Raw genomic sequence first — 144,179 nt, forward strand, 5'->3', positions numbered from 1 at the left:
GTCGCTTTTAGGTACTCACTTCGACCAGGCTTTGGTAATTCTGTCGATGCGATATTTGGCAGCGTTGACGCCAGCCGCTTTGACGTCATAAAGAGACGTGTGGCTTCCGTGTGAACTTTTGCTTTTTTTTCTTGCTAGCTGAGAGTTCGTACTTGTCGCAGAATCAGTACGCTTTCTTCGCCGAACAGTAGTCGTTGGGAGCAGTGGTCCCGTTGCTGCAACCTGTGGGAATAAACAAATGATTGCAGAAAACTTAATTCTGCGCTTTTCAACTGTGATGGAGGCCAACTAATCATTGATTATCGTAATGAATTGGTGGTACGAAAAAAACATATGGTGAATGTAATATCGCGGTGATGTACATGAAGGATAAATTTGGTGCGATTCCAGGAAGACGGAAGTGTCGAAGTACTCGTTGTAAAAGGCATTGCTTGATGGACGTGATTGGCTTGAAATAATTTTTATATCAGCTGAACGTATTTACCAGAAATCACTGTCCTTCCGGGAAATTTATGGTCTTTTGCTGCACTAAATATTTTATCTTGCATATGTACTGTACGCGAAGAAAGGGTGGCGTAAAAGCGACATACCTGCATAGCGAAAAACAGTCAGCGTTGCCTGTGTCGTCGTCTTCTTCATTGTCTATAGTCAGTGGCAACCTAATGATAGCCAAAAAATTAGGATCTACATCTATAACCTAACAATAAACATTAGCTCCACTTACGAGGCCGCATTGCAGTGATGTTCCATGTCTCCGCGTTCCAAAACGAGTAGTTCCCAAACAATGGCAATAATTTTTAAGCATACAGCCATTGTTATTGAAATAAGGGAAACAAAGCTCGGTAAAAAACACTAAGAAGGCACATCGTTCAGCATCAGCTCAGCCATTATATCTGTTGTCTAAATCGCAGCCCCCCCCGCGCTAATCTCGGAGTCTATGAAGAAGCAATGTACATCTCTCGAAGGCGATGTTTCTGTGTGGTACCTATGGTGGTACTAAAACAAAGAATGTCATAATTGACATAATGTTTAAAATTAGGAAATTGTTCTTAGCGCTTTCACAAAATAAAACAGGGGTATCATCCTCGTTTCATGAGGTCACAGGCATTTTTATTTGCCTTTTGCGAAACTCTCGCTGCGTGGTTTCTTCCCTGTTTTTTTGTAACTATAGCTACTATGACTATAGAAGAGCAGATTGAAGGAGTGATCTGAGATTGACTTCGTGAATTTTTATTCTTGTGTTGCCGTAAATACCGAATGTTCGTCTCACGTCATCCTGCTTGTCTTCGTGGTATTCACCTTTTCATAAACACCTCCCTGGGCGCCACCATAGCCCTTCTTCGGCTGTGCAAATTGGCACGTCCCCTCGAAAATGCACTGACAACGCGGCGCCCTTAGCCTTTGTACTCTCGCGCACAGCCCATCATGGCGGTGTTTTTTTCCTTCCTGTGAAAAGGTGTTAGGAGGAGAAAAAAATTTATTGACTAAAAAATGGTAGCATATCCACGGAGTGAACGATGGATAGTGGGGCGAAGCATCCGTCTGTCTATTCGTTCTTGGTCCCGTCCATCCATGCGCGTGTCTGCGTGGCCACCCGTGCGCCCATCCGCCCGTCCGTGCGCCCGTCCGTCCGTGCGAGCAGAGATGGCCGCACAGATGAACGTGCGTGCTTCCGCACGTTCATCTGTGCGGCCATCTCTGCTTTCTTCCATGCATCCACCCATGCGTCCATCCGTCCGTGCAGCCATCCGTGCGTCCGTACATGCATCTGTCTGTGCGTCCGCTCGTCCACCTATTCAACACTCCAAGTAACACCATCTCGCATCTTTTCATCATATATTCCTCATAGAAGCACCGCAATACAGCGGACATTCCAAGGACCGAACGAGAGGAAGCACACGCTTACTTTCTTTCGGCTTGCGCTTCGTGTCTACTTCCCACCTTTAATCACCTCGAGTTTATGGTATATACTAGTTCACTGTATTCATGGCACTGCGGCCCAACGCTCGCTAAACCTTTCTAAAACCTAGGAGATTACGCCCAGTGAGTATAAAGTAGCAACCCTTTCTTGTCTTGTGTGCGTTGTTGAACAATAAAAAATTCGCAGCTTGCGCGTTAGCTAAAAGCCGAATTCTCCTGTCTCTCATTCCTTTTTAGCAGCCATTGGTATGTACATTGAGCACTATTTTTTATTGTTCAACAATGCACAGAAGAAATCTCTCACCCGCACCACCTTGGAGGTCAAAATGTTATACTTGTTACACACTACTATAACGGCTACGAGGGGCGAAGCTCCTGTAAGGAGCTTCGCCCCTAAAAAAGAAGGTAAATGCAGGCAGTTGTGGTCAGGCCCAGTCCAGGACTCCACTGGCACGAGCGGCTCGCTGGGCCTGCTCAAGCAAAGATATTTGGCTCTGCTTGGCTTCGTCCGCAAGCCATGCCTCCCACTGCCGATGCAACATGTGCGAATGGCTAGTAACGTGTGAACTGTGGAGGTGTGTGTGCCTTTTGGTGCACTCCAGTGTTATGTGGCTGAGTGTCAGTGTGTCTGAACACCATAGACATGTTTGTTTAAAATGTGTATGATGTATTCTACTTAGGTAGTACAAATTCGGAAAGCTACTGATTTGTATGCGTCTCCAATCAAATCTTTGTTGGCTATCCAAGTCTTTATGCCGAAGGTTACTCGCTTCGTTGCTCGCTTTGTTAGAGAAGGTTCTCATGTGGACAAGAAAGGGGTTCATCGTGTTTGCCTGCTGTCACTCGGTTGGTAAAGCCTCGAGCTATACGGTCTGCCATGACGTTCCCTTCAGACCTTCGTGACTAGGACACCATATATTGTGATGATCTCCTGTTATGTGCTTACTTAAAACTTTGCTCACTAGTTTAGGTAGCGTACATCGGATAAACATTTGGAATACCACCTGTGAATCGTAGAGCACCGCCACTGATTCTCCCCTGCTCTCTGAGCTTGAAGACCTGCAGCCTTCCATTGCGAATGGCTAGAAGTCTGCGCCCGTATGGCTGCTGCGGACGCGCAACTAAATCTGTCTAATGTATTATTGTTCGACGTTTTGTGTCATCGTTACTTGGGCGGCGTCGCTTCAGAAAGGATCACAATCGATGCAACTGATTCTTTATTGCTCCATCGATCACGATCGATGCAGTGATATTACATAGCACGCGTCATTTCGCTGATTGAAGTACCTCACACGCTTCTTTTTTTCGTGCAAGGTGTTCGTGCATCGAGTGTGAGACAAGCGCTTACGCAATGGGCACTTGAACCTGGCACATAATTCTGAGCCAGTGGAAATCAATTCCAATAGGATGACACAGCTACGCGAGTAGACACACTTAAAAGTACTCACACAGACACCAGTTACCCCAATTCATTTTATAGTGCATACAATGCATATTCTTCTCACCTGGTTCGTTTGCTTTCGTGCTGTGTCAGGCTAGCAGGTTCTGTTGGTTACTTTTCTTTCTCCCGTCTTGTTCGTACTTACATAATTCATGGGCGCACAACACACCTTATGTTGCGAAAAATCACCAAGATTCCCACGTGTCGACACCCGAGCAACATAAACACACACCCACATGTGGCGACGGTGATGCCATGTTTTTCCGGCGGTAAATTGCAGACGCGAACATGCAGACGCAAACATTCAATCTCACCTTATAGTGCTGCACATGAATGACCGCGACGACAATCGTCGAGAGCGGTCACCCTCAGGCGATATGCCATGGTGCATCCGAGTGACGCAGAGAATAGACGCCGTATTGCTGCTTTGCAATGGCGAAACAATGGAACGCGATGAAGCCCGGCCGCTTCAGTGCACTTCAAACGCTGCAACATCAGGAATGTCGGCATCGAATGACGGCCGGCGAGGATGATGCTCAGTGCGAGTAGATGAAATAGCTTCTCCTTGACGAAGAAAACATCACATGTAGGTAAACCGAACACACGCCTGCCGTTGTCCGTGCAGCGCCACTATGCTTCTCGTCGAGAACATCGCCATGCTAAGTATGTCATTGATTCATCATGACTGTTACGCCAGAGTAAAGAGTATAACAGCAGTTGGACGCACACACTACTAATTGACAGCGGTGCACTTCTTATTCTTAGCCGATCACCGACTATAGTCAATATTCTATGCCGTATTATGTGTCCATAAGAATAATTGGCGAAGCACAGTACAAAATGTTTGTTTAGAAAATAAAACGAAGAGTTCGGGACAGAGAAATAAACTTCGTTGTCTTGTTTGGTTTGGGTAAACGCGGAGGTAGGCGGCAACCTCATTCGATGTAGCCGTTGACTTTGATTTACTCAAGTTGACAGCCTATAGGCACCGTGCAGTCGAGTTTTTCAGTTTGACTGCAGCGCCAAAACGCAATGTCTGGCGGAGAAAAAACGAAATAGTAGTTTGGGGGTCAGTCAAAATGGAACGCGATGGCCGCGTCTCCCTGACCGCGTGAGTGGGCAGATTGCAGCAGGGAGTACACGGGGACACGTGCTAGCGTCTGTTTTCTGCGTTAACGGCCAACATCAGCGAACTTAGGTTGGGCTAGTGCCGGCAACGCAACTCCTTCTGGTCAGTGGACGGTTCACCAACTGTAGCTTGCACCCGGGGCTCAGGCTTGTCAACTGTGCCGGTCACCGGCTTTCGTTTAGCTATTCTTGAGGCATTGTCTGTAAATGGTTGTTGTTTTCTCAGACCTTAGAATGGAGTGCGTTCGGCATGCTGAAAAGTTTGTACGTTCATACATATGTGCTGGGAAACATCGCATCTAGCAGAACACCGTGAATGTCATAGACTACGTTTTCTGATATTCTGAGAAAGTGGAGAGGCTAGGGCCTCAGATTTTCGCATCTCCTCATATATGCTGGGTCAGTAATACTAAAAATACACGCTAACTACTCCATCGCTCATCGTTGACACTATCCAGACACATATATTTCCAAAGTCAGAGCAGCTTTTGGTCTATTTGTTGTTAGCACATAGTGAACCCAAGCAATTCAAGCAATGAATGGAGTAGCCAGAAAGTTTATCAAGCCTACGATATGATTCAAACACGGTGAATTCAAACACGGTGAATCAGAGTCGCGTATTGACGATCCCTGGTGATCAGACCCTGTGCGCTATTGTAACAGCACTCGAGGTCCCGTGTGCGGTGCGAGACCGCCTAGGCCAAATAACGTTGTTAACTTTCGTAATCTTTGTTACGTACAGCTGTTTGGACTGATTGATAAAGAAGCAACAAGATGATGCACCAGCATTTTTAATGACACTATCTATAATCAACGCGAGGCTTTATTGGTAACTCTATTTATCGTACCTTACAGGGTCTGCTTAAAGCATAAGGTAAGCGTGGCATGCACAGAAAAACGAGTAAAATTGATACTATAAACAGATGAACACTACAAATGAGATGCAACGTAATGTAAAATACTGTAATTTCACACGAGATGTAGTCAGTCATTAAATGCGCATCGATTGCTGAAATGGCAAACACAAATATGAGGTGTCGTTTGCCAAACGCATTTTTGTCACAGCAGCTATCGTGTCAGGAAGATTATTTTACAGTTCGACAAAAAAATAAGCTCCAACAAACGTAAACGTTAACTTGAGCCGACTTCGCCAGCGTACCGGATTGCGATATGGATAGTGAATTAGGAACGTACTAAATCCTAAAAAGTATAAGACATGGTCGCACCCCATGAGTGCTCGCAGCCTTCCGAAATCGCATCACCGGTGTTTTTGCAGCCGTGCCGAATGAGCGTGGCTTCACAGATCAACTTGTGGGTGTTTCTCTTCATTTTATAGAATACAGTGGCAAAAAAAACCGCCGGTACGCATGGCATCATTCCAAACAACACTTTCTACTGCACACGTGGCACTAATATGCAGCAGTTCCTCGCATGATCTGTGGTATAGTGTTGTTTCCAATAACAGCATCGTCTCTAGAGCCATTCGTGACGCCTAGTTGTGACTGAGGCTTCTCCGGCTGCCAAAGAACTACCGAATTGTCTCCACTCTCACTGGTGGTAGACAGGCTGTCTGGTGTACCCATGCGTGAAGCTTTTGCGGCGGAGTGGCCAAGCACTATGTTCATACACGCCGCCGCCAGTACTAGTAGTACAGACACCAGCACGCAGGAGGCCATAGCCATTTCACGCGAAAAGGTGTCCCGGCGCGGCAAAGGCTCCTGCGGCGCATGAACGTAATTTTTCACTATATTGAGGTCACCAGAAGCATCGGCTCTTGGGACGACCTCAGTGCCGGGTGTCCACATGGAACAGCGCGTGAAAACTGGTGGCTTATACAAGGTCACTTCCTTGACCTTGTTGGCGGCAGCGACGGCAGCGTTTCCCAGTTGGAGACCGCCTAACACCGGCAAAGGCTCGTCAATTCCCTCACTGGCTGGAGTTGGTGTCGCTGAAGCCGTAAGGGACGCTGAACGTGCATACTGAGGACTCGCAATTGGTTTCTCCGCTTTGCTTTTTCGACTTCGTGCTGGCGAAATGCGGGCAGGTGAAACATTTGGCCCCGCAGTTTTGCGCGAAAAAGCGACGCCATAGGTTGGCGGGGGACGACTCACCTGAGAGATATTCGGCGAAGACCTGGTGTCAGGCGGCTCACGAAGCAATTTTTTGCTTTTCTGTACCTTCATGCCGCCTGGATTGACCATGGATGACATGTCCGAGACGTTCCCGTGACGCGGCTTCGCAAATAGGGGGCTTTGGGGTGTCTTGGAGTTAGCGTATGAGGTATCGTCAAGCGAATAAAAGGTGGACTCCCTTACGTCGTTGCCCAGCTCTGGCGACGCCTCCGAATTCTCGGAGAGTGCGAGCTGCGTAGACTTGTAGGTCTGCTTTGGTGCAATCTTCATCGCGTCTTGTGGAAAGTCAGCAGCCGACGTTCCTGGCTGCTGGGCCAGACCCGGTCGTACGGTGGCACTTTGCATTGTAGGCACCTTCGATAATATGCGTGTTGCCGCTGATACTCCGGCACTCGAACGCGTAATGGCTGATGCTGCTTGCTTAGCCACCCGTGGATCTTTATACGATGATGACCATATCCTCTTTTGATGGCGCACACCCACAAAAGCAGTGCGTGTCGGATGGTTAACAAGCAGGCGGTCAGACTATCAGAAGAAAAATTTGCGCAAATAATGGCGTATTTGGAAAAGAGAATATCAAAAATAAAAATAAAAAATAACACGGTGATCTTATTTATTTAGGTAATCAAAAACAGCTGAGAAGATATCTATTAGGCATAACCTTTGTCAGGTAGTCAAATAACAAAATTACTGCAACATTTATTAGTAATCCTGTCTCCTGAAAAGGAGCTACAAGGTATTTTCACTGTTATGAATATTGCTGAAAGAATACAAGTGGTCTATCTGGGTTTATTAAAAAGTTCGCTCAACGGAAACGCTTTCATTCAATTATGCATTCTTCAATTTGCATTCATTCAATTTATATAGACAAAACTAAAATCACGTAGGTTGAAGGGACTAAAGGCAAAATACTTCTGCTTGACTATACTCTATTTCATACATCATGTCCAATGCTGTTGGAGTAAGCGAGACTCTTCGCAGTCGATACTTCCGCGACGAAGAATGATTTCAATGCTCTTACCACCATTATTCGTGGGTCTGTTCATCCCTTGTACGTGACCGTACAAGAGAGCCCCACCATGGCGCTCTAGTGGCTGCGGTACTCGTCTGCTGACCCGCAGGTTGCGGGATCAAATCACGGCTGTGGCGGCTGCATTTCCGATGCAGGCGCGAATTTTGTGGGCCCGTGTACTCAGATTTGGGTGCACTATAAAGAACCCCAGGTGGTTGAAATTTTCGGAGCCCTCCACTACGGCGTCTCTCTTAATCAAAATGGTGGTTTTGGGACGTTAAACCCCACAAATCAATCAATCGTACAAGATATTTAATGCATATCCGTTTGTACAAGTGGAGTACAATACAATAATTCACATTTGAAAGAAATCAGCGACTTTGCAAAATTATACAAAAGTACACAAAAAATGCCAAGAGGACTCTTTATAAGAGATAATGTAATTGTGGCACAGTACAACAGAGGATGCACATATCGGCTTTTTCTTTAGACACTTCTTAGTATTACTATGTTTTAAAAGTTCATGGAGATAGAAATTGTTGTGGAGTAGATGAGGCATTTGATGAGATAGGGCTTGCTTTTCATCAGTTGTCCTGATTAACTTTGATGAGAATCGGTCAAAGCGTAAAGACTATGGAGCAACACTTGGTAGCAATGGTCCATGCAACTGCCAGTGCTGTTTCTTATTTTGTTACCGACATAAGTGGTGACTTTATAATTGTACCATTGGGCGACAGTAAACAACTGATTCTTGCCAAAAAACTTTAGTGGAAATTTTATTGTGGCATTTTACAGCATAGCCGGGTGTCGGAAACTTTTAACTGCCAATTTTAATCGCAATGCTTATTCTAACAATATTTCAGATGCGCGAAGTTATACCATATATTTGTTAATGACTTGCCTGATTCATTTCGCATCAAAGCATTCATAAGCCTTAAAGCTGTCGTGTAAGTCGTGTCGTGTAAAATGCGTGCCCTGATATTCCTTGGAAAAGCCGCTACCCGAGCAAGCACCCCCGTCGAATTCAACTGCTGGTATCCAGTTTCGACGCTGTTTCGAGAAAACGCCTGCTTTTTTTCTCATCTAATTGTTTTTTTTATTTCGTGAGATAGTACACACAGACACCGGAGCCGGTGGACAACTACCTCATTACTGTCATGATCTAATCAGAGCTTTCGCTTTAAACATTCCAGTGAAAAATAAATGACGTGTAATTGTAATTTTCGATTCCATGTGAACTAACGATTTCCGCATATGTACACGGGATTCGGCAGATATTTAGCGGCTGAAAACATTCCACTTGGAGCACATTGTACTGTAGAAGCACATTGCGATGATTCTAAAGGAGCACTGACAGTATGCGCATAAATTTTGACTCACCGTTGGATTGGTTCTAAAATATGTTTCTTCATTTCAATGCGGCTGGCTTTCTTTGCAGAATGATGTCATCGCCGCGCATACACACATATCATATATATATATATATATATATATATATATATATATATATATATATATATATATATATATATATATATATATATATATTGTCACGACGCAGACACAGCAGGAGTTCGATATAGAAGAGCTCACTTTAATTAAAAATGAAAGGCGCTCGGAAAGAGGACCGGGCAAGAGCTTCGTCTTCTTCTCTGGCTGTGCGAGCTCTCCTCTGCAGATTGAATGCGGCATTTGCCTCCCTCCAGGAAGAGCATCGACCCGATGCTCGGCTACAGAATACGCGGTGTATCTATAGTTGACGTATTACGCAACTGGCTCACTGCAATATGGCTTCATCCGCACAACGTGTACGATTTCAGATTTTTGAGCTCGCGAAGAACTGTCAGGGATTACCTCATAATTCACGTCACTTAGGCGCCGTATAACATTGTAGGGACCAAAGTACTTCTTCAGTAACTTTTCACAAAGGCCGCGTCGGCGAATAGGGCTCCAGACCCACACTTTCTCGCCTGGTTGATAAGTGACGTATCGGTGTCGCAGGTTATAACGTTGTGCGTCGTAACTCTGCTGTCGGGCGAATCGCACGCGTGCTAGCTGCCGTGCCTCTTCAGCTCTTTGGGTAAAGGCTTGAACATCCGTGTCTGTATCCTCGCAGTCGTGCAGCAGCATGGCATCAAGCATCGTCGTCACTTCACGGCCATAAAGAAGACTAAATGGCGTGCTCCGTGTAGTTTCCTGCTGCGCCGTATTATAGGCAAACGTCACGTATAGTAGAACGTGGTCCCAATTTTTATGATCCACATCGATGTACATACTAAGCATATCAGCAATTGTCTTGTTGAGGCGTTCTGTTAAGCCGTTGGTTTGTGGGTGGTAGGAGGTAGTTTTTCGATGCGCTGTTCCACTCAACTCAAGCACTGACTTGAGGAGCATAGCCGTGAAAGCGGTACCTCTGTCTGTTATTGTAGTTCTAGGAGCGCCATGCCTCAGAAGGATATTTTCAATGAAAAATTGTGCCGCTTCTACTGCGGTTTCACTTGATAAAGCCTTTGTTTCTGCGTAGCGAGTAAGATAGTCCGTAGCGACAATTACCCACTTATTTCCAGTATGCAAAGTCGGAAATGGTCCAAGGAGATCCATTCCGATTTGTGCAAAAGGCATGGTGGGCCCTTGAACTGGTTGCAACAATCCGGCTGGTTTTAAAGGTGGCGATTTTCGTCGTTGACAATCGAGGCACGTGCGGACGTAATGCTTTACAGTGCCTGGAAGCTTCGGCCAGTAGTACTTTTGTTGGATTCTGGCCAATGTGCGCGTGTATCCGAGGTGGCCGGAGGTTGGCTCATCGTGGCAAGCGCTCAGGATCTCATCGCGAATGGATGTCGGGACGACAAGTAAGTGGGCATTTCCGCTGGGGGCAAAGTTCTTCTTGTATAGGACACCACTGCGCAAGCAGAATGATGGCAGGCTCCTTGCAAATATCTTGGGAACGCTTGTAGACTGGCCGTTAAGAAAATTAATAAGAGGGAGCAACTCACTATCTTCCTTCTGCTTAGACGAAATGGTGACCGTGTCGACCACTCCTAAAAATGCCATGTCATCATCTTCTGAGACATCATCTTGCTTTATAGGTGACCTGGATAAGCAATCAGCATCAGAGTGCTGTCGTCCCGACTTATAGACGACCGTCATATCGAATTCTTGTAGGCGTAAGCTCCAGCGCGCTAGCCGACCGGATGGGTCCTTCAAGTTGGTCAGCCAGCAAAGAGAGTGGTGGTCGCTGACTACGTGGAAGGGACGGCCGTAGAGGTATGGGCGAAACTTCAGAACTGCCCATACTACAGCAAGACATTCCTTTTCCGTTGTGGAATAATGGGACTCGGCACGGGAAAGCGTCCTACTTGCATATGCAATCACTCTCTCGGCTGAGTCTTGCCACTGGACGAGTACAGCGCCTAAACCTATGTTGCTGGCATCAGTGTGGATCATGGTTGGAGCGTCCTCGTCAAAGTGAGCAAGCACAGGGGGTGTCTGCAGGCGCTGTCGTAGACCGTCAAATGCTGCTTGTTCTTCTTCGCCCCATAAAAATGGAACATCGTCTCTCGTTATGCGTGTTAAGGGCGACGCTATGTGCGAGAAATTGGCGATAAATCTGCGGTAATAGGCGCAAAGGCCAAGAAAACGTCTTACGGTCTTCTTTTCTGTTGGCACCGGAAATTTTCGGACGGCGTTGATCTTGTCGGGGTCCGGACGAACACCTTCATGGCTCACCACATGTCCTAAGAATCGCAGTTCCTTGAAACCGAAATGACATTTCTCAGGTTTCAGCGATAAGCCAGCGGACCGTATTGCTCGAAATACTAATTGCAGCCGTCTTAGATGTTCCTCGAATGTTGGTGAGAAAACAATGATGTCGTCGAGGTATACCAGACACGTCTGCCACTTAAGGCCTGATAGGACGGTATCCATCAGCCTCTGAAATGTTGCTGGGGCTGAGCACAATCCGAAGGGCAAGACTTTAAACTCGTAAAGCCCGTCAGGCGTAACAAAAGCAGTCTTTTCTCTGTCCCGCTCATCGACCTCGATTTGCCAATAACCGCTTTTCAGGTCCATCGACGAGAAGAAGCGTGCATGCCTCAGCCTGTCAAGTGAATCGTCAATACGCGGTAGTGGATATACGTCTTTCTTTGTCACGCGGTTCAGCTTGCGGTAGTCCACACAGAAGCGTAAGCTGCCGTCTTTCTTCTTAACTAGCACTACCGGTGATGCCCAAGGGCTTTTTGACGGCTGAATGATGTCATCATTGAGCATTTTCTGGACTTGTTCTTGGACTGCTTCGCGTTCTTTCGGTGCCACGCGGTATAGGTTTTGTCGAATTGGTCTTGCCGTCTCTTCCGTTATAATTCGGTGCTTTGTCAGTGGCGTTTGATTTACCCTCGAGGTCGACGAAAAACAATATTCAAAGTGGCCGAGAATATCTAGAAGACTTTGCCTCTGCGCTGGCGATAAATCTGTGCTCACGTCGACAGGCAGTGGTGTTGAAGCGGCCGGTGTCTCTGCCTGTTGTACCTCGAAGCACTCGCGGAATTCTACAATTTCTTCGAAGTATGCAACTGTGGTACCCTCTGCAATGTGTCGACGCTCGTTGCTGAAGTTTGTCAACAGGACCTCTGCTTGCCCAGACACTACACTGACGAGACTTCTGGCAATAGCGATTCCTCGAGAGAGTAAAAGCGTCGATATTTGTTCCGCGACACCTTCTCCACTATGCTGCGTGTTACACGTGACAGAGACGAGGCGGCATGACAACGGTGGCACGGTCACGTCGTCAATCACGCGCATGGGCTAGCGCTGCAGCACTCCGCTATGGTCCGCTGAGAAGGTCAGTACACCGTCCAGTATATTTATAATGGCACCGTACTCCCGCAGGAAATCCATACCCAAGATGGCCTGTTTACAACACTCAGCAAGAATAACGAAGGTTGCCACGAATGATGGATCCCCAATCTTGATTCGTGCAGTGCACTTTCCGGTAGGTGTCAGCAGCTGGCCTCCGGCTCCTCTAATTTGCGGCCCCGTCCATTCCATTTTTACCTTCTTCAGTTGGTCGGCCAGATTCGCACTCATTATTGAAAAGTCCGCACCAGTGTCGACCAGTGCGGTCACGTCGTGACCGTCAATTGAAAGTGTAATGTCGGCGGTGACAATCTCGTCTTTCGTCGGTTCATTCGAAATGTGCGGCACTTCATGCGGCGGTAATGGGGGATTTTCAAATCTTCAGCAATTCGCAACCTTCCCCCCTAAGGTCGCTGCTTTTAGTTTCCCCGGCGTGGACTGGGAGACCTTCCTCTCGCCATGTCCGTGGTGCTACCCCTATTAGATCGGGGAAAATGACCTGGGGAAGGTGAGCGTGACCGGAACCCAGGAGAAACGTCTCGCGGGATCGTCGCGCTCATTTCAACGTTGCGTCTTCCGTCAAAATATCGCCGAGGGGTAGTGGACGGAAATCCTTGATACCCAGCAACGCGATAAGGACAATACCGCACGATGTGGCCTGCTTCCCCACAATGGAAGCACAGGGGCCTGTGTTCAGGGGTACGCCATATGTCGGTTTTGCGGAGTGGGGGTCGCATCGGCGTCGACGTTTCCCTGTAGTACCAAGGCACTGTCGGTGGCTGTTGCTGGTGGTACTGTTGAGGTGGCGGCACGTTAGATCTAGGCTGTCGACGGAGAATATCTGCATATGTTGGCCTAACCATTTCAGTGTTCGGCTCGGGAAGTGAGAGCGCTTGCCTTATTTCTTGGCGAACAACTTCTGTGACCGACGCAATCGCGCAGTCATTCGATGTGGCAGCGAGCTTCTTCACCTCTTCTTGTACAATTTCGCGTATCAGGTCACGCAAAGAACGCTCGTCAGGTGTCACGGTGGTCACGGCGGTTGCGCTGATTTGTCCGCTGTTGTTTGGACGGTCGTACTGGCGGTACCGTAGCTGTAGTGCGCGTTCTATGGCGGTCGCCTCCTTCGAAAATTCGTCGACGCTTGAAGGTGGGTTCCGTACGAGACCAGCAAACAGCTGCTCTTTAACACCACGCATGAGGTGGCTGATCTTTCTGTTCTCGGACATATCGGGATCGGCTCGATGAAAGAGACGAGCCGTGTCCTCAACAAACATTGCAACAGACTCGTTGGGCTTTTGTATCCGTGATTGAAGGAGTCGTTGTGCCTGCTCCCGCCTTTCGGTGTTTGCGAAGGTGTCCAGGAACTTCCGCCGGAACTCGTCCCACGTTGACCACACGCGATTCGTGAACCACGTGCGAGCCCCGTCTTGAAGAGGAAAATACACGTACCCCAACTTCTGTGCGGCGTTCCACCCGTTAACGTTGGCTGTGCGCTCGAACTCCTCAAGCCAGTCATCTGCGTCCTCATATGTGTTGCCATGAAAGTCCACAGGAGTTTTAGGGGTGAAAACAGTCACCTGTGTCGTGCTTGGGCTCGTCATGGTGGGGCAACTGCTTCCCGACGCGGTCATGTTTTCCGTCCAAGGACCGAACTCTGGGCTCAGGCCTAACAGGCGGCGGCTGGCGCGGTGAACGGGTGTTTCGACGAGCGGAAGTCTTTGTGGACTAGATCCCGGGCTGTTGGAAGGTGTCCTGGACATGTACCCAGCTCCTCCACCAGTGTCACGACGCAGACACAGCAGGAGTTCGATATAGAAGAGCTCACTTTAATTCAAAATGAAAGGCGCTCGGAAAGAGGACCGGGCAAGAGCTTCGTCTTCTTCTCTGGCTGTGCGAGCTCTCCTCTGCAGGTTGAATGCGGCAATATATATATATATATATATATAAACACACAGTTAAAAGTGAAGCTTGATGGTAAACAATAAATGGTGAAATCCGTCAAGTAACAAAAATTATGTTATGGACGCTTACGCACTGCTAAGAAATAAAAAGGCCTTCAAAGATTGCCGGGAGTACGTTGAGCGCATTTCCTTCACAGAATGCAAATGCCTTATTGGCAGCTGTTGTAGAAATAAAAAGTGAAAAAGCACACTCAAATCGCGCCAACGCTGTCAAAAGATACGTTGTAAACAGGATGAGCGAAGTGTTGAACTGACTCAGCCTGCACACTTAAACGTTCCCTACGGCGTTTTAGGGAGACATTCACTTGCGCAATTTTATAATCGTTAAATATTTGCGTCGCGAGTTGTTTCAAAGCAACGTACGTCGTTGCGGTGTTATTATTGATTACAGACTCTTCTTCAATACAGGACTCTCCCATCACTGCAGAAAGCATTTCAAAAATCGCTAAAGAGATCGTAGAAGCGATCCATGAAAGTAAGGTTTGATAAAATACCATGAACATACCACACCTTAGATCCTGTCAGCAGGTTTTATTGTTAGGTCAGAAGGTCCATATTAAGAAAACTTTCACCGCTTCTTTTCCTTCTGCAATATCGAGTATTGAAATAATATTTACATAACACTGGTGTAGCTTCCCAGCCACTTCGTGGCCTTTAGTCATTAAAGAGTTCGGGGGCTCTTGAATATCCCGATATTTACCGATGTATTTGCTTCGGTCACCAACAGTGCTGCATAATAACGGTGTAATGATCAAATAACGCAGATAAATTCAATTATGCGCCTTCATGCACTTGTGCAATAGGTATGCAGTAGTTATGAATGGTCACGCTTGTGTTCATTATTACACTTTGCAGATTATTGTTCTACGTAGGTGTGTGCAATATATTCGAAACACTTTGTGGGTGCTTCGATATCTGTCGCAGTATGTGATGATTCATTGCGCAGCAGTTGCTTCGCAACTCCTCTTGATAGGTGCCTAGAGTGAGTTCTCAAACGAGCTCTTCAATTCCGCTATTGGCTTAGCTCCGCATTCGACGTTTCTTGATTGATATGCAGGGTTGAACATCCCAAAACCACCTTGTGATTATGCGAGACGCCGTAGAGGAGGGCTCCGGAAATTTAGACCACCTGGGGTTCTTGAACGTTGAGCACACACAAATCTGAGCACACTGGCCTCCGGCATTTTCGCCTCCTTCGAAAATGCAGCCGACGCAACTGAGATTCGACCCCGCGACCTAAAGGCCAGCAGCCGAGCACTTTAGCCACTAGACTACCGCGACGGGGCCATTAGGCATTCCTGGCCTGCCGTTATTTCTAATGGACGACGCCACCGACGGTCACTTTTCGCGCTTATCTAATACATCGTGTTGATGCCGACACTGGACGCCACGGACATTTCACTCCTGGTGTATCGAAGGCTTTTGATCAATAAGGTTTTAGCTTGAAAAGGGGCCTTTGAAACTACACTGCAAGTCACTGATAATCTTGCAGATCACAAGTGGCTGACGGGGGGAAGGGGAGATTGTACGACTGGCCCACAAATGGCGGTGCACAAAAAAAAAATCACAGCATATCCACGGAGTGGATGATGAGGGGGGCGAAGCAACCGTCAGCCCGTCCGTACTTTCGTCCGTCTATTCGTTCTTGCTTCCTTCCATCCGCGCGACCATCCGTGCGTCCATCCATGCATCCGTCCATCTGTCCATGCGTCCGTTCATGAGTCCTTCCATCCAGTCTCTCTGTCTGTCTGTCTACCTGTTCGTGCGTTCATCCGTCCGTACGTCTATCCATCTGTCCATCCATCTGCTAGTCTGTCCGTCCGTCCATGCGTCAATCTATTGAACACTCTCAGTACCGTTATCTCCCATCTCGCATCCCATGTGGCATATACGCGCTCTAGAGTAAAGTCCCTGAAAAATAAACTAAAGTAGCGCCATTCGTGTCAATGTGCAGACTCCTCTCCCCTCGCGTGCATTGCAGATAGTAAACGACGCTAGTTGAGGGGCTGTATAGCTCCTGGCCGCAAAGATGAGCTTGTGCTCATGTTTCCGTTAAAGCGCATCTGGGCGCTGCGGTTCTAGGTGATGCACCGAAAGAGTGATTGAGAAAGAAAAATAATATAAAAAAGTAACGTTCAATACGACAATTTGACGTGTATATAAGCAAGTGGCATGCAGTTGCAAAAGACATCACCGCAAGCAGGCAATACTCAACACGATAGCCCACCGTTTGCATGCAGACGCGCTCAACGGTGTCGCTCTCAATGGCAGCGTCACTGCTGTCCATGTGATAAACTCGGCGGTGCTAAGAATCTGCAGCATGACGCACTAGCCTTTGTGAAGGCATCGCTAACGCCATTTTGTTTGTCCACTTTCGCGATGTTTGTTTGTGGCTAGGCGTGCGTGCGTGGTATTGTTGTGTAGCCGGAGTTCGACCGCGCGTGAGTGTGTGCACGGTAATCCTGCACGTTTCGGGATGCCGACCTGCTATGCCAGCGGTTGCAAAAGCAGGTACAGCAGAGGAAAGAAGCTATTTTCGCTTCCGCGAGGAAAAGACAATGCCGCTCAGCTAGAAGTGTGGCTCCAGCGTATCGGAAGGACTGACTTGGACCCTGTATCGTCGCGGCTTTGTGAGGTGAGTACCGGCGAGCTAAACTCTATCATTTCGCTTGTATTCGTGTTTACAGTGTTGCGGTACTGTCAAGCTCGAGCATCACACAAAGAGAGTAACTGCGTCGATGGTAAACGTGCATGTCAGTTGAAACGCGCGCCACGTTTAGTGCCGTGTAAACGTTGCGTCTCTAGCTTGATTCATGCCGACCGCGGCGGCTGCATTTTCGATTGAGGCGGCGATTGAGGCGATTGAGGCGCGTGCTTTGGCATTCGTAGTTTCCTCGTGGACACTCTAGAGGTGCTGCTGTGGCTGCTGGGAGTGGAGGTAGAGGCGAAGGGGTGCGGTTGGCTCTACTTTAGTTTATTTTTCAGGGACTTTACTCTAGAGCGGGTATGTGCCACCTGTGGCTACGTGCTGCTACAAACATACATACAAGGGATGGACAGACCCACGCCTTAGAAAGCTTCCCCCTAAAACTATGCTAAATTGGGCGGAAACTGGCAACAGCGTGCCCGATTACCCACCGATTTCAGCTTAGTTTTTAGGGTGCTTTTTTTACGTCTCCCTTCTAAAAAATGTGGTCATGTAGGCTCCCTACATTGGAATTCTTGAAGGTGTGTACGCTTAAACTTGCAAAAACACGATGTTTCGCACACTTCTTGAACTCCATGATTCGGGTAGGGAGCTGTCGTGCAGCAACCACACGGCATGCTTACAACGATCAGGGCATCAATCGCAAAGTACAGGCGTGTAGGTTGAGTACATCTGCAGGCCACTGAGAAACGCGACTCTTTATAGCAATGCCGTGAGCCACTCCCACGTGCTCTTCAATGCAATAGAAGTGCGCAGTGTCGGCACTAGCGACCAGGAACGTCGCCAGAAGTTTTTTTACATGGAGGAAGGTGGGTTGAACAACACTTTATGCATGTTCGTGCGTGCGTTTGCACAAGTATGCATCCCATGCATCATCAAAATCATGATGATCATCATCAGCAGCAGCAGCAGCCTCACTACGCCCACTGCAGGGTAAAAGCCTCTCTCATGATCCGTCAATCAACCCGGTCTTGTGCTTCTCGTTGCCACGTCATACCCGCAAACTTCTTAATCTCATCGACCCACCTAAATCTGTGTCTCCCCTTCGTGCGTTTGCCTTCTCTGCCAGTCAGTTACCTTTAATGACCACCGGTTATCCTGCCTAAGTGCTACGTGTCCGGTCATATCCATTTCTTGTTCTTGATTTCAACAATGATATCCTTAACCCCGGATTGTTCTCTGACCCATTCTGCTCTCTTCTTGTCTCTTAAGGTTACACCTATCATTTTCCTTTCCATCGCTCGCTGCGTAGTCCTCAATTTATGCTGAACCCTCATTGTATGCCTCCTGGTTTCTGCTCCATAGGTAAGTACTGGCAAGATGCAACTGGTATTTACCTTCCCTATTGAGGGAGAGTGGTAATCTACCAGTCATAATTTGAGAGTGCTTGCCAAAAGTGCTCTACCCTATTCTTAATCTTTTACTTACTTCAATCTCGTGATTTGGTTCCGCGCTGATTCCCTGTCCTAGGCATACATACGCCTTACCAACTTCCAGAGCATCTCCACGTGTCCCAAAGTGTTGTTTTCTGCCGAGATTTTTACACATTACTGTAGTTTTGTGCCTATTGATTTTCAGACCTACTCTTCTGCTTTGCGTGTCCAGTTCAGTAATCATGAACTGTAATTCATCCCATGAGTTACTCCTCAAGGCAATGCCATCAGCGAATCGCAGGTTACTAAGGTACTCTCCATTAAGTCTTATTCATAACTCCTCTCAGTCTACGATCCAGAATACCTCCTGTAAACACGCGGTGAATAGCAATAAAGAGATTGTGTCTCCCTGCCTTACACCCTTCATTATTCGGATGCTTTCACCTTCTCTATAGAGAACTATGGTGGCTGTGGATTCTCTGCAGATTTTTTTTCAGTATGTTTATGTAGGGTTCTCCGATTCCCTGATTTCCGAGTGCTTGCTTTACTGCTGATGTCTCGACTGAGTCAAACGCCTTCTCGTAATCTATGAAAGCTATGTAAAGGGGTTGGTTGTATTCAATGCATTTGTCTATCACCCGATTGATAATATTGCCACAAGGCAGTAGTGGCATTGGGGCATAAAGCGGTAGAGGGTCTCTGCTTGGAAGGAAAGACTACGAAGTGGGTAGAGACTGCGAAGGAGTAGAAGAAGAAGCTCTTGCTGTCGCGGAGGCTGCGGTGTTGTTCGTGCAACGTGGCTGAACGTTGAAGCTTGCTCTCGGGGTGTGGCCAAGAATTAAGTAGGTGTGTTTGGTTAATTGATCTATCATTGTTCCTTATACTGCAATAGTTGTTTGATAAATGTTTTTGTGCAGTTCAGACAAGACAAGATGCCTTTATTTTTGCCAGGGCCAGGTACTTTTCTTTGGTCAGATTCTACAGATCCGAAGGAGGTGCCAGTGGATATTTTCTTGCGCAACGGAATATCATCAGTTCCAGTGGCTCTAGTCCCGACTAATGACGGAATCATTCGGATGAAAAAACCGAAAAGCATTCAGGCGCAATTAAGGTCAGTGACGGCCCATTTCCAGTCCATAACGGAGGTCCGCCAGTTCGGCAGAGGAGGCATACTGTGCTTTTCGCCAGACCAGTCCTGTGTCCTAGATCTACTGAAGTGCTCAATGTTGGCATCCCAGCCGGTGAGCGCGTTCATACCTTCACATTTAGCATGTACCCGTGGTCTAGTGCGTGGCGTCGATGCCAACATGCCATCCTTCGAAGTACTAGAGCTGTTTTCGCCAGCAGGTGCTATTTCAGCTTATCGGTGTGGCTGGGTGGTGGATAAGAACAAAATACCAACTGAGTCTATAATTGTGACCTTTGCGGGATCAGTCCGACCATCAGAAATTAAGGCTTGGCCTTTGATTTACAGAGTAGAGCCGCTCTCTGCTCGTCCGCTCCAATGCAAAAAGTGTTGGCGTTATGGTCACACAATGAAAGGTTGTAGGTCAGCGATCAGGTGTAAGGTATGCGAGGAAGGTCACAATTCTAGTGACTGTCAGAGTGATAAAGAAAACTGTTGCCTATGTAACGAAGCTCATGCGGCCGCTAGCTCTAGTTGTTCGGCAAAAGTACGTGAACTGCAAATTCTAGAGTAAGTAGAACGAAGACGGTGTTCGCGTAAGGAAGCAGCACTTGAAATACAAGCACGAACACAAGGCTACGCTGGTGTAACAGCTCGTAATATGCCAACAATGGAAGCTCTCTCTGTCCCTATTGCGGAAGCGATTGAGAAGGCAGTGGAGAAGGCAACGCAGTGCTTCGCTGGGAATCTTTGTGAGTCCTTGGCCCAGATTCTATCACACCAGATGGCTAAAATGTTGGGTACAGCGGAAAGCAACCTCAGTGCACGACGTAACATTAGTGACTCCTCGGAGTTTGCAAAGGAGTATGACTCTGATACGCCACAGCAGGCTACGGAAGCTCTTCACATTCGTGGCTCCCCTGAAATTTCAAAGGAGTATGGCTCCGATACGCCACAGCAACCTACGGTAGCTACAGATTCAGTAGAGGAAGGTAGCGTATCTCAATGCGAGCTTACCAGGAAAGTGGAGGACTCAGACGAATTGGAGATGGATCCCCGATCGCTAATGCGCTCGAGATCCCCTTTATACAAAAAAGGCATCGCATCTGTCAATTCAAAAACCAAAAAGTACCAGAAGAACACCCTGTCTAAAACTGATTTTCTTCAAGAAAATATTCTAAAACAGGCCATTGCTGAGGCTATTTTAGAGCAACAATAGGGTCACTTAAAATCCTTCATTGTAATTGCCGATCGATTCACTCTGCAACAACTGATCTTATATTTTTGGCATCAAAATTTTCTCCAGATATTATTGCACTACAAGAAACTTAGCTTTAAATGCATCAGTCTTTTCAAATAAATAGATTCATATCTTTCCGTCTAGACCGTCCATCGAAAGGTGGAGGTTTGGCATTTTTCATTAATCATAGAATACGTCTCAAAGCGAAAATTGCGTATAAGCTCATGTCACCTGACAGTGAAATTCTCGCCTTAGAAATAACCTTACCAGGCTGCATGGCTTTTTTGGTGGTGAATGCATACTTTCCTAAAGGTGTAATAGGTACCCGATGTTTAGACGCTGCAGTGACTTCTAGTTATCAAAATAAAATTCTAATCGGCGATTTCCATTCTCATCATACGTGCTGGGGTTTCCGAACTGATCGATGCTGTAAGAGATTGTGGGAGTGGACAGCGGATAATAACTTGTGTTGTCTGAATTCAAGAACACCCACTTACATTAGTGATAGGTCTCGTTCAGCCTTAGATTTAAGCTTTATGAGTTCATCACTCATTAGTTTGTCGTGGAGTGCGTGCGATTGTGCAACTAACAGCGATCATTTGCCTATGTGTTTCGAGATTGCTTGCCAGGTTATAATGTCAGACTCTCAGACTTGAGTGTTTATTAATTACACCAAATTTAGCAAAGATTTAAAATATGCTTTAGCAACTCATTCTAAAGAGCAAGAAGATATAAAGCCATGAGAATAAGTGCACTGATCAAAAGAACACATAAAAAGGCAGAATTTGTTGTGGAATCCGCAAAGAGCACAACCCACAGTCCGTGGTGGAACTCGGACTGTGCCCGGAATTTCGGACGAAGAAAGGTAGCTTGGAAAAAAACTTTCGTATAACCAGTGCCCCATAACTGGTCTGATTACAAGTATCACGCTGCAAGTTTTAAACGCACAGTCTCTTTAGCTAAGGAGCAATATGATAGAAAACATTATGATCACCTTTCAAAAGCTTGTAACAAAAAGGCGCTGTTCAGGTTCATGAGATCACGTAAAATGATGCCATCTCCAACTAATATAGGGTTTGAACTTATGTCCTTGGAAGAAACAAGGAAATCTTTAGAAACCATGGCTAAAGGCCCGGAGTGTAGATTTACATAAACTAAGCCTTACGATCCACGAAAACCAGCGTTAACGATTGAAGTTACTGAAGCTACAGAGGAAGAGTTAGCACAAGTGATACAAGGTTTGCCCTCGTCAGCTCCTGGTCCGGATGGAATCACAACTGCTATGATAAAAATGTTATTCAAATTATCAACATGTGACCTACTCAACACTGTAAATTATTCGTTAAAGTATGCCTGGATTCTGTATGAGTGGAAATTAGCTGAAATAGTGCTGATAAAAAAGACAAGGATTCGGATATGTCATAGAAAACATTCGACCCATTCCCCTTACACCTAATATGGTGAAGCTCATCGAAAGAGTGTTCAATAAAAAAATTCTAATATGAATGGAGGAAAATTTGATATTAAATCCAAATCAAATTGGCTTCAGAACAGATTGTTCAATCTGGTGTGCACACGCAGATTTAGAAAGCCGCATTCAGCTTGCTCGCAAAAAAAGACAACATGCGGCACTAGTGACATTGGATATAGCTAAGGCATACGATAGTGTAGAACATTCAGTTTTATTATACATATTAGAGAGCCACGATCTCCCATAATATATACTTGCGTGGGTGAGAGAATGTTCGAGAGGAAGAAACTTCTATTGTTTTAAGGATGGTTGCGCATCGTCAAAGTGCAAACAAACACGCGGTGTCCCCCAAGGCATTGTATTATCGCCAGTGCTATTTAACATCTTAATGAGCACTATACCGCATTGCCAGGACGTGAAGGTGTTTGTATATGCTGATGATATTGCATTTTTCACGGCACATAGTGACATATATTCTTTATATCAAAAGCTACAGAGCTATGTCAATATGCTGGAGAGATGGCTAGATGCAGTCTGCATGACCTTAAATGTAAATGAGAGTGCAGTATTGATATTCCCGTTATCCGATCCCATCTCACTTCAATATGCTATAAACAAGAGCCCATTCCGCAGGTGGAATCTCTTAAATATTTGGGAGAATTTATAATGCCACCCTAAACCTATTATTTAATTATTATTACTCCCTACATAGAAAGCATGGCATCTAAAGCACAACGCGCCTTAGGAATTCTTCGTAGACTGAGCAGCCGCCGATATGGTCTACGCAGAAGCACAATGGTGATGATCTATAAATTGTATATGCGACCAATCCTAGAATTCGGGTGCGTATTGTTCTCAGGTGGCCCTGCTTATAAAATAAAGCCTCTGCTTATGCTGGAATGAGAAGCCTTAAGATTGTGTCTAGGACTTCCGAGGTTTGTAACAATGTTTTGTATCAGGAAGCACGATTACCTACATTGCCTTGCCGTTTTCGCATCCTAACGATTCAGACGTTTCTGAAATTTTATAGCTATGCGCCAAGACGATCAGAATATGATTTTATAAATGACCCAGACAGCTTTTTTTTGCCCATTGGCCACGCTTTCGAACACCTCAAATTGCTTTTGTCCAGAAACAAACTAGATAGGTTAAATGTAAAAATTCGAGATGTGATTGTGGCGCAGGTTATAAATCAAATTCTTAAGATAAAATTCGATGAGATTTTTCCTGTAAGCCCAAATTACAATCCTATAGGGTCTTAAATAGCCGACTGCAGGATCATCTTGCACACGCAGAAAAGCATAATAATATAGCCACAGATGCTTCAGTAATGGATGAAAAGACAGGTGTAGGTATATACTCCCATTCGCTTGACTGGTCTTTTTCATTAGGATTACCGGATTTCACCCCAGTTTTTGAAGCTGAGCTGTTGGCAATAGTTCTAGCGCTGCGAAAACTACCTTTGAATGCCGCTAACCCGATCATATTCACGGATTCCCTGTCAGTATGTACATCGATTACGGCGTCAACAAAATCGATGGCCTTAAAGACGCTCCTTATGCTAGTTCCTCCTCAGCTGCTGCTACTGAAATTAGTATAGGTACCCGGTCATTGCCACTTAGAAGTAAATGAAATCGCCAACTCTCTAGCACGAGCAGCATTGGAAGAGCCAGTACTATCAGTCCTTCCCGAAGTGGCCACTATAACTGCGACAAGATACAGAAAGCTTGCGCTCAGTGCAGACGCTATGGAAGCATTATTGTCAACACCAGAATTTAATCACTTGAGATTTCCATGGAAAATTCATTCGTGTCCTACAAGACAGTTCGAAACCATAATAACGAGATTTCGATGTCGTGTCCCCCCGTTAAATTTCTATTCATATAGGGCTGGTCTGGCGATATCACCACTATGCAACTTTTGTTCGGAATTGGAAACAATAGAGCACCATTTTTTATCATGTCGCCGATACAAATTGCTCAGGAAAACATTCTGAGTCCACCCATTCGCTAGCCTGGACTGAATTTCACTATAGAAAACATACTTTCCTTCGGTGCTTACGACCTGGGCTTCAGCCACGAGAACGTCTTCTATGCAGTTTGCAAGCACCTTGATGAAAGTAAAACCATTAGGCTTTTAATTGCGTGATTATTCTTCGTGCAAAAAATTCCAATAAACATAAGAACATTGTTTAACCATGCTGATTCTTATTCAAGGTAATGAATAATTGTCTTATCTGAACGAGTGACAAACAACTATTGCACTCCTTTCATTCTGCCTAGGGTGTCTTTTCTTTTTTTCTTTTTTCTGGTGGGTGGCTTCGATATTGAAAAAAAAAGTCTTACTTAATTAAGTCATCGATTCTTGGCCGATCCCCCTGAGTGGGTAAAAGCTATGGCTTTGGACTCATCATCATCATAATCATCTGCTCCCAGCCCGCCAGCGTGTCAGCCACTGCCATCGCATGTAAACATCGTAAATATCCACAAATATACGTTTCCTTGTAAGATTATGAATATGGTCTATTGTGGAGTAGCCTGTACGAAATCTTGCTTGGTCTTTTGGCTGGTTGAACTCTAATAGCGTCTAAATTCTAATATCTTTTATTTTTGAAAATATCTTGTAGAGAATGAAGAGTAAGCTGAATGACTTGTGGTTTTGCAAGTCCTTGACGTCTTCTTTCTCATGAATTAAGATGATATTGGCGTTCTTCCAAGATTCTGGTACCCTTACCGTCAAGAGACACTTTGTATAGAATGTGGCTAATTTTCTAACACAATATTTCCGCCATCTTTCACGAGGTTCATTGTTACTTTATCCTCTCTTGCGGCTTTGGCTCTTTGCATTCCTTCTAGGGCTTCCCTTACTTCTTCTCTCGTTACTGGTAGGATGTCGAACTCTCATGGACTATTATAGTTTCTCCCAATACCATCCTGGTTCTTTTGGCTTCTGTACAGCTCTTTGTAAAACTCCTCCGCCTTCTAGACTACTTTATCCATATTAGTTTTGACATTGTCTTCCTTGTTTCTCAACACATACATTCGATTTTTGCCTATGCACAATTCTGCGTTTGCAGCTTTTAGTCTTCTGCCGCTTTTTAGAGCCTGCTCCATTCTTTTTATGTTATACATCCTCATGTTGACTACTTTGCGCCTATTGATTAACTTCGAATACTCCACTAGCTCTATTTTGTCGGTTGCGCTTGAGGCTTTCATTGTTCGTCGTTACTTAATAAAGTTTTTTTCGTCTCCTGAGATAGTTTGTCAGTTTGCAACTGAACCTCCAAAACTTCAATTGCACACTCTTTCATGACACTAGCAATATTATCGTTCATTGTGTCAACGCTAACATCGGTTATCTCATTTAGTGCCTCGAATCAATTCTGAAGCAAAACTCTGAATTCCTGTATTTTTCCTCTCACCACCAGTTGATTATTTGGCTTCTTGCGTATCAGTTTCTGCCTTTGCTTTTTTAAAAATCTAAGTGTATAGAATCTATTACCATTCTATGGTCACTGCATCTAATCTTGCCAACTACTTCTGTATACATCTTGTATAATGTCTAACTACTTCTGTATACGTCTTGTATAATGTCTAAGTGTGCACACAGAATGCAGTCAATTTCATTTTTAGTTTCGCCATTAGGAGTTCGCCACGTCCTCTTACAGTTAGCCCGTTTTTTGAGGAAGGTATTCATAATCTGTAAATTATTGCGTTCTTCGAATTCTTTTAATAACTACCCTCTGGCATTTCTAGAGCAGATGTCATATTCCCCCACTGCATGGTCTGCGGCCTGTTTCTTGCCTACTTTAGCATTACAGTCGCTCATACTGTCTCTTTGCTTTATTATTGGCTGACTATACGTCTTCGTAAAAGTGTTTGACCAAAAGATCATCATGGCTCGATGTAGGCGCGTAGGCGTGTACCACATTCATCTTGTATCTTTTGTTAAAATAATTATGATATGCTCCACCCTCTCACTGATGCTATAGTATTCTTCTATGCCAGCAATATTCTTGTGTATGAGAAACCCCACTCCTAGATCTTTTCTGTCAACTAATACATGGTAGCATCGGACGTGTTCATTCTTCAGCACTGTGTAGGTCTCACGTGTCCTCCCAAGTCCGCTGAGCCCTATTACATCCCATTTAACACACTTTATTTCCTATAGTAGCACACCTAGACTAGCCTCACTAGATAGCATTTTAGTGTTGAAAGTAGCCATGTTCTGATTCCAGCAATTAACCTTTGGCCCTCAGTCTTCAGCAGCTGCGAAGCAACTGTCCAAGGTGGTGGTCAGACCTGTCACACGGCGGAGGGTGCTAACGATTCCTGGGTATGGACAGGCCGCCATTGGAATCTGCACATGGCACAAGTATGCAAGCAAAACTAAAAAAAAATCGGGCATGCCTTGAACTTCCCCAACCCCCCTCTATGTCCCTGATGACGTCAGCAACCTGCGGCCCACGGGTCGGTGCAATGCGGTCCAACGCATGACGTCTGAACTTTACCCCGTCAGGTCGTCACCTTTTAGCTTGAGGCCAACATTGCACCTCTGATAATAATGTGTATATTGATTTTATTTTTTGTTATTTGCATCATTGTGACTTTTGTGCTGAACATAAACATGCTGTCTATATTTCTATTCCAGTTTATTCACAATTTTCTTCAATTATCTCAATTTGTTTTCCTTAAAGAGGTTCCGCTGCATAACATCAGGCCCATTTCAATGACATTTCCAACAGGCAGGCGGTAATGCAATGATCCCACCTTCAAGTACATTCAAATCGCATCAACAATATTTTACTGACATGCCAAAATAATCAAACGAAGCTGGGAGCTATATATGGCTTGACAGAACACTTGCGGCAGAATGTTGTTCCTGCACACCATAATAAATTTCAGGCCATAGCCTTCTACACATTGTATTATGCTACAAAACTGAACACTAAAAAAACCGCACTCATCTCCCATGGAGGAACTCGAGTAAATGCGTCGCAGAGTGGTGGAGCTATCGTGTAGATGCTGCGTAACTGGGCATGGTTTGGGAATGAATACTGTTATTTTGTCTTATTGTTAACATTTTTGAACAATGAAAAAGCGTGGCCTTCAAAATGTGGTGGTATGCTGATGTTGGCTTGTGCCCCACTACTCGCTGGAGGTACTGTTGGTTCCATCGCATGTACTTATGGTACATGTACTCGAGTTATGCAAAGCGTCAAGTCGATCAAAAGCCAAGTGAAGACGCCTTTGACTGAATTCTGATCGCGCGATCGAGTGCTTAAATGTGCCAGACATCGAGCGGTCGATACAGCTCATGTCGGACAAGTACGATGAGATGTTGACAAGGCTTGCCGCACAAGAAAAAGATACGAAAGAAATACGGAAAAGACTTGAACGCCTTGAACAGGACACCTGCGCTAGTGATGATGCTTCAAAAAAACTTGAGGCCGATTTAAATGAGCTCGAGTGGAGAAGCCGCAAGTTTAACTTGGAAATACATGGTGTAAGCGTCTCTGAAGGTGAAAATTTGCTTGCAAAGGTAAATTCTGTTGCCAGCATGATTGACGTTTGTGCACTGGACGCAGCAGACGTCGCTGCCATTCACCGCCTCCCATGCAAATTTGGCAAAACACCAGGTATAATCGTTCGGTATGTCAGACAATCTGTTAGAGACGAATGGCTGCATAACCGGTCAAAACTGAGAGAAAAGAAATCAAGCCTGTTCATCCAAGAGAACTTGACCAGCCAAAGTCGGCAACTGCTTCGAGAGGCTAAGGAATGGGCGAGGGAAAATCGGTACAAATACGCATGGCACAAGAACGGGAAAATCCTGCTGCGCAAATCTGACGGCGATTCCGTGTTAGTAGTGCGTCACAGGACCGACTTTTCCGTCTAAGCCTGCTAGTTGCTGACTGTATCTAGATTATTTCATTCCTCAAAATGGCTAGTCAAAGTCCCTTTCTTCCACACGAGCTAGACGCTTTTGTGACAAGTCATCACGCACATTCCTTGAAGTGCCTTCATCTAAACGTTCGTTCACTCTATAACAAGGAAGAAGATATAAATGACTTCATCAATGGTTTTCATTTTCTGTTTTATGCAGTAATGCTTAGTGAAACTTGGTGCAGGGATGATCGTGATTTGTTCAAATTTCCGTCTTATCAATCGTATTGTGTAAACAGAACTAATCGCCGAGGCGGTGGCGTTATGCTGTTGCTAAGAGAGCACGTAAACTGCGAGCTGCTTTCCAACTTTTGTATCTGTTGTGATGATTTTGAAATAATAACAGCTCGTGTGAATGACTGTATGTTTTCCGTTTGCTATAGACCACCAAGTGGAAATCTTCCTAGTTTCTTTTGTTTCTATGAACAGCTGTTATCATTTGTTTCAGAAACTGGCGATTATTTGGTGTCTGCTGGTGATTTTAATATCGACCTGTTGACCATTTCTGCACCACAAAAGGCCATGTTAACCATGCTGACTTCTAACGGATGCGAAAACTTAATCTATGTACCGACAAGGGTAACTACTGAAAGCGAAACACTGTTAGATTTATTTATTACTAATATCGATTCTACAAAAGCCAACAGTGGTGTAATAACGTGGGACCTTAGTGACCACCTCCCAATATTTGCTCTACTAAGAAAGCAAAATTTCGCGATAAATGAAAAGCATCAGTACATTTCTTTTCAAAATATTACACAAACAGGTTTGGATAATTTTAGAGCTGAATTGCTACTTAGCGATATTCCGCAAATTCTGAAAATAGACGACGTTGACATTGCATACAGTAAACTTATTGATGAAATTTCTCGTGTGTATAAGCGTCACTTCCCACAAAAAAAGTTTAAATTGGGTAAAAAAATAAGAAAACCATGGATAACCCCTGAATTGTTACAAAAAATTAAGTGTAAAAATGCGCTTTATCACAAGTTCATTAAAAGTAAGGAACCAAGCATATTGAAAGAATACAAGTCGCTTAGAAACAAACTAAACAAAGAACTAAGGTCACACAGGAAATGCTATTTTCAAGCTGAGTTTGATAGCTGCTCGAAAAAACCCGATATGTTATGGAAAAAGCTTAATACTGTCTTAAATCGCCGTAAATCGTCTCCACGTGTAGAAAAGCTATTTCTTGGTGGCCACGAAGTATGGGGCGATGATTTGGCGAATACATTTAATGATTATTTTGTGAGCAATTCTAATTCTTGTGCATCTGCTGATATTACAAAATTTATGCCTGATAGCAATCCATCTTCCTTTTTCCTTCGCCCATTTACAGAGTCTGAAGTACTGTCAGTTTTTCTTTCGCTTAAAAATAGCTCAAGTTGTGACGTTGAGGGCATGCAGGTTCGTCCAATCAAGTATGTGCTTGATTTAATTTGTCCATATCTTACCTACATCTTTAATCTGTCTTTGGCGAGCGCTATCTTTCCCAGGAGGATGCAGATCGCAAGAGTTTCTGTGCTTTTTAAGAAAGGTGACATAAACGATATCAAAAATTATAGACCTATTTCGATATTACCAGTATTATCCAAAGGGCTGGAGAAACTTATACACGTGCAAATGTCTAATTTTTTCGATAAGCACAATCTTATATCTACAGCCCAATTTGGATTTAGAAAACACCTTTCTACTGAGTTAGCCTTGCTACAACAAAAAGAATTCATTTTAACACAATTTGAAAGCAAGAATCTTGTGCTCGGCCTTTACATTGATTTCAGTAAAGCATTTGATTGTATCCATCATTCCATACTACTTAAAAAACTTGAAACCTATGGTATTCGCGGGCACTGCTTAAACCTCGTGAAGTCGTATCTAGATCATCGCCATCAGTACGTCCAGATTGAGCATTACCGTTCAGACTTAAAACACATCAGCAGAGGCGTTCCTCAAGGTAGTATTCTCGGCCCATTTCTTTTTATAGTTTACATCAATGACCTAGTAAATATCTACAGTGATGCGAAATACGTTATGTACGCTGACGACGCTAGCCTATTTTTTTCGTCACCTGAACTTGGTAGCCTTCAGAATAACACCAACACTGCTCTAAGGGCGCTCCAAGAATGGTCAGCAGCAAACGTTTTGCAAATTAATACTAAAAAGACAAAAGCTGTGATTTTCAGACCAAAATCTAAGCAGATAACCTGCGATCACATCACCCTTCTTTACACAAATGAAGCAATAGAAATAGTGAGTAGTGTGAAAATACTGGGAGTTACCTTCACACAAAATATGCTTTGGGATTTACACATCGAATCAGTTTTAGGCAAGCTATCTCGTGTGGTTGGTATGATGGCGCGTCACAGATTGATATTACCTTTTAAAATAAAGCTTCTTGTTTACAATGCACTCTTTTTTTCTTCCTTGTATTATTGTTTTTTGGTATGGGGTACGACGACATATACAAATCTTGAAAGACTTCATGTACTGCAGAAAAAATTTCTACGGGCGCTTTTCAATGTACCCTACAATTCCCATACTTCAGATTTATTCTTGAAGGGAAATGTCATCCGCGTGTTTACCCTATACAATTACAAGTTAAGTATAGCGTTCAAACGAGAGATAAAAGAAAACCTAAAGTTTTTCCACGAGTTATCTCATCTTGCCAAAAACACCCATTCATACGGCACTCGTTACATAGAACAGTGGAAGGTGGTCACTGCGCGGACAAGCTATTCTATGCAGAAGCTATCATACACGCTGCCAACCCTTTTAAATTCATTTCATAAATTACACATTGAATTGAAAATAACTTCTGCACGAACACTGCGCGAGCATTTCATCAATTCATGCTAACATAGTAAATAGTGTAAAATATTGCTTTTTTTCATTCTTCCTTATTGATGTGTTTTTTTAGACATATCTGTATTCTGAGTATGTGTTTCTTGTGATTTTTTTTTCTCTTTATGTGAATGTTTGCCATCGCTGCCTGCACTGTAGGGGTGGCTGCGGGCCTCTGTCAAGTTGCTTGTGCTTTCAAGCAACTTTTACCCGCAGTCTCCTCCATCGCTGATGGAAATAAAAATTATTATTATTATTATTAAATATAGGCACCGTTCAGTCCAGTTTGCCAGTTTGACTGCAGCGCCGAATACATAGTCTAGCGGATAAAAAAGCAACCTTAAGGTGGCCTCGGTGAAAATGGAATGCAATGCTTGCGTCTCGCGGCACCCTGCATCTGTCGGCGGATATAGGCCGGGATACATGGGGGACGTGAGCACGCCTCTATTTTCTGCGTGTCCCTAATGGCGAATGTCAAAAACTTTGAGACGGCGCAGTGTGAAAAAAATGGCAGCATATCCACGGAGTGAATGATGGGGAGTGGGGCGAAGCATTCGTTCGTCCATTCGTTCTTGCTTCCGTCCGTCCCTGCGTACGTCTGTGTAACCGTCCATGCGTCTATCCACCCGTCCGTGCGTGCGTCTGTTCGTGCGTCCATCCCTGCGTTCGTCCATGCATCCGCCCCTGCGTCCATTCATGCGTCCATCCATGCATCTGTCTGTGTGTCCGTTCGTCCATCTATTCAGCACTCCAAGTACCACCATCTCGCATTTTTTCATCATATATTCTCCATATAGAAGCACCGCCATCCAGCGGACCTTTCAAGGACTAAGCGGGAGGTGGCACATGCACACTTTCTTACGGCTTGCGCTTCGGGTTTACTTCCCACCTTTAACCACCTTGAGTTCATGGTATATACTAGTTCACTGTATTCATGGCTATGCGGCCCAACACTCGCTAAACCTTTCGAAAACCAAGGAGGTTGCACCCAGCGAGTATAACGTAGCAACCGTTTCTTGTCAGATTGTGCTCAATGTACATGCCAATAGCTGCTAATGGGGATCGCAGCGTGCGCGTTACCTAAAGGCCGAATGCTCCTGTCTCTCATTCCCCCTTAACAGCCATTAACATGTGCATTGAGCACTATCTTTTATTGTTCAACAACGCACAGAAGAAATCTCTCACCGGAACCACCTTAGAGGTCAAAATCGTAAGGACCGCTATTTCGGGTATATGCCACTGGTGGTTACGTACTACGAGGGACGCACAAGCCACGCCATATAAGGAGCTTCACCCCTAAAACGCAGCTCTCTTTGGTCAGTGTGCGGTGCCCATACGGGGTGGCCAGTCAATGGCTGTGCAGCGCGAGCAGTCCGTTTTTTACTAGCAGATGCTGCCGGCGTAAGCTAAAAAGCATTCATGTGCGCGCGTCTCCGTGTTGTAGGGTGGTGTCAGAATTTGACCAACCACTTGCCGCCACCCATTAAAACACAATGTTACCAGTCCCAGTTGACATGGCAACAAGTGCCGTGTTGGTTCTTGTGGCCACGCGTTGCTGCTCCGCCACACTGCATCATGATGCATGTTGGAGCGGGTGTGCAAACTGCGGTATGAGCTGCGTTTGCCTACACCGTTGACCAAGCTTCCGCTACGGCACCATCCTCGCGCTAAGCGCACCTACAAGAACTTTGGAGTGTAAATGCCAGAGTGCTGCGCGCCGCAATGCGAATTCACCTAGGGGCTGTCCCGCTTCCGACTTGCTCTAGCCAACGGAAACGCTGCATTACACAAGTGAAGTGAGATTCCTTCGAGCCGACTACTTCTCCTCGCGTTTGTGAGGAGAGTGATAAAACAAAGACCCGTGATACCAGAGCTGAACCCGTCTATACTGAACAAAGGGTTAGCTCCGAATCCCACTTCGTTGTTCTCTTCCTCTCCTCCCAGTACTTAGGACCATGACAACTCCCCACTAGTCTATTTTTAACATCCTCTGAGGGGGACAAAATGAAGCGTCCGTCAGTAATCTTGCGGCTTCTATTACACATAGTTTTCGCACCGACCGGTTCACCACGTGGCCTGTAGCCAAACGTATGGAGCATGCTTTAGCTACACCGTCTCGTCTGGGATGCTGCGACGTCACTCTCCCCAGTTTTCAGAACGTCGGAGAAATGTTGTCTTCGTGCACTATCACAACGTCGCCCATGCGAAGCAGTGAGGAACCTTGTTCCGGGCGGCAATGCGCTGATCGCAGCTGCAGTAAGTAGGCACTTTTCCGTCTTTGCCAAAACTGCATGCTAATCCGCTTCCAGTACGGCACTGGTCATTGTAGCTCAGCGTAACATGATGTCTCTACTGTGACACCCGGCTCAGGCTTGGCGATGGCTCGCTTTCCGAGCAAAAGTGCACTGGAGTTAAAGGCTGGAATTTATTGGGGTTATCCTCCTGGTAGGTCAGAGGTCTGCTACTAATGACGGCTTTAACTTCGCATTACGTTGTCGTGAGGCCTTCTCCATCAAGGCTGCTACGCCCTAAGATCAGCTTCAAAGCGTGTCTCGTAGTTCGGATGAGACGCTCCTACCATCCACCACACCAAGGAGCTCGTTCCACAATAGTTTTCTACTGTTGCGCGCAGTGGTGGCGTACTCTTGCAACGCAGGGATGATTGATTTAAACCTCGGTGCACAAGAACAAAACGTTGGCGTTGCAAGAGTACACCACGGCTGGAACACCTCGCCGCACAACAAACTGACGAAAAGCGAGAATCGTGGTCGCTGGTGTGATGTCGGAGGTAAGTTCGAAGTAAACAGCCCGTGTCACGGTACATGAATATATTAGTATGTATGATTTATTCGAGTTGTAAGTCGTGCGAACGCAAAGTGGCCCACAATAGTCGATGCCAACAACCGAAAATTCTTGAGCCTTAGTTATTCTTTTTGGTGGCAATGCTGCTATTGGAGCATACGCTGCCTTCAGTCGTCGTTTGCGGCACGTTAAGCACCGAGAAAGCACATTTTTTACGGTCTTCTTTCCCTTCAACCTCCAGAATCTTGCCCGGAGTTCAATCAGGGTGAGTTAGATGCCACCATGAAGAGTGCGGGCATGAGCAGCTTGCACAATCAGCGTGGTCAACTTGAGTTCTGCGGGCAACAGAATGGGATGCCGGATGTCAGGGCTGGCGTTCTCGAGCCTGCCACCAACACGGAGGAGCCAATTTGTATCCAGGGAAAACGCCAGGCGAAGGGCCGATGACGCTGACAGCACCTTTTTCTGTTTCTCGAGAAATCGTATTTCGGCTCCGAAATACTAGTCTTGCACGAGTCGAAGCCAATAACTCTCAGCCTCTTCAAGTTCCCAAGTCGTGAGCGTTCCACTGCGGGGAGGGCTCCTTCTTGAAGCGTTGTGGACGAATTGCTGCACGAAAGCAGTAACGCGCAAAAGCCTATTCAGCTAGCTGAAATCTTCTGCATGCACAATTGAAGTCCTCGATGAAACAATGAATGGACAGATCATCGTGGCTGTCTCAAAGAGAGGCTCAATGTCTCTGTCGTTCGGAAGGTCAACCAGCTTAAAACTAGAAATAAGTCCTGGTGTCGAGAGCCAAGGGGGACCGTCCCACCATTTATCCGACTCCAAGAACACCTTTGCGGAGACGCCGTGGGTGAGTAGATCGGCAGGATTCTCGCTGCTGCTGCAATGCGCCCAGCTGTCGGGCTTGGTGATCTTGCATATCTCGGCCACACGAATGCTGATGAAAAGATCTCGATTCCTTGTTTTACCTCGGATACAGTGAAGGGCGACGAAGAAGTCGGTCCAAATGTGACCGGATGCCAGCTGGAGAGATGGCTCGGACCATACGTACTCAGCTAGCCGTGCTCCAATAACGCAGGCCATCAGCTCCAGTCGACGTAGGGACATTGCCTTGAGGGGAGCGACATGACTTCAGTTTATGAGCAATCGTGTGACGCATGCCCTGTTGGCAAAAGCGCCCGAACGTGGATGCACGCTCCACAAGCCTTGGGACTGGCATCGGTAAATATGTGCGGTTAAAATGCCAGCTCTACGCTGCTGTTGTGCTGAAACACGTAGTGAGGTATCTGTGCCTGGACATCTGGCAACTCGGCGCACCACGCGTTCCATGCAGCTTGTACCTCATCTGACAGCATGTCATTCCAGGAGTGCTTCTGCTTCCACAAGTCTTGGAAAATCAGCTTACTTTTCACGGTGAATCGGGAAAGATAACCAAGCGAATCATAAACTCTGGCCGCTGTTCGAAGGATCGTGCCCTTGGTGGCCGGACTCTTTGCGGCAAAGGAGGCTGCGGTCGCAAACTGTCAACGCGATCGTATCGCCTTTACATTTCCACGGCACGCCCAAAACCTTCATGAGATGGTGATCTCCTGCTTCCATCTCCATAGCCACGTTATCTTGCAGAAACAGCTACTTTAGCAGGTCGGATTGCTGCCCAGTTCCGTAACTCCGTGCATGCTTCAGTGAAAATAGCACGTGTCTTGTACACAGTGAAGACTTTGCCTTGACTGTGTACCTTCTCCAGGAGGACCACTGTCACGGGAAATTTTTCCCAACACGAATAAAAATGATGGAGTAGCGTGGCGGCAAGCAGAAAAGGACTTGATGCTGCTCCGTAAGGAACCCAAGTAATCTGCCATGTGACAGTGGGTGGGCTAAATCTTCCTTGGTTGGCAGTTGCTGAACCCATAGAAAACGTAATAAATCGTGGTCTTCTGGTCGAATGAGCTCACATTTGCTAATAGGCTTTCTTTATATCTGCCGCAAGAATCACCGGGTAGCAATAAAAGGACAACAATAGTTGCACAATGTTAACACCAAGCTTCACCTCTTTCGACAAAACTTCAATCAGGCACGGTTGTCCGACGACATGAGACGACGCGTCAAAGACAACCCGGAGCTTGGTGGTCACTGCACTTCAGCGGATCACAGCATGATGTGGTATATAATAAATATTAGGGCCTGGAATCTGCTCTTCGTCAACTATTTCTGCATAATTATCCTTGAAATAAGTAGGGGTGGCTTCATCATACTGCTTCAGCACTGGCCAGTTCCCGCGGGTTTCACGGCACCAAATGATAAAACAAGGACCCGTGATCGTAGAGCTGGACCCTTCTTTACTGAACAAAGGGAAGGAAGGAAGGAAAGAAGGAAGGAAGGAGAGATGGAGGGAGAGAGGGAGGGAGGGTCTGAAAACTGTGGCCACATGCACGCGGAGGGATTGGTTAAGAACCGGGTAGTTCTGAAGAAACGCTGGTAATTTGCTGGCTCACGTTTTTTAAACTATTAAAAAAGGCAAAAATTAAATGAGAAATAGACAATTTGACATAACGAATATAGCAAATGAAGCAGATGGTTTCACCTACAACAATAAACAATTGAATAAATAAAGCAATTCGAAAAAATCTAGTTTAGGAGTAATTATAGGTTCTACAGTCTGAATCTTTATGAAGCTTTAATAAACTCCTTCAAGGCATCGGAAACTTTCCCGTCAGAGAACCCTAGGGACAAAGCACCCAAAGAAACATTTGGAGTGGTCAAATCCAATTCTACGAGACGAAAGACGGGATCTTATGGGATTTCGCTCAATGCAGCGTATATTTTACAATATATCAGATAATGTTCTAATGTTTCAGGAACTCCACAAAACCAACAATTAGGCGAAGCAGTCAGACCAGCTCTCTGGAAATAAAAATTGAGGCTTATAGTAACACACCTCTGCCTTGTGATTTCGATTTCAGCTGCACGCGTGTCGCATATTATACTGTTCCAACGATGATTTAGGTGTTGAAATTCTTGTGTGTTTATTTTGGGTGGCAAAGAAAATGCTTCTAACATCACTTTCCTCCTAAATCTAGCCCCTATAACAAATTTAGATGCTGGAAATATGTGGATAACCGGGTCATTTAATGACGACTTAGCTAATGCGCCCACCATTTCATTGAGGAAAATTTTCTTATGGGCTGATAACCAAACCAATTTAACCATCTGTATACACGATGGAACTAGTGATTTGAAAGTACTCAGCACGTGGGAGTTCTCATTTGTAGTAAGAGAAGAACATACCGACAGCGCATCAGTTAAAATTATGGCCGAACTAGTTGATGCAGTTTATTTACAGATACTGCAATCACCATTTGGTGATTTTAGCAGGGTGGTACATGAAGTTAGTCTTGAACAAATGGCAAGTATAATGACATATAATATATACAGGTTATACAATGTGTATAGGGCAAATACAAACTTCAACTGGCAATAACATACAATAAAAAATAGGAGACTACAATTATGCAAGCATGTACACTGGTATGTAATGCGATTTAACAATTCAACTGGTTAGTGCACTTTCTAATTCCGAGGAAAACAATGCCAATGAGGGTGCTGAAACAATTGCATTAGTTTGTTCCACTCGACTATGGTGCGAGGAAAAAATGAATACTTAAAGCAATTATTGCGTGTGGGAAAGGGGGTTATGGTGAGGTCATGTCTCTGCCTGGTAGAGTAGCCAGAAGAAAAAGAAAAAATATCGGCTATGTCTACTTGATATTGGCCGTTAATTAGTTGGTACAGAAACTTAAGCCTTGAGTTACGGTATCTTAATGATAAATGTGAAAGTTGAGCTCTGCTTAATAGGTCAGTAACAGAAGTCCTCGAAAAATTATTGTAGACAAAACGAACTGCTCTATTTTGCACTTTTTCTAATTTGTTAATGTTAGTCTAAGTAAAAGGATCCCATATAATAGCGGCGTAATCTAATATTGGTAAAACAATTGATTTGTACGCTAAAAGGCGGACAGAAGGAGTGGATAGTTTGAGAGCACGACATAGAAAAAAACAGTTTGTAAGTTGCATTGGCCGTTACATGTGTAATGTGTTTGTTCCAGCAGAGATCATTCGATATGTAAAGCCCCAAGTACTTATAATTAGTGACTTCAGTCAAAAAGGTGTTGTTAGCATTGTATCTGAAATGCAAAGGTTTTTTCATGTGTGTAATTCGCATAAAAACAGTTTTATCAAAGTTAATGACCATCTGCCATTCCTCGCACCAGGAGGCTACTTTTTGAAATGCCTGATTTAACAGAAGTTGGTCGGATGTGCTATGAACCTCAAAGTACAAAACACAGTCATCTGCGTAAAGTTTCACTTTAACAGGAATTTGTTCTACAATATCATTAATGAACAAAAGAAACAGTAGAGGCCCTAGAACTGAGCCCTGGGGAACGCCAGAACCAACCATTACATATTTTGAGTTGCAGTCGCGAAAAGAAACAAGTTGTTGTCGTTTAGTTAGGTAGAAAGAGAGCCAGCTCATTAAGTTTTTGTTTTTAAGTATTTTTTCTAATTTAAAAAGTAATTTTTTGTGGGAAACCTTATCGAAGGCTTTGGCGAAGTCCATAAAAATAGCATCTAATTGTTTGCCGTGGTTAATACTTTTCGCAAAGTCATGTACGGTTTCAACTAGCTGAGTGCAGGTTGAAAAACCTTTTCTAAATCCGTGCTGATGTCTAGTTAAGAAATTGTGTTTGCTGAGAAACTCTACGATATGATTGTGTATTATATGTTCTAATATTTTGCAACATGTTGAAGTTAATGAAATTGGTCTATAGTTACCGACCTGGTTTTTGTTTCCCTTTTTGTGTAATGGTTTAATTCGGGCAGTTATCCAATCATGCGGTAGTTCACCATCGAGTAATGATTTACAGAACAGCACGTACAAATACTTTGATGTCCATTCTGCATACCTTTTTAAAAAGTCATTGGGTATGCAATCAGGGCCAGGTGATTTTTTCGTGTCTAGTTTCAGTAACATGTTTAAGATACCCCTTTCCGAGATAACAACATCAGACATGGGAGGTAAGGAGACATCAAAAGTTGGCAAGGTACCATTGTCTTCAGTGTAAACAGATCTGAAGTGTTCATTAAAAAGGTTCGCAATTGATTCATGATCACTTATCTCTCTGCCATCGTCATCAAATATTTCGCATTCATTTGACTTAGGAGAAATTATTCTCCAAAACTTCTCTGGCGATGAAGTAATGAAGCTAGGTAAGGACTCACCAAAGTAATGCTTTTTATCTGAAATAACCTTAAGTTTAATTTGAGATGTCAATTCTGCAATTCTTTCTTGACAACTGAAATCAGCACAACAAGTTTTACTTTCCTTTTTTAATTGCTTTACCTTCCTTCTCAATTTCAATGTCTCCCTAGTTATCCACGGGTTCTTGGTTCTGGGCTTTTTACACGTGGTTAAGACATAACGCTCAATGCTTTTGCTTACAATGCCCGTAAACTTAATCCAAAGATCATTTACACTATCATCACTATCGGCAAAATCATCAAAATGAAAAGAAAGGATATCGAGTATCGACTCATCATCGGCTTTACGAAAGTTATAAAAAGTAGTCACCTTGGGTTTTTCACAGACAGAAAGATTTGACACGGTTAGCACTACAGCAAGGTGATCGGAAATACCGGGGACAATGTCACAAACGCAATCATGTGTTATATTTCCAGAAACAAAGACAAGGTCTAGAATTGATTTCGAGCTGCCTTGAATCCTTGTGTAACTTTCAACTACCTGTGATAAATCATGTTGAAAAGCAATGTCTATCATGGTATCTGCGGAAGCATCGCAGTGACTAATGTATGTCATTGTTGGCCAATCAACACCTGGCAGATTAAAGTCACCTGCCAAGATTATTCGGTCACCCGGCTTTACATAATTTTCCATGTATTTTTTTTAGCTCATCGATAATATTGACTGAAGAACCAGAGGATCTGTATAAAGCACCCAATACATATCTAGTGTTACCATGATTGACCTTACAAAAGATACATTCGGCATTAGGCACATCTGGCATTTTAATTAATTTTAACCCCTTTTTAAACAGAATACATACACCTCCTTCTTTCGAGCTGCAATCCTTTCTATATGCACTGAAACCCGGTGGAAACACTTCGCTGTCATAGATCGAATCTGTTAACCATGTTTCAGTTAGGAAAGCTATGTCAGGATTCTGTGAGAGCAGAACCCCTTCTAACTCAACAGCCTTATTTACAACACTTCGGCAATTAATATTCAGAATTTTAAGCGAGGTGTCATGTGGGATGCTTTTATTATTTTAGTTATTTTTTAGTTATTTTAGTATTATTTTAGTTATTTTAGTGCTTTTAGTTATTTTGCGGAGAGGCAAAATTATATTTAAAAATTCTGCTACAAAAATGGCTACAACATCTGGAACGCGTAGAGAAAATGACCAATCTATAATGGGGGAGAACATCCTTATTCCACATTTTTTTTATTTTGTGAAGAATCTGTCGCATAGACTGTCCTTATTGGTGAATGAACCATATAATCACACACAATAAAATTTAAAGTGCGGTCTGAGATTGGTTCCGCTTGTTTGTGGGAAAATTTCACCAAGCTGTATTTTGACAGAGCTGTTGCTATCACTTATCGAAAATACGGCACTTATTTGGACATTTAAGTTGTCAAGAAAGCTCTGTATATGAAGAACTTGAGGCGTAAGAAATCTTGGCCAATATCCTCCAAAGAACAACTCAGGCTGGAAGATTGAAACTGTTTCGGAATGCCTTGCTGGGGATTCATACAGCTTTAAAAAACATTGTATTGCCACAATTTAAAACGTGAATCAAGTGATGGGAGTCTAGCTTCCATATAAAAGACTTTAATTGTTACAAATTTAGGCAGACCTAAACAAAGGCGCAAGGCTTGGTTCTAAATAATTACAAGCGGGCGAAGCTAATAAGCAGGAGTGCCAGCGTATAATATGCATCGAAATTCCAGGAGCGGCCGAACGTACATGCAGTATATTGTACTACACAAACTATTAGTATAAGTGGTACAATACAAACTATTATTATTACTATACCCTGGTACTATACAAACTATTTATTTATGGCGAAGCTGTGTTCGTAAACTCAAAACTAAATGGTCAGCCAGATTGTCCTTTGCTCGCTGTCTCCAACTTCATCGGTCACTTCCTCTTCACCTCGTGTCTCGTGCTGGTCCCGTGGCGGAGGATGGTGCTGGCTTGCAGGATGGCGTTCTGCAGGATGGATGGCTTGCAGGATGGCGTTCTATGGCGCGACTTTCTTGCTACTTGTGTGGCGGCTTTTAAAACGCAAATTGTCGCACGCGTCTTCTGCGAATGTTGAACTGTGGCAATATTGATAAAAGCGTTTGCCTTCGCATGCCAAATTCCCTATGACTAATCTTGCGTAACAAACCGACCACACGCCCCGCCGCGGTGGTCTAGTGGCTAAGGTACTCGGCTGCTGACCCGCAGGTCGCGGGTTCGATTCCCGGCGGCGGCGGCTGCATTTCCGATGGAGGCGGAAATGTTGTAGGCCCGTGTGCTCAGATTTGGGCGCACGTTAAAGAACCCCAGGTGGTCGAAATTTCCGGAGCCCTCCACTACGGCGTCTCTCATAATCACGTGGTGGTTTTGGGACGTCAAACCCCACAAATCAAAATCATCATCAAACCAACCACACGAACACCCTTTACTGATAAGTATTCGATGTGTTCCTTCCAAAACATGGAGCGATCATATAGCACATCCAGTATTTGCTCAACCTGCAGAATACACTCTAGATGATAATGAAGTGAAATATGAATGGGGTCTTTCAAAGGGAATGGCAGTGCGGAGCATTTTCGCACTTTCGAACGCAGGTGTTCAAGACACCCTTCTAGAGCTGATAAGTATGACTGTAGCACCTGATATAGATTGTGAATATTGTCGACCGCAGCAAAAAATGCCATATTATCCGCATAAGCATATGTGTGTGCATCCTTATGTTGTTGTATAGAACTCATTAGTGTAATAAATGAAACAGGAGAAAGAAGTGACCCTTGCGGAACGCCTCGTGTTTGCGCATAGGCTGACCTGAAAATGTATGATGCGTACTATGCTTGGCACTACGCCGAAAGGTCACAATGTTTCTTTCGCGTATTAGACGTAATTCACATCAGACAGCGTCCGTCCTTTCGACAACACTTTCTTGCGAAAGTATCCAACCGCGCACCGCACATCGCTGACACGGAATGGAGAATAATCACTGGCATCGCTGCTCGCCCGCTGCGTGGCAGTTTTCTGCGAAGTGTCTAATTCTTCGCTGTTCTTGCTCGTTCCAAAGTATACCTACAACACGACGCACATCGGGCATGCCGCGGGTAGTGCCCAACGGCGTTCACCGTGCGTTTCAGCGTGCGCGACGGGAACGAGGACACGTTAAAACATACCCGTAATACACCTCGCGGTGGCTCTATCCTGCTAGCTGGTTCTCAGTCAACTCGCCAGGGCGGCGCGTCGTGTAAACTTTAGGCGGGCATTGGGGAAGCGTAGGTGCGCCACTTTGGCAGCGCTGGCTTCCCATTAGCGTTCCCTCTATAACAGGGTGGTGACGTCGCTCAACCAAGCTCAAGATTTTATTATTTTTATTATTATTGGCATCATTATACCGTTTAGTCTTTAACTTGTCTAGCTGAATGAAGTGTTCTTTTTTATATGCTGTAAAATGAGCAAAGTGAACGTTCTCTACTTCATGGCGTTTCTCACCGTCTCGGTTAGCTTGCGCGGGGCTTCTTGTGTGAAAACTCCATACCTTCACATTGCTTTTCTTTACAATGCTGTACTGACTCCCATCCGCTCGTACTATAGTGGACTAGCTTGTACCCTCAAACTGGCACTACTTTCGCAACTCTGCTCTTCTAGGCTGTCACTCTCGCCTATGCTTACTTACGATGTTATTTCCTTCTCTCTGGGTGCTTGCCCCCTCTCGCATTTTGAGAGTGCTGGAACCGACATGGCTGTTGACTCAAACGATTCGACTGTAACAGCTCCGCAGTAAAATCTTCCTGGCATTTGGCCCGAACATTACCGATGTTTGTCGTCAGAAAAAGCAAACGTTTGAAGACTACGCTGATAAGCTTGCGCTTGAATTAGAATGAGGGGGTCTAAACGAAGCTATTCTTTCGCATAAACGTTGGAAAGGCTACATTTTCACTGGTATCGTTGTTTGTGCATTTTTTCAGGATTCGAGAGCCAATTTGCTAAGCTGGATATCCCCTAGGCCAACCTGGTATCACTCTCTGACTACAGTTCTGTCATGTTCTGTGGGTCTACTACGCTCGCCATTAATAGTGAGTCACCAACCATGCTCAAGCAGGATGGTGGTAAGCTTGAGGAAGTTCACACAAAAGAGTATCTGAGCAACATGGGAAATTCACGTATCGACGCACTATACAGGAATACTCAGTAACAACAGACTTCCTGATTTTTAAATAGAAATACAGCGTGAATATAAATAAACTTTTACAATGGTCCTCATCAGTCATGCATATTTCGTCTGAGAGCAACAGTTTGGCCGCATACAGATCGAAAAATATTCAATGGCAGACGAGAGCCAATGCACCAACGCTTACTTCTAAAAATTTCGGCAGATTCACGCAAGTGGGAATCTATTTCATACGAAGCATATACCTGTGTCACATTTATTGTTATTTTTGCTTGCTTTTAGCGAAGCGCTACCACGTCGATCGACATTACTGTAAGTTTAGTTGTGCCCATATCGCGGGCTTGCCAGGCATGTCGAGAACACTGACGTGCGAAGGGTAGCTCATGGTCCAGCGGAACGTTGCCACCCACTTTAAAGCACAGGGACAAGGTATATTGCAACAAATGGTGGGGCCACACGCGCACTTTCGATCGCGATCAGCGCCACTGCGAATCTGGTTTGGTGATCGCTATCAGATCTGGTCGTTGCTGGACAGTCCAAACTAATGTCTATGACCCTTGCCGCAAACGTCCGGCGAAAAAGTTGGGGGACCCTTAACCTTTTGAGACGCTATGTACACAGTCGTGTAAACCGCTAGTTGCTCTTATTCATATCAAACAGAGGCTAAGACAGAGCAAGAGATATTGTACATTAGATAATTGAACCTCCTGTATAATACATTTCTCTTCTTCAGTGTTAATTTTTCAGTGTACTGATGCATGTAATTACTTTTCTGTAGGCACTACCGCGTTTCACAAGTCGTTCGGCGTGCCACTTTCTGCAAGCAGTGTGAAAAACAGAAATTTTCCTTGCTCACAATAGACATCCCCTTGCTCACAACTTCCCCAGCTAGGTCTCACTACACCTGCGAATCGTCGTCATGTTGAATGCCTAAAATTTCTGCACATTTCAATCAGCTTTTCTCGCTTCAGCACTCTCGAATCATATCTGAAATTTTCCAAGTCCTCGTCTACGGAGAGTGACCACGCCTTTAGCATCTCAATTTTTTCACCCACGCTGACAAGTTCAAATACAACTTTTTTTTTCTCCTTCAACTATAGTAGCCTGAAATTCACTGCCCGGAAGTGTTGGTTCTCTACCACTTGAAGAATTTCTGGAAATCTGTTGAGGAATGTTCAGTTGTGTTCTTGCTTTTTTTTTATCCCACTACTGCGATAGCCTGATTGAGGCTGCAATACGTATGAATAAATTAATGCAATAAACAAGATTAGAGAAAGAAAATTGCGGTTTACTATGGCACGTAAAGCCACGACTCATGTTCCTCGTTCTCACATACATCGACTGAGAAAAGAAAGTAGATATATTTCACCTTCGAGATGTAGTTGGTGAATGCGCAAGAGTTGCGGTGAGGTCTCTTGCCACCATCGGCATTTTTCGCTCACAGAAAACTCTTTCAATGCCAGCAGTGTTTTTTCTGCTGCACGAGCTCGTTAGAGCTGTCGCATTACGATTTACTTGCTTTATTGGGCCGATATACTATGAATCACCCATGGTGCGTACACGTATACCACGAACCATGCTTAGCGTGTTTGTGTCGCGGGTGACTGTTCTAAAAGGTTTTAGGGGCGAAGCTTCTTAAGGCGTGGGTCTGTCCATCTGTTGTATGTATGTAATAGTACGCAGCCACCGGTAGCACATACCAGCTGTAGAGCGGGTATGTGTCACAGGGGGTGCGAGATGGGAGATGGCGGTACATGGAATGTTCACTATAAAAAATGCACGGACGGACAGACTAGCAGACAGATGGACGGATGGATAGACGTGCGGACGTACAGACAGATGAACGTACAAACAGACAGAGAGATGGATAGACGGACTTACGGACGGATGCACGGACAGACGGACGGACGCTAGAATGAACGCACAGATGCCCGTGCGGACGGACGGAAGCATGGACGTGTTGACAGACGACTTGTAGTTGATGATGCTTGTAGTTGATAAATCTAAAACTTGATGGCGGTACTTGTGGTTTATGATGAAAGATGCGAGATGTTATAATATGAATGATGCCACACATGGCACGTGTCATTGGTTGAAGGCAATAGTTCTGTGATATACGCAAGGGGGAGCATTGTAATGAAATTTGCTCGCTGTTGGCGCGTGCTCGGAGTCGACGGATGGTAGTAGTGGTAGTGGTTAGAAGAGGAACAAGGCAACTAATTTATGCAACCCGCGGGAAGCACGAACTAAATGCGGTAGATTCACGGTTTAGCGATTATTTTCTTCAGAGCTTCGCCCACTCGTCATCACTAATCGCGTGGTTATGCTGTGATTTTTTTAAAGAGTGTAGTATTCAAAACAAGCTGAAATGATTCATTATAAAGAGTCGCTGTGTACCCACAATGATAATTTATCTCGCGCAACCAGCACCTTTATTTGAGCACCCAGCAGATACACTTAGCGCATACACAAGCATGTCGGGGACGATCTTTCATGCGTCATATACCCGAACACGGCGCACTGCTGTAAGAAAACAAGCACAATTCTCGCCCTGTCGACATGGTATGAGATCGGTCACTTCCTGTTCTCCCTGTGATGATAATTAGAAACGACCTGCTTGACATGCTCAAAACGTTCGCTCACCACATACGATTCTGCAGCATACTTCAAATTGTGCTCAAAAGATTTCTAACGCTCCTACCAATCAGTTCCACTCGGACAGCTTGAAACACAGCTCTCGTAAGAGCGACATCAACTATTGTTACTACCACACTCGCCCTATCTTCAGATTTGAAGAAAACATGAAAACATCGATCGCTCGAAGATTATTTAAAGGGGGACGCAGTTTACCAATCGTGTTAAATGTATTCTGGCCAGCCGGAACAAAAACGTTGCTCCGAAGGACTGGAGCAAAAATTGCTCCGAATAGGGGAGATGCTAGAGTACAGGTGTTTCACTCCAACCTCAGAGAATTTTTTTTTACACTGTGTAGTTCCAAGTTGGCAGGGTGTATAGAATGGAGGGCACTGGCGAAGAAACAAAAGTCACAGCATATCCACGAGGTGAATGATAATAAGTTGGTTGAAGTGGACGAACGGACGGACGCACAGATGAACGGACGCATGGACAGAATGACAGACGCTTCGCCCCACTCATCATCATTCACTTTGTAAATATGTTATGACGCTTTTGTTATTGACATGCAATGTAATGGAACTGGCTACGACGACTACTATGACACGGGACATCCGACCCACGGCGTAAGAGGCTCCGGCCCTAGAAGGAGAGCCCGACGAACAAGCGAATGCACAAGAGTGCCATGTTCCACGCTCACAGGATTAAAGGGGTTACTTTTTCTTTCCTTTCATGGAACTAACGATGCTTTTCATTGTAGCGCCATTTCGAGAATCTCCCCTACGAGCTGCAGAAGCAGGATATAAGGTGAAGGGTGCAGGTGGTCGCCATGCGTCTAGACTATGTCTAGACTGAACGTCGCCGTTCAGCGACGACCGTGAGACCGTGACATACACCTTACAGATTACACTTTTAAAATAACTTGTCCGAGTTTCAACAGTATTTGCGTCGTATCTTCCATTTTCTCATTATGATTTTATTGGCCATGAGCAGTTCTGTTCTTTACATTTCGAATTTAGTATACTGTCTGGCATTGCGGTTGCAATCTTCATGTGTGACCCATCAAGGGTCCTTCGCGGCTGACACCACCTGTAGCACACTTGGACAGGCGGAGAGCAGAAGCATGCCTCCGTCGACAGGCATGTTGATTCCCGTGACGAAGGAGGCGTCGTCGGATGCCAGGAAGGCGATGCAGCGTGCCACCTCTTCCGGCATTCCGATACGGCCCAGCGCGTGTGCTGCGCCGGCAATTTTCTGCATCGCCTGTGTGAATTCGAAAACACGTCAAAAATGCGCCTAAACTGTGAGTGGTTAGCAGTTTCTTGACGTGGAAATAAATTCAGAACTGTACTTCTACTTCGGCCGCAACTGCGCTCCACACCGATATCAGTACGTGCGTTTTAGTAACGCTGCTGTGCCTTATCTATTATCAGGCAACAAGGCACACCAAGAAACTACAAGGAGCACGCTAAATTGGCGAGATACTTTTCGAGTACCTTATAAAAGCGTGATTTCTTTGCGAGCATTGCATGCCGCCACTGTTACCATGGCGATGAGCCCTAGAAATAGAAATTTTGTTTCCAAGTAGGAAATTTTGTTTCCAAGTAGAAATTTTGTTTCCAATAGTATTTGTTGAGTTTTGCGTAGCAACACCACTATGTGATAATGAGGATCGATGTTAAGGAGATTTTCGATAATTTAGACCACTTAGTGTCGGTTATCCTTTTGTTAAATCTACAGGTGCATGAGCTCTAGCGTATCGCATGCAGCTAAGTGCGGCCGTTATTCGATGCCACACATTAACAGGCCTGTCAAAGCAAACTTCTGCGTATTGCACTAACCGTTGTAGTCACAAACGCAGCTTGCATGGCCAGCTTTCCAACTGGAAAGTGTTGCCGCTACTGTACAACGCCTTGTCTCGGTGGTCTAGTGGCTAAGGTACTCGCCTGACCAAAAATCAAGGCCGCCACCACGAAAAGCGCGAAGCTAACGGCCGCAGCCGAGGAGGCCCCCGCCGCCATTTCCTTAGTACCACAGCCTTCCCAACTCCATCTTGTACCCACACTACAAGAGGGAAGCAAGGCTGAGCTGCAGGACTACCAAGAATCGGTCGCATCAACACCGGCAGACAGCGAGGAACAGGCCAGTACCGATTCCTCCTCGCCCACATCATCCTCCTCTTGGGAGCACAACACGCCTCCGTCCTCCTCTCCGTCCCTGTCGCCCTCCCCAAAGGGTCTGGCCCTTTTCAGAACCGGAATCTGCGCTGACGGACCAGGCCGCCAACGAGCAACACAACAGGCGTCGTTTGCAGCTCCCCCCAAGCGAGCGCGCGCTCACTCTGCGCCGCCGGCAACCACTTTCTGCCCTTGCCTGCTGGCTGTCCAAGCCTGCCGCCCCGGGCGTCAAGATGACCTGTTCGGAGAGGGGTGTGCACGTAGTGCTGTCTCTCCCCTTTTTCCAGGCGAAGGCACGCGCATGACCTCTACTGGAAGGGCAACCGAGGCAACATTGGAGTCTCTTGCGCAAGCGGGAGCCTCCCAGACCGCCACAGGAAATCCCACCCTCCTCGAGCCTTCCCCATCTTCTTCCGGTCACGCAACCCGTCCGACCCGTCCTCCAGAGAGAGCGGCCTCTCCGGTGTCTGATGGGGTGGTTTGTTTACCTCCCACCTCCTCGCCACAACAACAGCACTCTCCTCCACTCTCCCGCTCAAAGGAGAGCACGGGCGCGTCGTCTCCTACGGCCGCAGCTCCTCCGAACTCTGCCGCTAGCACCGCGCCACACCCTCCTTCTGCTTTCGGCCCCATGCGCCCACTGACGGTGGACGCCTCTACCGAAGCAGATTATGAAGAGGCCCGACGCAAGCATCAGCAGAAAAACGGATTTCCGTGCCAGGCATCAACAGCTACAAATGCCCCTTCCAGTAGGCAGCCAGCCAGTGCAGCTCCCCCAAGCAAGGGAAAGGGGCCCCGCCAGAAACCAGGTCGCCGCCAGCACCAACTCGATATTATCGAACACCTGGTCGCGAATGAGCCCCGTCGCACCTCTGCCACCATACTCTACCACCCCAAGGGCAGGAAGAACAACTTCCTCTCCCTCAGCCGCGACGCAATTGCAGCACAGCTCTCGAAGGTGCCCGGCACGAAGCGTGTGCGCATTAACTTTAGCGGCAACGTTGTTGCGGTTGACACCACACCCGGACCTGACACCTCCGCTCTCCTGGCAGTGGAAAGCATCGGGAAAGTGGCTGTCAACGCCAAGACCGCCAACAAAGGAACCTGTACCGGCGTACTTCACGGCGTTGACGCGGCTTTTGACGAGGAGGTCCTCAAAAACAACATAGAGAGCTCTGCTCCCATCCTCTCTTGTGCCCGTACCGGACGCAATGTCCTTCTCCGATTTGTGGGTAACGCACCGCCACCTGAGGTGGCGTTATTTAAGCAGACCCGCCCTGTACGTTGTCGTCGTCGCCGCCCTCTCCAGTGCGCTGGCTGTGGCGCTTTCGGACACACTCATGCGACGTGCACCAGCTCCCCACGCTGTTCGCGCTGTGGCGGCGACCACGCCCGCGCCGACTGCGTTGCACCCGGCCCCAAGTGCCTACACTGCGGCGGCCCACATCCCGCCACCGAGCCCCGATGCCCTCGCTGGCAACACGAGAGGAAGGTGCTAGAAATCATGGCCTCTGCGGACCCGCCCCTCTCTCGTCGTGAGGCCGAGAGGAACCTTAAGAGCGAGAGAAAAGCCGTGCCTGCTCGAGCACCGTGCACTGGTATTTCCTCGGTAGTGCAACCGGGCCGGACGTACAGCGCGGTTGTTTCGCCCCCGGCCGCCGAACCCTCGGCCCCCGACTGCGAGGTGCAAAAGGACATGGTGATTAGTGCCCTGGCCGCTGCCGTGCAGGCCCTCATCGGGACAATACCGCAATCCGGCCCTGTGTTCGAGCTGTGCAACGCGGCCCTGGCCGCCCACGCTGCCCTCAATCAACATGGCTAGCGGCAAGGTGTTTCGGCCGCGGATTCTTCAATGGAACGTTCGTTCTCTCCGCTGCCGTCACGCCGAGCTGTCTACCCAACTCCTCCGACGCGAGTACGACGTCTTGCTGCTGCAGGAAACCTACGCTCGCGTCGGAACACTCAACCTACCTGGTTTTGCCGGCTATCACAGCACCACGCAGTGCGAACTTGAAGAGTGTAGCGCAGTCCGGTGCAGCACTCCCTCGCATCCTCCCGGCACGTCGCGGGCTTCGGTTTATGTGCGCGCCGACCTCCCTCACGCTGCAGTGGACATCGAGGACATTCTCTGTGACACCCTCGAGGCCGTCGCCCTGACTGTGCGCATCGGGAGCACGGACACCAGTGTCGCGAGCGTGTACGTGCGCACATCGAACTACTCGGCACGCTGGGACACCCAATTCGTGTGCCGCCTCGCAGACCGCCTAAATCGCGACGCGGTCATCGGTGGCGACTTTAACTCTCACCACACCTCGTGGGGCAGTGGCGTGACGAACCACCGTGGGCGCGACCTTCTCGATGCCGTGCAAAAGGCCGGACTGCTCGTTATAAACACGGGTAGCTGTACTCTCGCGCGCCGTGGTGTGTCCGACAGTGCCATCGACCTGACTCTCGTGGGTGGTACGTGTAAATATGAGTGGCAACGTGCACCGGACTCTCAGGGCTCCGACCACTACCCCATCGTGGTCACACCCCCCTCAGCTTACATCAGGTACACTCGGACCTACAGTGTTGTGAAGTGGACTCGCTTCAGAGAACTGTGTGCTAGAGTGCCAGTCTCTGCAGACTTCTTCACCGCGCTGGCCGAGTGTCACGACGCAGCTACCACCCACTGCACCGTGCCTGCGGGCACCCCCGCACCAGACATCAGCCTCCTCAACCTTCGCGCCGCGCGTCGCAGGGCGCAGATTGTGGCGGTGCGCTCGCAGAAGGCGGAACATTGGCGTGCCTATAACTCTATTGACGCGGTGTGCCGCAGGCACGCCAGACGCCGTCGCAACCAGAGCTGGGGGAGCCTCTGCTCGTCACTAGATGACCCTCAGAACCACGCCCAAGCCTGGCGCATTTTCGCTGCCGTTCTTCGCACCAGAGAGCCTCGCTGCCCGGTTCTCTGTGTTGCTGTTGCAATGAAGATCGCCACGCAGGAATTGGCTGAGCTCCTGGCAGACAAGTTTGCCCCTCCTGCTTGCCCACAGGGACTACCACCTGTGCCTGCACTCAACAGGCCTGAGCTGTTCGCTCCCGAGCGGTACTTTCCCACCGAGGGCATTCTGCTAGAGATCCGCGCATTGTGCACGGAGGAGTTTACTCTCAGCGAGCTGACCGCAGTGCTCAACAACCGCACGAAGCGGTCTGCCCCGGGAGTGGACGGCCTCACCTACCAGGTGCTGCGCAACATTGACCCCTCCACGCGGCCCCGGTTGCTGGAGGCCTACAACGAAGTGTGGCGCACAAGTCAGGTGCCTCCTGGCTGGAAAGAGGCGCTCGTGGTGCCCATCCTGAAGCCACGGAAGCCGGCCACGGAGCTTTCATCCTACCGGCCAGTGTTACTTACCTCGGCCGCAGGGAAAGTCATGGAAGCCATGGCATTGCGACGCCTTCGCTGGATTGCCACCGCAACCAACGCATTCCCTCCCGAACAGAGCGGATTTCGCCCAAGGCGCTGTACGTTCGACTCACTGGCCGACGTGATCGCCACCCTCGAGGAGGCCAAGTACCGCGGCGATTACGGCATCCTCGTGCTGCTCGACGTGAGAAGTGCGTTTGACTGTTTGCCCCACGCATCGATTTTGGACGCACTTCGTGACCTCGGTGTGTGCGGGCGGATGTTTGACTACCTGGAGAGCTTCTTGGGCGACCGCACTCTTCGCGTTCGTCTTGGCTCCACAATCAGCGGTCCCCACTCCGTCACCGCAGGCGTACCCCAGGGCAGCATATTGAGCCCTTTTCTGTTCAATCTGGCTCTTGCCAAGCTGCCCGACTACATCCCGTGCAACACGGCGTGTGAAGTGCATGTGGCGATTTACGCCGATGACATTGCGCTGTTTGCCTGCGGCCCCGGTCGCCACCGGGCAGCCCTTCTCGAGTCCCTCCAGGTGGCCATCGACGCGGTTGACGCATTCCTGAACGGGGTTGGACTGGCGCTCGCCGCCTCCAAGACGGAGGCACTGCTCGTCCACCCGCGAGCGTCGACACGCCGCTCCACGCCTCGGCTCTCACTCCGGGGCCTCCCCATTGAGTGGAGCACGAAGGTGCGCTACTTGGGGGTGACCATAGACCACCGGCTCAGCTGGCGACCGGCCGTCAACGATCTGCGGACGAGCAACCGCAAGGTACTCGGCGCCGCACGCAGTCTCCTCGCGCGAGGTCACGGCTGCACCCCTGCCCTTGCCCTGCGAGTCTACAACGCAGTCGCATCGGCACGCGTGATCTACACTGCAGCAGTGGCTTCGTTGAGTGCTTGCCAGCTTGCTGCCTTGGACGCGGACCATCGCAACGCCGTGCGGGAGTACTACGGACTTCCCCAAACCTCCCAGGTGGGCCCCACACTCGCCGAAGCGGGGGAAACTCCCATCTCTCTGCGGGTGACCCAGCGGACACTAAATCATGTACTGCGGCTGAAAACCACAAGGCAGGGGCAGCTCCTTGTGAACAGGCTATATGCTCTACCTCACTCATCCATGGGGCAGCGGGCGAGTGAGCTCTTGACGGTTGTGCCAGACACGCAGTACCCCAGCTGGCTGGCTATCCCACCCTACCGCCACACCCCTCTGGTGATCACCAAGACCATTGGCGGCATCAAAGCGAAGGCGCGCACCCCGCTGGCAGCGATGCAGCAGGAGTGCTCCGCCCTCCTTCACGAACAGCTGAACGGCCGGCTGCTTGTTTACGTCGACGGGTCAGTGCTTCGCGACGACTCCGCGGCCGCCGCCTGCGTTGTGCCATCAGTCGGCGCGGTTCTCAAGTGCCGCCTCCCCTCCCTCGCCTCCTCCACTGTGGCGGAACTCGCCGCTATAAATTTGGCAGCCGATTTCCTGAGTGAGCGGGCACCCATGAGCGCTGCAGCCATCATCTGCGACTCCCGGGCGGCCTTGGCCGCGATCTCGCGCGAGGAAGACGGCAGCCTCCTTGCGCAGAGAGTTGCCCGGAAGCTACACGCCGTGCAGCAAACGGGCTGCGACCTTTCGCTGCACTGGGTGCCTTCGCACATCGGAATACCCGGCAACGAGGCGGCCGACTGTGCCGCGAGGGATGCGCACGACCCCGACACCGGCGTCACCAACTTCGTGTGCTCCGCGGATGCCGGCCGTCTCCTCACCGCCCGCTACGTGCGCGAGCGTCATCCCGACCCTCGCGTAGCAGCTGGAAAGCCGCCGCGGCGGCTCCCTCTCAAGGGACTCCCAAGACGAGACCGCGGTTTCCTTCTCCGTCTCCGCACCGGAGACAACTACACCGCCGAGCGAAAACATCGGCACTCCGGGCGTGGCAGTCCATACTGCATGGACTGCGGCGACCTGGAGACTCTGGACCACCTTTTGCTTCATTGCCCGGCTGGTGACGCGAGCAGACAGGTGATGCTCGCAACGTACGGAGCTCTCGGCCTGCCTCGGACAACAACTGAGCACCTCTTGTTCCCGAACAGTGGCCGCGCGCATATCAAGCGTGCCCTTTCAGCGCTGCTCGACTTTGTAGACGGAAGCGGACTGCGTGAGCGAATTTAGAGAATTCGCGCCCCGTGATTTTGGTAGACGATCTGTGCGTCCCCCCCTTCCTTTGCTCGCTCTCTCCTTTCTCTTTCCTCTCTTCGCTCAAGTCTATTATCCCCCATTCCCCTTCCCATGTGAACCACTGCTGAGGTGTCGCACTTAGCTGCAGACAGTTGCGGGGTTCACTTTTCTTTTCTTTTCCAATTTTAAGAACCACTTCCCCCCCTCGCCTGCGGACCTACCTGCATGTCGCAGGATCGAATCCAGGCTACGACGGCTGCATTTTAGATAGAGGCGAAAATGCTCTAGTCCGTGGTCTCATACTCAGGTGCACGTTACTCATTAGTTGGTCGAAATTTCCGGTGCCGTTCAATATGGTGTCTCTCATATATATGGTTATTTCGGGACGTTGAATTCCACATATAAATAAATCAGCGACTGTACAATGGCGTGTTCAGCCCATATCGATTGTACATAATGTCTTACAAGTTCCTATCGAGTACCCCACTTTTTTGAGGAATTGTTATGGTTTTTTGGTCTACTGGGTACCATGCAAGTGCGTTTGTAGTGGTTGCCCAAACAGTGTTAAAAAAAAAAGACCTGTGGAAAGGCTGCTCTTGCAGTTTGCGTTTTGACTGTGCTGCGGGTGAGTTGCTACGCTTCAAATAAGTAAACCTGAAGCTTCGAGCACTTATTCCGTAACAGCGATTTAAATAGCGATAACATTATACAATAAATATTATTTACAGCTGCGCTGCGAAAGTTAAAGATGGCTGAATCAGCTCGCTCACTTTATTTTATTTCTTTTTCACTCTCTTATATATTGTGAACGCAGTCACCGACTTTTCTTTATCAACTGGACGTGTCATCATCATTTCTATAATTTCCTCATCTGTAGATATCATCATCAGTGTGTGCCAGCTCGAGCTCGCCTTGAATAAATCTTATCCTCATAAAAGCTGGAGCTGTTTCTCGATCCCCAACTCCTCTCGCACGTTACCACTGGAGCTCCGCTGGGTCGTCGTCTACTACCACCTGCCATGGCAGTTCAAGACAATCCTGGTCCGTCCAACACCACCAGCCCAGTTCAGCCTCCGCCGTCGACCCTATCTATTCACAGCCACCAGCCACCAGCTCTTCCTCGTAATATAATCTGTTGCTCGACCTAAATCTGAATATTCTGAATAATCTGAATAATATGAAGACCTGAATAATCTGAATATCGACATGTGAAGAACAAAAGCGGCACCAGTTTGCACTTATTAAAAGTAAGCGCGAATTCTCGAAGCAAATCTTCATGAACTTGCTCCAAAAGCGGAGAAGTTAAGCGTTATGTGACCAGTTGCATACTGTGTGCGAATATTTCAAAAAACTGCTTTGTAATGTACGCACCTCTGCGTGCTGCTCCATGCTCACGGCTGGGTCTTTTATTATAGGCGTCAGGATGCAAGCAGGGCTGCATTTACAACGAACACGTGTCACTTCACTACTGAATCAGGCGTACCACTTTGATCATATGTGATGATGCGCACCACCTTCGAAGTTGCAAGTACTGCCACAAATGAGAAAATATTTGGCAGATCGCACGCCTTGCGAAAATCGGCTTCAAAGAAGAAGTCGACGAGTAATTGTCAATTCTACCCTTTTTTCGGCTTTGAGCCAAGCGTAACGCATAGTATCGACGTGTCTATTCAAGTACAGCAGTTGCGCGCACATCGTGGGCTTACCAGGAACTTTGGCTGCGGGGGCGTTCAAAAGGTAATTTCGGGTATGTAGCGACGTCAGCCCTCCAGTCACGCCAGTACAACTGATAGGAAGAGCACATTGCAATGCCAATATGATACGTTACTTTAGTGAGCATATTCCGCCGGCTTCGAACGACGCTTGAACATAGCTTTCTCAATCATAGGACTAGAAAAGTAATGTTTATAGACTGTCATAAAAACGGAGCCAACACTTTACCCACAATTTGCGTTTATCCGACGTGGCGTCTGTGTCTAAACAGTTCATCGGCAATGCTTATTGCGCTGTTGTAAAATTAGATGGTCAGCATCGTAACCACAACTGACCTTCCGCCGACAATACATACCCCTGCATGGGGTCTTTTTACAAAGCAATTTCAATACCTGACATGGATGTATGGCAGAAAATCTGGATTCCACGCAGAATGCCTGGGTTTGAGCTGGAATACTGATTTTCATTCTTTGCATTCATTGCATCTACACTGTCAATGTCAGTTATAACGCTGACGCGCTTAAACCCTTAACGCCTGTTGTCGCCGTTGCTAGGGAGACCAACTGTCACTCACGTGTGGCTGACCTCTCTGGATGAAACGGTTTGAAGATGGACACGACAATATTAACACTTTATTCCTTTCATCACCAGCAAGTTGCATTTGTGTAGCCCTCTCTCTCTCGCATCCTGGCTTCAATTTACACCAAGCTAAGGAGGCGATTGCGAGCACCCAGACGTAGGAAACTAGACAGACAGACAGACAGACAGACAGACAGACAGACAGACAGACAGACAGACAGACAGACAGACAGACAGACAGACAGACAGACAGACAGACAGACAGACAGACAGACAGACAGACAGACAGACAGACAGACAGACAGACGAACCGCGACTATCGCTCCTTTCACTCTCTCCTGCATTTCTCGCCACCGCTCTCCTCTCCCAAGCCGTTTTGCCATCTCGGTCAGTGCCCTTCCCGATCTCGCGTAACAAACAATATCGCTAACGCGCCGCTTGAAACACCGTTTACTTCCCCGCCGCGGTGGTCTAGTGGCTAAGGTACTCGGCTGCTGACCCGCAGGTCGCGAGTTCAAATCCCAGCTGCGGCGGCTGCATTTCCGATAGAGGCGGAAATGTTGTAGGCCCGTGTGCTCAGATTTGGGTGCACGTTAAAGAACCCCAGGGGGTCGAAATTTCCGGAGCCCTCCACTACGGCGTCTCTCATAGTCATATGGTGGTTTTGGGACGTTAAACCTCACAAATCAATCGAAACACCGTTTACTTTCGGTTGCCGCGACTTTGGCCGTCCACTCCGTCAGTCGCGTTGTAGATGCGTGCTTGTTGACGAACCGTGGATGCCCAAATCGTGCCGGTATGGACCGCGCATTGTAAGCACGCCTTCAAAGAATAGCCAACGCGATACACCCGTTCGGGGACACGCCGGGCCAGACAACTTCCGCACGAAATGAGGCAGGCAGACACACACGGGCAACACGATAAACAACAAGCATCGTGGACAGCTGCTTGCTTACTGACGGGAAGTTGTGGGCTCTTGCTCGACCAATTACAACATACTTTCCTCGGCGTGTCACGCTGAGGCCCAAAAGCCCCGGAAAGGAGGAATTTTTTCTTGGACATTGTGGCATGCCGGTGGCTCGTAGCACTGCCACGTATAGAATTGTTGATCGCGATGGCATTCCGCACACGATGCGCGTCTTTACTTGAAATGCTTGAACAAATATTAGAGGTGGTTTTCGGGCCCTTTAGAGGTGGTTTTCGAAGCACTGAAGCTTCGACCATAAAATCTAATTCTGAGTGCCGTAGCTCCAGTGCTCAGTTTAAAATTCCGTTTTGCGTAGGACTATAAGTGCGATTTTGAGATAGTGGTAGCCAAGTGCTGGCGCCATTATTAAGCCATGGTACTTCCCTTGTCTAGTTGGACACATCGTCAGCAGAGCTTTCCGCAAACTGCTGTGACAGGGACACACGAATTATTTAAGAAAAAAAGGCAGTAATGTGAAGTTTTTCTGATTATGCTCATGTGAAGATGCTTTACTGCAACACTTCTCCCGTTTCTATTAGTATTCATAAAAAGCATCCAGCCTTTTCTAAAATGCAGCAAATTTTCTACCATCCATTTATTCAGTGCCATACTTTACCTCCATTTCCAGAAAATATGGCAAACTGTACGACGTGAAGAGGGCACAGCAAAGTTTACACTTCCACGAATCTTCACAACTAGATTGAACATGTTGGTGCTTCCGCACCCGAAAATCGGGGGAACTGGCCAGCTCTGCCCTCTCTCGAGCTTCTCGTGAACGACAGAAGGAGCTGTTCGGAGGTACTTCTTGCATAAGTTAGCAATTTCTCTAGGCTCGTCAACATCTCACAGACGAGACGAGTCTGGAAGGTAAACAAATTCAAAAACTGCTGAGCACACTTACTTGACAGCATTCACACGTACGCCATAAGGCGCATTTTCTGAAAAAAAAAGGAAAAAGAGGCATTAGTTCTACTGATCAGATATGCGAAATAGCAATGATTTAATGCAGCGATATTCCACTTATTGCGCTTTGATATGACCGAATGTGTGATATATCTCTGTAAATTATCTTTTCTCATTACATCACTTGAAAATCGGTCACTTTGCTTTACACACAGTCTTTTTTATTAGAGCTCGGTCGTTCGTATGATGCATTTTATGAAACTTTATGACATCTTATGAAGCTATTCTTACTTCCCTTTAAGTGATACACCTGCTTTGGGTCTCTGTGACTTTCCTTATTATCTGTATAGCCGTCACTCCTTATGGGATCAGTCTGATGAGCTGAAGGACTGTCGTACATTCGATGGATACCTCTACTCCTTAGGCCTACTACCTGCAACAATGGAATGTCTACTGTTACTCAGGTTTTTTGTGGCTTGCGTCGTGACAAAGCGGACAAGACACGCAGTAAGGTACGTTTCAAACTACTTGCTTTGGCTCCGACAGCTTCTCTCTTTGCTCATGACCACCATCAGCAACGTGACGTCATGCACGGGTTCTCCACTCCAGAGAGTTTCCTGTAGCTACGCTAAAAGGAACTCTGGCGCTAGTGTCTATGAGAGCTGCAACGCACGGCGCTTCAGCGAGCATGGGGATGATGAGTTCTACACGAATTTGTTTAATTTTCGTAATTCCGGCTCCGGTTGGCTTCACGTGGCTTCAGTTTGCTTTGTCACAAAACGACAAGCGACAAATGTCCTACAGTTGCGTGTCAATGCTTGTACGTTTTGGCTCACTGTTTCAATCAGCTCTCAAAGCTTATTATTACCGTTCGTTATTTCATTAGAAACAAATCCTAAACACAACAATAAACAAATCCGCAAGTACGTTCGAGACCATCAGGTACGAAGACAAGGCAAATCCGCGTACTACTAATAATTCCCATGGTAGATGAACGATTAAAGTGCCACAGTTCCTTCCGGTTAGTTTTAGAAAACTCTATGGAAACTCCACTCATTACTACAGAGCTCGTTCCAAGCTGCATAGTATTGTCTGAAATATTACCATATGCCGGCAGCCCCTTCGACACATCCTGTACACGAACGTCATGGCTTCGTCAGCCATGCTGATTTAAGATTCACCTTGAGAATCCGACAGCTGCCATGGGCCTCAGATATCTACCACTTTGCGTTTTAACGCACATGTTATTTTTGTTCAATTTACTACTAATGAAGCGTGTGTGAATGCAATCACTCATTCCTTACATATGCAACTATTGCCGGCTACAAATTAAGAAAGAGAGGAGTTCCTTTAGCTGCGGCTACCCGGAAGTGACGCTGGTGCGGTTGCTATGCACAATCCCAGAGCACATGCCCTAGCTATGCGCTTTGACTACGCCCATTAGTACGTCGTCTTACGTAACTCAACGAAACGCCGACATAGGAAAAGACGGTTACTGCAGTCAGCAAAACGACCTCAGTGAAGTCTATCACTTCATTGCGAAGCCAGTTGCAATAACAGCACCCACCAAGTTATGAAGAGTCCGCCAATCCATGTGAAGATGAAGCTCACGCAATTGTGGTCGGCTGAGTAAAGTGTAGACTTCGAGCCGGAGCCTTGCGTAAGCGTATTCTTACACTTGAAAACTTCCCTGTTGTTTAAGTATTATCATATTTTCATCGATTTTTACCTTATTTTTACATCTGAAGCTTATAGCAGCAACATGTCCCGCGTTGTCCTCAGCAATCAACACTCACACTGCGCATGGGCCATTCTTCTGCTTCATCTCCCTAACCGCTGCGCGTTACTCTCTCCACTTCTCTCACTACCTGCTTGCGCTTTCAACCACATCTCTCTTCTTTAGGCATTCCTCCTAGTGGTGTTAACAACCCCATTGCGCATGCGCGTCCTCTCTTCTCTGCTTTGCTGCTCCTCTCTCTGCTCGCAACGCCTACGCAGGGAGCGTCCGCCAAGCTACGCTCGCTTACCTCCCTTCCTCCGGGCAGGCCCCTATGGCGCCGACACCTTCATTGCGCATGCGCGCTCTCTGCCCTCCTATTCTACGTTCCTTTCCTCTCTCGCCTCGCAACGCTAACGCAGGCAACGTCTGCTAGCAAGTTTTTTGACTGAAAAATTCACAGCATATCTACGGAGTGAATGATGATGAGTGGGGCGAAGCTTCCGCCTGTCTGTGCATCCGTCTGTCTGCGTGCTATTCTATTGATACTATCAAATTAAACCACACCCAACGCGTACTTCCAGGCCATCTATTGGCCACTTCACGTTGAATGGATGGATGGATGGATATGGCTGTACCCTTTAGATCGGGCTGTGGCTAGCGCCACCAAGCCGTAATACTTAATGAACCAAGAACTAGATTTATTTTTTTCCCTTAAATAGTGAGGTTGAGGATTCGTACTTTGCAGCGAAGGGTTCAATTTTCACTCGTGCCTTGACTTTAGCCACCAATCAGATAACCACCTTCCAGTTAATTCTACCCGCCTAATATATATTTTGCCCTCACTGTCCCTAAACCCCAGTGCTTTGAAAAACTCTGTGCCATCAACCTAAAGTACAGGGTGAAGCCCTTTACAGAACATTATCAAGTGTTCGGCAGTTTTTTCTTCCTCTCCACGCGCACTGCATACCGTGTCTACCCCTTCGTATTTGGCCTGATATGTCTTTGTTCGCAATACTCCCGTCCTGGCCTCAAACCGTAGACAACTAATTATCATAGATTTTTTCTTGGCTATTTCTTGCTTAAAAGTTCGATAGAACTTTTACGTACTGCCACAGTGCAGCGCCATCTAGTGAACATTGTGAGAAGTAAGGGGTGGCTACAACAACGGTGGGACTGAGGCACAGCGTAAGGAGCTACGCCCTTAAAGGGACACTAAGTTCAACTATAAAGTCGAAGTTGATTGTTGAAATGGTGGTCCATAAATCTCGTAGTGTTACCTTTGTGCCAAAGAAGGGCCTATTCTGAAATAAAATCACGTTTTAGTGCTCCGCATCTGGTTAGCGCACTTTAAATTACCCGCCTCAAGAAGCGGACTGAAGGGACCAACTAACGTCACTGTTGCCATGCACAACGTTAACCGGCTTTACTGCGCTTGTAGCAGCAGAACGAAAGCAGCGGGAGCCACAGCAGCAACAACGGCCATTGATCAATTTCCCGCCATTGACTTCAAGATCGCAGGCGCTTTTGTTTCATCTGCGCCCCGCTAGATGGCACAAAGTGTCCCGTCTAACCACGCGAAAATTGAATTTTTGAACCACTCATGCCATTCCCCATAGTAACGTCCGGCGGTTCTTTTTCCCACGAATCAAACAAAAACGAACAAGCAGCATTTTATTGGGTCTCTTGATGCACGGAATGTTCTTTGCTTAGTGCAGCTAGATGGATTACCAGTGAATAATTGTATGCGGTCTGTCTGATGTCATCGCGACCATTTTTAAATTGTACTACTGCGGCGCTTGTGTTCCTGTGCATTTACCTTAATTTCATGGTAAGTAGGGCACTGTTGATGATATTGTCGTTTTAGATGTTATCATACGTTGAGCTTTTGCTCTGACATAAATTGTTATTTGAATTTAGTGTCTCTTTAAAACCGACTGCTCGCGCTGCACAACCATTCACGAGCCGTTCCGTAAATACAGGCACTAGATCTTGACCTTGAAGGTATTGCCGGTGGGAGATTTCTCCTGTGTTGCTGTACAAAAAAATTAAAAAGTCTCAGCATGCGCGTTAACTAAAACTGGACTGAGGGTCTCTGTGTCCAATCTGAGTCTTTTGTCTCTCATTGGCCCCTAGAAGCGACTGGCATGTTTCAGTGGAAAACACCGGTCCATCACTGCGTGTTTGCGTCTCCCTGGGGTTCTCTCACGCGCGATGCCGCGATGAGCGCTAGCGTCAACGTCAACGTCAGTGTAGGCGTTAGCACCCACTGCTTCGCATATACACATGGTCCCTTTAGTGGAAGATGAAGCAATTTTTTAACAATTTTAAACGCTCGTTACTACAAATAACGTTATACTTATTATTACTTTTGTCGTACATTGGCACCCATTTTTGTTGGACTACTGCCCGAGATCTCTTCCAAAGCTTTGATGTCTTTTGGAATTGTTCAGGTTTCATTGCTGTGTTCATCAAAACGGATGAAACGGTACGTCTGTGCATTGAACGAAGGCTTTCTTCCTTGTGCGCCTGATAAAAAAACTATACGGCAAATTTAATCTTGGTCTTAGGGATGATGATGCCTTCATCAAATACATACATCTCTACGCTGCTATCATGCAAAAAAACACAATTGGTGACTCGAATGAACACAGAGGCTTCCTGCACGTGCGCCAGCTACATGCCTCAATTAGCGTAGCTTTTTGCGCGAATATTCACTTTTCGGCGAGTGAAAAATTCAATCAGCTACGAGTAGCAGATACTTATCAAACAGCGCAGCTGTTTTATGAGTTTCCGCTACGCGCTGGTTGAATGAGGTAGAATTTATATGATGTGGTATGAAGCAGCATTGAAGTGTGTTAAATCAAGTCGGTTCAATGAAATTGAATGAAGTGGTTGAATGATATGCGATAAGTGGCTGAAGTAATGGTGGGCGTTGTGGCTAGTGGTAAGACTCTTGACTAGTAGCACCTACCCGTTCCCATTATGCGATGACTGGCGCACATGAAAGATTCGAAGATCATTTTTGCTGTTAAAATGGTAACATTGATAGTAGATTGGTCATCCATTATCAATTTTTTTATGGCAGGGCGCGCCATATTGTCTACAGCCGAACTTTCACACATTATGGATGGCTTTCAACGTATATGGTATCCTGCAAGAAAGTTTAGGCATCTGTAATTTGCCTTAAAGTAGCTGTCACTACTTCTCATCAACACTGCTGCAATGGTTTACTGGATAACTGACATCCCGGATTTTCATCATCCACTTTAGTCGAATCGATTATTTCTTCAAGTGATCATCATGTAACCAAATCCGACATGGCGTATATCTTATCGCAGTTGTTGAAATTGGAAAAAAAACGCATCCATTGTGCGTATTTTAAGGCACATTTATTCCTTGATGATGTATTGTAAGGGCTTCCACGCGCTGCTAAAATTTCAGACAGGGGCTGTTGTAATCACACAACTATACATACCCAGTGCAGCACATCGTGTCAGCTGGTCCAGAGCCGCTTTGGTAACGGCGTATGGAGCAGTATTGGGTATCTGTTAAAAGAGTTCGTAAAAACAGTGTCAGTTAAAGTTCTTCCACTTACTCAGGTTTGGGTGCACGTTAAAGAACCCCAGGTGGTCAAAATTTCCGGAGCCTTCCACTACGGCGTCTCTCATATTCAAATGGTGGTTTTGGGACGTTAAACCCCACAAATCAATCAATCAAAGTTCTTCCACTTAAAATAATAAGTAGTGTGGTGGGGAACTTCTTGAAAGAAAGACCTCCCCCTCCCCGCCTTTCCTCAAAAGGAAAAAAATATACCGAGAACATTAGCCAACGGGCTTAAGGAGCAGTGATTCAAGCGTGATTTTGAGGTTGGTGACAATTTTGTTAAACAAAACATTTATTTTCAAATAAATATTATGCGAAAATTTTTCTTTTATTCATAAAATGATAATAACTTTTCTGGCTTAACAACCTAAAACCCCATATCATCATGAATGGAGGCTGCGAATATTTTGACCACCTGGTGGTTTTTCACGTGCTCCTATATCTAAGCACATGGGCATCAAGCACTTTCGGCTCCGTTCAGAAATATGGTTGCCGCGGCGGTGATTTGATCCCGCGGCCTGCCGGTCAGAAGCCAAGTGTCTTAGCCACTAGACCACCATGCGGTTAGCATCCATTTATTGAAAATTATCAGGTATTCCCCATGAGTTTTACAAAAACGCAGCGCGCAAAGAAATTATGGTTGCTTTTCAATGTAGTACTCAGAAATTGTGCACATTTACCAGTGCCTCCTTTACAAATTACTCGACCACATAATCTCGCTAAGCTAGCCCTTGAAGGATAAACATCATGGACTCCATTAAAAGAGCCTGACCAATTGTTCGTCGCACTTGAACGAGTATCATTACCGCGAGAATGTCTTAGTTAAATCTTGAATGCTTAATCCACTATGAAGTAATTTTGACGCATCCTGCCACTCGGGCAGCTCTTTCCGGTGGCCACTCATTTTTCTTTCTTATTTGACATTAACCTAATTACACCGCATGCCTTGTCTTGCTGTAGAAAATTTATACATTTAAAACTATTTCAAGAAAGCCAAACACCTATTTGTGCGTCAAGACTTTCACAACTGGGAGTGTAATGTTCTTTTGCTTGTCCAAATAGCTTTTCAATTTGCCTGAGACTTCATAACATCCTTTGCATCCAAAAGAACCTTGTCCAAATAGGCTTTTCGTTTGCGTGAAATAAGCTAAAATTCCCTTAGCTTCCACAACAACCTTTTGAAGCTAAAGGTGTTGTGAATTGTATCAGCAGCTCCAGCCCGCACGACTCCTGTTATGCGAGCTGCAGCTACAAACTTGAACAAGCAAATAAAAAAAACATGGAAATTAGGCGCGTAATCATAAATCAACAGACACGTGTTTTAGCGCTTACTGCAAGCACGCCAAAATAAATGCTCGTTCATTCAGCGCTCGTTTATTTGATGAATCAGATAATTCGGATGTTTATCTGGTCCCGGAAATTATTTGCACTTTTCATTGATCCGTCGTTAATCTGGTCCCATTTGTCCGCAAACCAGTCAAATCAGACGATCATCGGAATCCTCCCAGAGTGAAGCACCGCGCATGCGTCAAACAATAGACGGAAAACGGCGTTTGAAGACAAGCGAAACCAGGCGCCGCAGTCCACATCGCTGTCTTCCTGAGAGTGTATGACATGGCAACGACAGGAAGGGCCAGATCATTTCATGCCAGCTAGCACATTCTACCACCGCGATTGTCGGAAAGGCGTCTTCGGAAAGGCGTCGTCAACATACTCAATCAAGTTGTTGGTGACCAAGGCTTCCGCTGCTGCGCGAAGTTTTTCCGTGTATGTTTTTACTCTGCAGTGAACGTAAACTCTGTATGTATCATATACGTGTTTATGAAGTATAAATATTAAGCAAGGAAAGGACGACCACAACCTTTGTATGCCCATAAAGTATGCTTACCGTAGTCAGCGATGATATGCTAGAAACGTTGACAATGCTGCCTGAAAAAAATATAAAAACAACACATCAGATGACTAGTCTATTTTCAACTTAGAAAACGCTTTGAAAAGCGCAGTTTTTTGTGGTTAATGTGGTTCTGCTGATTCATTTTAGCTAATAAAAATATGAGTGCAATAATCTGGAGATTACACATTGGCTTCAACGGCTTTTATTTGTTATTATTAGAAAACACAAGCTTTTTCTTCTAATCCTCAAAAAAGTGATGATTATGTCGGCTACGCGATCAAGCTCAAAACTTGTAGAGTGAAATTTTCATCCCAGAAACTTAACGTGGTAAGTTACGAAAGGTTTGCAAACTAAAGAGAAAATGCTTTAGAGGCGACATTTGGGGCAAGAGTGAACGAGAATGATCTTCCGCATTTGGAGTAGTTTTCAAGGGTACGATCCACGCTTTGCCCTTCTGAATGAGCGAAAATTCGAAATCGTCTCTCAAAGCGAAAATATAAACATTGGCAGGTCCCTTGTCTTGTGAGAATAGTTTTTATGCGAAGCAGTCAGTAGTTCTATGTCGTGCATTGTTATAATGAGCAATATATATTATATTAAGGCGCATTAGCGTGTTTTCATAAGTGTTCTAGTTCTGTACACATCGTCGTCTTACCAGGCGAATGTAGACAACACTCCTTTTGAGAGGTCAAGATATCGCTTGACTAACGTCAGCGCTCTTGTTAGAGAACATTCATCAGTATTATTGAAACAAAATTTACTTAGTGATACGATAGCGTTTCATAAACAGCAGTAATATGACACGTAACTTGCGTTAGCCTATGCCTCTGGGCATGGTGAACGCTCGCATATAGGTTGCTGGTTCATAGAAAAGCAAATGTTAAGTTTATCAGACTGCCAGAAAAGCGGAGCCAGCACTTGAACCACAGGCGTTAACCTGACATGACGCCCGTATGATAAGAGTACAGATGTTGTGTTTATTGCTTGCTTATGATATTAGATAGCCAGCACTGCAATGACAGTTGACGTTGCATCAACGTTACACCTGCGTAGAGGCGTTCTAAAGACGCCGTTTCTAGACCAGCTATTGCTATCTTGGTAGAATACCGGACTGCCATGCAGAAGACCTGCTCTGATTTTTTGCGAAGATCTTAACTTTGTTCTTCACATTCGTCTGAATCACGTATGCTACCGATGTTTGTCTTTTGTTACGCTTTTGCATTTAAATAACAATTTGCCCAGATATGAACTGTCGATCGCCTGTGGCGCATACTCGTATTTGCAACTTTCACAGATGGTGGTGCCGCCACGCGTCATCGTAACTGTCGTTTGGGGGATGCCCGCACAGCCAGCTCGTGACATCGTTCAGTCGGCCTTACTTTGGCGGTTTGCTGGCGCATTGTATTTGGACGCTAGAGGTCTTTACTTCGATTATTCTGAATTCGGTATTGAGCTACCGTAGTCGGACAGGTACTGCGAGTTGTAGTAGCAATGATTTACTCTTTATTGTTTGTTTGCTCAGTTTAAGAATCACAAATTGTGTTGGATGCCGCTGTAAACATGCCGTGCAGTCAAAGGCGAAGTTTCCTGCTTCACACGAGCAAGGCAGCTTGATCTTCCCCGACCGTGGCACGAGCAGCGTTCACAAAGTCGCAGGTGCATTTCTTCACACCACAGCAGATAATGTGCCCAGCGTTCAAAAATCATTTTCCTTCAAAAATACGCCGCACACGCGTTTCTCAACACCCAGTGTAAGATATAATACATGCTAGAGTCAATGACTTTCTCAGCAAAGCTTCGACAACGCGGTGGCTGCAGCTGAAAATACTACGCAGTTCGAAGTGACGGGCACACCAGTGGCGGCGGCTGGGGCGCCGGCTGCACGATCCCGCAAACTACAGCCATGTTGGGTAGAGTTCTACCTGAACGCTGGCCGCACGGCGCGGTGTTCAGGTAGAACTGGACGGCTCTGTACATCCCTCGACAATGGTATTTTATAGAACTATTCACCTCAGGCCACGGAGTGTGTTCAATAGTCATTCAAGAAAGAAAACAATGAAGTGTCGGCACGAGAGGAGTAATCGTGCATTTGTGCCGAACGAACGTTTGCCGCTCGTGGATGCGTTTGTCATCCGTCGGACATATTAATTAAACCTTTGATGAACCGAACGTAGGGCGAGTTGGTATTCTATTGTGGGTGGCATTTGGCGCAAATACAGCTAGAACAAAAACGAGGAGAGCACTCTACAGGCGAAAACACCTTCCTTCTACGCCTACTTATGTAGCTTTGTTTATTGCAGTGTTTAGGCTTTGTTTCGAGTATAAATGAACGGATAGTTGTGAACTTCGTGAGCCGGAAGATGATTCACTTCGTGAGCCGACTTAATTGGTAAGCCTAACAAGGCCGAGGTGTTGAAGCGTAATTGTTAAACCTTTGCTGAACTTCGTCAACAAATCCGTGAACTACGCATAATTCTCATACTGGCTGAAGTGCAGTGCGTTACAGCTTCCATAAACAGTTACACTAGAGTCAATCTATTGTACTTTTATAAAACAATGTACAGTCGTACCTTTAGTGTGACGTAAGTGTGGCACTGCCTTCTGCGTCATCATTACTTGACCGCGAAAGTTAGTGTCCCAGACTCGGTAAAAATTTTCCATCGGTGCATCTTGGACTTTTCCTTGCATGGGAATACCAGCATTGTTCACCTGAAATAGAAGGAAGAAAATTTTATTGAACTACACATTCCTGTGGTGAAATTCTTCATTTTCAGCAAAGGTGATCTTGAATTGCGAAGTAGGGCACCCGACCGACACTGACTACCACGACATCGTCAACATTTGGAAGCTGAATGCATTTTTTTCTAAGAGTAGCATCACCTTTCATTATCAACTTCATAACTTACTAGCGCTCAGTAATTTGGCGCAAAGTACCATAACCAAAACGTCGTTCACTGACATTGCAGGCACGTGCATCTGTGGCTTACAATGCGCATTCTGCAATACTCTCATTTTTGAATATTCAGGGCCACAAAACTCGCGCACATAAGAATTACGCTGTTAGCTAGCAACAGCGTGAATGCAAACCGTGTCAAAGACATAAAAACTAAGTGCTCACGCTCCGCTTTTGTGCCATCATTCATCATCAATATGAACCGTTCCATTTTTGGTTCATCATAAGTGTGCCACTCGCTTGACAATCATTATGGGCATGGTACAAGTGCGATGGGGCACCTCGGACAGAACACATATATGGCTGAGCACGCAATTCTTATAATGTCGCATCGTGTATAGTCGACACGCCGCGCCACGATTATTCCGTGCGATACCGGTCGCAAATGGTGGTCGTGGAGGCGAAGGCACTACTGGAGGAGCGATTCCCGTCTGGCAGTGAGATGAATTGAGCTCTGAATTTACCGAGAGTAGTTCGTTTCCTGAGCTGCATGGGCATGTTTTACGCACCATATATTTTCCTATAAGTACAATAGAGGACACTCTGGCGCTAGTGTCTACGGGAACTGCAATGCAGAGCACTTCATCCAACATATAGGAATGATAGGCAGTGACGAAATTGTCTGGTTCTCGTTATTGCGGGTGAGGCGCTGCGGTCACCGAGGTGAATGGACGCTCTTCACGTCGGCTCCGTTCTCATAGAATGATTTCGCAGCGAATACAGCCAGGCACCGCTCGGATTTATATACCATCTGATTCTTCTCGTCACCGAGAATCCGAAGAGACCATATTCTAAGGTGGGTGATCATTTTTTGAGATTTTACGACCGAAAACGAGCCCCCACCAAGTAGCGTCTACTACTCCTACGACCGGCGCTCCGCGTCGACTGGGGTGGCCTCACGATAGCCAGGCCTCGGCGTTCGCGCCATACAGGCCGTAATCATCAATAATGGAGGTATCGCAGCAGAACGAAGACGCCACCCGACGGGAAGACGAAGACGTCACCCAACAAGAAGATGACACAGGCAACGGGTGGACAGAAGTTCGATACAGAAAACGTGCGAAGAAAGGTAGCCAGGAACGCCGTGGTAGCCCTAGCCCTACCCGAACACCTAGAACGTGCGGTGAAAACCTGATATCCCGGATAACCAGAGCCAGCAAAATGCCAAGACTGCCGACAGGTGACTTCAAGATAGTTATAAGGCCAAGAGGAGGACTGCAGTTATCCAAGCTCAGCTTAACGGAGCTAGACAAAGCTGTGTATGAAGCGGCCGAGATTCCTTATGAAGAAAGAGAGACGGACACGATTTGTCCGAATAATTTTCAGAACATCTTGGTCGTTAGCACCCCAAACCAAGACCATGCAGATAAGTACCAAGGCATCAAGCACATGAAAGCCAACGACAAGTTGTATGAGGTGGGAGCATACGAGACGGCCCCGGAACTCACTGCCAAAGGTGTAATCAAAGGAGTTCCTTTGAACGAAACCCCACGGGACATCACCGCAGCTATTATTACAGTCCGAAATCCTACGGCCATCGCAGCGAAACGTCTTGGCAACACCACGACAGTGATAGTCCTTTTTGACGGCAGCAGAGTCCCGACGCACGTTATGTACAGAGGAGTGCTCACACGCTGTTCACTATACAGGAAACAAGTTGACTTTTGCAAACAATGCAACAGACTTGGGCACAGGAGTGACGTGTGTTGGAGGCCAAACGACAAGCTATGTGCGGGTTGTGGAACACCTGATCCGAGTGAGGACCACCAAGGTCAGCCACGATGTCAGCTGTGCGGCAAGGATCATCCCACGGCTGACAATTTCTGCAAGGCCAAGTTCAAGACACCCTACATCGTAAAACAACGCCAGTGGTTCCGACAACTTCAAGAGACGCTCGAGGAGAACTACCCCCCTACCACCAAGCCAACCGAACGCGGGAGGTCCAAATTCCGGACGAGGGCAACGCCTGGGTCCAGATCAAGGTCCTGGTCCTGCGCAACGCCCCGCGGCCACACCACCCAGTCTCCGTGACCGACAAGGCGCACTACATCCCGTTCCAGATCGATCCCGGTCTATGCCAAAGGGTGGCTATGGCCATCAAAGTAACTCGGCATTCACGGTGAGCTGGTCAGACGTGGCTAAAGGGACGCGCCCTGAGCCTTCGGGGGAGACTGCGCATAATGTCAGTGATATAGCGGAGCTGAAAAAAGAAAACGCTGAGCTTAGAGAATTGATATCACAACTTACTCGGGAAATTCAAAGTCTTAAAAACTGCACAAATAGAACTTCTGGTCAAATGCGTTCCGCGGCCCAAGAGCGCCCCGAAGAAATGCCAGATAACCGAAAGGACGGGGAATGTACCCCGCCACCTCTTAGAAGGAAAGATCGGTTGTCTAATGACAAAACTACGGCGCAAACCTCGAACATTAATCAAGCATTGCCCGAAATACAGAAAGCAGTTAAGGAACAGGCAGAGGCAACCAACAACTTCTCGCTTGCAATATCCATGATCATAAATAGACTAGAAAAACTCGAAGCTAACGTAGCCAATCTCAACCCTTGGACACGTCCGGTACTTCCAGCTGTCAACCTTCCGATAAGCACTGAAGGAAATTCACACTTATCTCAGGGCACCACATCAGTGGCTATATCAACTAATTTCATGAGGCCTGCCTCCTTTCACCCTCCTCCCTCTTCGATAGCCAACTCAAAATAGGGAAGCCCAGAAAAAGGGACTGAAATATTTGGCTGTGGAATTGCAGGAGCTATGAGGGGAAGAGAGCAGTCTTGCAACAACACCTTAGAGACAGAACCAAACCGGATGTTCTAATTTTGCAGGAAACCCATGCTTTAGCTAAGCTACCGGGATATCAGGCGATCGGCCCCTCAACAGGGGATATTAGAACACTAACCACTCTAGTAAGGAAGGGACTCGTAGCAATCTGCCACGACACCCACATCACAGAAATTGAACATATACTCGTACAACTTGCCCCTAAAAGAAAAAAGTCTCCGAGCATATTTATTCTGAATTTGTACAGCAATCCCACACGCATACGACAACGCTTCCTTCTTCTCTTTAAGAAGGCCGTAGATATAGCGGGACCCAATCCACTCGTCATAGGTGGAGACTTTAACGCTCCGCACAGTGCTTGGGGATACGGATACACAAGAGCCAAAGGAAAAACGCTATGGCAGGATATTCAAGAAACAGGCTTAATTCTCATCACTGACCCCGACTCCCCTACGCGTATGGGAACTGGGCTTGCAAGAGACACCACTCCAGACTTAACGTTAATTCGTAACGCGGGGACCGCTAAACAGAAAAACACATTCGATGATCTGGGGAGTGATCATCGAATATTAGAAATCAGGATAGAAACCATGGCTACCGCAAAAATTCAGAGACAGATTAGATGGACTGACTGGGATAAGTTTCGGAAAGTCAAAAACGCGAAAAAACAAGACCCTATCAGCAATATAGAAGATTGGATCAAAGATGTCAATAACGACGTCAGCGAGGCAACGCGGAGTATCACTTCAAGTCCACCCCTAGAGCAGATTGATAGCCGTCTCGCACACATGTGGGAGGCCAAACAATCACTGCAGAATAGATGGCGGGGACAGAGGCACAACAGGCCCTTGCGCAAGCGCGTAGCTAAGCTGAACAAACAGATCGAAGAACATTGTAAGCAGCTAAGCAAACAGCAATGGGACCAAGTTTGTAATAGTCTCGATGGCCAAATGAATGCTGGTCAGACATGGCGCATGCTCAAACACCTGCTAGACCCAGATAACACCAAATCAGCACACAAGCAAACCTTGCGTAAACTGGTGCACCAGTATAACGGCAGTGAGGAGGACTTTATCGCTGAGGCTAGCAAAACGTACATTCCCGCCATGCCTGTCATAGAGCACGGACCATATTCCGGAGGCCCGAACGAGCTCTTAGATGAGGAGTTTACTGTGGCTGGAATCAGGGCCGCGCTACAGAAGCTAAACACCAAACCTGCACCGGGACCAGATGGGATCACTAACAGAACACTACGGAACCTTGACGACCAAGCCATAGAGAACATCACGCAATATATTAACGAGTGCTGGACCAAGGGCACTATATCAAAACAGTGGAAAAAAGCTAAAGTAATCCTCATCCCCATGCCTGGGAAACCCCCCGATCTATCGAATTTACGCCCCATATCACTAACGTCTTGTGCTGGGTAGCTGATGGAACACGCTTTTCTAGACAGAATCAACACTTATCTTGAGGAGAACGAAATCTACCCAGATTTCATGTTGGGGTTCCGCACACGGCTCTCCACGCAAGACGCCATGCTGCAAATTAAGCAGCAGATTCTAGACAACAAAACAAGAGCTACCCGGGCGATCTTAGGGTTAGACCTTAAAAAAGCCTTCGACAAAGCATCGCATACGGCTATCTTACATCAGATCTTCCAATTAAGCTTAGGATCAATGGCGTATAACTATGTCAAGGACTTCCTAACAGACAGAACGGCATCTATTGTAATGGGAGAACTGAGATCTGAGGAAAGGCCTATGGGCAGTGCTGGTACCCCGCAGGGTTCGGTCATGTCGCCAATGCTGTTTAATCTCATAATGATAGGACTCCCGGCGCGGCTGAACTCAATATACGGAATACATCATTCTATATATGCAGATGATATCACCATCTGGGCATGTGAAGGTAGTGACGGAGAGATAGAGCAAAGACTACAAGAGGCCGTCACCACTATTGAGGAGTATCTTGATGGTACTGGCCTCGAGTGCTCGCCAGATAAATCCGAACTCCTCCTATATCGCCCCACACTGAAAGGCAGACCACCCAAGGGATACAACCGGGACCGTGCTTACGAAGAGATCCAACTTCACACCAAAAACGGCAGGACTATTCCTATAGTGCAACAAATCAGAGTCCTTGGACTCATCATAGAGTCTAAGGGTACAAACGGTGAAACCGTCAAGAGGTTAGTAACCAAAGTCACCAACGCAATACGGCTAATCAACAGAGTCACCAACAAACACCAAGGCATGAAAGAGGCTAACGTCATCAGGCTTATTTATTCATTCGCCATAAGTCACATTATATACGTAGCGCCATATCTAAACTGGTATACAGCCGAAAAACTCAAAATCAACGCACTCATACGAAAGACGTACAAACAAGCTTTGGGCCTTCCAGATAGCACCAGCAACGAGAAACTGTTTCAACTGGGCTTACATAACACTTTAGAGGAGCTGATAGAAGCGCAACAGATTGGCCAGGTTGAGAGGCTAGCCAGCACGCGCACAGGACGGAGTATCCTTGACAAGTTGGGGATAAATTACCATAGGCAACAAGGAAGTAAAGTGTCGATTTTAAAGGTGATCAGGGAAAAGATCCTGGTCCCCAATCTGCCCAAAAACATGCACCCCGAATTTAATCAGGGCAGAAGAGAAAGCCGCGCTAGAACTCTGCCTAAGGCCTACGGCAGAGACAAGATGCGTTGTTCGTAGACGCAGCGGAGTATTCTAGTCACAAATCCTACGTTGCGGTAGTAATAAACAATGACCGCAAATGCGTAGACGCATCCTTCATACGCTCGGATAATTCAGAAATCGCGGAAGAGGTGGCTATTGCACAGGCCATAATTTCCCCAAAGTGTAGGTATGTCATCAGCGACTCGCAGTCAGCAATCCGTAACTATGCACGAGGAGGAATATCTTCCGAGGCAGCCAACATACTCCTCCGCAAGGCAAATCTCATATCATCCGAGGAATTCGAAGAAAGGTATATTATATGGTTCCCAGCCCACACCCCGTGTGCGTCCCCCATTCAAAACCTCAACGAGGAGGCTCACCGCGTAGCGCGAGGTCTCACTTACCGCACTCGCAATGGAGCTTCACATGAGGTACTGAGAGGAGATGAGTGGTGGGAGAGGGACAGAATGTTTAGGTTCTGCGACATTATCCAATTCTACCAAACGTCGAGGCGCAGATTTCCACCACCTAGCTCCACATTAGACAGGTCTCAGGAGGTTGACTGGAGGCGACTTCAAACAAGAACATTTCCCAATCCGAAGCTCCTAAATCGCATCTACCCCGAACTATACCCAGATGACTCGTGTAAACTATGTAGCAGGAGACGCGCCTCCCTAGAGCACATGTTATGGGAATGCACACAGATAAAGGACGCCAATGCAGTCTCCCCAGAACAGCTTGGGGCGCGGTGGAGAGCCGCGCTGATCAGCTCAGATCGCACAGATCAAATATGGGCCATCCAGCGGGCATGGGCTGAGAGACAGGGTCTCTTCACCGCCCCTGGTGCGGCTTAGGCCCACGCCTCAATTCGCTGGTTAAATAAAGTTTGCTCACTCACTCGTTATTGCGACTTGGTTTGGCTCCGTATGACCTGAATACACTTTGCCGCAAGACGAAGTTCAGCAAACGTTAAGCAGTTACGCTGATCTACCTCACCATTTCAAATCAGCACGACGCAAAATTCATAACGATCTGTTCTTTTATCTATAGTAAAACAAAAATATAGCAATAAAGAAGGCCGAAATTGCGTTCGAATACCATGGGCACGATTATTGGGCAAATCGGTGTACTAACCATCATTTCCATGGTAGCTGAACGATCGCAGCGCCTGAGTTCACTGTAGTTGTTTTTAGAAAATACCATGGTTTACAGGTAAATATCGCGATTGCACCGCGTCGGATTCGAGTATGCGCCCTGAAGCGTGGTAGGTGGGCTCCGCAAGGGACGGCGGTAGCTTCCCTTGATCTGTTGTCGGCATGGTAATTTGATGACCTTGCGGGAAACGGGAAATCTAGAACGTTCAAACTTATTTCATCTTCAAAATAAATATTTACATTTTTCTGCCAACCTTTTGTGGTGAAATTGATAGAATAATATTCTTTTCGTTCCACCTTTTTTCTATTTTTCTAGCATAAACGACCATGATCCTTCACTCCATCAATATTTAAGGCACTCTCGTGATCCCACTTTGTGGCTAGGGGGCTGATGTTTCATTACACTGTGCAATGCACACGTTTACCCATTGATTTTGATAAGCCACTGAGCAGTCGCATATAGCGCCCACCTTTCATCTTGGTACTAAATGCTTCAGCTAGCGCTGCTAATTTACCCTAGGAAGATTGCAATAAAATCGACCGTGTCGGCTGAGAAGTGTGCCCGCGTGAACTTTACCATAAGGGAACTTTTGAACTTCAATGAACTGGCCGAAATTTACCGTACGGTAATGAATAACGAATGTATGTGTTATTATGCGAATGAAAGTGTTCAATAATATATTGGGTGTTTTTTTCCCTCAAAATTTGTACCTGCCACATCCCCCGTTTGAATGTTGCGGCAATACCCAAATTGGCGATGGCGCCTTACACTGGCGACTCTATATTCAGCCCTTTGACGAGTGCTGCGCCACGCTGCATCATGACAGTCACAAATAACTATTTGACGCAACAAATCCTAGGTGGAAGGATTGATTCTGCAGCCTCTCCGTGCGTGCATGCTTAAGGTATTACCGCAGACTATGAAGCTGAGTGTGCAAGCGAGAGGGTAAATGTGTGAACTTCCGGACAAGGTGGTGCAGAGTATAGCGCCTAATACAAAGAGTAATTTATTACTGACATCTACGAATCATTACCTTCCTTTTCTAGAAATCAGAAACTCTCAAAATTATGCTTAATAACTACATGTCTGTGCAAATAATGCTGAAGTAGGAGAAGTGCGGTGGCCCACAAATACATAAGGAATTTAAAATAGTTTATGTAGGTCCGCAAAACTTCCGTACAATAGATTGGCAGATCCCACGTACCGTGGGAATCGATGTTATGCAATGCACGAATGAAAGATGTTGATATGTCACTTTAAAATAGGCACAACGCTACGAGATTGAGCTAAATGATGCCGTACATCACTTCCGTGCCATGATTATCATGTTTTGATGTGTCTTTTACCTTCGTCATCTCTTCACATCACCTGACACCAAATTTCGTATATGTTGAGCTAGCAAAACGGCCACGAGAGCATCTTGAAAGGCCCAATATACTCCAACGTAGCGTTGACGCGCGCACACGCTGGGCACAGCGACGCTACCTTAGCAAAACGCAAGCACTCAATAGTCTGACGCCAAACACGACCAGCGTCCGTCGGCGCGCCTCGACGGCAACCGGCGCGAAATACGACATGCTGCATTTCGTGCCGATGCGTTACCCAGACAACACTGCGTCTGCCTATTTTCGTGACGGAGGGACGCCGGATGCGCTGAAACGCGCACGCGTCAATGGCGCCTGGAGTGGCAACGCTGGCGTGGCGCGACGAAGTGAACGCCGGCGTGCAAGCGCACCACGTCACGTCGAAATGTATTGGCGCCTTGACTGTGGCATGTAGTCATGTTCTCACATGGCACGCATCTCATGATTATCATGTTTGCACCAGTCACATACCTTTGTCACCCATTGGCGCCACGTAATACCAAATTTGGCATATGTGAAGCTAGCAAAACGGCCGCGATTGCATTATCAGTGTTTCATGTAGTCATGTTTTTAAATGACACGCGTGTCGTGATTATCATGTTTCGATGTTATATTTACCTATGTCGTCCGTTCGCGTCACGTAATACCGAGCTTGGTAAATGTGGAGCTAGCGAAACGGCCGCGAGCGCATCATGAGCGTAGCATGCATATGACACACATCTAATGTTTACCATGTTTGCACCAGTATCATACCTTCCACATCCATTCACGTCTGGAAATACCAAATGGGGTATAAGTGAAGCTAGCGAAATGGCCGTCAGCACATCATGAGCGTGGCATGTAGTCATGTTGTCACATGACACGCATCTCATGATAATCTTGTTTGCACCAGTTACATACCTTCGTCATCTTTTCACCTACTGTAATACCAAAATTGGTATCTGGGACGCTAGTGAAACGGCCGCGAGCGCATCATGAGCGTTGCATGTAGTCATGTTGTTACATCACACGCATGTCAGAATTTTCATGTTAGGGTCTGTCGCTTGTGTTCGCCATGCAATCATGCCGTACCATACCAGTTTGGAACATGCCATGCCAACGCTACCACCGCAAGAGCTGCAGAACCACGAAATGTAAATCATGGCATTCCTGACACACACATCAGATTTTCATGTTATGACTAGTTGAATATGTTCTTCGCACAGTCGTGGTATGCCATACCCAGTTTGGTATTGATACTATAATTGAAACGGCCAGGAGAGATAAAAGAAGTAGCCGGCTAGGTAGATTGATAGATAAATAGATAGTTACGCTGAAAATCACCGAAGTTCGCTAAGAAATGTTTAGCATTTAAAAATCACTGATTGCCGTTCAGGACATGGCTCCCCCCATTCGCGCTTCATCGATGTTCTTCCGTGTTTCCATGTATGCGCTGAAGAGACGCGTAGGAAAATGGCAGAATCTGCTAGTGAAGTCGCTCACAAACACATCTTGGGATTGAGTTTTAAAGTGTTTTTTCTTATACCATTAATGAAAAAAAAACTAGCGCTGAAAAATTTGAATCTTGCCCAGTTTTAGAGTGATTGCCTCACAAAGCCCGGTGATCGAAGTTAAAATCCTGAAACGCCTAAATAGTTCTCCATCAAAACGCCCAAAATAGGTGAAAATTATACGTCAAAAACATCTTGAGCATCCAAATATTGAACAATCCCATGAGGCGCAAGCGTTCAACAAAAGACAGAATTAGCACAAAGAAAGACTAGTGGTGTGTGCTCTACAAGAAGTTTCGCAGAAACATAACACCACGTTCTGTGTAGATGCAATGCATGGAACCCAAGAACTGGGCTTCTTAATACTGCGTAAGGGCCAACAGAGTGAGTTTCAAGCATTTTTACTGCAAATATTGAAGGAAGGAATTTTTTTCACACTGTCTTGTTTTGGCCCACGGAGCGTTTCGTTTGGCCTTGCAGGTTGGAGTAAAATGAGACATCTGGAGCAGTTTTTTATTTATTCCCGTAATATTGTTTTCAGTGGTGGCCACATGGCAATATTTATGTAACACATACATTCTACCCAAGTGAAAGTTTATGCTTTGATGTTTATTTGTAAGGAGTGAAATAAAAATAAATATTCACAATTTCAAAATTTTTTGTTGCATTTTACCCCGACCCCATCCTCATAGTCAATGCCGCAGAAACGTTCAGAATGTAATCAGAATGTTATTCGTATGAATACTTTGCGGGATACGTGCATAACGGACTTCCGGTGCAGAGTCATGCGGGGCATTCACGTTCGTCACTGACACATTTAGCTTGGTACAAACCAAGCGCTCGCTCCAAGGCTCTCGTGGTGACTCCGAATCTCTCATTGCTAACAATAACGTCTGGGTCCTCATTCTAGGACAACAACGAAGCTGGCTTCCAGTGCGCATGCACCAACATGGCGCTATAAATATAAATATACGCTCGCAATGACTGAAACGTGGGTTTTCCTATTTCCTCGCATGCATTTGCGAGGCTGGTGCGGTTTCATGGATTCCTGACGTGTATTACTGATTAATTACAATTTGTTTGTGCTTGGCAGGACCCATTTTTGTTTATTGTGGCTACTATACAGGGCAACGTATGCAATGACCACCGTATCCAGTTCCTCCGTAGCATCTACAGAAGTGGCAAATGACTGTACGAAGAGAGGTGACAACGCACCTTGACCTTTATTGCACAACCCATGGTGCCTTGAATGAATCAAAGCAGGAACTTTACGGGGATATATATGAAAAGTTAGTACAGGTTTTTTATGTTCTGTGTCTCTCTTCCATTTTTCGCAGTGCCTGCGAAAGTAGCTAAACACTTTACAGGGATTGGTTTTCATCAGTTTAATGTTTTTGGCCGCCACAAAACAACAAAAATCACACACGAATATGAATATTTAGTCTCGTAAAAAGTCATTGCGAGAAACCATCTCTCGAGGCGCACAAGTCATAACAACTCGGGATAAATTGATCGTACCCTGGGGGGTGTTTCCGTGAACAATACAGTAATGTAGTGCGGCGTGCTGTGGTCGCACCAATATCCTTGGTAACGTCCAAAATAAATGCTTGATCTCTGTGCTTTCAAATGACGCTCAGAAAAATAGCCATTAGTTTTAAATGGGAAATATAGTTACATAGCCAATATAGCTAGGGCAAACGTTGTTGATCACCTAAAGGTACTATTGGTTCTGAGAGCGTTTTGGTCCGGTCCATCGGAAAATGGTTGAACCACACACCTTATTCTTTGTTTTCATTCGTGTATTAAATTATGGCAATTGTGCCACAAAACGCCGGCATTAGGTTACTGCTGCAGCGATCTAATTTATCTCAGAGGAATTAAACTTACGTGGCCAGCAAGAAGTGACGCAGTATCTGGTGGCCGGTAACGTGATTATATCAAAGGCTGTTATAATTACAGTACCACAATTAGATTTACTGGTTTAAGTCGGACATGAGATCTGCGTCCAAACAATTGCATAGAGGAATTGTGTTGCTTGTATCTGTATCCTACAACGAACAGCCTTGTTAGGTTGTGCTGTGAAGCCGACTTCTCGCGCCCTTTAGTACCAATCTCATTATTGAATCTGTATTACTGATATTGTTCTTCCAATGTCAATTCTGTACGCGCGAGATAAAGCTCGCAGCGCAATCAACGACTAGCGCTTCTCAGCCAAATACTACAAAGAACATGAGCTTACCACGATTGTGTATTATTGATATTTCTTCCTACAGGTTTATTAGAGCCGTATGACCGAATAAGGCTCAGTGCACTGAATAACAGTAGTGCATTTGAGTTTCCTTTGCTCGACGAGAAAATTTCCCATTGAATACGTAGTGCCTTGCTGTGTATGTACAGTCGTCGGTAGCAGTTAACTTCACCGAGCCGAACTCTCACGTGGTTGAGTCAGTGGTTAGCCCGTAAAACACGTGTTCGGATTGCTGAAGGGTTTTGTTGCACCCGTTCTGGCACCACTGCATTCGTTTCAATGCGTGGGGGCAGAAGAACCATTCCTTTGAAGGACGTCCGCTCGTTCCGCCATGCATCTGTGTACATCGGGAGAGGTCCGCGCATGTGCAAAGAACCTGCCCAGGGGCGCACGTTGTTTGCGACTTGGGGGAATGATGGAGACGTGGGCCACAGCTGGAGCGGCACGGAAGGCTAACTTTGCTGTGTGTTGGGCGCAACCCTCGGAGGCAATTTGCGGTTTGGCGAGGAATGTTGCCACGCCAGCCCGGTTTCATTCAAAGTGTTGAGCGAGAGGAGAATGCTCGTTTCGCCGGGGGAGGACAGGCGTTTAAGTGCCAGGTGGTATTGTTTATTAGAGGAAGCCTGCTTGTTGACAAAGAGCACCCCTCGGCGGCGGCAATCTATTGCTTCAAAAAGCCAGCAACAAGGAGCGATCTCGCTTTGAATTTCCGTGCACATGGGGCGAAGGGCAAGTTAACTTGCTCGGAGGTGGTGACATCTTGGCGAGCTGAGGGACTCACGTGTGATGTCGGCGCGCCAGGCCAACTACAAGCAAACAGAAGCAATTTGTAAACAAAAGACTCTGGGACACTGCTGTAGTTGTTGCACAGTGTTGCTCCAAAAATGTACAGGACGGGCTCAAAAGGGGGCGGCTACAATGTAGACTAGGATAGCCTTGCCTCTTTTTTTAGGTATTACGATCTGATGTACTCATTGATCGAAACAGGGTGAGGGATTCGAACAATGGTTCCATGCCATACAACGACTGTTTATAAACAAGATGTATGGGGAATGAAGAGGAGCGCGAGGCGGGAATCGGCCACCGCTGCGCAATAATTTGCGTGGACCTGATCTGATTTAACCTTTGAATTTTGCTTGTAATAAACAGTTTTGTTCTAGAAGTTCGCCTCCCCTGTTGCAAGGTGCCTGCAGACGACCAGGAAGAGGCATTCCAAGTTGCGGGAAACGCCGATCTTCTTTCCAGCCCGAAAGTGCAGATCGTTCAACTGCACGTAGCCATCGAACTCACCAGAATGTCTAACTTTCCGAAGTGCTTCAAAGTCTTCTCGACCACTTTGGCGACGTCGTTCTCCACAGCTATGTCGCCTGGAACGACAAGCACCTGAAGATCAATTCGAAAAAGAAAAAAAAATAAGAACTCACGTTTTGTGTCGATACATGATCAACTAAACACTTTTCATGAAATAATTTGTTTCGCTGTATGTACGACTGAAGAGGTCTACAATTATTATTTTCCCTCGAATGATCAAGGGCTGCAGAGATTACTTACAAGTTACACTGCATGTGATGGTGTCGCACATTCCCTGGCATTAATGCTGCGAGCATGGGCAATTCCGCTTTCACAAGTCCATCAGAAACACTGTGCACTGTATAATAATCATGGTGCTGTTGAAACGGCCCTTCAAAATCGCGCACGAAACGTTAGGTGCTTCGGGCAAGCCAGGCAAGTAGACGTATCCCGAGGCAAAAGATCAATGTGGCTCAAATGAACAATTAAAGAAGCATGTGCTAAATTGAAAAGGGACATTCTGGACAGATATTTCGGATTTATTTTGAGGGTGAGTGTACGGCTTATGCTATAAATCCTGTTTGCTTCTTTCGAAGATGTACAGAGGGCAGCCACATTCACGGAGTACAATGAGACCTAAAGCTTTGGAATATATTTTTTGCATGATCCCTACCAAGGGGATAAACCCAAAGGCCCGAAATGTTATGTTAGGGATAAATAATTTTAAAATTGTTTTAATCGTTGATGTACGAAATGAGCTAGAGCGTAAGCATTTATGGGCAGAATAGATGCTGTGTTGAATACCGAATGAGCCTTTTTTTCGTGAAACATCAGTGCCACTTAACTGAGTGTACGCTCAATTCGTTACTGTTCTCAGTACTTAGGGGATATTTCGGGCCACCGTGTCTGCGATAGACGAGCCTTCTTGATAAAAGACTTTATTTTTACTTGAACGATAACAGATGGCAGTGTTGTTTGCTTTAATTGTTCTTGTAGATACAGCATGGTTGAATTCATGTTTACCTCCAATTTCAGCGAAGGGCCACGCGGTGATAAGTGGTTTATCTCTTCAATACGTATTGATTTGTATGCGTAGTTTTCAGTTGTACACTGCTTATTTTATGTTTCAGTTTTATTTAAAAGCTTGTTACACTGTACCAAATTGAATTCTTTAGTCACTGCTCTATCGCAGCCTACAGTAACAAGGTATATCGAAGTGCAGTCGCTGGTGCAAGCCTACCTTAGACACGTAACGGCTGCATCTTTCACGAGTACGAAGTAATCGTAATAGTACTTTCTTGAAGACTTCTTTCAAACTTGGCAAAAGTTTTTAAGGCTGTTATAAAAATTGTCCTCCAGCTATTCGTAAAGTACTTTATTGGTATACAATTCACATTTTATTCGATCTCATGGCTATTTTATTCATATCCGACTAGTTTCTAAACTTCACCATCCACCCATGTGTAATGAACGCCAAAAATCTTCTTCTTTGGCATCTTCTTCTGGCACTTGTATTTCATTTGACTACTTCGTCATCAGCGACCTCCCAAGAATTCTTGAAGACAATTTGTTCTTTCGTACAAATGATAACAGTGCTAACACTGTTAGCAGTGCTCCTTAAGCAATGAAGGGTGAAGCAGACAGCCTCCACTGCCCCTTCACACATATAAACACTATTCGCACGCCTATGTTGGTGTAGGCGAACCCTTCGAAGCAATTCCATTCTTTATGTCCCTATGAATGCTACTTGGTAGCAGATATTTTAGAACGCAGGCTAACTCAATGTTATGAGTCTCACGTTTGCTTTTTGCCAAATGAATAATTCAAACCTGAGCAGCTCAATGTCACGTTTCAATGCCAATCTTTCAGGGTAATGTTCACTCTTATAGGACTGTTGCATCATGCGATCAAGAAACATGTTTACTGCATTTTTTTTGGGGGGGGGGGCATTTTCATTGTCTTCGAGTTTAATAACACATGGCACTTGCCTTGTCTCGTGGAACACCTTTGTCGCAGCAAGATTGGGCCACTCTTTCAAGATTCGCCTGGTTCCGTGCAGTCAGCGACAGCCAGCAGCCGAGAGAGGCAAAATGTATGGCGGTGCTTTCGCCAATGCCTGATGAAGCACCTGCCTCAATAAAACCGACAGAAGGGAAACGAGACGGTTCGCTTGCGATGACAAAATAAGTGTTCTATATGTTCAAAACTGTTAGCATCGCCTAACTTCACGTCCATGAAAATTCATGTATCGCTTTGTTTCATGACTGTAGGGCCAGTTCGTGCTTAAGGACATTGAAAAGTGACTGATACGAAGAGTAAATGAAAACCTAGAGAACTTTTACTAATTTGCACGAGCCGTGAAACGTGCCAAACACGTGTAGCATCGTTATTATGGCAGCAGGCGATTCCTCTTGGGCCTGAAACACGGGCATTTGTTCTTTTCTTTCTGGTGAGCTTCCTAATATAGCGAACCAGAGTGATTGGAAGCGCCCGTAAACATTAAATACCAACGCATATGGCGAGGCGTATTTGAGAACTGATCAAGTGGACTCAAACAGCGTTTTTGTTGGCTGGCTCTCTTTTCACGTGTCTGTCTTCGTGTGGCTGAATTCATTATTAAACCTTAGCAACTAACTCAACATCCTAAACTAACCAAATTCAGATAGATGCTTTGTGTTTCCAGTTGATTGCATCGTTGCACTCTCCCTGGTCTCTGATCTTTTCTGATATTGGTCTTAAAAGAAGTAAAATACTTACGATAGGTCTAATGTGTAATGTTTGTTGCACATTTTCAGATGAACAGAATAATATTGGGTACACAATAGTTGTAAATCATAGCTTTAGCCTTCGCCAATTACGCAGATAAAAAGGAACAAATACATCGAAGGGAAGTGGAGAAAAAAGCACTAACTGTAGAATAGCCATGCACGCTAACGCATCTAGCCTCTTATTCTTTGACATAACGAGTCGCAGCGCCTATCCTTCAATGAGTACTTGTGAGTTTAGAATGAGTTGTCCGAGATAGTCTCGTTACTCAATGTTACGGCGGGGGCTTTCTAACGTCTTTCTTTTTTCTTTGAATAGCAGTCTTCCTTTTTGTAGCGTCGAGTCGACTGAACAATAAACCATCACAGAATTCACAACCACCGGAGACGCAACCTTCGCTAGCACTAAATGTGGAGAAAAAATACTGAGGTACTCAATTTAAGGAAATCACATGTATGGAAGTCAACAGACAATGAGGAACAAGCGATGCCAACCCTACTTCCGCTTACCTAATTCAAATTAATAACAATATATTCACAGCACGTTAAGTTACCAGAATGCGCGAAAGCGATTACTTGTAACACACTTCGTAAAGAAGTTAAACTATCAGGAACTAGACTCGTTGCGAGACATGAAGAGCCCTGATGTGAGATACGCGCTGAATTACGTTTGCATGTGTTCTAATTGATTTCATCGTTGAACTCTCCCCCACCTGTGATGTTTTCTGATATTGGTCCACGTGGTGTTCAACCAATGCAGGAATCAGTCCACTTCCCACCAAGCTCAACATTTTCCGCACTATTTCGTAATCCACGCTCTACCATTTCTTGCACGAAAACTTTCTTGGACAAAGGATGACAACAGACACGGGCAGGCGCAATCTTCCACCTGAATTAATTCATTCGAAAGTTTCTTACCTTTATTCAGCTCGTCCTCGGAGCGAATTTAAATACCTCTTACGTCATTCGTCCTAGCAGCGCAGCTCGCATGCGAAGCAGAAAGAGCTTGTCCGCCGTCGAAGCGGCACTCATGTAATGTCACAGCCTGAAGTATTGTACGGCGACTTCCGCGGTCTCATCAAGCGGCTGATCACGACACAAAGCTCTCTGTATCATGCAACCTGGCAGCTCAATTGTTGTTATGGAGCCGCTGTTTTGCTAATGTCTTGCGTAAAATTATTTTGAATTAAATCTGATTTTCAGGCCACAACGAACTGCGTGGCCAAAAGGCTGACTTGGTCATATGTGACGCTTCACAACTTCTTCCCCGCCGCGGTGGTCTAGTGGCTAAGGTATACTCGGTTCTTGACCCGCAGGTCGCCACATGAAATCCCGGCTGAGGCGGCATACATTTTCGATAAAGGCGAAAATGCTGTAGGCCCGTGTTCTCAGAGTTCAATGCACGTTAAATAACCCCAGGTGGTACAAATTTCCGGAGCCCTTCACTACGGCGTTTCTCATAATTGTATGGTGGGTGGAAATCTGAGAACACGGGCCTACGACATTTCCGCCTCCATCGAAAACGCAGCCGCCGCAGCCGGGATTTGAACCCGCGACCGGCGGGTCAGCAGCCGAGTACCTTAGCCACATGACCATAGCGGCGGGGAGCCCTGCACTAACGTCAAGCTCGTGAAAGTGCTAAATAGGTGGTGAGGAAAACATGCTGATCCGATACATTAGCAATGTTTTTTTAAACTTCCTCATTTTATTATACGCAAATGCAGTGTGACAACCAAAACATTAAGCTTGGGACAATTGTGTGAGGTCAACTTTCTTCGCTAATAATACCACACACCTACTTGATACGATTTTGTCACACTTCCGATTTCATTAATTTCGCTGACGACAGTCACGTCGACAGGTTTAAACGCTAGCTAAGTACATCACTAAACCAGTCTGTTACACCATGCACGCGTCCCGACTTCTAAAAATACCAGCGTCAATTGCAAGAATCAGCTTTTAGAGGAGTTCCTCGAGACTGAGTAGCAAAATCCCGCACTGGAAAGGTGCACAGTATACACGACCAATACCTACCGGTTATCAGGGCGACTTTTCCACTTAGATCCGGCATCGTGAGGTGACGAACGTACGCTAGATATAGACGACTCGGGATGCCTTCACACTCCGATGCGTACGTGCTGGACTTCTCACGACGAATGAACCACACTAATCGGGTCCGCTTTTGTGTATTGTGAACCACCCCTGTGCGTCTCCTTGTACTATTACGAAAGAAGAGATAAAATGCTGTCTGCTCGGAGCAAATATCAGAAGGCTAAGATAGCGCATGTTGGTACAACGAGATTACGTGTGTATATCAGCGCCTAGCCTCCAGAGGCGGAAGTAGAGAAAATATATAAATATACTTCACTTGGTCAGAACACATATAGAAGGTATATCGACCCAGGAGATAAGGCGCAAGGAGTACCTAAACCCACCGTACCTCGTTAGGGCAGTAGAATCAACTGATTAGAACGATACAAATCAACATTGAATATAATCAATCACACATTAAGAGTACAATCACTTGTTGCAACAAGAACAATTACAGCCTTAACACAATCTAAGGAAAGACGCCATCAAAGTAAAAGGCTAATCAGATGCAGTAGAAGCACGAGATCACTGATTAGGTAACTATTCATGCTCTTTAACAATAATATTTCTTAGCAATCCATTGCAATCGTCAAACGTTCTAATGAGTACTAAAGTGAATCTTACATCAATATTTCTACAACACATCTGAATCCAAAAGAAAAACACGTTCCGTCATTACTTTTAACACAGAAGTGTTCTATTCCGGGGTCCACCGCGGCTCCGCTCACGTACTTCCGTCACGGAAGTGTCATTGAAAAATATATTCCAACAAATTTGAAAGAAAAACCCCGAAGGCAAGCATATGTCGGGTGGAAGCGAACCAGCAACCTCTCAATTCTCAACAGGCGGCTCTAACCATGTACTTACGTCACAGAGCTGTGCTGTCCGGAATGCTAACGGCAAGCCATTTATATACATTATACAGCGTTTCACCTTCGAAACTTTAGAGCGTTTTTGTTATCAGTAACAAGACGGCGTGACGGGCTCACGTTGGGCGTGCTATAAAGTTCGTCGCTTCCACCAAGCGCCGCCTCCACGAAGCGTGGTCTCTACTGGCGCTGATAAGAGTACGAGGTCGTTGGTAGGTATGGTGGGTTTTCTTTAGGGTAGCTGGCTCATCGCCGTCGTCCACATAGCCGATGTTCGCCAGTGAGGGGACGCGTTTATAGGAGTCTGAGTAAAAGGTTTTTTTACATGATAGTTAAAAGATAGAACTGTACAGAGATTCAGCTCATTATTCAGCTATGTACAAAGATTCAGCGATAATCTACAAGATGTATTCGGCTTTTAGAGCCCGCCGTTTACACAGTGGTTCCAAAAAGGCGGTGACCGCTCTTGCCACAAATCAGGTGAAGAAGTCTCAGTGGTCTACCCACCCGATAGGGTGCAAATGTTGCACCACTCGGCTGGGCGAAAGTGTCAAATGGTAGCATGAGCAGACCACACAATGACGCACCCGGCCCACTTCTTGAAGACGTCGAAGGGCAAGGAGGTAGAGTCAAGTGGAGAGGGAAAGTCCCATTCCTCCGGAAAGATGGCCGCTGACACGAACATCAGCAGTGTTCCAAAGCAGCGTTCTGATACAGTGTTGCCTGAAGCTTCCCGAACTCGGCAGGCCAGGTGCCCTGAGAACTGCGACTGCGACGCCTTCACACGCTTCCGAACTTTCGGTTCCTTTGTGACAATTTCGTGTCCGCGACGACACCCGAGTCGAGATTCTGACTCCATGAGAACTGCCACAGTGGCGCCGTCCCACGCTGTTCGAACCCGTTCAACAAAATAGTTGTCTCGCGAAGCTTTCGTTGAGACCCGACCACTACCTAGAACCCCTACAGGACAACGTCTAGCTGACAAAGAGCAGATGGGGTTGAAAGCATCCTAGCAGACCGGCCTACACACAATGGCGTCTGCCCAGACAAATTGCGGGGCCAAACGTTACAGCTCCTCCGCCGCCCGGAAAATCTTGGCTGGCCAGTGCTCCCAATTACTGGGAACGAAGAGAATGGCTGGTGACCAGGACGACGGCCTGGCTTGGAACTTCCAACTGCGAACTTGTAACCAACTCCCAAACCACCTCACAATGATCGAGAACAGCAAGGCGAACCGCACAACACAATACCATGCCACAGTAAAGCATAATGAACTCAATTAAAACCCTCCAGGCTTCTCAAGAAACACAAACAAATTCTATTCTGAAATTTTTACAGAATTGTTTGCAGCCAAAGTTACAACATTCATGGATGTGGAGATGCCTACTGAAGATGGAACAATTTACCTTGCGAGGAAAGCAAACAATGACAAATACAATTTGGCCCCACACAAAAATATAGAACCTTTCTCAAAGCCAACTTCCTACCATCCGCACCACTATGTTGCATCTAACATCCGCTAACTTCTCACTCACTTATTGAAACACAACTAACTGCAATGGTTTCACAGGAATGCTGCCTGTACCTACACAAGGTGTCTTCGCATTCTCTATTCTCTCATTACATACTTTCAAGGCGTAGTCGTGAGTATCTACTTGTAGGACACCCTGACGCCAACGAAAACTCTTGCACAACAGATCAAACTGCGTTTTTTATAAGTCCGTGTAATAAATTTCTAGCTTCAGCTTTCGGTAAAGCTTAGCACTTTTCTCAAGAGATCACTTGAACTCTGAGCACTCACTGAAATAACAAAAAGGAACAAACCTTGTGTACTAATACGCTCATTTGCTGAATGTAGCCTCACGTCAGCCCATGTTTTTTAAAGAACGGACAGTACACTGCTATATGCCGTAGCACGACATCATTCTCTCATTCACAGAACGCTTAGTATTCTAACACAAACCTAACCACAGGTCATATTCATATAACCTCGACACCTCTAAACACGCATCTGGACGTAAATGTTCACAAGGAACAACACATAAATGAGCGCTAGATGCCATACACTTCAGGAGCACCTAACAAAACTTGCCTAAGTTTTGTGTTAGAAACCCTTCATCGAATGATTCTCAAACATGAGCATTTCGAAAATCGCTTCTGGTTTTCTTCTAAAACATTCTTTAACAATGCCCATTTACTCTCTAAAGATGGTAGAAAATCTCGCACTACACTAAAGAGAACGAAGCATACAAACTTCGGCTCCGCTCGACAACGCTACGATGCTTTTAAAACTAGCGGGGTGTTCACATCTTCTTTCACGACTAACGTGCTCCTAATCAGAGAAAAACTCATTGTACGCAGTCGGCTGACTGATGCGGGTTACTTCTTCTGCTCAATGCTTAACCACTTGACTCTAAACTCTGACAAAGCTTACACAATAACAAAATCTAGCAGGAAGAAACTGTAGCTAAACGAACTATCTGTGTAGGTGATATAGAAATACTACATTAGAACTAAAATTGAACAAACATGCTTCCTAGAAAATTCCTTTGTCTGACTCTCCAGCCCACAGCTGTCTCTCACTTCAATCGTACACGTGGCGGTCGCGGTCTTAGCGGATTTGGAAAGCGCCCGAGACCACAACCTGCACATGCTAAAAACCGAACTGCGTATCACGCATCCTTCGTGATTTCGGCCTGGTTTTGTCAGTTTGGCGGAGGGGATCTGAGCAACGCGTAGGAAAGAGTGGCAATGTCCTGTTTCTTGCCCCCGTGTGGTGCTTAGTTACTGTTGCCTTTCTTCTAGGACACCTTTGATGCTCATGTCAGCGCAAAGCTATAAATCCCCGGCGTGCATTCCGTCGCGAGAATGCGCGCCATGGCCTACCGTTGCGCCGCTTGTCGCTTACTGCACGCCACAAAGGCCCTTTCGTTGAACTAGCCAATGATGTATCCCTCTTTCTTTCGTCCGGCTGCTTGCCACCTCTGTCACCCCTTTGCTTTGTCGCGCGCGCACGCTTCACTCTCTCGCGGCGACATTTGCGACCGACCTTTTCCTCACTACTAGAAAGTGAGCCCTGGTTTGCGTCATCGGTGGAATCACAACTCAAGGGCGCATCTGCACCACCTTTTATAGCACTTCGGCATTTCAATTTTTTGGAAATGTTGCCATGTCGGGCCGACTAACCTGTACTGAAGCTGCCCTCGCGCGCGCCCTTAAACGTGCTGTCGATAGAACTGAAGTATCAACGCCTTACAAGGGAATGCATTCGCGAAAAACCCGCTTTTCTATTTTTTTCATCCAACGGCTCGAACGCATGCAGAGCAACTTCAACGTCGATGCGAAACGACTCTTTTTGCCTGCTACGCTCAAATGTTTCGAGCTTTCCTCAACACGCGTAGTGCCTTTTGTCTCGCTCGCTGCTCTCCAACGTCTCTTGCGTCTGCGCCACTTCTTGCGGCTCATTTTGGCGTCTCCCGATCGCATTTCACACTCGTGAACCCTCTCACAGCTTTCGTCAGCTGTCTCACCCGCGCAGTCAAAATTATTCTCGGAAAAAATCATGTCTTTCACACTCTTGACTGGCGGACAGCTTAACGCGCTTAGAAACGATGCCGCTCTTTTCCTTCGAACAATTTAGCTCGCCTTGCTGGGAGCTGACTACAACCACACTGTTTTCCCTACTCTCTGCATTCGCTGCTTCTCCTGAGCTCTCTCCGGTGTTCTCGATTACTTTCACCTTGGTTGCAAGATTAACCGTCGCGACAACCTGAGTTGACGTCCGTGCCAGCTTGTCGACAACTATCCTAGCTCTTTCACTAGCATTGAACTGGCACAGCCCCTCGTCGCACTCACTTTGGCCTTCGGCGGCTTCTCTTATTGGAGCAGAATTTTTCGCAGCTCTCACATTCAGTTCATCTTCGAACCTACTGCTGTCTTGACACGTGCTAGCCCTCTCTACGGCTCTGAACTGCACTTCGCTCACTTGTTCATCGCACTTCTCGTGCGCTACAGTTGCGGATGGCTGAGACTTCCGACGCATTGCCTTAACTTTACGTTCCAGCATTTCAATCTCCAGATCGAGTGCGCGCTCACGCTTTTCCATATCTCACTCACGTTTTTCTATTTCTCTTTTTTGCTCGCACTCCTGTCTTTCTCTTTCCTTCTCCCTCTCCTGTCTTTCTCTTTTGTTATCCTTCTCCTCTCTTTCCTTCTCTTCTCTTTCTTTATGCGCCTCATTTTCGAAAGCATTCAACTCCAATTCAATCTTCTCACTGGCTTTTTGCAAAATCAGCCTCACAATCAGTGTTCTGCCTATACCCTCCTCGACCTTAATACCTTCGTTTTTACAAATATACAAGAGTGCACTTTTTAGTAGTGTGTTAACCCCCATAATTGCTGGCTTACTTTGGTACTGCATCTCAAACAAATGTAGGGGATCCCTATGACTAACTCAGTACTCAAATAGAGGTGATCTCCCTAACTCACGCACAATCCAGCTTCTAATAAACTCACACTCACAAAATGAAGCCTGCAGAGTCAAAGCAAAAACCAAGTACTCACCGCAACACAGCATCATGTCGCGAGGCCCATTTCAATGCTGCCAATTAGTTGTTAAGGGTACGAGGTCGATGGTAGGTACGGCGGTTTTTCTTTAGGGTAGCTGGCTCCCCGCCGTCGTCCGCATAGCCGATGTTCGCCAGTGAGGGGACGCGTTTATAGGAAACTGAACGAAAGGTTTATTTACATGATAGTTAAAAGATGGAACTCCACAGAGATTCAGCTGATTATTCAGCTATGTTCAAAGATTCAGCGATCGTTTACAAAATGCCTTCGGCTTTTATAACCTGCCGTCTCCTTACACGGATGTCCGAAAAAGGCGTTTACCACTCTTGCCACAAATCAGGTGACGAAGTCTCAGTGGTCCACCCACTAGAAACGGTGAAAATATCGCACCACTCAGCTGGGCGAAAATGTTCAATGGTAGCACGTACGCACCACACAATGACGCACCTGGTCCACGCCTTGAAGACGTTGAAGGTCGAGGAGGTAGAGTCTGGTGGAGAGGGGAAGTTGAACTCCTCCAGGGAGATGGCCGTTGACGCGAACGTCAGCAGCGGTCCAAGGCATCGTTCCGCTACAGTGTTGCCAGAAGTTTCCCTTACTCCACAGGCCAGGTGCTCAATCCCTGACAACGGCGACTGCGACGCCTTCACACGCTTTTGGACAGTCAGGGCTTTTGTGACGATTTCGCGTCCGCGATGACAGCTGAGTCGAGATTCTGACTCCATGGGAACTGCCGCGGTGGCGCCGTCCCACGCTGTTCGAACCAGTTCAACAAAAGAGTTGTCTCGCGAAGCTTTCGTTGAGATCCGACCACTACTTGGAACCCCTACAGGACAGTTTCTAGTTGACTGGGTGTCGTTGGGGTTGAAAGCATCCTAGCAGACCGGCTTACGCACTATGGCGTCTGCCAAGATGAATTGCCGGGCCAAACGTAAAGTACGCGCTTATCAGACTCATAACTAGGGAGACGACGAAGGTCACTTCGCACGCTGCCACGGCCGCGTTTATGAAAAGAGCGTGCTGCTGTCACACGACGCCGGAAGAATGGTGAAAGTTGTTCGCGTTTGTCCTCTTTTGTGCGTCTTTCTGTTGAAAGAGCGCTCTTACAGTGTGATGATGTTACATGTGCTAGTCCGCACTCGTCCTTCGTATGCGAATTTCGTGCGCGCTTTACAGCCTTTACGTATATAGCCTGCGTATTGTGCGTGCTTTGAATTCATGGTGTCTGGTCGAACTGGTTAGATGGTCTCTGGTCTCCGAATTTATGGACTGAAAGTACTTAAATCAGTATTTTCTGTTTGCTCAACCTTCCTGTACTCGTAGCTCGCATAATCCTATTCTTTTGCCACTTAAATCTATAATTGATTTGTACAAATATAGCTACTTTCCTGCAACTGTTAGACGTTTGATTGCTATGTCTGGGTTTGTTCACACTTTGCCAATGACCGACTTTTTTCTGCACTTGGCAGGTGACGTTATCAACACTTATGTAATAACGCATGATGGGCTGCTGTATGTATATATAAAATTAAATGAAATTAAATATCAAGTACAGCTAACAAGAACAAGCCAGTGTTCAGAAGCACACGACCTCGTTTATTATAAACTTACTAACATGCCTTCGCGAACATAAAAAAGCCCACTCCTATTAAAAGCTAAACTACTATTCGCCTTATCTCAAGATACACTGACCCCGGCACAGCTACGTTCAATAATCAAGTAAACGGCAGGCGTATTCAGCTTTTGACGGTGCAACGGAACATAATGGGATACATGTAATCAGCAACACGAATCGCCGCCCAGAGTTACCTCGAAAACTGCTGAGGCCTTTGCTGTAGTAGTGCAGCAACGCAACGCAGCTGACAGCTTTCGTGCAAGTCCACTTCACATGAGCAGTTGCCTTCTTCAACCTCAGGCTCGCTGAACAGGTTCTCCAACTCGATGTAAATCTGGCGCGGTTCGTGTAAGAGACTCAATGTTTGTACATACAGTGCAACGTTTTCCGTTGTTTTGCCAGTGAAATGTTTTATGCCGATGCGAATGAGGTGATCTGCGACCAGCACCTTTTCGCTTTCGATGAAGCAACGCCATCCGATGCTACAACCAAGAAAGTTCATGACAGCGCCATGTTTACCGTATCAAGCTTAGCTATCACAAAACGCTCCACGTGGAACGTTTTATGGAGTTGCGAATAACTGTGAGAATATTAATGAAGACAAGGCGACGGCGCAAAGGGCTCGCAAAGCAGCTGCAGTGCGGGCTCGTCGTCAAGCCGATGAAGAGCTTAGGGTTCTAGAAGCCGGAGCGAAAGGCCAGCTTCGTGCCCACCCGAAGTTGAGAGCTCGAGAAGCTGTCTTAATGAAGCCGTCAAATTAAAGGATCAATGAAAGCAACGTTTCATTATATATACAGCGACAAATAAAATAGTTGTGTAAATGCTGTGTCAGCTCCTATTTGTCACGTCTTCACATGATTATCGTGTGAGCGAAGTGTACACAGGATTTACGATACACCAAATTGATTACCTCCGGAGCTTCGGCCACTCCTCGTCGTACACTTCGTGGATATTCAGGGATTTTTTCGTTCATTGTGAGGCGTGTCGTGTTTTATTCTGAACCAATGCCGGAGGCAAGGCGAGGGGGGGGGGGCGTCAGCCCTAGGTTGAAACATTGCCCCTGCCTCCTATATACAACACCTCCTCTGAACCAGAAAAAAGTTATCGGGATATCTTGGGATATTGTCAGAGAGGGAGTATCAAAATCAACTCTTTCAGAAAGATATACAGGCACCAGCAGGGGGTGTAAAAGAAGACGATTGTTGGCGTTCATTACAGACGTGCGGATAATTAAGGTAAGAACTACTCGGATACGAATCCTACAGCAATGACATCGAATGAAATACGTATTCAAGACTTTTATAATAGTTTTCGTAGAGCTCCACGAAAACTCATAAGAGCCTTAGAACGTTTCGAAATGCATGCAAGAACTCTTGAACAAAGTAATACTGCGAGTACTTCAAACCGGGGAAAGATGCAGCACATAGGTAAACTCAGGTAGGCTCGTATGCAGTGGAGACTAGACTTCAAGATGCCCCATTACTGTAGTTAGCAATTCAGCGGCGACTCCAGTTTTCTATGTGGTAAATTGTCACCAGCTTTTGAATGCTCCAAGACAAAATAAGCAGTTTGGAACCGAACACTACGCACAAAAATAAAATGGTACCGAAGAGATGCACGTAAGCATCGATGCTCCCCTCCCCCCCTTCTTATGCTGTATCTGCAAGAAAAATAAAGCAAAAACTTATCTCTGACATTGTTCATGATACTGCACATAAGAAGACCTCCTGAGAGAGGGTTCATTTCTAAGCCCGGAAACACGTCTTTCGCTATTACATTACACACGACTAAATATTTGTTCGCGTTCCTTTTGTTGCTTTGTGGTGGCGAAAAACGGTGTAAATAAAACATGGCTGATCCCTCTTTTTAGGGATTTATATAACACGGGAGTGAAACGCGTCTTCACTGAGGTAGCTGAGCATTTATTTTATTGTTTCACCACAAGCGCGAATGAATGCTTCAGCAATAAACTGCAATTTTATGCGAAGAGTGGCAAGCAGCTCGAAACTTACAACGCGCACCTCCTGCAGAAAGCACGAAATAAGCATACACAGCAGTATGACAGAGACATAACTGTCTCAGCACCACGCCTAAATATACACTGAAATAAATATGCACAAGACGATCGCTAAAGTAATACACATGACGAGTGCGAACAACTAACTGTCACATGCAATTCTTAGGTCATAGTATGTGAGCAGCGTGCTCCTTTCGATAACGTGGACGCGACAGCGAGCGAAGTGACGTTCGTGTTTTTCTGAGTCACGATTCTGAGTCACGAGTCTCATTTGACTTGCGCACGCGCAGTTAAAGAGGCCATGCCTGTACATATTGCAACCTCTAAAGACGTTTGCATCTATTCCAAAAATTAGTTTTCACAGGAGCTCTTCGAGGTAGAGCAGGAAAAAAAATGGCCCCGTATCTGCATTTAATCTGCAAATGTCGTCGAAAGACGACAGTCTTGCGTATGAAGAGAGGGAACAAAACATTTATTTTATGTTCTGCTCAAGAAATTCGGTGAATCATATACTGGAGGCACTCTGTTAGAGTACCTCGAGCATGCCACAGAGGTGAACGAGCGCATCAAGTGACGTCACACGTGAGACAAGACCACCATCTGGCAGTTTTTTTTCTCAAAAACAAAGCGTGTGGCTCTGAGACGGTCGTGCACGCCCGCCTCAAAGGTGATAAGGTGTAGAACGCAAGGCAGCGGGTAGGTGCCACCACCATCTCGTTTTAGCAAAGCGTTGGAAACACTCGCCTTTCCTTACAAGCGTTGGGCAGCGTGATAAGCACTACGGTCCTTAAAATTACTTAGTCTTGAGCAACAGGTGGCCGCTGCGGATAGGGTCGGCCGTTTCAAATACCCGATGCTGTTAAGAGTGGACAAACAGACAAACGTACAGACAGACGGACCGACGGACGGACGGACAGACAGACAGACAGACAGACAGACAGACAGACCGACAGACAGACAGACAGACAGACAGACAGAAATGTTTGCGTCGAAGATCCCCAAGAAAGACTGCCGTCTATAAAAAGGCAGCAACTCGAAAAAGGCCGCTCTCGAAAAGGCCGCAACTAGACGCCGAAGACGGACCGGTTATCAAGACCACTTATCTTCTTAGTTCCGGCATTGTACGCTGAAGTGAACGGCAGATATCGGCGTCTTGAGATGCGTGAAGAAGCTGATGCAGATGTGCGGGGCTTGTCGCGACGAATGAACCACTCTGATCGCGTCCGCATTTGCTTATTGTGAAGTGCCCTTGTGCATATCGTTGCGCGATTAAGACAAGTAAGATAGATAGTATGTAGTTATCATGGCGGAAAACACACCACGCCTCAGCACTAGCGCTGCAGGTGTGATAGACTGACCCCGTCTTTACCTTCGTAAAGGAAAGCAATGATTCGTATTTACTAGGTGATTTGATTGATTGATTTGTGGGGTTTAACGTCCCAAAACCACCATTTGATTATGAGAGACGCCGTAGTGGAGGGCTCCGGAAATTTTGACCACCCGGCGTTCTTTAACGTGCACCCAAATCTGAGTACATGGGCCTACAACATTTCCGCCTCCATCGTATTTACTAGGTGTCACGCGTCTTCTAAGGGCCAGCTTTTGTGAGCCAGCTAACCATTATTTAGCCCGCTAAGTGTAGCCACTGGCGAGGTCCTCATTATCTAAGGTTTTTTTTTCTCGTGGTCTTTGAATAGAAGATTCAGAAACACATAACCTTATGCGCCGCAACCTCGAAAAACGTAGTTAGTTATAGAGTGTTTGTTCTGGCTAAATTAGTTTTTTTTCTCCTTGTTTTGTTTGTGGAATACATGTTGGCTACTCTTTAGTGAGCACTTACGATATTTTTTTTCTTAAGTAATGGGGAGCATGCGCAGGCTGTTGCTGCTTAGCCTTCAGGTGTCGTTGTGACACAGCACCTGCGTGGAAGAGGTGCTTACCGACATGATTCCGATTCTCGCCACTTTCGCGTTTAGAAATTCTTACATATTGCTCATTTCTCGCTTTGTCATCTCGTGATGGTCACTGTCCATGTGGCTTGCGCTTCTGCTTATGATATATTGCCACAGGAAATTACCATTGCTCCGCCCAACGCGGACGTTGGGAACCAGAGAAACGCTAACGCTAACGGCATGACTACGAGCGACGAAGCCAGCCGCAATGCGCGAGTCGGCCCTGCATGCGCCCGGTACTCCGCCGAACAGCCAACGCGCATGAAGAATAAGAGAACGAGGGTGCTCGAGGCAGAGGCTCACGACGAATACCGCCCTTGGATCTTGATTGCTGTGCGTCGTTCACTTTGTGCGCAAGTTCGCCCTTAATAAACCGTGTAACTAGAACACCTTTAGTGTGAGGCTGCTACATTCGTTACAATATGACGTGAAATACTTAGAGGTTAGAAGCGAAGACAGGACGACTACATAAAACGCGCGATGCAAAAGCACGATTTATGCACTAACAAGTTCTACTGGGAACCATTTTGAATAATAAGGCGTTAATCATTGCGACCTGCTGCAGTGAAGGCAATGCTGAGCTCAATTGAGACGCTCAGCATTTTTTTTATTGCGGTTACCTTTATTATGTTTGTTCATAAAGCGTTGTACCCACAAGAAATACATCGCGCCATTGTATACGAAGCTTGAAACATGTTAGACCTACCTAGTGTTAAAACCTGTCGAGAGGAATGGTAGGTTGCGGAGGCTTCTTGCCGGCTTTATGTTTACAAGGTAAGTCTTCGACCACTCTCTGAGCGCAATCGTACTGAGGCCCTCATTGGTGCATCCTGCCCCTTTTTACCACCTCGCTTCACAATATGACATCGGCGCACTTGCTGCAGACTTTGGCAGGCGATATTAAAGCCATACTTACTACATTCATGCCACAGGCTTCATGACCGCCGCACCACCCGACATCGACCAGTGGATTCAGGGAACCTTCTAGCGCACACTGTCGGACTTTAAAAAAAACAGTTTGTGGACATTTAAGACACAAAATCGCGTTGCGCCTAAGTGCATGCTTTCAAAGTTAAAACGAAATAGGTTTGGTCTTGCTATAATTGCTTCATATACTGCGACTCAATTAAAACACAGACACGACAGCTGCAAACGATCGTGGTACACATTTCACATGGCTGCTATTCTTCCCATGCTCATGGTATCCTCTCATGCTCGTGGTACAACTAACGTGACACGCTACAACTACAGCCACATCAGAAGTCATACTTACCGAAAAAAAATTTCTTTGAACATTTTGATTCTGAAAGACACAATGTTCATCTAATTATTCGGGAGCGTACGTATACCTTTAGGCATATACGTAGACAAAAACTGATTGTTGGCCTAGTTCATGCATGATTAGGTACTAATACTACGGCAAAGCGAAATATAAGTTGAGCTAACAAAGGCATACATACATTTAAACAATGAAAATTGTGACGAAAAATTTAGCGTATTTACGCTCAAAGCATAAAAGCGTTAGCACATGGATCTCTGATTACGTATGTACCTCTTTCAACAATACGTACAGTGTACTTAGGCATGTATTACCTTTATTTTTGATAAAATGGGCATCACACGTATCAAATGCAATGGTAACGCGACTTCATTCCAGTATACATCAATGATACCACACGTTCACACTTCAACTAATTACAGTGATACAGAAGGAAGGAACAAAATGGAAAGAAAAGGCAGGGATATTAACTAGACTAGAACGACCGGTATGATACACTACACTGGGGACATGCGTGAAGGAGTTTGAAAGATGGAGAAAGAGAGAGAGAGGAGAGCACGCGCACACAGTCACACTTCACAGTCAGCATAAGAGCGTTAGTCTCTATTAACCGGTGCAAGTGTGTTGCCATCCAGAATCTCCGACTGCTTTCGTCACTTTACCCGTAATGACCTCTCTTAACGACATTACAGGACGGTTTCCGCCATCATCTGTTTGCGATGTACACGACCTAGCACAACCACAAGTGATTTTCTCGGTGCAGTGTAGCAAGGACAGTCGAAGAAGACGTGTATTGTCTCTTCGCTACCATATTTGTCACAGAACGGGTGGATGGTCAGTCATTTTGATACGAAATTAATATGACTTAGTTAAAGCCACTCTAAGCCACAAACGGCGAAGTAGAATGGCATCATTTCGACTTAGTTCAGTAGGTGTCTGTACACGTAAAGTGCTCGGGCTGTAGTGGTGTTGATTGCGCGGTCCACATGTATTTCAAGTGAAGAGAGCGATTTCTCTTGTGGCCACATGAAGTTGGCCAGAAGCGTCGGTCCTTGATAGTGGTATTGTCTCAAGCCTATCGTATTGAAGCACCTGATCGAGCATTATTGTCTGCGTGTTCCTTGGCTATCACGCCACAGTGACTTCGAGGCCACTGAAATGTGACATGGTGTGCTTCCCCAAACGCGGTATGAAGGGGATACCGAACCTCAAAGACCAGCTGTTTGCATGGTCCTGGCCACAGGGTAAAGATTATAGAGCTACCTTTGAATTACTGCAGATTGGCAACGTTGAGGCTGTCCGCGATTGACTGGGTCAGGTGCAGCGCGAAGAGCAGCAAGCTTTGCCGCCACCAATGACGTTAGGTAGGCTGTCTGCAACTGGAGGTAATATCTTTCGCTGGGACGACCACTGCTCCAGACGAACAGTGCAGAGTGAGTACACATGTACGTAATGGGTGTACTTCTCGTCCAAAAGCATCAAGAATAGCTGTTTCCGCACTAGTGATGCGAGTTCAGTTTTTCTTTTATTCAGGGTACATTGAGGTGCACTTCAGGTTGGTGTAAGCACCACGGTGGCATTGCTCGCTGAGATGTGGGGCTGAAGCCTGATGAAAGTCGGGTCGAACAGACAGAAATTGTTGCACGATACGACACTTGTGGGCTCTCTGAAGGCAGTGTTGCAAGGGGATGGTGATGAGCCCGAGAAAAATGTCTTCCATGGGCCACTGCTTTTCTACTACAGGGTACTGTCCAACGGAAATAGTGGCTTCAGTTGACGCTCATTTCGGCAAGCCAAGGTGGACTCTGAGAGCCTGACTTTCTACAGCCTGCAAATTGCAAATGCTAGTCTTGAGAGTATTGGTCAGTGCGGGCAGACTATATTAAAAAAAGCCAGAAACAGTGATCTGCACAGTTCCAGCTTATAGCATACCGACATGCCCAAACTTCTACCACACAAAAACTTGAACACCTGGGATATATCTGCCGGGCGCTGTTTCATTTAAGACACATATCAGCCACAACAAAAGTCTCTGTCTATGATTTTACCCAGTAAATTGTGGGTTTGGGCAGAATAAAAATCCTCCCTTCAATAGAAGTGGCAAAGTGTATCCTTGGTTTACGTGTAAATGCCACTAGCACAAATTTTCCCTTTGATATTTTGAGGTGCCGCTTGCCGAGATAGCTCACTGTCAAACTTGCGACGTTTTGAAGCCTCGCTTGTATCTGAGGGTGTGTGATGGCTGATGTCAGGCATATATGTCTTTTGCGTATAGGGATATCGCGATCGTACATTGCAGGTATTCGATACAAGGGCAAGATTGAATAGAATGGGGCTTCCCCAAGTGGTATAGTTTCGTGCAGTTGTGCCGTCGTCGGTTGACACAAAGAATGAGCTTCATGTCAATTAGCTAGCGCTCCATTGGGAAACTCGACCATTTAGGCCAACCATCGCAGAGTATCAAAAATGCATCGTGTAGCAAGTTCTCGCACGCTTCATTTACGTCCAAGAACAGGGCTTCAGACAAACGCCTGCATAATTTCTGCTTTTGGACGTTATGTGTAACCAGATCAATAACAATAGTCATAGACGAGCGATACCGCTGAAAGCGTGCCCTTCAGTTTGGATAAACGTTGTAGTGCTCAAGATACCACTCAAGGTGGCTAAAGACGATCCGTTCTATTACAATGATACAGAAAGTGTGGGATCGAACCATCTGCTATGCATGAACTAGCCGAGTGAACTGTTTTATTGAATTATCTTTTTCGTTACACTGACAGCGTTGCGCACTTTTTCATCTTGTCTGAACCTTAACTTATGCATAGCCACGTTCGTTTGAGGACATGCAGACCAACGCTGATTTTTCTGTCTTTGGAATGGCTGTGTGCTTTCTGAAGTTAAGTGTGCTTCAGAAATTTTGAAATGGTAGCAGTGAAGCAGCTTTCAGGTCGTCAATCATGTAGACGACTGCATGGAAATCGTCTGCTGAGCAGCTGGCCTGTGTGAGTATGCATAAGCTTATTGTGCTCCCCTGAAATTTGTGGCTTAAATTAGTATTGCAGTTTGACAAACTGCAAGACGGACACAAAGAACGACACACCATAGGCGCTTCTTTGTGTCCGTCTTGTCGTTCGTTGCACAACACTATGAATTTGATCCAGCAACAATAAGCCACGGAACAAGTTCCTCTTCAGGACGTTTGCGGCTAACCTACACAACTCATTGTGATAGTGTAGTGCTCTTTGTACAAGCATAAAATAGTAAAAATCTACTATAAGGGGAACTTTTGCAGTAAGGACGACCTAGATAATCCCTGCTCATGAGATTTATGTCAGAAGAAGCTCTCACAGTATTAGAAACTCCTTCAGCCACTTCAAGCAGTTTGGCATAAAATGTGCAGATGCATCTGTGTCTGTCAAAAGATTTTAATCCTTAACAAAAGTGCTGTTGAAGAGATAAACTTAGGGCTTTATACTCCACAGAAAATTCTTCTCCGAAGAAGGCTGGGAAGTCAAAACGACATTTTCAGGTGAATATATGGGCCGGGATGGTGAGTGCCGTCTGAAAACTCACTTTCTGCGTAGACCCAATCTTTTTTTTTTTTCCATGACTGCTTCACGAAGTGTGTACATTAGGGCTGAAGAAACTGTTGCATGCACAAATCCGACTCGAGTGTGCGTCTACACGAACTTTTTCCAGTAATTGATTTCACCAGGAGTAGTACTACGACGAGTACAAAGACGTGTAGGTACACATTTCCGATCTAAAGCAACTCTTCATTTTTTCTGTCAATTTGATGTTTTGTGCACAGGAGACGAAATAACGATGCATTCAATAATGTAAGAATGGCAACTTAGCAACATTCTCGCTAATTTGTTCAATTGCGTGTGAATGTCAATGTTGGCAACTTGGTGGCTTTATAACAATAATCTCCGAACAATGAAGAAACTTGTTTTATTTTTGCATATTAAGTTAGAACATGCGCTTGGCTTCAATTGTGGGCAGTTTCCAGAAAATTAAAATTCGGCTTCTTGTAAAGCGTTTGTTATATTGTTTTTTAGAGATATGTACTCACCTATCCATTCTTCGTTTGTGTTTTCTACTATTATTGGCAATCATATTTGGTATAATTGGTGAACTAATGTGTGAAAACCATCTCAAGAATTTCGGAAACTCTGAATATCATATAAAGAGAGCGTATAAATTGCCAATGAGAAAGTCATTCAGGAATGTACTTTATTTGCATTCTTATTTCATACACTCATGTTCAACAATATGCAACAAAGCAACAATTTGTGAACGCCAAATATTAATAGTATGCTAAGAAAAAGCTTTACGCTCCACACTGAAGATCATTCTGCTGGCTCACAAAGAACGAGTTTTACTTGACGTCTTTTCGTTCCTTACTGTGGTTTGCGAACTATATTTGAAAGATTTATCTCCTCAAGCTGAAAATAATGTAATTCCAAAATAACTCATATTAAACTTTTTTGTAGCTTTTGAACGTACAAGAACATAAAAAATAATCATTTTGGAAGCTTAATTTTCAAAAACGACGTAGTGTAAACGTTTTCATGAAATAAACATAATTCATAGAACAATCTTATCAACTTAAGCAGCTGTCAACTGTACAATAAAACAAAATTATGCGTAAAGTTTATTACAACGCCTGAGCAGAACACTGACCAATGCTGTCACACATAATGGGTAAAAATAAACTGCAGGAAATTTTATTTGCGAGGAGCGAAATGTCGAAGAGCAATATGTCGACGTTTCTGCGACACGTCGTTTTCAAGCCCGCCGAGCTTGACAGATACGCAACATGGAGTGCCATCTCATCGAAATTATAGTTGTACTGGCACAATTCTGAAACATCCCAAAAAGGACATCCCTAAGTATAAATGTCAGTTCAAGCGCACGCATAAACAGAAAAGAAGAGAGGACAGGTGCTTTCTCACAACCCCTTGGGGTTCTTTAACGTGCGCCCTAATCTGAGTACATGGGCCTACAACATTTCCGCCTCCATCGGAAATGCAGCCGCCACAGCCGGGATTTGATCCCGCGACCTGAACCAAAGGCTGGCTGACGCATTGTTCCCCTCTTTTTCTTATGTGAAAAGTTTCTGTAAACTCAGGAGTTAATTTATTTTTAGATCGAAAAACCACTTTAGTATCCTGAAAAAGACGATAACAACCACACTCTCTGCAATGAGCCTTTTTTTAATTGCCTGTGTATATATTCTGCCCTTTCTCTAAACAGTTTAGTTGCGACAAAGCGCTTGTCCTCTCTTCCTTTCTGTTTATTCGTGCGCTTGAACTGCAGTTATACCATGCATATCCAACAAGCCCAACTTTCGATTCTGTTGTAAGTATAACTGCTAACGCTGTGCGCATACCAGAGTCACCCAACGCGTGTACAATATTTCGTTTGATTTCACAGGAGCCAACAAAATGTATCCATTCATCCATCTATTTGCTGCTGAAGTCTACGTTGCTCTGCATCAGCAAGCCAACTGCGCCGCCGTGGACATTATGATGACTAGTGAACACAGTTCCTCTGAGTTTGCGATGACTGCGCCCTGCATGCAGGCTAAATTACAGAGATCACCGTCACTGGAGGCAATGCAATCAATGTTGTTAACGAGTACCGTGAGCAAATCGGCCGCAGGTAGACCGCGCATTGCTGTCTCCCCGTGATGTCTCACTTTCATGACCCGTTACGGCGACGCCACCTCCTCGGTATCGAAATCAAAAGGGTTGTTTTCACGTAGCTATAATGAAAAGAATATATAACAGATACATACACCGGCACCACAGTAGTCTCCCTGGGCTTTGCTTTGCTTTATTTTCCTAGTTATTTCCTCTGTTATTGCCCATTTCACCCACCCCACGTGCAGGGTAGCCAACAGAGCCTAGCTTGCAATGGTTAGCCTGACTGCGTTTCTCTTTCGTTCCTCTTTCTCTCATTGGCAGGGTTCGTAAAACCAATGTTTATATTTGCAGCAGCAATACTAAAATATTGCTGCTGTAAATATAAACATGGGTTTTCCAAACTACAATATTAATTATGCGTGTCAGTACTCCTTTAGGTATTGTAATGCCTTCCACACGAGACATTTAAGTTGAAGGTAAAAATGCTTATTTCAGAGTTAAGTACGCTTGCTCAAAGCAGTGGCACTAATTGGTGTCACTGGTACTTACAAGGTTAAGATATAAGCATATCTTTTTACAAGTTGCATACAGAGGAACTTACTGTTAATTTTCTTGGGCGTTGCAGCCACTGGAAGACTCGACGTGTGCAAGCGTACGAGTTAAGGCACGAAATGTGCCCTCGCTACCACAAGCGGAGCCGCTGTTTTGCCGAAATATACTTCACTTTAACCGTACGAGCAGCATTGTTGAGAAATTCTTCAACGTTGCGAAAAGCTTCCGGGTGCATTTCATTCGATATTAATGTTTTGAGGTGACTGACTCACACTGCAACGTCCGAGTGGAGGGTGCTGAACACGGCTATAAGCTGAACATGACTCGCTGCTTATTGGGAAGCTGCACACCACGCAGACGTGCTTATGTTCGGTTGAAAAAGCTACGCACGTAGATGACAGAGCGAGTGTTCATCATGGCGGGACATGTTTAGCGATCGCTGTCGCGTTAAACGTGTGATACAGTCCACTAACAGTGGCGTTACTGAGAAGAAGCTGATTACTGCAGCGCAATAGTAAGGCAGGTTCGGTACGTACACTCCGGAGCACTGGTCACTGCGTGCGTCAATTACAATTCATGCACTTTCCTGTAGTATGCACGGGACGTTCCAAAGTTCATACATGGTCACGTTGAATACAGCATTGCACACTGCTGGCCAATAATGAATTGGTGGGCACCTAGAGTTATAGCGTAGAAACCTTTTAACATCGCACAATCTCCCTTCGTTCATAAAAAGCCGCCTAATGTCTACATCACATGTAGAAACCGAGACATATGTGAACAACAATAACGTTGTTAAAAGGCTGTTAAGCAGAACAAATAAAAGAAGAGGCCACAACACCGGAAAAATACCGGCATTTAATCACGCTTCAATGAAAGCGTATCAGAGAAAAAGAAGTTAATAAGAAACTAAACGATGATAAAAAGGCAGCTAATGAGTCTATTATGATGATTAGTGGAGTGATGTGGTGCAAGGGCCATGGGTGGCCAAAGAGCACCATGTCTTTGATGCGATGTAAGCAATTACCAGTGATCGCGTGGGCAGGGTGTAATACGGCTGTATAAAGGCCTAAAATCGCATGCTGTATAGAAGCGTGAAATGTGAGTATCAGGTATAAAATTACGACAGTTGTACGCTATTTTATGCATGGGTATGGAATGAATTGCAAGCGAGCATTGTATCTACAAGTGAGCGATTGCAAAATAGCATGAATGCTTCCTCAACCCCTTCGAAACAAAAGCGTGAGAGGTAGGTGCTTCTCAGAGTAGCTACTGCAGCAACAACCTCTGCGGGGACGTCATGCTACATATTTCTCTTTTATATGGTGCTGAAGCTTTGAATTTGGTCTAAAAACGCAAATAATGACTGATATTTAAAAAGTAATTTCTTGCCAATGAGCATTCCTGGATGTAGTGGAATGTGTTCATGGTAAGCTAATAGAAAATGCTTTTTTCTAATAGAGTCTAACTTTCTGCAGTGAATGAAGATGTGGTTAACGGTGAGTGATTCCCCACATCTATCACACAAAGGGGGATCGCCAGCGCACAAAAGGTATGAGTGTGTGCTGTGTGTATGCCCTCTTCGTAGCCTTGTAAGTGTAACTTCTGTGTGGCGTCATTTTAATACCAGTGGCCAATGAACAAGGAGCGGCTTCATGACATGTATTTTATTTTCTGTGTGGCTATCCCATGTGCTCTGCCAATAGGCTCTGAGCTTTCTTTTAACATAGGACTTTAGGTCAGGAGCAGGGACAGCTACGGATAAATTAACAGCACTGTCATGGACAGATGCGGCTAGCTGGTCCGCCACCACGTTACCTTAGATTTCGAGGTGTGCTGGTACCCCGCACATTACAATATGCTGTTTATTCTTGTACAGTGTACATAGTAGTGAATAAATAAAGTCAAGGACAGGATTTTTGTATTTTTTAAGAGTTTTTACAGCCTTTTCGGCGCTTAAGGCACCTGTGTAAATTACTTCCTTTGTAAACCTCTGTAAATTACAGCCACCGTAGCAGCGACCTCTCTTGGGAGGTGACGCTACACATATAGAAGCGGACATCTCTTTAAAAAAACTAGCACATATTTCTGAGTGGAAAGTGGTTCCCTACCGGCGAACATTGTAGGGTGTAATGGTATATGATGTCGGTAGGGTAATGGAAAGTGTTGTCCTCATAGCGTGTCTGATTGTTCACACTGGAATAAAATGTGAAGAACTGTTAGTGCTTCACCACATCTGTCACACATGGGTGGATCGCCACCACACAACAGATATGAGTGTGTCGCGATTGTGTGTCCTATCCTGAGCCTTGTTAGTGTTACCTTTCTACGACGTGATTTCGATACTGGTGACCAATAACCAAGGTGTGGCTTCATAACGTGTACTTTGTTTCGTGTCTGTCTATCCCACTTGCTCTGCCAGTAGTCTCTGAGATTTCGCTTGAGAGATGGTTTAGGGTCAAAGGACGGGATTAATATGGGTGTAGTGGCAGTACTTGCGTGGACGGATGCAGCAAGCAGATCCACCATCACATTGCCTTGGATTTTACGCTGCCCTGGCACCCAGCACACCACGACATGTTGTTTGAGTGTGTAGAGTTTGCATAAAATAGAGTAAAGTGAGACGAGCACAGGGCTTTTTTAGGAGTTTGTAGAGCTTTTATCACACTGAGGGAGTCCGTATAACTTACTTCTTTTTGTAGTTTTGATTGTTTGATGTGTTTGATGGCCGCAAGTATAGCATATGCTTCTGCAGTGAAGATGGTTGTATCAGGATGCAGTAGGCTGGCCTCCGAAAAAGATGGGCCAACTGCTGCGTACGAGACAGAAGTGTGAGACTTGGAGGCGTCTGTGAAGAAGTCAGGACAGTCGTATTTGTGTTGAAGCTCTACGAAGTACGTGCAAATATGTGCCACAGGTGCGTGTTTCGTAACTTCCTCGAAGGATATATCACATTCTATGAGCTGCCATTGCCACGGTGGCAGATGCGGAGCAGGAGCCATCAGACACTAAACAAAAAGTGGCACTCCCGTTTCCTCAGGAAGGCTTCTCACTCGAAGCGAGTAGGGCTGTCGAAACGAAGAACGGTTACCATATAGTGTGAAACTGGAAAAGTCGTTGATTATAGAGTGTGAGAGGTGCTTACTTGTCGGCGTTAGCTTTGAGGTAATACACAAAGCACATGCAAGCCCTCTACAGCTGCAACGACCACTCGTTCGACTCGACGTAGAGGCTTTCTACGGGACTCGTGAGAAAAGCACCTGTAGAAAGACGGATGTCCAGATGATGGACCGGGTCAAGCATTATCAGGGAGATTCTGTCGCCAGTTTGATAGACAATGGCTCCGTAATCTAAGTGCGTGCATACGAGGCTTTTATGACTCCTCATCAGGCATTTTCCATTACCGCCCCATGATGTCCGCGACAAAACCTTGAGAATATTCATAGCTTTCAGGCACTTGTTCTTGAGGTTTTTCAAGTTAGGACCAAATGTAGACTTCTTGTCTAGAATTAAGCCTAAAAATTTATGTTCACTTTTCACAGCTAATCACTGCCCGTGGACGACAGTAATCCGATTGGGGTAAAGGCCTCTTTTCCTTGTAAATAAAACAACGTGCTTTTTTGCGGGTTAATGATGAACCCATTCTCATCTGCCCATTTGGTAACACTATTCAAACAATGTTGAAGTTGCCACTCGCACACTGCGAGGTTGCATGATTAGTAACCTATATCCGTACACCGTCGACGTATGTGCAATAGAACACATATTGCATAGAAAGCAGGAATGGAGGGTATTTATTTTTATAATAAAAGTGTGCAACTTAGGACACCACCTTGCGGCACCCCTGTTTCCTGGGCAAATGTTTGTGACAAGACATTTCCCACCCGGACACTAAAAGTGCGGTTGGACAAATAACTTTCGAATATGGTCAGCAAGTTACCTCGGACACCTAACTGTGAGAGGTCTCGCAGTAGGCCAAAGGGCTAGGTAGTATCGTAAGCCTTTTCCATATCGAGAAACAGCGAAAGGAAGAATTTATTGTGGACAAAAGCATCACCGATCTGCGCTTCGATTCGTAACAAATGGTCAATAGTTAATCTACCCTGGCGATATCCGCACTGATATGGGACGAGAACATTGTTTGTTTCTAGAAAATGTAAGAGCCGACGGTTAATCATCTTCTTAAAAAGTTTACATAGAAAACTTGTCAATGCAATCAGCCTGTAACTTGCAACGGAATATGGGTATTTTCTTTGCTTTATAATTGTAATTACAATGGCTTGTTTTCAGACAAGGAGATATCGCCGGGAAGGCAAACGGCATTATACAGGTGGGGAAGGGCTTTTCGAGTTTCAGTGGACAAGTGCATTAAGATTTCATATACTACATGGTCGGAGCCTGGAGCAGCGTTATGACAGCAGGTTATTCGTGCCTTTAGCTCAGCTAAAACGAAAGGTTCATTATATGCTTCTTGGTTTGTAGATTAGCGCTCTATTTTCTGTTTCTCGATTATAGTTCTGTATCGCTGGAACGATGTGGTATAGTGCGACAAACTGGAGACCTGTTCGAAGTGCGCCCTAAAAGAGTCCGCCTGGTCCTTCAAGCTGTCGTTTTGTGTGTTCATAAGACGGAGCGGGTGATATTGCCGTCCCACTACCTTGTGTACCATGTTTCAGACTCTCGCCTCCTGTTTATATGAATTGATTCCGGATAAAAAGTTATGCCTACTCTGCCTTCTCGCCTGTTTGCGCGTTCTTCTGCCTCGAGACTTTATCTTTTTAAAATTGTCAAGGTTCTCGGCTGACGATGACTTTCGAAACAACCTCCATGCCTTATTTTGCTTTTTTGTGCATTCCGACAATCACTGTTTCACCAAGGGACGCGTCTTTTTGTGTACAGTCCAGTTTGTGGGATACCATTTGTGGCAGCATCAATAAGAAGAGCTGTAAAGTACTTTACAGCTGCATCTATGCTTAACTCACGAACAACAGACCAACTTCTGTGAGTGGCTGTTTGAAACTGTTCCCTGTTGGCCTTGCCTATCTGCCATCTCGGAATCGGTGCAGGACCTTCATAACCCAATCATGTGCTCAGAAGTATGGGAAAGTGGTCACTTCCCTAAGGATTGTTAATAATTTTCCAGTTGAAAAGAGGTACAAGTGCTGGGGATGTTGATGATGATGATGTATGGCGTTTAGTGGTGCAAGGGTCATCATTTGGCGAAAGAGCACCAAAACTGCAGTATTGTTGTATAGCTTTCTGGTTTATGCAGTGGCTGTAGAGAATCCTTAAAATCAAAACTATAGGTGCTATAACATAACTAGAAGTTAAAATATGGTGGCTGTTGTAGTGGGGTGAATGCTATGAACAGGGGATGTCAAATTCTAAAAATATAGCGTCTTAATTCTCAAAGAATGAAATACCAAGTAGCACATGAGCCTCACAAACGCCTTGAATACAAGGTCCAGGAGACATGTGCCATTACAGATAAAAATCGCAACTACTACTGCCTCTCGAGGGAGGCAGTGTTACGATTACTAGGGCAGATAACGTTGAGCATGCGGATATTGCTGATTAAAGCTAAAACAGATTTTGCACTGAATAGTTGTCCTCTGCCTAAGAAAAGAGACAAGTGAAGCGGTATGCATTGTTTATATGCTAAAGGGAAGTGTCTCATCCTTTCAATTTCTACTTCATGACATTTCAACAGGACATGCTAAATAGTAAGCCTTTTGCCGTATCTACCACACAGGCGATGCTCCTCACCAGTCAATAAAAAACTGTGCGTGCCGTAAGTGTATTTTATTCTGAGGCGACAAAATAGGACATCACTTCACCTTGACTTGGTTAATGATGGCCAATTTCCTAACTGTGGCTTAACAACGTGGAGTTTGTTTAAAGCGTGAGAGTCCCAGTCATGTTACCAGTGAGTTCACAGTTTTTTTGCAGGTATGGCTTCAGATCTTGTAGAGGGACAGCATTAGATGATTTATTTGCATTTGCGTGGAGTGAATATGCGATTCGGTCCGCCAGTACATTGCCCTCGATACCTCTGTGCCCAGGCACCCAGCGCGCTGTAATATGTTGCCCAGAGGTGCACACAGAGCACAGTAGTGAATACAAGTCCCCGACTACTGGGTTTATGAGTTTCTGGCATAAAATTATAGCTTCAACCACGCCCAGTGAGTCTGCGTATGTAACTGCCTTGGCCTGCTTAAGCTCCTTGATGTGTTTGACAGCAGAAAGTATGGTATATGCCTCTGCTGTAAAGATACTTGTACTGGGATGTAGACCACATGATTCAGTGAAGGATGGACCAACGGCTGCAAAAGACACGCCGGTCAGAGACTTGGACGCATCTGTGTAATATTCAGGGCAGGAGTATTTCGACTGCAGCTCAAGGAAATGTGCGCGAATATGGGCGTCTGGAGCACGCTTAGTCAATTCCGTAAATGACGTGTCACCGTCCCCAACGTTCCACAACCATGGCGGGAACGGTTCAGATGGAGCCATTAGGCGGTGCTCAAGAAGCGGAACAGACATATCTTCACACAGCCGCCTAACTCGATGTGCAAATGGCTCTCTTACTGTGGTTTTGTTGTGAAAAAGTAGTGCAGAGGAAGTATCATTGGTTATGGGGTAGGAAGGGTGGTGTTTGTTAGAATGTACATTCAAGAAATAATTAAAAGCACAGTACGAACGTTGTAGGTCGAGTGATTACTCATTTGACCCGACATATAGGCTTTGGATTGGGCTTGTTCTGAAAGCACCATTGGCGAGACGTATGCCTAAAAGATAGATAGGGTGCAAAAAAAAAGAGCGAGCCAAAAGAGTGTCTTTGTGTCCCACAACAATAATTGTCATCTATATTGCGTTCCATCCTAGCGCTATCACCCGCGCCCGGTACAATTCGGTCACAATCGATATGCCAATTATCAGGGTTACATTGTATTCTCGATAGAAAAGTGCCGAGCGCCGAGTTTTCAAGAAATGAAGCGCACACGCAAGCCTGATGACGATTATTGTTGTGGGACAAAAAGACACCCTTTTTACTCGATATTTTTTAGAGTGTCGCCGATTAATAAACTACAGCGCCGTAGTCTATCCGCGATCGAACAAAGCTTCTACATAGATTTAACGGGCACTTTCTGTCACTACCCCATGAGGTGTGTGACAAGATTTTCAGAATATTCATTGTTTTGAGGCAACTAGCCTTGAGGGATTTTATGTGGGGGATAAAAGTAAGGTTGCAGTCAAGTGTAACACCTAAAAAGTTTTCATCTGCATACAGCGTTAAGCGTTGTCTATGAAGTTCAATAGGTGGATCTGAGACCAAGCCTCTTTTCTTAGTAAAAAGGGACTGTGGAGCTTTTTTTTGCGCATTAGGTTAAAGCCATTCTCATCAGCCCATTCTGATATTTTGTTCAGGCTTACGTGTACGTGTCGCTCACAGATAGTTTACCAAACCTGAAACCTACCTGCACATCTTCGACATACATAGAGTAGAACAAGCCTTTTAGAATATAAAGAAGTCATTTTTACAATAAAAAGGGTGCAGCTAAGTACACCACCTTGTGGTACCCCAGTTCCTTGAATGAATGATCCTGAAAGCGTGTTACCAATCCTGACACGGAATGTAGGGCTTCATAAGTAACTCTCGATAATTTTAGGCATGTTTCCGCCAACACCTATTGTAGACAAATCACGAAGAATTACATAACGCTTCGTCGTATCATACGATTTTTCAGTGTCAAGAAAAACTGAGAGGAAGTACTGCTTACGGACAAATGCATTGCGGATGTAGGTCTCTACACGCACGAAGTGGTCAGTTGTCGACCTGCCCTCCCTAAAGCCACACTGATACGGGCCTAGAAAGTTTTTTTTTGTTTCAAGATGATACAATAGGCGGCAGTTTATCATTTTTGCTAACACCTCGCTGAGGTAGCTCGTTAGTGCAATACAGCAGTAGTTTGTTACCGAAGAGGTGTCTTTGCCCTATTTTAATATTGGAGCTACTATCGCTTCTTTCTACGTGTCTGGAATGTGTCCATCAGCCCAAATGTTGTTGTAAATTGCAAGCAGTGTCATTTGTGTGTCAGGGTGTAGGTGCCTAATTATATCATATACAATTCTGTCAGGTCCCGAGACAGAGCTCTGACATGAAGAGAGGGCAGCCCTTTACTCCGCTATGCAAACAGGCCGATTACAAGGTTCATTTTGATGGCATTATGATCCAGTGGTTTGAGTTCTTCTTTGTCTTTGTATTTTTGGAATGACTTTGAATAGTTCATAGAGCTGGATACACGTTCATAGTGCTCTCCCAGGGCGTCTGCCTGATTTTTCAAGGTGTTTCTCTCATTATTCACAAGTGGAATTGGTTGGGCTTGTTTCCCCTTCAACCACCCCAGGTTATTTCATACTCTAGATTCTAGAGTGTGCGAGTTTATTCAGGAGAAGAACTTCTCCCAGCTTGTCCCTCTGGTCTGCCTCCGTGTGCGTCTTCCCTGTGATTTGATCAGTTTAAACTGTACCAAACTTTCCGCAGTTGAATATTTTCGTTGGCTACCCCATGCCTTATTTTGCTTTCTTCGCGCTTCCTTGCAGTCGTTGTTCCATCAAGAAACTCGTCGCCTGCTAGAGTGTCCATTTGATTGTGGTATCAATTTTCGGCTACATATAAGATAAAAGTGGTAAAAAATGCGACAGCAGCGTTGATGTTGAAATCATCAATTAAATCTTGTGACATATATGTGGACTGTTTGAAGAAGTCTCAGTCAACAAAGTCTAGTTTCCATTTGGGGGCATGGGGCAGGAAATTATCTTGCTCTGTTAACTGCCCCCTTATGGGAAATTGGTGGCTCCTAAATAGGTTTTTCACAACAGTACATTCAAAATCGGGACGAAGAACTGCTGAACCAATCGTGAGGTCAATAGATGAGTATGAATTGTGTGAAATACTGTAATATGTTGGTTCTTTTTTGTTGAAAAGGCATATATAAGAGGTTGTGAGAATTTTCTCCACAAGACGACCTCTTGCATCACAGCGCAAGTCTTGCCAGAGTATGTTAAGTGCGTTGAAATCTCAAGCAATAATGTAGGGCTCAGAAAGCTGATTTATCAAGTTGTGTAATTCCGCTTTAGTGAGGGGGTAGTTAGGTGATATATAAATGGAGCAGATGGTAACCAACTTATTAAATAGAATGGCACGGATTGCAATTACTTCATGAGGCGTTCGGAGGACTGCATGACCACGTTTTGCTAGCGTAGCGTCGCTGTGCCCAGCGTGCGGGCGCGTCAGCATGACGTTTGAGTATATCCGGCCCTTCATGATGCGCTCGCGCCCATTTTGATAGCTCCACATATGGTGTTGCGTGACGTCAATTGATGACGAAACATATGACTGGTGCAAACATGATAATCCTGACACGCGTTTAATGTGAGAACATGGCAACATACCACGCTCATAGCGTGCGCACGGGCGTTTCGCTAGCTCCACACTAAATTTGGTATCACGTTACGTGAATTGGTGAGAAAGGTAAACGATACATCCAAACATGGTAATCATGACACGGAAGCCTCCACCTCCTAATGATGTGCTCATTTTAAAGTGACATGTCAACCTTTCCCATTCGTGCTTCGCATATCATCGATTCTCACTGTACTTGGGATGTGAGTGAGTGAGTGAGCAAACTTTATTTAACCAGCGGATTGAGGCGTGGGCCTAAGCCGCACCAGGGGCGGTGGAGAGACCCTGCTCACAGCCGCCTCCCGTGCTCGCTGGATGGCCCATATTTGATCTGTTCGATCTGAGCTGATCAGCGCGGCTCTCCACCGCGCCCCAAGCTGTTCTGGGGAGACTGCATTGGCGTCCTGTAACTGTGTGCATTCCCATACCATATGCTCTAGGGAGGCGCGTCTTATGCTACATAGTTTACACGAGTCATCTGGGTATAGTTCGGCGTAGATGCGATTTAGGTGTTTCGGGTTGGGAAATGTTCTAGTTTGAAGTCGCCTCCAGTCAGCCTCCTGAGATCTGTCTAATGTGGAGCTAGGTGGTAGAAATCTGCGCCTCGACGTTTGGTAGAACTGGATAATGTCGCAGAACCTAAACATTCTGTCCCTCTTCCACCACTCATCTCCTCCCAGCACCTCATGTGAAGCTCCATTGCGAGTGCGGTAAGTGAGACCTCGCACTACGTGGTGAGCCTCCTCGTTGAGGTTGGGAATGAGCGACGCACACGGGGTGTGGGCTGGGAACCATATAATATACCTTTCTTCGAATTCCTCGGATGATATGAGATTTGCCTTGCGGAGGAGTATGTTGGCTGCCTCGGGAGATATTCTTCCTCGTGCATAGTTACGGATTGCTCACTGCGAGTCACTGATGACATACCTACACTTTGGGGAAATTATGGCCTGTGCAATAGGCACCTCTTCCGCGATTTCGGAATTATCCGAGCGTATGGAGGATGCGTCTACGCATTTGCGGTCGGTGTTTATTACTACCACAACGTAGGACTTATGACTAGGGTACACCGCACGTCTACGAACAACGCTTCCTTGTCTCTGCCGTAGGCCTTAAGCAGAGTTCTAGCGCGGCTTTCTCTTCTGTCCTGATTAAATTCGGGGTACATATTTTTGGGCAGACTGGGGACCTGGATCTTTTGCCTGATCACCTTTAAAACCGACACTTTACTTCCTTGTTGCCTATGGTAATTTGTCCCCAACTTCTCAAGGATACTCCGTCCTGTGCGCGTGCTGGCAAGCCTCTCCAACTGGGCAATCTGTTGCGCTTCTGTCAGCTCCTCTAAAGTGTTATGTAAGCCCAGTTGAAACAGTTTTTAGTTGCTGGTGCTATCTGGAAGGCCCAAAGCTTGTTTGTACGCCTTTCGTATGAGTGCGTTGATTTTTAGTTTTTCGGCTGTATACCAGTTTAGATATGCCGCTACGTATATAATGTGACCCATGGCGAATGAATAAATAAGCCTGATGACGTTAGCCTCTTTCATGCCTTGGTGTTTGTTGGTGACTCTCTTGATTAGCCGTATTGCGTTGGTGACTTTGGTTACTAACCTCTTGACGGTTTCATCGTTTGTACCCTTAGACTTCATGATGAGTCCAAGGACTCTGATTTAGTGCTGCACTATAGGAATAATCCTGCCGTTTTTGGTGTGAATATGGATCTCTTCGTAAGCACGGTCCCGGTTGTATCCCTTGGGTGGTCTGCCTTTAAGCGTGGGGCGATAGAGGAGGAGTTCGGATTTATCTGGCGAGCACTCGAGGCCAGTACCATCAAGATACTCCTCAATAGTGGTGACGGCCTCCTGTCGTCTCTGCTCTATCTCTCCGTCACTACCTTCACACGCCCAGATGGTGATATTATCTGCATGTATAAAATGATGTATTCCGTATATTGAGTTCAGCCGCGCCGAGAGTCCTATCATTATGCGATTAAACAGCAGTGGCGATATGACCAAACCCTGCGGGGTACCAGCACTGCCCATAAGCCTTTCCTCAGATCTCAGTTCTCCCATTACGATAGATGCCGTTCTGTCTGTTAGGAAGTCCTTGACATAGTTATACGCTCTTGATCCTAAGCTTAATTGGCAGATCTCATGTAAGATAGCCGTATGCTATGCTTTGTCGAAGGCTTTTTTAAGGTCTAACCCTAAGATCGCCCGGGTAGCTCTTGTTTTGTTGTCTAGAATCTGCTGCTTAATTTGCAGCATGGCGTCTTGCGTGGAGAGCTGTGTGCGGAACCCCAACATGGAATCCGGGTAGATTTCGTTCTCCTCAAGATAAGTATTGATTCTGTCTAGAAAAGCGTGTTCCATCAGCTTCCCAGCACAAGACGTTAGTGATATGGGGCGTAAATTCGATAGATCGGGGGGTTTCCCGGGCTTGAGGATGAGGATTACTTTAGCATTTTTCCACTGTTTTGGTATAGTGCCCTCGGTCCAGCACTCGCTAATATATTGCGAGATGTTCTCTATGGCTTGGTCGTCAAGGTTCCGTAGTGTTCTGTTAGTGATCCCGTCTGGTCCCGGTGCAGATTTGGTGTTTAGCTTCTGTAGCGCGGCCCTGATTTCAGCCACAGTAAACTCCTCATCTAAGAGCTTGTTCGGGCCTCCGGAATATGGTCCGTGCTCTATGACAGGCATGGCGGGAATGTACATGTTGCTAGCCTCAGCGATAAAGTCCTCCTCACTGCCGTTATACTGGTGCACCAGTTTACGCAAGGTTTGCTTGTGTGCTGATTTGGTGTTATCTGGGTCTAGCAGGTTTTTGAGCATGCACCATGTCTGACCAGCATTCATTTGGCCATCGAGACTATTACAAACTTGGTCCCATTGCTGTTTGCTTAGCTGCTTACAATGTTCTTCGATCTGTTTGTTCAGCTTAGCTATCCGCTTGCGCAAGGGCCTGTTGTGCCTCTGTCCCCGCCATCTATTCTGCAGTGATTGCTTGGCCTCCCACATTTGTGCGAGACGACTATCAATCTGCTCTAGGGGTGGACTTGGAGTGATGCTTTGTGTTGCCTCGCTGACGTCGTTATTGACATCTTTGATCCAATCTTCTATATTGCTGATAGGGTCTTGTTTTTTCTCGTTTCTGACTTTCCGAAACTTATCCCAGTCAGTTCATCTAACCTGTCTCTGAATTTTTGCGGCAGCCATGGTTTCTATCATGATTTCTAATATTCGATGATCACTCCCTAGATCATCGAATGTGTTTTTCTATTTAGCGGTCCCCGCGTTACGAACTAACGTTAAGTCTGGAGTGGTATCTCTTGCAAGCCCAGTTCCCATACGCGTAGGGGAGTCGGGGTCAGGGATGAGAGTTAAGCCTGTTTCTTGAATATCCTGCCATAGCGTTTTTCCTTTGGCTCATGTTTGTAATATAGCGTTAAAGTCTCCACCTATGACGTGTGGATTGGGTCCCGCTATATCTACGGCCTTCTTAAAGAGAAAAAGCAAGCGTTGTCGTATGCGTGTGGGATTGCTGTACAAATTCAGAATAAATATGCTCGGATATTTTTTTCTTTTAGTGGCAAGTTGTACGAGTATATGTTCAATTTCTGTGATGCGGGTGTCGTGGCAGATTGCTACGAGTCTTTGGCTCATGTATCCGCATTCCCAAGCACTGAGTGGAGCGTTAAAGTCTCCACCTATGACGTGTGGATTGGGTCCCGCAATATCTACGGCCTTCTTAAAGAGAAAAAGCAAGCGTTGTCGTATGCGTGTGGGATTGCTGTAGAAATTCAGAATAAATATGCTCGGATATTTTTTTTCTTTTAATGGCAAGTTGTACGAGTATATGTTCAATTTCTGTGATGCGGGTGTCGTGGCAGATTGCTACGAGTCCCTTCCTTACTAAAGTGGTTAGTGTTCTAATATCCTCTGTTTAGGGGCCGATCGCCTGATATCCCGGTAGCTTAGCTAAAGCATGGGTTTCCTGCAAAATTAGAACATCCGGTTTGGTTCTGTCTCTAAGGTGTTGTTGCAAGACTGCTCTCTTCCCCTCATAGCTCCTGCAATTCCACAGCCAAATATTTCAGTCCCTTTTTCTGGGCTTCCCTATTTTGAATTGGCTATCGAAGAGGGAGGAGGGTGAAAGGAGGCAGGCCTCATGAAATTAGTTGATATAGCCACTGATGTGGTGCCCTGAGATAAGTGTGAATTTCCTTCAGTGCTTATCGGAAGGTTGACAGCTGGAAGTACCGGACGTGTCCTAGGGTTGAGATTGGCTGCGTTAGCTTCGAGTTTTTCTAGTCTATTTATGATCATGGATATTGCAAGCGAGAAGTTGTTGGTTGCCTCTGCCTGTTCCTTAACTGCTTTCTGTATTTCGGGCAATGCTTGATTAATGTTCGAGGTTTGCGCCGTAGTTTTGTCATTAGACAACCGATCTTTCCTTCTAAGAGGTGGCGGGGTACATTCCTCGTCCTTTCGGTTATCTGGCATTTCTTCGGGGCGCTCTTGGGCCGCGGAACGCATTTGACCAGAAGTTCTATTTGTGCAGTTTTTAAGACTTTGAATTTCGCGAGTAAGTTGTAATATCAATTCTCTAAGCTCAGCGTTTTCTTTTTTCAGCTCCGCTATATCACTGACATTATGCGCAGTCTCCGCCGAAGGCTCAGGGCGCGTCCCTTTAGCCACGTCTGACCAGCTCACCGTGAATGCCGGGTTACTTTGATGGCCATTGCCACCCTTTGGCATAGACCGGGATCGATCTGGAACGGGATGTAGTGCGCCTTCTCGGTCACGGAGACTGGGTGGTGTGGCCGCGGGGCGTTGCGCAGGACCAGGACCTTGATCTGGACCCAGGCGTTGCCCTCGTCCGGAATTTGGACCTCCCGCGTTCGGTTGGCTTGGTGGTAGGGGGGTAGTTCTCCTCGAGCGTCTCTTGAAGTTGTCGGAACCACTGGCGTTGTTTTACGATGTAGGGTGTCTTGAACTTGGCCTTGCAGAAATTGTCAGCCGTGGGATGATCCTTGCCGCACAGCTGACATCGTGGCTGACCTTGGTGGTCCTCACTCGGATCAGGTGTTCCACAACCCGCACATAGCTTGTCGTTTGGCCTCCAACACACGTCACTCCTGTGCCCAAGTCTGTTGCATTGTTTGCAAAAGTCAACTTGTTTCCTGTATAGTGAACAGCGTGTGAGCACTCCTCTGTACATGACGTGCGTCGGGACTCTGCTGCCATCAAAAAGGACTATCACTGTCATGGTGTTGCCAAGACGTTTGGCTGCGATCGCCGTAGGATTTCGGGCTGTAATAATAGCTGCGGTGATGTCCCGTGGGGTTTCGTTCAAAGGAACTCCTTTGATTACACCTTTGGCAGTGAGTTCCGGGCCGTCTCGTATACTCCCACCTCATACAACTTGTCGTTGGCTTTAATGTGCTTGATGCCTTGGTACTTGTCGGCATGGTCTTGGTTTGGGGTGCTAACGACCAAGATGTTCTGAAAATTATTCGGACAAATCGTGTCCGTCTCTCTTTCCTCATAAGAGATTTCGGCCGCTTCATACACAGCTTTGTCTAGATCCGTTAGGCTGAGCTTGGATAGCTGCAGTCCTCCTCTTGGCCTTGTAACTATCTTGAAGTAGCCTGTCGGCAGTCTTGGCATTTTGCTGGCTCTGGTTATCCGGGATATCAGATTTGCACCGCGCGTTCTAGGTGTTCGGGTAGGGCTAGGGCTACCACGGCGTTCCTGGCTACCTTTCTTCGCACGTTTTCTGTTTCGAACTTCTGTCCACCCGCTGCCTGTGTCATCTTCCTGTAGGGTGACGTCTTCGTCTTCCCGTTCGGTGGCGTCTTCATTCTGCTGCGATAACTCCATTATTGATGATTACGGCCTGTATGGCGCGAACGCCAAAGCCTGGCTATTGTGAGGCCGCCCCAGTCGATGTGGAGCGCCGGTCGTAGGAATAGTAGGCGCTGCTTGGTGGGGGCTGGTTTTCGGTCGTAAAATCCCGAAAAATGATCACCCACCTTAGAATATGATCTCTTCGGATTCTCGGTGACGAGAAGAATCAGATGGTATATAAATCCGAGCGGTGCCTGGCTGTATTTGATGCGAAATCATTCTATGAGAACGGAGCCGACATGAAGAGCGTCCATTCATCTCGGTGACCGCAGCGCCTCCGTACTTGAGATCTGCCAATTTTTTTTCTGTAGGGAGTGTGGTGGATCCCAAGGTAGGTATGAGGTGTTTTGTGGAAGTTTTTAGGGGCAAAGTTCCTTAATGCGGCACCCGTTCGTCCCTCGTAGTCGTAGTCGTAGCCGTAGTGTGTAACCATTCTTACCTATTGACCTGCAAGGTGGTGCCGGTGGGAGATTTCTCCTGTGCGTTGTTGAACAATGAAAAATTCGCAGCGTGCGGGTTAACTAAAAGCCGATTCTCCTGTCTCTCATTCCCCATTAGCAGCCATTGGCATGTACATTGAGCACTATCTGACAGGAAAGGTTTGCTACGTTATACTCTGCAGAAGGATCATAATGTGGGCAGTTGGTAATTCATTTTCTTCGTTCAGCGAACTGGGAGCGCAGAGAAAACACAAAGGACGAAGCGAGGAACCACACAACACGAGCGCTCGTGTTGTGTGGTTCCTCGCTTCGTCCTTTGTGTTTTCTCTGCGCTCCCAGTTCGCTGAACGAAGAAAATACGTTATACTCGCTGGGCGTAACCTCCTTGGTTTTAGAAAGTTTTAGCGAGCGTTGGGCCGCAGTGCCTTGAATACAGAAAACTAGTATATACCAAGAACTCGAGGTGGTTAAAGGTGGGAAGTAGACAAGAAGCGCAAGCCGTAAGAAAGTGTGCGTGTGCCACCTATCGTTTAGTCCTTGGAATGTTGGAATGTCCGCTGGATGGCGGTGCTTCTATGTGCGGAATATACGATGAAAAGATGCGAGATAGTGGTAGGTACTAGGAGCATATACTAGATGGACGAACGGACACACAGGCAGACGCATGGACAAACGCATGGATTGCTGCACAGACGGATAGATGCACGGACGGACGCAGGGGCAGATGCATGGACGGACGCAGGAATGGACGAACAAATGGACATGCGGACGCACGAACAGACGCACGCACGGACGGGTGGATGCACGCGTGAACGGTCCACAGAAGGACGGATGGATGGACGGAAGCAAGAAGGAATGAACGGATGGATGCATCGCCCCACTCTACATCATGTACTCCATGGATATGCAGCCATTTTCGTCTCTTCGTATCTTTATGCGTTGCACATTGATGACATTCCCTTCCTTCCAGCCTCTCAGTAGTTCTTCATTGGAGAGATCCATCAGATCGCCATCTGACACGACTCTTTTCGCCATGTTCAAAGTACGATGTGGTGTGATGCTTATGAACAGAATGCTTTTAGGTTATGCAGACTCTCGTATTGTAAGCGGTCTCTTAGTTCTAGCAGAACATCTCTACTGGCCGTCCTGGTCGCTTTCTACCCGGCGCCTAAGGTTTAAATAAGACACTTTGACACTAGAAAAAGTGAAATAATTCTGGCCTTCTTTTCGTTGCTTTCAGTGTGAATTATGTGATATTTCGGAAAGTTTTCTATGTTTGTCGGCAGCAATTCCAAAAGGACATTGGTGCGCCACCTGTTTGTGGGACAATCAGTTTGGTTAGCGCCAGGGGATCCCACCAAGATGTGTAATTTGTTCAGCAGACATGCCAGCCACCCACCTTCGAGCCGGACAAGGGGGCGCCATGAGACTCGAAGGAAACACGAACGCCAGCTGTGCATGCCCACTATTACCAAATATGAGACAACCTAGCTTGGTTACGCCAAACAAGGTTAACCCTTGCCGCCAGGAAAAAGGTGAAGTAAGTGAAAGATGGGAGAGGACAGGAAACAATAACAGTAAGATAAAGGCGAAGATCTGAGAGGATAGGGAGACAAGAAAAGGTGACTGTCAATTTCCCCTGGGTGGGTCAGCCCAGTGGTGCCGTCTACGTGAAGCCGACGCCAAAGGGGTGTGTTGCTTCTGCCGGGGTGCCTTAAAGGGCCAATGACCCGGCGTCAGCTCAACCCGCAAGATTTCCTTTTCCCCGGACACGGCTCAGCCACGCACGGCTAGGCGTGGGATAGGTCAAAACCCCCCGTTAGCTCGGGTTTATGGTGTTGCTACACACCAAACGCCTTGATTGATTGATTTGTAGGGTTTAACGTCCCAAAACCACCATATGATAATGAGAGACGCCGTAGTGGAGGGCTCCAGAAATTTTCACCACCTGGGGTTCTTTAACGTGCACCCAAATCTGAGTACACGGGCCTACAACATTTCCGCCTCCATCGAAAATGCAGCCGCCACAGCCGGGATTTGATCCCGCGTCCTGAACACACTAAACGCCTGTTTGCGCAGACGCCCCTGCGGGGATAAAGAGTCAATTGAAGATAAACGGAGAAAAAACTTTAGAATATAAAAAATAAAGAAAATAAGGTAAGGAAGAGAAACCAATATAAAGAAACAGATACAAAAATATACAAAAAACAGAGATCGACACAGAAGTAAAGACATAAAAGAAAAGAATAATAAAAAAAGAGAAAAAAGGAGAAGCAGAGAGACAGATTGAAAGGTTGTACATGAAAATACGAATAGAAAAAGCGAAAAAAAGAATTAGATGGAGAAAGAGAGAGAACAGCAACAGATACACAAAAATATTTACAAGAAACCGAGAAAGAGAAGGGAAGATAAAAAAAATTGTTGAATGTTATTCTGGAGGCGGTGTGTTAGAGTGCCTCGAGAGTGCAGCGGAAGCGAACGAGTGCATCAACTCACGTCACACGTGAGACATGGGCGCTATCTGGCAGTTATCCTGTAAAACGGTGCGCGAGCCGTGCGTGCCCGTCTCTGAGGTGATAACGTGTGGAACGCAAGGTGACGGGTAGGTGCCACCACCGTCTTAGCAAAGCGTTGGAAACACTTGCCGTTTTGTGCAAGCGTTGCATGGCCAGCACAGCGTTATAAAGATTATGATCCTTAAAATTACCTATGCATACTTTTTAGTAAAAAAATACAAATTCATAATATTGACGTGTTGTTATAGTGCCTAATCTATGCGCAATAATTGATTTTTAATTGACAATCGTACAAGTATGAATGTTGAATCTTAAGCAACATTGGTGGGCGCTGCGGATTATATCGGTCATTCGGAGTATTGTTTGGCCATATTGGTGCCGTTTAGAGTACGGTTAAAGCCAAACAAACAGACAAGCAGACAAACCAAAGTTTTTCGTCGAAAGTCCCCAAGAGAGGCTATCGTCTTTAAAAAAAAGGCTACCTTTAGGACAAATAAAGAGTGCCATATTGCTGCGCTCTCTTTCCGGATCGGCATCACTTGTGCGAAGCAGCCTTAATACTTTCCTTTATATACTTATTTTTTGCGCCGTAGAACCGCACTTCCAATTCTTTCTACACGCACTTTTGGTTCAATTTGAACACAGTACACGCGCTGAGTGCGCTTCTTAATCCTGAAGACTACAGGATGTTTTCGCGTCAGGGGACTATATTTGAAACACCTGCATTGACTTCCTGTCTGAAATTGGAACGGTTAATGACCGGCGGCAGATAGATTCGACAGGTGACGTGCTAGGGTGACAGTCTACGGCTGGACAACAGCGTGCGGCTCAACGCATATGCTTCGTTCGATGTGACCAGGCTGATCACTTCTCATACCCAAGCGACATCACAGTTTGCTTGTACCTGAGGCCGTAATGCAAAATCTGAAAGGAAAAGTGGCCATCATAACTGGTGAGTGAAAATGTTTTTTTGATGATTTCCGATTGACGAACTTGTTCAATCTGCTATATTGATGCACAGACATAAATGGGCATACTGTGTGCGAATAATATGCCTTTTATAGGCTCCGAATAATAAGTACATAGGTAACAAACTTTATTAATCCAGCGATAAAGATACCTGCTCGGGCTGGCATATCAAGCGAAAAACCGTAATAAAACGCCAGATGAATGCTCACGCAACACTAACTCAAGTCGATATTTCTTATGCCCCAGTGCAAGTAGGAACTCGAAGCCACCTTGACTCAGATATTACAACAATTGAATCACAATCAACGTATTGTGACGCGATAGACGTTAGTGTGAGCTAACGACAAAAAAACTCGCGTTTATGTAAAAAAGTGTCCTTATATTGTTTTCAGCAATGCGTTGTAGTATTTAGTGATGAAAGTAATATATATATATATATATATATATATATATATATATATATATATATATATATATATATATATATATAGTTGGAGTAATAATTCAATGGGCCAGGTAGTCTTCGTGAAGGTATGGGTTATGGCACAACGGGAGCGTTGTCAACAAGGATAAATATATTTATTTCCCAACAGTTTCGGGAGGGGTCCTCCCTTCATCAGGGGATGAGTTATACTGACATGAACTTCCAAACTTCGTTGCTGCCGCGTCCCTCTCGCCTTGAAAGATGTTTGCGAGAGTGGGAGGGAACTAAAAAAAGGAAAAAAACAAAAAAGGGGGAGAAAAGACGAAAAAGAAAAAGAAAGAAAAGAAAGAAAGCAAAAAAAGGAAGAACCACTGTCAACACTGAGAACGAAACCAACTGTCCGTGTACGTCCACATACGGTTCATATCACGTGCTGTTCAGTTCTCGACGTGTCCCAGGCAGCACGCCGCCGTTGGACCAATCTTGGACCAACATCGGCTAACATCGGCACCGACGTCGGGCCGACGTCGGAAGTGCAACTTCTTCCAATGTCGGGCCGACGTTCGAGCCAATGATGGGCCGACGTTTTGCCGATGTTTTAGCCAGTATGCAACCAACATTGGGCCGACGAAGGCCCATCGTATTGCCGACAAAGCTGCCAATGTTCGGCCAACATTGGGCCATATTTCAGCCAATCACATGCCATTTTTACGCCGATGTTTGCTGCACGACGAATATTGGCTACGGATGTACGACCGACATTGAACCAATCCAGGGCCACATTGCAGCCAATCAAATGCCGTTATCACACCGATGTTTCCTGCACGACGAATATTGGCTACTGATTGGCTTGCCATTATGTAACCATTATTAGTAGGGAATTTTTCTTACCGGAAGATTTAAACAATATGCCTCGATGACCCGCTCTTGTAGCTTTGCAGCCCTGTATACTTGGGGCAACAGAAAATTGAATGCTGAGAACTGAAAGCAGTTACTCGATCTATTTCATCTTTTATACCTCATTCCCTTTGCTAACACTAGAAGTGTAGTTTATTTTTTTACCAATTTATCTTTTGCAATAGCGAGTGCTTTATTTGGTACTGGTATTTGGTACAGCAGATCGAAAAAAGTCGTTAGGAAGTAAATGTTGAAAGCGTATGTCCCCCACTTGCAATCCCCACATATGTCCCCCACATGGTAATCGAGAATATTCATAGTTTAGAGCATTTTTTTGTAACTAAAACATGGTGATGGTGCTTCCGGATCAGCATAAGCTAGCCGAACAGTGCACCACTGACAGTCTGCAGACTATTTATTCTTTGTTTTTTTTTATTTATTTGGTACAACAAAAAATGTATACATTGAAAAATATATATACACAACTAAAAAAGGCCTGCTCTACTGCAGGTCAGGTTGCGTTGGGGGCACAGTGACAGTGGTGCTGTCAAGGACCTGGCTGCTGTGGCTGGGCAGGAAGCCAGCTGCCGCGAGCAGCCGATCATCTGCACTCTGAGAGTGGGGATCATCGGGGTGCTCCACAACAAATGCTTCTCTGAAGCGCCGCTTCCTGCCTCCACAGCGATCACCAGACCCTGGCAGCCACCTCTTAATAAAGTTGAGGGCCTCCGCCTGGTCGCACCCTGCTTTTTGGCAGATGACATCTGCATACAAGAACAGAAATACCATAGTACACATGAAGCACTGCAGTACAGAGAATACACAAGGTTAAACACACATAAAACAATGAACAAGTCTAACCTGTCACTAATCTACAGAGCCTCAGGTTCACAAAGGCCCTTTTCCCTTTTCTGCCATGAAGGCTGTACAGCACTTGCACGTCATGTGCCAATACAGCCTTCATGGCATTCACACCAATTTCTCGGAGGCCACGTCCCCCAATCTGCAGAAGGTGCTTGCGCTGTAAAAAAATGCAAGAAGCATAGATGGGGTAAACGCAACAGCACATCGAAATGTTTTCATGATAAAAATCTGCAAGAAGAGGACACTGAAAACAACAACTTGAATTTTTGGGCATCACAACATTTCATTGTTTTTTTATGCTAACTTCAACTCACTTGACCTAAAATGGTTTCCACATCAGCCCTCTCACACTCAGTGTGAGAACCTTTCAGAGTCCTTCTCTGAATGCAGTTTCGCTGTTATGAAATCAAATACAACACTGTTATAACACTTGATAAATATTGATTCTAGCTATGAAATAGTATAATTACTTTGTACAGTGCTCAAATTCCAATACACGTTTCTTCGAGGTTACAATGTCTTTGCCTGAATGTTGACCAGGAGTAGCTTCTACAGGTGAAAAACGATAAAATATGTGGAATTCAAAAAGAAGCTTGGACATGTTTTTAATCAATGCATTGTAAGCAGAGCACAACAAGATAAATGAACATGATCAAGGCGTACTAAGAGGCAACCTTAGAGCGACCAAATCTTGGTCATAGATGAAACTGATAGAAAAATAAAGGTCGCACCAGATGGTCGCACCATTTGCTGTTTATATTTTTCTGTGATAGCCAACAAAGAGGCATGTCGCTATAGAAATATCATCACAATAAACAAAGGTGCATTTTTCTTCTCACTGCGAAATTGGGTGCGTGTTTGTTAGATTTTTAAAAAAGTAAGAAATCGGCTAACACAAGGCAGGGTGAACTGTAGCTCAATGTAGAGAGAGCCGCAGCGGACACGAAATAGGGTGATGAATGAACAAAATTACTGAATGTCTGTTTTAAGCAGGCTATTGCTAGTCACTGCCCATCAAACGCACGATGCCGCCTACATTGTCTGCTAGGTTAGGACCGTTCACTCGGACTTCACAGACTATAGTAAATACAGTCGAATCTCATTAATTCCAACACACTTAATTTGAACTGACGCTGTGGTCGTATCAAAGCTATACCGCGCTCCGGAAATGCTCTCAGCATCCCGCCCAATCCTGCGGTGGCACTTCAGACACCTCATCGCTGTGCTTGAAGAAGAAAATGAAGAAAAGGAAAGAAAAGACTGCGGTGGAATGTTTGCCAAATGCCAATCTGCGACATTCCTGTGCCCCGCTTCAGCTTTTTCCGTCCCTGCCACGTACGTAGAGACCCTTCTCCTCTTAACACTGCGCATGAAGAGAAAGAGGGGGAAAAAAGCTGTCGCAGAGAGTTGGCTCTCTCATGCCGATCTGCAACGCGCCGATGTCACGCTTCCCTGTTTTTCGTTCCTGCTATGTAGAGACTCTTCTCCTTTCAACACCGCGCATGAAGAGAGAGAAAAAAAAAAAGCTGCCGCGGAGTGTTTCCCTCTCGAATGCCGATCTGCTTCTCTTCAGGTGGAGACGCTCCTCCATTCTCATCATGTGCTGGCCACGCTCCGGCTGCAGCGCAGATGGTAACAGTGGAAACACAGTTGTCTTCGAAGAGTGTCAGCACTGGACATTGCCGCGCGCAACTTCTTTTGCCAGGAGAATACTGAAGCCGAAGTACAAATGCTTTGCAAACTGCACGCAAAACTTGACTCGTTGCAAGGCCAACGTGTACAGACATGTATTGACTACTTTAATTAATGACGGATGTCCTGTAATTTGTGAATAAAACTTCTCCATGCACATGCATCACTGCATGGTGAGCCCTCCGCTCGTTTACCAAGTATTTACTCTATTCTACCGCGCCCTCGATTGTAACGCACACCCGGTTTCCACGACAAAAAAAAAAAAAAAAACTAAGACATCGGTTGCAACGCGCACCCTTTTTTCTCGTTGGCCCGCTTGATCACACCACTCGCGAAAACGACTCTTTTTGAGAGCGTCTTCTGTTTAAATATGAAGTACGGGGGAAGCTTATGCCTATCTGACGTGCAACAGAGCATTGCTGTCACTCTAGTTTTACCGTGGCCCGATGTCAGTACACAAACTTGCTTCGCCCCCTTCTCCTAGACGGTTGTGGTGCCAGGCATGTCGAAGTAAAGAGGCGTGTGATCGGCATTCCCGATTTGCCCAAGCAGGTAGCCGTTGTTGTGCCGCAAGTTTAGGAGGAACCTCTGAAGACTCTGAAGCTTTTCTTCGTACTCCTCCGGCAACTTCCGGCATATGCCCGTTCGCCTTCGGAGGGAAAAGCCTTTTCTCTTCATAAAGTTCGTTAGCCAGCACCTGCTCGCTTTAAAATGGCTCTGCATTAGCCCTTTTTCTAAGGCTAACTGCATAGCCTGCACTTGGAGCAGTTCTGTCGTCACGGGCCGCTGTGCCGCTCACTGCTTAATCACATACTCGCCGAGCAGCTCTTCAATTTGTGGAAACCGACCCTGCTGTGGTCCACTGAAGCCTTTGCGTGAACCTTTGCTGTCGACAATATTCTGCTTTTGTTTCCGCCAGTCCCGCACGCACGTTTCGGGAACTCCGAATGACCGTGATGCGGCCCGATTTCTGTCCGTTCCGGCACAGCGACGACTTTTCTTTTAGAAGCAGCATTGTGGTGCACTCGTCGAGTTTTTGGAGTCGGCCCTACCATGCCGTCGATGCTAATGTACTACAAGATGACGAACTCCTCAGCACACGTATAAAGTGCCGCGCATGGGGAAACACATATGCAGAAATGACCGACGCGCCATGCCGACGCACGTAGGGGGCGGCCCTTTTGTAAGTGGCGATGGCAATAGAATGACCATATTCATTTTTTTTTTCGTACTCGATTCCAACGCACATGCGATTTATGAACTCTCTTAACCGGAAAAAAGGTGCGTGTTAGATTCAAGTAATTATGGTAACTTTCATTATTTTGAACTTCTTTTAATTTGAACAAATTTTCTGGCCTCTTTGAGTACGAATTATTCATATTCGACTGTAGTACAGTGGCTCATGAGATAACCTGACTAGTTTGTTTCCCGAAACACAGTATCTTAAAGCAGTACTAAATTTCTGCATGTTACATAGGCATATTAAAAATCAAAAAATATACACCAAAGCCGCAGCCACAGCTTTACTCTGCACAGCTGCCTCTGCTGCCTCCACTTCTCCAATTGTACCAGCAGGCAGCCGGGGAAGGTCAGAGGGGCGCTGTGCTGGCTGGGCATGCTGAGGCACGGACAAGAGCCGTACCTTGTGCTTCAGCAGTCGCACCTCCTGCAGAACCTCTCTTTGTTGCTGCCGGATGCCAAGTTGGATCCGCAGGATCCGTAGCAATAGAGCTGAAACATACAAGAGTACATACCATATTTACTCGCACAATTTGCATCCTCACATAATTTGCCCACCAGTATAATTAGCCAGCCTGCTTTACTACAAGAAACTTTTTGCTCGCATACTTTGCCTTCCCCAACCAGCCTGAGCCACCTTGCCAGCACACACACAGACACATTTGACTTCATGATGCTCTGGTCAGGCACATCTCTTGTCGAGCAGGCGAGTGCAGTCTTACACAAAATGGACTGAGTGCAAGCTCCCTTCTTCCATGAACTTTTATGCTTTCCCTAGAATATCGAACTTGAAAACTGAAACCTGTTTATGTGTAGTCCGAAATGCCTAAAGGTTTGCCTCCTATCTTCCCACCTCTTCCACGGCAAGAATGTATTCCCGAGACACAGCACAGATGTTGAACGCGTGCAAGGACCTGTCACATCAACTAGATGAGGCAGGTTTTCGCACTCATTTTTTTTTTTTTTTCGGTTTCGCCATCTGGCCATTGCGCTTTTACCGTTCCTTGTGATAGGCTACAATAATTATATACGAGGCAGATTGCTGTTATAAAGCTTACCGAAGAAAACTGAAACCGCGCTACCGCTAAGCACATCAGCGTGGAGTTCTTCAACATGCAATATTCAGTATGGGAGCCAGCAGAAGAGTGCGTTGAATAACACTTAGCATAGAAGCTTGGGTGTGTTGGTTAGATAACGGAGGGAACACAACGCAATAGAAGACTGGGACAAGGAATGGACACACACACACATGAAGGGCGACACACACAGCACTGTGTTGGCATCGCGCTTCCTTGTCTGCATCTTACTTTACGTTGGGTTCCCGACAATTATTGGAGAGTACTTATGTTCTCTGGCATAACCCTGTCGTGGGAACTGGTTTTTGTGAGCACTGTTCGGAAGAACTTCAAGAAAATGGGGGCATTTGGACAGGCTTAGCAAACAAATGACAATCCGCTTTGAGACAGCTGTGACAGCGCCTGCAACATATATTCCCAGTTGAGCTTTTAGGCCAGCGATTCATACTAGCTTCGCACATGACCGGATTGACAAAAAAAGTACACATAATACGCGAGTATATACCGCATTTGACTCTGTAGCTTTGATGAACCAGGCAGATACACAAATTTATCCAAAACTCCATTGATTCTGTTGCAAAATTATTAAACAAACAAATTGCGATGTTATCCATGTTACTATACGATTGTGGCACTTTACCATTGCAGCTTTCCAGGAGGCACACATAGTGCAGCGTTAGTTCACCACTCGCAGTTAATTGTATGCAGTAGGTTGCTCACAGCAACTGACTGCATGCAATGGTGAACATCTTGCATGCTTGCACCGCTGTTTCAGCATGCTGGGTGCTTTCCATATGGCTATCAATTGATGTTCACAAAATTGGGAAGATGAAGAAAGACTACACAGTGCCCCCTGGCCACCCTATACTCCAAACCTCCAGCCAACAAACAAACAAAAGAAACAGAAGTATGCAAATGAATATTATTGCTAATGCAGCTGGAATGGAGTGTAGTTTTCACCAATTCTGTGTGTTAAGTCAATATGGAGAGAGTTAACTCCATAAAGTAGCTTTTCTCAAAACAGTGTTCACTCTATTGTAACACAAGGAGTGACTTCATAGCATCTAGAAGGAAAAATAGAATCTTCAGTATTTGATAGAAATGTGAGGCTCTACCTTAAAACAACAATAATCTGGAAAAAGAACTCATTACATTCGAAAAAAAAAAAAAGGTAGCACAGTTGATCCCCTTTACAAGAGACACTGATGTAACAGACAAACGGGGATAAGAGGCACCAGTGTGCAGGCTGACATTTGGCCCATCATGCATCAGGCACTCCGTAGATGCGCCTGTGCAGCCGGGAGCCCTGCAGTCAAGCATGCTGAGCAAGACTGTTGACCACTGTGCAATGACACATTGCCATGAAATTTCAAAACTTCATTTCACAGACTTCTGCAAAAGCTTCTTACACTCTTGCATAATTTTTGCACAAGCTTCTCTCATTCTTGCGTGATTTTCGTCAGAACATATAAGTGTTGGAAGTTGTATGTCCCCAAAAACTTGCACAATACAAATAGCATACAGTAAAGTCTATCACTTAATACGTGCATAGTGTAAAAATGAAAGGAAACTCACGCATGGTTTGCTCCGAGCCTTCCCCGTGCGGTGCCTCCTTGAGCCTTGGAGAGCACTGTACAGCTAGAGCAAAGTAGCATCAATCCAGTGTTAATGGCAGGTTAACAAGACAACAAAACTAACCCCTATATTCATAAACGCTCCCCGACTCGACTTTCACCCTTCACTTGACAGAGTTGAGCACTGTGCCGCTGCTCGTTTGAAAGCGACGCTGCACTACTCGGGAATCACAGCAGATTATTGCTGACATGCAGCAATTTTCTCTGCTTAGAGACGGCGCTCCCATCAGCCATCTCAAGTGAAGGTGAAGCGTTGAGTGGAGGGACGTTCTAGAATACGGGGGTAAGATTGGTTGCAAGAACACTACAATAGACACACTTAATTTTTACACTTCATCTATATTGTACAGCTACACACATTCTGCATCCTTATAATGCAACATATACATACAGGCTTATAAAGTAAACACTGTAGGCTGCTCAAATAACACCTACACAAAAAAATTACCCAAAAGTGGCCATGCGCAAAGTACTTTTATTTGAAACTCACAAAACTTTTGCGGTGATGGAGAATAAATAAGACAGGTTACGCTTGGAGGCACATGGGACCTTCGCAGCTTTCATAAAGTACAAAAAACAATATGGTATGTGTGTGTGTATCTACGCATGAAGCATCAGCCTTTACATACGGTTTCTTGAAAGAATCGACTATGAATTTTATGGCACCTGTGTCCTTCAGCGCAATTGAAAGCCTGCTGATCAGTGTGTGCAATTGTGGAATAGTTACATGGAAAATAGCGTGAAACACCTAAAACCAAATTTTTCTAGCTAGGAAATATGTAGCTGTGTATACACAACACATGCTGCAAACAGTGGGAGGTGACCACAAGAGTGATTTGAGTGTAAGCGGCAGTATTCCGCATTCATGCACCCCGCAATTTTCAACTGTTACCCAAAAGCAGCACCACTTCAGCGTGCTACTTTTTTTTTTTACATCATAAACAGCACGGAATACAGCGAGGATGAAAACAACATATGTAATTAAATTTTGAGCACTATTTATGGTGGGCATGATTGATTGATTGATATGTGGGGTTTAACGTCCCAAAACCACTATATGATTATGATAGACGCCGTAGTGGAGGGCTCCGGAAATCTAGACCACCTGGGGTTCTTTAACGTGCACCTAAATCTGAGCACACGGGCCTACAACATTCCCGCCTCCATCGGAAATGCAGCCGCCGCAGCCGGGATTCGAACCCGCGCCCTGCGGGTCAGCAGCCGAGTACCTTAGCCACTAGACCACCGCGGCGGGGTTGGTGCGCATGAAAAAAAAAAAAAATAGGCCTTTGTACAACGACGAATTCATAATTTGCCTTCACGAACCTTCTGTTAGGCTGCACCACATACAGATTTTTTGTGGCTTTCAAAAGAGATTTGAAAAAAAAAAAATAATAACCGTGTTTACTCTCGTCATGAGCGCACTCACTAAGTCACCCTCATTTCAGTCGGCCAAAATTTTGTTTTTTTTTCTTCCACATATTAAACACACACCTTACGTTCATCCGCCAAAGTCCCACGGGCTCCCCCCCCTTGCCGCCTTCGCTCGCTGCCATGTGCCATTTTATTTTTGTTTCTATTTTTTCACGGAACGTCCCCTGTCTTTTTTAAGTATCTCTTATAACATATGTGGCATTATCTTGTTCCCGAGGTGCCACAGGTGCTCTGCTATGTAGATGCACCATCAAGCTAGTATTTTTGATCAACTGTGCATTTCTGATGTTTACCTTGCAAGTACGTAAAACTGGCATGCTTCTTGATCTACGATACACATGTGGCTTGTCTCACTTTGAAGGAAAAGTCAGCATACAATGGTGTAAATGCTTAGAATTTGAAGTATTGAGGCAGCAGCACACCGGAGATGATCATATGGTAAAGAAACAAGTGCTGCCTTATTACTGGCAAGTTGTCACTTATATGTACAAATAAATTTTGCGAGCTAAAAAAAGTACAAAAGCACAGCGAGGCTATGATGTGGTTCAACCTGTGGATTCGCTTCATTTATCACGCCATATGATGAAGCTTCCTTTGGTAAAACTGCTCAGATAAGAAAAAATGTTTGCTGTCCAATACAGCAACTATACAAAGTGTGCACGTGCATCTCGCAGCGCCTTTTCGTCACTTCCGAAATGCGCCACCAACATGCCCGGGCACCAACCGAATCTATCGCCTACAACTGCCATGTTGTCTCCTCGTGCTTGCACCCGTTTAGTTTTGCCTCACGATGCAAGTTTGAGAAATTATGAGCTGCTAGTGAGGCAAGTTGATTTAGTAGTCCATGCAGAGGGAGCAGAGCTTAGGGTGTTTCTTCGCTGAAAGTTATAACCTGAAATTGAGAACGCACATTCCGATTTTCCTAAAAGTACCAGCGTATTTGGCTGGTGCAGATTAACAAAAGCTACTTGAAGAAACTTTGCAATATTTGCATCTTCAGGTGCAACTTCATTACGGGTAAGTGCCATAGCCAAGTATTTACCTGCAAACAGATATAGCTTACCAAGATACTGTACATACAAACTTGTCCGCAGTTAAAATCATGATGGCGAGGAAGGCGGTTAAAATCGTGATGGCGATCGCGGAGATTTGGTATTGCATTGAAACAAACTATAAAGAATGGGAAACAATATTAGTTCACTTTGAAGTATAGCCGATCTGTTTAAGTTGGGCGTCAGGATTTTTTTTAATTAGTCAATTAATTCTATACACGGTCTCTATCATGTTCAGTGACTCCACCGTACATTAGCGTACAACAAAAGCAAAATACAAAGTGAAAAGTGTGTTAAAGCATACGCGAAAAATAAAGTGATGACTGGCATTACCGCGGCACACACCATGCAAAGTCGCTATCTGCCTTGTATAATATTTTCCTCGACTATTTCCACAAATTGCGATCAAAGAGGCTCAAGCTCAACATCAGCACTGTTTAAAACACTTGGGGGGGGGGGGGGGGGGGGGGCATTGCTACTTTGGTGGCGTAGGCCGTGACAATATATTCATAATATTATATCTCTTGTAAGCTTGCCTAGCTCTGCACGACTAGTTTTCGATGGGAGCAGCTGCGCTTCGCACATCCACTCTTAAAATTGCGGCTCGAGAGATTTTGAGCTTTCACTTGTTTTTGGGCCAGGCAATTTGTAGTGAAAGCAAGATAATAGGCTCGCATAGGTTGTGGCGGGCAGCCGGTGTACGCCGTGGCTGGTATATGTGTCACACATCTTGATTATCTGGTCTTGTATCGAGTGAACGAGCGAGGCCTTCCTAATCCAATGAGCTCGTTAAAGTAAGACAACAAAAAACCACAATGCTTCCACATCGTTCACAGCAACAGATGACGAGCCCCCAACAAACCGCACTGCAGCTCGTGAACTGCCGTAGGTACCCAGGGAGTTACCCGGGCATGGCGGGAGAGGGCGACAACGGCAGAAGTGACATCACAAGAACACTATGTATAAAGGGGGCATTTAAAGACTTTTTTCCCATTTTTAAACTTCGTGCACTGTTCTGTCACAATTTATAGCTCAGAATAGTTGTATTTTGAAAAGGGCACTAATTCATAAGCCCAATGATTCCAGGATGAGTGCATTTAGGGGGCCCATTCTACGTTTTACTTATGCCCTTCAAGAACTTGCTTACAGGGCCAAAGTCCTGTTTCAGAAAAAACACGCTAGTGCGTGGCCAGCAGTCCGTCAAGCATTAGTGCTGGTGAGATTTGGAAATGCAGCGCATGAGCATTCTCATCTGCTACTTCTCTGCTCATGCTCTCGTTTCACTTTTCATTTTCACACTGTAAATCAACTGATACCAACTCTGCCTTTCATTATTTATTAAACCAATATTTCATGGTCACGAGGACGAGCTTAAAATGTTTGCTACATCAGACCTGAACAGCATTTTGAGTCATCGAAACTTGCTAGTTGCAGCGAGCATTATGCGAAAAATATGATGTGCTTTAACGGTGACAACTTGCAAAACACTGCAGCAACGATTAAAATCATGCATTTTTTTGTGCTCACAGGAAATCCCTGAAGCAGGAGGCACTGGGCTAGATAAATTGCGCAGCTAAAATACAGATGCGCTTTCCAATGCTGTCATGCGTACAGGCGGAGAAATGGCAGACAAAACTGGGCGCACCCCGATTCTATGCGCATGCGTCCCATTCACAAGCCTCGCTGCCAGTTGGCACCACATGGCTCACTGTCCATGAGCTCGCTTGTTTCCTGTAACAGTGGACTATACGGTACACCTATTTAAAAACGAGGATAGAATGTATATAATGCAGCATCTGATGAAGCCATGACGATGTGTTGCTGATGAAATCTGGAACTCTAGTTAGTACCCTTATTGTTAACCAGCAAAAAGATTTTCGACTGAAATGATGGCATCTACACCTGCCCTTAAAGGGGCACTGAACAAAGTTTTTGCCGCCGAGATTTTCAGCCAAAGCAAAAGATTGGGCCATGAAATTCATAGACAATAATAATTTCAAGCAGAAACTACGAAAACATACTGAATTTAATGAGCCTCTTACAAAATGCCGCGTCTAGCTCTTAGACACGGCGTTTTCTAAAAGGTCGCGACATTTATTTTTCAAGTTTCTTTTTGTTATTCAAGACAAATCTACGGTGCATTGTTCACAGAAAACAAAATTGCCTCGGTAAGATTTCTTTGCGAGAAGCTTACTAATTTTAAGGCAGGCGCGTTGATTCGTGAACTGAAGGATGCGAGTGATCGATCTTGCCTGCTAGTGGCTAGGCGACAAAGGCTTTACCTCATGTCCTGGTGTAGCTAAGTCACGCAAATGGAGCAGAAAATGTGCATTATCATTTATTTCACCTAAATATCACACGTATGTGACTTATTACCGGTGACAGGTGATCAGGATGAAGTCGACAATTTGCAAATCTGAACAAGAATTCACTCGAATGAAAAACCAACCTATACTCACGTGCACGGTGAAGTCGAACACGTCGTCCGTCAATGTTGTCGCTGATGCCCGAAGGAAAAGAGAAGAGGACAAGCGACGGGGTCGTCTCTTTCTATAAAGTCGGCGGAACTGCCAGAACGGCCAACACAAAAGGCATCGGGTTGACATTCCTCCATCTGGGCATCAGTCGCTCCACCCGGGCATGCAGCTGCTACTGGTTCTACTACTATCCTCTTCTCCGTGCCTCTTCCCGACATTGCAGTGTTGCTGCCATACTCGCGAACCTTTTTAAATTAAAGCACGCAATCATGTATTATTGTGCGCCATACTAAACTTAAAAACAGTGCGCCGGTACATGAGATCACGAAGCGCGGTCCACGCCATCACAAGAGCAATTAGAGAAATGAAACAAAGGAAACTAAAATGTATAAAATATTTTGTCTCAATACGATCCGCAATCCAGTTTCCTGCAGCGGCTTTTGGCTCTGTATGAACGGCCAAGCCAGTGCCAAGCCAAGCTTGCGTCCCTGATCAGCTGTTTGTTTCCATCGAGAATTCAACAGTGAACTGGCAATTTGTTTAGATGATATTGCTAAAGGGCTTGAAATTGAATATTTCTCTACGTACTACTGCTGTACTTTTCCTCTCTGTTTCCTGATCACAGTGATGAGATTGAGGAGGTTACAATTTAGAAAACAGCAAGTGCAGCTCAAGCATTGCTAGTATCGCTGTTTCGGTAATAAAATGCTACAAATATTTTGCCCCGCGACCTGCTTGCCGTGTTCGAGCACCCAGTAGAAATTTACGGTGCCGCGTTTGAAAGAGTTGAATAAAATTGCAATATTACGAAAGAAAGGCTCTGAAGCAACATCGCATTTTATCAGGCCTACACCTCCCACACCTAGACGAGTAAAACTCGTCGATATTATCTTGCAAAGCTGTGTATAATATTTAAAACACATTTTTTAGCCCACGATGAATTATTCTCTCGTGTGGCTTCTCCATTTGGTACTGTCATGTTAACTTACAAAGGCAACTTTCCATATTAAGTCTCTTTAGATGTTGCAAAAGCTTGACACGTGGTGTGTATGCCATACTGATAATTCTCCTCGTAACCTGGGTCCGCCTCTATAAAGAGCGTCGCATTTTATTGTTCGCCATTGTGTTTGTTTTATACTGTAAGCGAGCTGTGTGATTTCATCAATATTCACGAGTGTTCCCTGACTATACAAACACGTGCGTCTTATTTGGTGCGGTGCACGTTTGTATGTAGCAAAAAATGTCATTTCGTCAGCGTGTGTCTGCATACACTTGCATGCCCTGCAGTACGTGTACATAATTAATGCAGTAAGGACTGCAATGCATAGCCTTGCATGGGACATATATTCCATGCACCCTCAGAGAAATGTTGTTTGTTATGAGCCCACTGTTTATCATTACGTTTTTTTTTTCGTTAAAATTTCATCTCCATATAAAGCAGCTGTATACAGGCACGAGCTTCAGCAGCTTCCTCGTTGTTCCATTTTAAATAAAAACACCAAGCCTACCCGAATCAATGATCTGTTTGCTATCATTACTGTTATGTGTTCTACGATGTACACAAAGACAGTAGTATACAAAAAATAGGGAGGGAATTGAATGCCCTGCCTGCATGGCTGCGCCATTTCACAAGATCAGGCGCTGCGCTGTGAAGCTTCCTACCGGCCTGCAGAAATTCAAGGGAGCGTACAATAGCGTGGTTCAAGAGGACTTGTGGGGAATACTAGACACACTGGGTGTAAAAGATGGAGTCACTAATCGTTTAAAGGAAATCTATAAAACTAACAAGGTAGTTAAAAAGTGGGAAAAACAGGTATCCAAGCCCACAGTGGTGAAACGTGGACTTAGGCAGGCGTGCCCACTGTCACCCTTCTTATTCATGATGTACCTACAAGGATTAGAGGCCAAATTAGAGGCAAGGAGACTTGGCTTCAACCTCTCTTTAGTCAAACAAGGAAAACTCATTGATCAGGCACTACCAGCATTAATCTACGCAGATGATATAGTGCTAATGGCCGACAACAAGGAAGATTTGCAGAGGTAGATGGACATCTGCGGTATTGAGGGAGATAGGTTAGATTTTAGATTCAGTTAGGAAAAATCAGTAGTCATGATTTTTAATGATAACAAAGGTAGTGAGCTTAGAATACAGGAAGTCACGCTAGAGATAACAGATAAATACAAATAACTGGGCGTATGGATAAGCAATGGGACCGAGTACCTGAGGGAACACGAAATATGCGTGACGACTAAAGATAACAGGAATGCAGCAGTGATGAAAAATAGGGCACTGTGGAATTACAAAAGGTATAATGTTGTGAGAGGAATATGGAAAGGGGTCATGGTTCCTGGGCTGATGTTCGGCAACGCGGTGTTGTGCATGAGGTCAGAAGTTCAAGCAAGATTAGAAATTAGGCAACGTGAAATATGTAGGCTTGCTTTAGGAGCTCACGGGAATACACCAAACCAGGGAGTACAAGGTGATATGGGATGGACATCATTTGATGGCAGGGAAGCTAGCAGCAAGATAAAATTTGAGAAGCGATTGAGAGAAATGGGGGAGGAGCGTTGGGCTATGAAGGTTTTCAGCTACTTGTACATGAATGTCAATACAAAAAGGAGGAAGCGAACCAGGAAATTGACTGGTAAATACTCAGAAAACAGCAGGTGGCCAAACCAGAAAGAACTATCGGTTAAAAAGGAACTGCAGGAAACGGAGACTGACATGTGGAGAATTGGCATGATTAAGAAGTCCGCACTAGAGATCTATCGAACTTTTAAGCAAGAAATTGCCAAAGAAAGAATCTATGATAATACTCAGGATAGTTCTCTACTGTTTGAGGCCAGGACGGGAGTATTGCAAACCAAGACATATCGGGCCAAATATGAAGAGGTCGACACAATATGCAGTGTGTGCGAAGAGAAAGAAAAAACCACCGAACACTTGACAATGCTCTGTAAAAGGCTTCACCTTATAGTTCAAGATGATGGCGCAGAGTTTTTCAAAGCACTGGTGTTTAGGGACAGGGAGGGCAAAATAGACTTTAAGCGGGTAGACTTAACTAGAAGGAGGTTATCTGATTGGTGGCTAAAGTCAAGGCACGATTGAAAATTAAACCCTTCACTTCAAAGTACCCGTCCAACTTTACTATTTAAAGGAAAAAAAAAATCTAGTGGTTAGTTCACTAAGCATTACGGCTAGGTGACGTTAGCCGCCGCCCGATCTAAAGGGTACGGCCACATCCATCCATCTATCCAGCCAAGAATATGCTCTCTGGCTTGTTGCTCCAGGCCTAGTCAGGTAGATTTTCTGGCCTCACTGTTGAAGTGTTTGCTCGGGTTGTGGCTTGCAAACATTGCGGTTTTGGGCTTCGTATCATCTTGTTCCTTCATCATGTCCTACAAGTGGAGGACATGTCGCAGTGTGAGGAGAGAGTACGACAAGGCGCTGATAGAATGAGCTATCAGTCTTACCAGGCAGGCGGTTGAGAGCGCACCGAGGCAGCTGACGCACACCAGCACTATCCGCTTCCTGTATAATACAGGCTAGGGAATTATAGAAACACAGAGCAGAAATCAACTCTTGTGCCTCTCTCATGCACTCACAAGGCGGAACCTGCTTCGAACACTGAGGACCGAGCTAAGCAACACCATGCGTGACGATAAATCATGGTCTCCTATTGCAATAATGATTAAGGCACGCATGCAACTTAAACCATTGTCACGCAAGATGAATTCACAACACCATCGAAGTGAACCCAAGGCACGTGCTGATTATTATGTACGGTACTAGCGCTAAATTTATGCAGACGTTTAGTTGGCGCTGCAGTAGGCCTAGTTGAAGGAATGGCCACAGCTACTGCTGTGATGGAGAACGGGTTCATTAACATCTTCATGTAGATTAAAACGGCTTACCCCGAAATGGCTGGGAGTGTCACGCTATCCCTAGCAGTGGCACATGCAGTTGCATATTTAACGATTACAGAGATGGCGTACCGATTTCTAAAGCACCTATCAATACTTCCGTCAAGGCGTAGCACCAAACACTTTATCGCACATTTCGGGAAACATTCTTTTTTCTCCCAATCTGGTGGCTAGGCATAACTACGCCCAAGAATAAGCATGTTATTATGTATGTCAGAGGTATTTTAATCTGATCCCTGAAAAATTATTTCCCTAAACCCATGGAAAAAAAAGAAAATGCAATTCGCACCTGTCATCACATTGCACCCCATCACAGGAATGGGATCAGATTGGCCTGGCGCTCAATACCCCTTACGCTTAATCAGAGCTCGGTCTGGCACCAGCTCCAGACAAAACCATTTATAATCTCCTGTCTGGCACATCTGTTTTACTCTGCTCTCTCTCAACCAGAGTGCACCATGTACCTGTGGTTCACTCCTGGTGGATCTTTTTCACTGTTTGTGAATTGCACACAAAGCCCTTACTGGTAGATCCTATTCCCAATTCTTCACTATTCTCACGGGAGGCCACTCTTTGGGCAGCTTACATCACAACATGTGCGTGTCATGATGTCAGTGCCGTATTTTTTAGAGTCGGCGCCGTCTTTTCTTTCTCTTTTGCTCCTTCCCTGTCCCGTGTTTCTGGTGTTGCGCTGCAAACAAGTGAAGATGTTAAAGAACACCAGATGTTCAAAATTTGCTTCTCATTAATATATCGTGGTTTTGGGAATTAAAACCCCAGATATATTGAAAGAAGATGCATGAAAAGGGAAGGATGATATTGGAAACTGGCAAAAAAGGGATGACAGCCTTCTTAAGCTATGCTGCCATTGAGATTTTCAGCTGTTCACGCAATTCTCACACGTGGCTTTGATGCAGCTATGCACATATCACACAAGCATGCTGACTGTACAGTTAGTATAACTGCAACCTTCATGTACCCAGCCTTCATGTACCCTCTATGACATTTCAGAACATCTGAGTCAGTGTTAGCATCAAGTTATGTTCTTCATGCTGGGGAACCAGTGTGATGAGTTACCATTTCTACAGAATGAAGCCCTGTCTACCTGGAACAAGCTGCAAGATATATAACTAAACGGCCCCAGGGCCAGTCAATCTCTGTCCGGCTTGGATGCACCAACTGATTCCCTTTATCATCAACCCTCAATAAAACTAGCAAATGTTTGTACGTGTGCAAGCAGTGTCATTCAATATCTTAGGAAATGCTTGTGAAGCAATTTCCAGGAGAATCGTTTTTCTGATCTCATAGTGAGGCATTAGGAACACCTTAGTCACACCAAATGCCATTATTCAATGAGAGGAACAAGAGAAATATTTCACTGGGAACTATGAAGTAAACAAAAAAACAAATGTTTTCAGATACTGCGAGATCATTTCATAAAAAAGCTCAGAAGATGCTATGTGTGGCGACATTTAATCTGTGCAAGCATCGTGTGGTTACAAAATTCTGTACCAAACATAGGTTCAGCTTTCTGGAATAGACCGCGCTGCACAAGCTAGCTCAGTGCATGCACTTCTGTACCCTGCCAGAGAATATTTTTACCACCAGTATGTTGTAACGTGAAGTGGAATGGTGATTGCATACTAGGGCGCATCCTGCAGGACCCCAATAAAGTTGTTTCACTTGATCGGTTGGTGTGCTGTAAGCAGAACATTTCCAAAAAAAATCGTATAGTTTGGAGGAGGACTTAAGCAAGGAAAGGTGTAGATAAAACACTGGATTCACTGGCATTATCCTCACCAAGTATAACATTGTTTTTCTGGTGAAGCTTTGTGTCTGAACAGCGAGCAGGATAAGCTGGTAAAAACATGCAAAATGGGAAGTCTAGCACAGCAATCTGTGCAGTACTGCTCATTTCATGGAGCATTAATTTCACAGGCTTTGCTCATTGTTAGCGTTAAGCCTATATTGTGTCCACTGCAGGGTGGAAGCCCAATCAATGTTCCCTGTCCTGTATGAGCCAATTTCATATTATGGCTGATAATTTCTCGATCTCATTGGAACTAATCACCTGCCACCCTCTGCTACATTTCATGTGTCCTAATATAAATTAATTGACATTACTGACCTGTCATCCATCTTTTTTTCTCATTCCCAACTAATGCATTCATTTTTGATAAACTCTGCTTTCTTCCCCTGTCTTAATATTATTCTAGCCTTTTTCATTTTTCTGGAACATTATCTTTGCTCAGAAGCTAGAAGTTATCAGAAAGAACATAACGACATTCTACCTCCTGAGCATATGGCATCATCAATACAAAAATGTATTAAAAGTGAGAAAACATCCTATCTATATAAGAGGCCCTAAAATACTGCAGGAGGCAACAAATAAACTGGTATTTGTATAAAGGCGGTGACAAAAACTTTGACTACTGTCACTTATTCTGATTCTTGGGACATCTTTTTTAGTACATCATAACACATAATTACACATTTACACAATTTACTCAGAGGAATTGCCACCACATGCATTGAGGCCACCCTTCAGAAGTCATGTGAGCACAAGGATGAGGTAAGCCTTAAAAACCAGATTAAAAGACTAAAGGATGCTGGATATCCCAACAGCACCATCACACCCGTGTGCTAAACCTTCCTGCAGAAAGTCAAGTTAAACAAAACAGGACCAAAATAAAAACAGAATGACCAAAGATCTTTGCATGCTATACCGTACGTACATAAGGTGTTTCACAATATAAAGAAAATAGTGAGCCGATATGATTTTATCTTGTTATTTGCCGTCCCTTGCAAGTTTTCAAAAGTGTGTGTACTAAAAAGCAACAGGAATAGCCATTATTTCACCATTCGTCACGAGAATAGGTATACTGAATGCCAATATAATGTTGTGTATGAGATACTATATATACGTGGAAACGTAAACATAAGACAAACTGGGCAATGCCCCAATGTTTGAGCAAGACAGCATGCTTAAAATGTTAAGAATGGCTATGGTAGTCGCATGGCCATACACTGTAAAGAATGTAAGTGCAGTTCTATGTTTCATAAAACACTGTTTTTTGAAAAAAGCAAGAACAAGAAATGAAAGAGAGACTGTGAAAGCATTTTCTTGTCAGGAAGGCCATGAATCAGTGCATCAGTATACCTTCACTCATCCATTCGGAGAGAGAGTATTCTTTTCTCAGTTAAGATTATATTATCATGGTCTCACATGTGTCGTTGTGCATGAGCACTGTTCTTGTACTCTGTAAAAAAGTGGGCGTAGTACCGTCAATAAAATTTAGTTGGCAGTCAGCGCTCTTTCCTGTCCTTTCTGTCTCTTCCTCAGCTTCTCTCACTGTTACTAGAACACAACCACGATGAACCAACTTGCCCAGATTAAGCTGTTGTTGACGAAATGTAAGAGCATGAAAATACTTCAGGGGCTCAGAACCTCCTCACTACCCGTCTAGTTACGGCCCTGGTCTGTGTGTTCCGAGAGTGAAGCACTAGTGGAGCTATCTAACTACCTAACGGTGAGGAGGGTTTGTGTATACTCGAGCTTGTTTCATGACATGATGAGAGGTGGCAGGTTGTTGAAATAATATGCTGTGTGGGAGGTCAAGATTTTGATTGAGAACG

The 144,179-nt window shown here is 45.6% G+C and overlaps 3 protein-coding genes across 3 annotated transcripts; all 3 read right to left on the minus strand.

The window, feature by feature from the left end:
- Nucleotides 1–34,226: 34,226 nt before the first annotated feature.
- LOC142802981 (uncharacterized) lies at nucleotides 34,227–35,069 on the minus strand. The gene is made up of 2 exons (XM_075888072.1): nucleotides 34,771–35,069; nucleotides 34,227–34,341 (listed from the first exon to the last, which is right to left on the minus strand). Exons 1-2 carry the CDS (start codon nucleotides 35,067–35,069, stop codon nucleotides 34,227–34,229), a joined length of 414 nt encoding a protein of 137 aa, XP_075744187.1.
- Nucleotides 35,070–47,029: 11,960 nt separating this feature from the next.
- On the minus strand, nucleotides 47,030–81,469 carry LOC142802982 (glucose 1-dehydrogenase 2-like). The gene is made up of 8 exons (XM_075888073.1): nucleotides 81,446–81,469; nucleotides 81,178–81,270; nucleotides 67,770–67,908; nucleotides 65,194–65,234; nucleotides 63,178–63,247; nucleotides 57,981–58,017; nucleotides 55,192–55,255; nucleotides 47,030–47,339 (listed from the first exon to the last, which is right to left on the minus strand). Exons 1-8 carry the CDS (start codon nucleotides 81,467–81,469, stop codon nucleotides 47,139–47,141), a joined length of 669 nt encoding a protein of 222 aa, XP_075744188.1. The 3' UTR covers nucleotides 47,030–47,138.
- A 44,183-nt stretch (nucleotides 81,470–125,652) lies between these two features.
- LOC142803384 (uncharacterized) lies at nucleotides 125,653–137,321 on the minus strand. The gene is made up of 5 exons (XM_075888505.1): nucleotides 136,602–137,321; nucleotides 131,598–131,660; nucleotides 129,350–129,438; nucleotides 126,013–126,172; nucleotides 125,653–125,915 (listed from the first exon to the last, which is right to left on the minus strand). Exons 2-5 carry the CDS (start codon nucleotides 131,599–131,601, stop codon nucleotides 125,653–125,655), a joined length of 516 nt encoding a protein of 171 aa, XP_075744620.1. The 5' UTR covers nucleotides 131,602–131,660; nucleotides 136,602–137,321.
- Nucleotides 137,322–144,179: the final 6,858 nt, after the last annotated feature.

The sequence above is a fragment of the Rhipicephalus microplus genome, chromosome 3 (genome assembly GCF_043290135.1).
Source record: "Rhipicephalus microplus isolate Deutch F79 chromosome 3, USDA_Rmic, whole genome shotgun sequence".
Classification (NCBI taxonomy): domain Eukaryota; kingdom Metazoa; phylum Arthropoda; class Arachnida; order Ixodida; family Ixodidae; genus Rhipicephalus; species Rhipicephalus microplus.

Excerpts from the sequence above, each read along its gene's own strand:
- LOC142802981 (XM_075888072.1), bottom strand. The coding sequence starts at position 35,069 with ATGTCCCTACGTCGACTGGAGCTGATGGCCTGCGTTATTGGAGCACGG. Across the intron at positions 34,342-34,770 it reads TTCTTGGAGTCGGATAAATG|GCTCGAGAACGCCAGCCCTG; the intron begins GTGGGACGGTCC and ends TGTTGGTGGCAG.
- LOC142802982 (XM_075888073.1), bottom strand. The coding sequence starts at position 81,469 with ATGTGCGACACCATCACATGCAGT. Across the intron at positions 81,271-81,445 it reads GCGACACCATCACATGCAGT|GTGCTTGTCGTTCCAGGCGA; the intron begins GTAACTTGTAAG and ends ATTGATCTTCAG. Across the intron at positions 55,256-57,980 it reads GTACGTGTGAATGCTGTCAA|CCCTGCTTGCATCCTGACGC; the intron begins GTAAGTGTGCTC and ends TTGTAAATGCAG.
- LOC142803384 (XM_075888505.1), bottom strand. Across the intron at positions 126,173-129,349 it reads TGCGACTGCTGAAGCACAAG|CGCAAGCACCTTCTGCAGAT; the intron begins GTACGGCTCTTG and ends ATTTTTTTACAG. Across the intron at positions 125,916-126,012 it reads GCTCTGTAGATTAGTGACAG|ATGTCATCTGCCAAAAAGCA; the intron begins GTTAGACTTGTT and ends TCTTGTATGCAG.